Consider the following 130,597-nt stretch of genomic DNA (forward strand, 5'->3'; position numbering starts at 1 on the left):
AAGCCCCAAGTTGGGGAGGTGAATGCAGCACTCTTGTCAGATATCAATTTAAATACCAAACATTGATACATGCAGTCAGGTTATGTACAAGTATGTCTATGGGCTGAATGAATCATCAGGTGATGCACTTGCAAAGCACCTGGAAAACAAGTCACTGTTTATCTATGCTGTTTCAAGGTGAATAGTGTTAGGGTTTTAATGAGGGATCGTAACTTAGGGGCAGGACTCTGGGTCATACAGTGCTACACAGATGGCCACACTTCAGTCGGGTCTCTTACACCATGTTTGTACAAAAACAGGTTCAGTATTGAAATTCACTTCCTTTCCTTAGCAAACATCATTCAGTCCAGTTCCTTTGAACATATCCACTTCATGTTCATGTCCTCTATCACTCCATTCAGGTCCGTGGCCATGAAACAACTTTCAGAAATTTCATCCCTGTTCATGTTCTTTTCAGCCCTCGATTTAGGGTCTCTCATAATTTAACATTTGAATTCAATGATCCCAAGTCAACAATTTCTGTGTTAAGTTTCCATTATTCAAGACTTTCCTCAGTTCAGTTTCCAAATTCACTGCATCACAAAAATAATTTAGATGAAGTGTCTCTGGCTTCCCCCTCAAAAGCAAAATAAGCCGGTCTGTAACTTCAGGAACAATACTGTTACAGCGCGAGTTGCAGATTAGTCACAAGGTATCTGACGATACATCAAATTAAAGCCTCTGTTTGCAACATCAGTCCCCATTTCAGTGTCATCTGTTACCACAGTCAACACAAACGGCCTTGCAGAGGCTGCAAATAAAGAAATTCCTGTTAGCACACAAACACAAAACCACTGCTGTGTGTTAGGTAAGGAGATACGGAACTGCTTACAGCAGATGATAGCCCACTGCAGGGTGTTCAAATCAGGTTCGTGGGTCACATGTAAGCTGCAGTGAATATGAATATGGAAAGCCAGAACTAAACAAACAAACAACAAACTCCGTGACCTGTACCAACCGAGCGACCGCCGCTTGTTGGCGAAGTTAGTGCCGTGGTCTAGTGGTCAGAGTTCCTGCTTACAGATCTAGAGGTCCCGGGTTCGATTCCCGGCGCTACAGGATTTTTTTCTGAGAAGTAGTGGGTCTGGAACGGGGTCCCCTCATGAAGAAAATCAAGGAGCTATTTCAAGGAAATAGAGACTGCGGTCTAGAAAACTGAAATTAACGGCCATGGGGATTCGTTGTGCTGACCATATGACACCTTCTATCCGCAAAAGTTGGCCAGAGCTAAACACTGATTTCATATTTCACTGAAATCTTACACAAGCATCAGATTGATGAATTAGCATACACTCCACATAACTTGCTTACAAATAATTTTAAACGTTCTCAGAATATTTTGTACATACTACTGGAAACTTACTTGTGGTTGGTACCAATGCATTGCCACAAAATCTGTCAGTAGTTAGGCTCGTTCCACCCTGGGAAGGGTTTGGTATTACAATGAAATCAGCGGTGCATTGTTCACCACTCAGAGCTACAGTTGCAGTTCCTGCAAGAAATAGACAGGATCTTGGAGACAACCCAATGTACAAATGATCAACACAGAACGGTCTGAGGTGCCCTCTCTTTCTCTGACTGAAACACCAAAAGATGTACCCAGAGTTCTGCCCTCTATACATGGATTGAATTTATATAAATGAAAGATAAATCTAACACTGATATTCAAAAATCTTTTGTTGTGCCAAAATCAAATTGTGACATATTTCTCAAAACCTTTCACTGTGTCATAATACACTCTTAATGCAATTAAACTACAATTTGAAGTTTCTTTGGAGAACACTGAATTTCAGCACTAAGCTGAGAGAAAATGTGAATAGAAGAAATTTAACACTAAAATTATTGTCTTGGATCACTGGAACTTTACTTTCAAGAGAAAAAATTACATCTTGGGACATTAAATGTGGGTTCCACTGTATAAAGTCATGTATCTCATTAAGATATGCCACTTTTTATGAAATGATTGTATGATTTGACAAATAATGTATCAGCGCTCTTAATATAGGATTTTATTTTGTTTCTGAAAGAAACAAATGCTGCACTATATAATTAAATAATGATTTCAAAATAAATATCCAAAATTGTAATTAAATGCACAAAACAGCTAATAAAAAGTAAACATTTACAAAATTCTTTTCATGTCAGATATCAGAATGATTCCACAGAATTTAATATTCAAACAAACTTGACTTGACTGTTTTAACATAAAGAGAGGAAGGAAGGGAGGGAGGGATAATGATGTGCCAGGCAAATGAAAGGCATGAGTGAGGAACATGGGAGGAAGAGTGAAGGAGATAATGGCATGAATAGTATAAAGCAAAGTGCGAAAGGGGAGAGTGATGGGAAGTTAAAACAAAATTCTGAAGATGCCAAATCAGTACATGTGCTAAACAGTCAAGGCCAAGTGACAGGATATCCTGTATTCTTAACATGTACATATTACTGTGGTCTCAGCTTTGTGTTGGCATGCAAAGCTTAATGCTTTAATTAAACTGTATTTAATCTGTAGATAGCAACAGTACAGTTTATATGACAAATGAAGGCTTTTCATAGAATCTTCAACAGGCATTATCCTACCATTACTATATCTCTTATCTCTTGTGTCTAGAGAGAAGGGTGTGTGTCTGCTTGTTCTTCAAACATTTCCACATCATAGCACATATTTTGACCAAATTTAGCAGGATGATAAACGGGCCTCTTGGGGAGGTTCTTTAGCATTGCAAACTGCAAAGGTCTTAGTTTAAGAATTCCAAAAATATTTAAAACCTCCTGAGACAACAGACTTTTGCTTATTATTTCAGAAGCATTCATTCTAGCATGCTGGGGATTTTGCATTTGATAGAGCTTTGAAAAGCAAAATAGAACCCTTGCTTATTCGATGCATGTTTACATATACATGTTATAAGTCATTTTTATATACTGCCGTTCAATTCTCCAAAAATAAAGGCAACTTTAAAATTTCACAAAAAGGAGATGAGCTGCATTTTACCTTTAAAAAGCAAACCGTAATCTTTCATGCTTAATGTTCTACAGTATATATATCCCAATTCAAATAAAACCAATGGTCAACGAGAAATTAATTAACAAAACAAACTCAGTGGCCTGTAGTCTGCAAGTGAACTATACCAACTGAGCGACCGCCGCTTATCAATGAAGTTTAGTGCCAACTTTTGCAGATACTGGGTGTCGCATGGTCAGCGCAACGAATCCCCACGGTCGTTAAATTCGGTTTTCTAGGCCAGAGCCGCCATTTCCTTGAAATAGCTGAGTGGACCCCATTGCAGACATAGTACTTCTCAGAAAATCTGGACGCGAACCCGGACCTCTGGATCTGTAGCCAGGAACTCTGACCACTAGACCACAGAGGCGATTGAGGAGAAATTAATTAACATCATAAAATAACATAATGATTATTGAATGAAAAATGACAGTTACAAGAGTGTGAGGTTGGCTGTACTGCACTAATATCATTACATAGTTAACAATAGTTTGGAACAATGGTAGAATGACAACTGGCAGGGGGAAACTGAAGTGCCTGGAGAAACCCTGACCAGTGTCACAATGAATGCCACATGAACTGATATGGGCTTTAAACCGGATCCCCACAGAGAGAAAGAGGCACAACAAAATACTTATGTAAATATACTTACCAAGCAAATCTGTGGGCAAGACTTCAGTATCACCTGACACGGTGAAGGTGTATACATCGCCGGAAACCTGGCTCCACGTTATGCTGCAATATCCAAGCCCTGCACGAACAAACACTCCATAGTTCGTGTTGACGATCTGGCGTGTACCGGACTGATCTGTGCACACGGTGGCTCTGCTTAGCTTTGTGCATAACAAAACTGGAGCATGGGTTTATCGTCTCATGCACAGCAGAACCCTCATTTAACCTTCCCCAGTTTAATGTTGTCCCTGCGTTTAATTGATTGAGCACAATGCCATGAAGAGTGGGAGTGGAGGTATAGCTCCACCATTCTTGACCTCGGCACTAGATGGAAGTGAAGGGCGGAATCTTCCTCCTCTCCACATCATCCAGACCGGTTCTGGGGCCCAGCAAGCCTCCTATCCAATGGGTATTGAGGGCTCCTTCTCCTGGGGTTAAAGTGGCCAGAACTGAAGCTGACCACTCCCCACCAACTAGTGCCGAGGTCAAAAATACTTGGATATATAAATCATCTCCCCTTTATGCCTTCACGGCATAGTGCTTAATTAGTTAGGTAGACGGGCAACTTTACCTTACTTTATTTAATTTTAAATTTCATTGACCTCAAGTCACTAATCACAGTGCTAAATTACCTCCATTTAAGATACTCCACAGTTTAGTGCTCAGAACAAAACTTAACCCTTCTGCTGAGATATTTGACTTAAGTTAAACAACTGTATAGTGTGACATTCAACTTTAGTCCTTCTCCTTTCACTACATCATTCGACTTCATTCAATGGGCTATGAAAACACATTTTTGTTGCATTATTTTAAGAAAATAATGGGAGAAAATACATAACAAAAGGGCTGAATGGGGATCTCACTGTTTGTCACAACTACATGTGGTATCCTTCAGCACTCACAGAAATAAGATCTAGGTAAGATGTTCATAAGCGGCCTCCATAGTCTAGAGGTAACGTTCCCACCTCATGACTCGTAGTACGCGGGTTCAAAAACCCGGCAGAGGTCGTGGAATTTTTAAGGGTGGAAAAATTCAGGGAACAAGTCCTCCGGGAGGGACTTTAAGCCGTGGGTCTTGTGTCGTAGATTTACGGCACGTAAAAGAACCTCATGTCTCTAGGAGACCTCTGAGCAAAATTAGGCAACATTTCCCACCCAAGTAGCTTCCAGTTCCTCCGGTAGATGGGGGAAGTATTAGGTACCACTGCCAGAGGAGAGGGGACCTCTCTGACAGAAAGGGACTAACTATTAGATACCACTGCCAGAGGAGGTTGGAACCTCGCTGGCAGAAAGGGGCTGATAGTAAGCACCAGTACCGGTAGGGTATGGAGACAGTAGAAATTAAAGGGGCACGCACAATGGACCACTAACCAGTCTAAGTGCATGGGGAAACCCACCCCCTCAATACGGAATACGGAAAGATGTTCATAAAATTTACAATATTCCTGTGAACATAATGTTATAGCCCGTGTTTAATAAAAAAGGTCAAATCTGAAAAATCAGATACCCTTGAAGGTTAAGATAATTATTTACCAGCACAATACTGTTGTACTGAGCAGGCTGGGGCAGTAGTAGTGAATCTGAACTGAGATTCCAGCTACTCTCACTGAGGCTTGTCACATTTTGTTTCAGTCCTTCCAAGCAAATACCCAAGGCAGTTCAGTCAGTATAGCCACTGGTTATAGGCTGGGTGGCCAAGGAATATGGGTTCAATTCCTGGCAAATGCAAAAGATTTCTCTCACTGCACTCAGTCCAGACTGGCTCTGGGACCCACCCAGGCTCTTGTTCAATGGGTACCGGGGGCTCTTTCCCCAGGGTTAAAGGGGGCAGGGTGTGAATCTGATCACTTAACTTCATGTAGTGACACTGTTAAGAACCTGGATCTATACAGGCATTTCACCATTCATCTTTTTTAATTAAACAAAAAGACAATTTTACCTTTTACTTTTAACTTTTACCCTAGAGGCAAACTGTATACCACTCTGATGAGGCTCTCTTGCAAATTATTTTCAATTCATTATCACCAGTCACACTACAATGTGTTCCTCTATAATCTGTGATGCTGACAGTATGCAGAATATATCACAGAAAAGAAATCAACTTTACCATTATAACATCTTCATCATGACTACCGTAATTAAATGTGAAACATTTTGTAGAAAAATTCTTTGCCAATTACTAATCATTTTGCAGGTTATGCTACATGTAATGGTAAAACGAAGTTACATGTCACTTACCAACACCTCTACCATAGTTAAAACTCTTCACAGTGTCTGTAAGTGCTCTGTAGTACATGAGTGCACCAGCAGGAGCTGTGGAAACCAAATGCAGCTGTAGTAACACACAGGAACATTCTTTATACTGTACTTAAAATTCCATAACTAACATGTTTACAGTCACCATGTAATTTGGTAGATAGTTACCATTTCTTTGGAAGAGCATTTTTTTTTATTGCTAGTGGGGTGGGACTAAGTCCCTTGTACTGCGGTCACTTCTGGCCTATTGTACCAGCCCCAGATGATAGTTGAGGGTGATTGTTGAGCAATTGGTGGGATGAAGATTGGCAAGGGAAACAGAAGTACTCGGAGACAATCCGCCCCAACGCCACTTTGTCCACCACAAATTCCACTTGATCAGACCCGGGATCGTACCCGGGCCGCTGCAGTGGGAAGCCAGCGACTAACCGCTTGAGCTATGGCGCGGCCCTTTGGAAGAGCATACTGCCTCTATCTTCAGGGTGAAAGAGTAAGCTGAGCAAGTGCCCATGGAGGCAGTATTGTGTTTAAGACCTTAAATGTTTGTGACGATGTTACATGAATACAATTACTACGTTTCTGGACATTGTCCACCATCCTGTTTTTATTTCAAACACACAATATTTTGGAGACTGGATTCTGTCCTTGAAACTTGTAGGTTTTAAATAAAATAGAATGAAGGATAATGTCCAGAAACACAATAAAAGTATTGTGTTTGATTGGCTTACTCTTTGATCCTGAAGACGGAGGGAAACATTTTTCTCCAGTATATGAGTAGATTATATGATGTCACATATCAATAGTACCCTTTATGACAGATTGGTTCAGACATCAGACATGTCATTGGTGACATCTATGTTAGTGATGTTAAACTTTTTGGTTCAAATACGTGACACTTGATCAACCCACATCAGTCAGCGGCTTTAGATAGCACAAGCTTCCTTTGTTAAGTACCTACCACGCTCAGGACTTGCACAGTCTATCTGGCTGACCTTAATGTTCCACTTGCGACTGACACTAGCCCCTGTGCCAGCTCTGATGCTGAGCTGAATTGGCACATTATCTTCCTGGAAGTCGACATACACTGAAACATACAGACTTTGCTTTTCATCCTGTCATTCTTATTCTTACACTGTGTGCCAGCTGATGCCTCTCATGTGAAAAAGATCTTCACTAAGATTATTACTGTTTTGTGGCTGTGACACTATTTAGTGCTGGAAAGGGTCTTCTCCCTAAGCAAGTCACAGAAACTTGAAGGAACACAGAATTGCCCATGATTTGGTTATTGATCTTGGTCATGAAGCCCAGTGTACACGGCCCTTCTTATGGCCTCTTTCCTCCCATCTACATCCCATTTATTTATTTTGCCAATTCTCTCCTTCACTACACTGAATGCACTGGTCTAGAAGTAATGCTCTAGATTTCTATTCCAGAGGTGCTGGGTTTAAATCTCCCCCAAATCACTAACTATCCCGACTGAGAGATTTTGTGGTATTCCTCAGTCCCTGCAGGTAAATGCTATCAATGAATTTGAAAGAAAGCAGGCATGGTCTGATCGAAGTACCACAAAGTATAAGCTGAAGAAGCATCATTAAATAACCTTTCTCCCATACTCTATGCTCTAATTGTGCCTCTCTTGTATTGTACTGTATTTATTACACGTTCCAGCACATCCACACAAGGCTGAAGCCACTGGATACAGAACCTGTCACACCACAAGCTTGTTAAATTAGCAAGTAGTCAACAGAACAATGCATATAAATCCACAACAATAAATCAAGCATATGAAACCCTACACATCACTGCAACTACATAACCTACCATGTGGATATAAGATATATACAAAATTGGAACATGTACATGACAATAGATCAAATAATGGGTCATAGCTAAACAGGAAACTATCCCTAATTAAAATATTCATCTAAAGTGTAATAGGATTTAGTATGTAAAAAGGCACCTAAAGCTGCTCTAAATTGCATAATTTTATGGATTAACTCTTTTATATTTAAAGGAAGATGATTAAAAAGTTTAATACCAAAATAGTAAGGTCGTCTCTGGTAAGTTGTAAAATTTGTCTGAGTGCAATAAAGATCAAAATTACGTTTAGTATTAAGGCCATGAATGTGATATAAACCCATATTATTTGCAACAAACATCAATAAAGAAAATATACATTGGGACTGCAATGGCAAAATTCCCCAATCCCTAAATGAATCTCTACAAGAGTCCCTAGATCTCAACCCACTCATGGTTTTAATTATTCTCTTTTGAATTCTGAAAATTCATTCATTCATTTATTTCATTTCTGTTAATCCAGGCTGGTACAACCGTTGGATATAGAGGAAGTCAAAGAACATGCAGTCATAAAAAGATTTTGTCAAAATTAAATATAAGATTAACAAGCATACTATAAGAAGAATTGCCCCAAAAAATAATTCCATAGGACAAAAGTGAATGGAAATAAGAGTAATATACCATTTTTAATGTCTCTGTGGGCATAATGGGCTTGATCAGCCTCACTGAGTAACAAGCCTTGCACAATTTAGGCATGAGTTGGGATACATGAGCTTTCAATAGCTAATACCAAAAATTTCACATTTGTACTGCTTAAAATCACATTATTATGATAATTAACAGAAGTTACAGCATTAGAACTTGGCTTTGTCATAAATTGAACATGTTTAGTTTTGTCAAAATTTAGAGTTAATAAGTTTGAATTAAACCAATCATCAAGATTAGCAAAGAAAATATCAACATCATTTCTGTATTGTATATTATTATAACTACTAATAACTAAACTTGTATCATCTGCAAATAAAACTGATTTCACTGAGTTATTAAAAATTTTTAGGTAGATCATTTATATAAAAGAGAAAAAGAAGTGGACCAAGACTGGACCCCTGTGGGGTCATTTCTCATATTCACTCTGTACTTCAAAGTGGCCCTTCAAAGGGCCACTCTTTTCTTACTCTGTCCCCCATGACTTCCTTGTACCCCCTATGGGCAACTATGCATCCCAATTACTCTGTCCTTGGAAATGACATATTAAAGGTCCAGTAACATTTACACTAAAGACTTGTATTTTCTAGAATTTAAAGTCACATAGTCTGCTAAAAGTCAACTGATATTTCAGAAGAAAATTTCGCCTCCATTTTCAGGGTCGAAGAATAAGCCAGCAAGAAACTGGCATGAAGCAGGTAGCAAAGCAGAGCTCTGTTATGTTCTCCTCTGCAACATCGGCTGACTTTCAGAAGAAGCAGCTCTTCCTAACCATGGTTGTGAAAACTGGAAATCCTATATGGCCTTTACGTTGTACTCCTTATTCCCACTGGTTGCCTGAGGACGCTAGCACTTCATATCCCTACATTTGTACAACTTTCTTCTCGCTCAGCTGCTTCTCCTGCCCTGAGGATGAAGGCGGTAAATTCCACTGATGAAACATCACTATCTGTCTACCACACTACATGTCCTCAGATCCCAGATGACAGTAATCCTCACAGTCAGCGCTGCTAGGAATACCCTCTGTTGTGATCCAGTTCAGCAAACCACACCAGGCATTTCGGTACAAAAATGACGTTAAGAAAAACCACATTTTTCATATATAAATGTGATTTTCCTCATAACTAACTAACTTCATGGAGCTGAGTCCTTTTTGAGAAGTTGTCAGTTGTGCAGCTACTCAAGAACTTCCCAACATTTTATGGAACTCAAAGGTTCATTGTCACATTCACAAGAGCCCTCTACTGGTCCATATCCTGAGCCAGGTCAATCCAGTCCACACCACCTCATCCTATCTCTCTAAGATTCATTTTAATATTATCTGCTCACCTACCTCTTGTTCTTCTCAGTGGCCTCCTTTTTTCTGGCTTTCCCACCAATAGACTATATGCATTTCTCATTTATGCTACATGCCCTGCCCATCTAATGCTCCTTAACTTGCTCATTCTAATTATACTTGGCAAAGAGTACAAGTTAGATTTAACTTGTGGGAACATCCCACACTATCACGCATTTCTGCAACGCTCGCTCTTCACATCACTTTTCACCATCACGCGCGCTAACCAACCAGATTGCTTCAAACGTTCATATTTATACTGGGATCGCTACTAGCACGCATCTACGTCATTACGCGCGCTAGCCAATCAATTCTTCCTCCTCACTTTCGAGTTTGGCTCCGCCCCACCAACCAGTGTATAAAAAGGAGCAGCTTCGAACAGCTAACATCAGTTCATTCAGTCCGACTGCAGTCTACGATCAAGCCACACAGCAAGCAACTTCAGCCAGCAGGCTTCGTCGCCAGCGCTCGGTCTTTGGAGACATCGGCAGGCTGCGCCAGGCACGACTGCCTCAGCCGTCCGGCGCTCACACCCGACTCACTGGGGCACCGCGCCTGGACTTGCCGGTGGTCGTGTTACGGTCCGACTCACTGGGCATCTGGCGTAGCCACTGCCTCATGGCTCCTACGACCGCGCTCAACGACTAGCCTTTTCAACAGCTATTCACCATAACTAGCCTTTCTCCCTACCAGCGCGCGCCGCGCTATCTCTCCGATCAAGCATCTCAACAGTCACGGTCCTTTTCAGGGCCAACAAACTGTTCCGAAGAAGTGGGTTGTCATAGGAGTAATGACAAGACTACACACGTTGACAAGAGCCCCACAGATTACTATTCCCAAAAATATTGTTCCATTGTTACCAACTTAATAACACTTGAAATTCAGCTGTATTACTTTTATTAATGTTTCTAGCAAGGATAGTAATATTCTTAAATATTATGAGCTGCGTGTCATGATCAGAGAGTCCATTAATACACGGTTTAATGGTATAACTTCTTCTGTTATCAATAAATATATTATCTATCAAAGTGTCTGAATTATTGGCAATTTTTGTAGGGAAATATGCAGTATCCCTTAGATCAAGGGTCTCCAAACTACGGCCAGCGAAGGAATTGTTCAGAAATGCGCCAGTTGAACTAATTTTCCAATGAGTACTGGTAAAAAAAAATACTTATTCATAGATTTCAAATTCATTACTTAAGATTGTGTTTAAAATATATTGATATTCCATATTATGTTAATATTAATTATATTCACAATTTTACTAGTTCCGGACCGTATACTGAGCGGTATTTTTTGTACTTGTTCAGCCTCAATCGGCAGTGTCACTTTGTGGAAATGTAGGTAGCGTGAGCAGTTCGCTACTAGCCGTCTTGTTCACAAGACTTCTTGCAGTGGTGCAGTGTAATTGTAAGAGATCATCACCGCCGCCGGTGTCGTACTTATTACCATTTTTGTATTAAAGGCTAGTTATGCCCAATTTTGCTCTAACTGTTCCGAGAATTGGTAGCGAGGAAAATTGATAAGGCTACCGGAACTTTAGTCCATTCTACGACGGCCGGCGTGGTACAGCTATCGGTTACCCATCCCAGCCGACAAAGGATGTTTCCACAACGTTTCCTAGAGTTATTAATTTCTCATTTTATCCGGCCCGTTGAAAATACTGAATTACCTAATGTGGCCCGCATTTTGAAAAGTTTGGAGACCCCTGCCTTAGATTATAAGTATGTAACATGTCATCGAACCTTGATTTCCTATTATTATTTTCTAGATAATTAATATTTATGTCCCCACATAATATAAATTTCGAGTTATACCTATGAAGAAAATTAAGTATATAGTCTAGTTTGTTTAAAAAATAGTCATAATTGCCAGCTGAGGCTTTGTATATACAGAGAATAATTACCTTTCTCTCATTAAGTTTTAAGTGAATGGCTGCAATTTCCATGTCTTGTTCCTTACAATATTTTTGTAGATTTATAGTAGGAAAATTTAGATCATCTTGAATGAATATATATATACAAATTTTTAACGTCTTCCTACAATATCTTGCATCTAATTTATATTTAGGAATATGTGAAGCATCCATTTCATAGTCCGTTAGATGATGTTCTGCCAGGCAAATTACACTTGGTTCCTCATTTAATAAAGATATTATTAACTCATTAATTTTCCCTTTTATTCCCCTGATATTTTGATGAAATACACGTATCTTAAAAAAGTTATTTATATCATCGTTCCTATTACACGACTGATTACTTAGTCATAATAATAAATGTGCTTTTGTCTATTTGAAATTACTTCTGCCATAAAAATCCTTGCTTCTCGTAATGGTGGCTTTATTTTGCCTACTTGAGGTCCTGTCTTCTTGTGTCCTACCATCTGATATTCCACCTACTTCTTCTACTGGAACCGCTTGGTCCGCAACATGAGACATAACTTCTTCATTGTCTGATGTGGCAGCTTTAGTTTCTTCTTGTGTAATTAGATTATCCCCACTTGAAGTATAACTTATCCCATCCTCCTATTCAGTTTTCCCGTACAATGTGATTTGTTCTTCTATTTGTTTTTGAAACATTGTAGTAACAACATTAGCTATTAACAATCAAGTTCCTTCCGTCAAATGTGACACTTTTATAAGTTTTCCACCTCGTCACCACCTGCCTTACATGTTTCGGCTCACCACGGAGCCATCATCAGAGGCATTTATAGTAGAAAAAGAAATCACCAACACACAAAACTTCACTTTGTTAAAAATAGCCACGTTCCAGTTAATTAAAATAATTACAATAGTTAAAATTGCCGAGAGTGTCGGTTCACTAAAGGTTTTCCACACACCACGGTAGCTTTCTTATTTAATTCGTCGTTAATTCTGTAAAAATTATGTTTCGTTATTTGAAGTAAGAATTCTTAAAATTCCTAGAATTCTTTCCCGCTTGGCCCAGTCTTTTTTCTTCGGGATGTTGTTNTACAGTTCTAGTTACAAAGAATACATGGCATTTAATGCACTGTTTATGATCACAGAAATAGTTTGGCCTCCTGTTCCTTCTCAGCACTGGCACACTTACTGATACAGCAGGTACCCCAGTTCCGTGCACAGCCCCCAGATGCTATGCCTCCCAATCGTGTGCACTCCTGTCTTGAATAGCATGTGCCATACTGACCATTCACTCCAGTGCACTGGACATTTCTGAAGCGGATGACATTGAAGAATGAGAAGACTTGAAACACAAACAAATTTTCTTTATGTCAATCTGTGTTGCAGTAAACCTTCAGTAATGGAGGGAGAAGGAGCACAGACAATTAAAAAATCCAGAACTCTGGACCAATCCATATGGAGTGGCTTGGTTGCTAGACATTCCTCATGCAATTAACATTATGAGTGAAGAAGAAATATAATGCAGCAAAGCTGAAAGTGAATATTCAGAATGTTAGGTAAGGTTAGGGTTAAGGTTAAGGTTAAGGTTAAGGTAAATGAAAAGGCTGAGAATATCTGTACCATCGGTTGCCTATCAGACAGTATAGTTTAATTTATGAAGAATTCAATGACTATCAATTTAAGAGCAACTATGCAGTGTCTTAAAGTCCATAAATTATGAGATTTTATCCATTTTAATATTCTCCCATCTATGTCTATGTCTTACTGGTTGTCTCCTTCATTCAAGATTTTGCACTGAAACTTCGTATGTAGTTCCCTCCACTCCTGATGCGTGTTACGTGTCATGTCCGTCTCATCCTCAATGATCAGGATCATTTTAATAATGTTTGGTGAGGAGTACATGTTATAAAGCTCCTCATTACACAGATTTCTTGTTACTTCATCCCACTTCAGTCTAAATTGTTGTGTTGGCTGCTGCAATTAAGGGGTCGAACTGTCTTTTTCCTTTGACATCATGTAGAGTTTTGCTGTCCGTCCCAAATATGTCAGGAGAGATTCCAAGCAACGCACTTCTGTTCTACCAAAAAGGTAAAGGTAACGGTAAAGCTGTCCCTATGTTTAATTAATTAAGCATTGATTGATTGATTGATTGNGGTAAAGGTAACGGTAAAGCCGTCCCTATGTTTAATTAATTAAGCATCACTTCATGATGACAAGTCAAGGAGTGGAGGTACATCTCCACCATTCTTGACCTCAGCACTAGATTGTAGCGAGTCGTCAGCTTCACTCCCTACCTGCTTTATCTCTGGGGACAGAACCCCTGGTACCTACTGGATATGAGGCTCAGAAGACCCCAGATCTGGTCTGGATGCTGCAGGGTACCGAAAAATTTCTTGGCCTTGCCAGGAATCAAACCCCAGCCAACCAGCCCATAGTCCTTTACTACAATGACTGCCCTATCCCAGCTTTAATATCGATACAAAAACTTAAATTACACTTTTTAAATGTATTTTTCTATACTAATTGCTCTATGTTGATCAGTAAAAATATTCTTTAACAGCTTAAATGTAAGATTATAAACAAGTGTTTATGCTTGCTCCTTCCTTGGAAAAGTTTTCTGATATCACACATGAATCAGGGCGTATGCATTGGTGAAATGAACCCAAAAGTTGAACTTACATCTCTCATTACGGTCAACTGCAGTCTGATTTGTCCAGCTGCTGCCCGTTATACTGGTCTGGTTGGCCAAGCCCACAAGATCCTGCCCCCCAACAGCAGAGTAGAGAACCAGAAGCCACAGGAACCACATCACCACACCAACTAGCCCAGAAGACAAATCACCAGTGAAGCACCACACTTACTGTGCCTTATAGTCTTGGGCTGTTTGCCTATCCCATTAAATGTTCTAGCTGGAGTTTCCTTCACTTCTAATTAGACCCAAACTGTATTTCATTCTGCACTCAGTTTTATTTTCCTCTTATTTGCATTCCCAAACATATTTAACTAACATCACAGATGTTTACAGATCTCAGTAAATAAACAGAACAGTGCTTGCAGCAGACACAAAACTCTGTATGCTGTGATAATGGAGAACTGAAACACGTTTCCATATAAAGAACACAAATATGTTGTCATAACGGCACAACATTAACACATATTGGGAGTGGCTGTTTCAAGTCACAGTTAGAATATGGTCTTGATAATGGCTTCCCATAATTTTCTGAGAAAACAGCAGAATAGTACAAATATACTCTTCTGTAGAACCAAACATATTTTCAGTAGGAATTTTAACATGGACAAACATTGTTTCAGATTAGCACAGTAATGTGTCAAAATTATATTCAGGAACTCAATAGTTCAAATCCCAATTGAGGCATATCTACTCTAAACGTTTTTCCTCATGGCCTACAATAGTCACTAGAAAACTACTTTATAGCAGTCTATGTACAGTTTCTTCCATGTCTCCCCGTACCAGTCATTCTGGCTTCTACACTCTGCCTCAAAACCAATTCCTAGAAATGCCAAGCCTTTTTATAGTAAGTGCAGTTGCACAAAAGAAACCTACAGAACTTCCTCAAATGACCACAGAGGACAGAAAATAGAGATCTAAACATGGCTGCAGCTCCATACTAGAGTAGGAATCTTAAACATTACAAGCAAGTACAGATGGAAGAATACTAAGCACAGAAATAAATATCTTAATAATAATAATAATAATAATTTTCATCATCATTGCCTCTTACAATTTCAGGACAGCATCTATAGGATAGGATCTCCTACAGGATCATCATCCTTTAGGGTGACAAAACTTGCCCCACTGCCTAATTAAGCACTACACCATGAAGTCGTAGAGAGGCAGAGAACTAAACAGTCTTCACTTTGGCACTAGTTGGAGGTGAGTGGACAGGTTCATGCCCCAAGCACCCGGTACCCATCAAATAGGAGGTTGTGTGGACCCCAGAGCAGGTCAGGACATGGTGAGAAATCAGAAAACCTCTACTCATACTGGGAACTGAACACAAATCCAGGAATTTGGAACGGGATTCTTGAGTGGAAGAACGTGGTTCCTCCCTGTTAAATCTGAAATTTTCTGTGATTTCCATGATGGGTTGTGTATGTGATTCCTTATATAATCAACAATAATGTAGTCTGATGTTATGCTCACAATTTTCATGTAAAGAGCCTAATTCTGCTTGCATCCTGTTTGCATATAATCCAAGCTTCACTGCTATTAAGTCACCCTGGGATATGTTAAAGTCTTGTGAACTCCACTACTTCAGTTCTGAACGCTCGATTTATTGTTCCCATCGGCCTGTTGTAATTTAGAACATCTTCAGTAATATATGTAATTTTTATAGCTCATCAATTGAGTACTGGAGTGTACTACACCAGTCAATAAAAATCTCCGGAGAACTAGGTTTGAAGTTAGGGTATCCACTGCAATTAAAATGTTCACTAGGGAAAAAAAAAAACACAACTATAAATCTCACACCTGCAAGTAAAGTAAACCTACAGAAGTAAGTGGAGACAGTGAACACAAGTCAGAGCAAGTTGCACATTAATAAATTTAAACATAAATTGAGAAGGTTTCTTATAGAAAACTCTTTTTATTCTGTTGAAGAGTATCTAGGTAGGAATGATAAATTTTATCTTGGGGTATCCCAGTAATTACAGCTTTTTATCCCAGTTTGCATTCCTTAGTTTCTTATATATATATTTTAATTTTTATTTATCTTAAGACAATCTTATGTAATATATCAGTGTAATCTACTGACAATTTCTATATCCAATGGTTATGTACCTGAAAGGATCGATGAATGATAATAAAAATAAATAACAAATAAATCAGGAACGCTCCTTATCTCATTTTTGCCCAAAGTGGAAATAGAACTTTCCAGTCCATCTTGGCAAAATGCCCAAGATACAGAGACTGTGCAAACTTCATACGTGTGGGTATGGCTCTGAACCAGGTTGCAGTCCCCATCTACAGGATGAAGGGGGTGGAGTCCCCACATTCTTAGAGCTGAACAGTGACCACGTGAAACCATGTGTAAGAACTGTGAACCAGTCATCTCATCCACCAATCAGAATCCAAGAATTACATGTTGCGTCTCAGTTTCCCATGGCGGTTACTGTGCACAGTGCAGTCTTCTAAACTGTAACACCACGTGGTTCAGAGAGAGCCAATATTTCAGAGAGGCATATTGCCTCCATCTTCAGGGTTGAAACTCACCTTCTCGCATGCGTTAGTGTAGTTGGTTGAGGCACTATGCTACAAGCCAGAAGATCGTGGGTTCATTTCCTAATGAGATTATTGGATTTTTTCAATTTACCTAATCCTTCCAAGCATATTATGGCCCTGAGGTAGACTCAGCCTCTAACAGAAAAGAATACCAAGGATCTTCCTGGGGGATAAAGTATGGCCAGTGCATAAGGCTGATAACCTCACTGCCATTTATGAGCCAACTGTCTATAAATGTTGGAGCCTCGACCTCTCACAACCCTAAGGCCTTTATAGCCTGTAACATAGACAGCTTTACCTTTTACCTTTTTATCTCTGACACACCAAAAAGAATAAATGAATGAATAGTGATTACAAGTAACATTTCTGGAGGTGAATATGGGGTCATTTCAGCAGAAATCCTTTCTATGTCTCACAGAACCATTATAATACCTTCACACACACACACACACACACACACACACACACAAAATCATCAGTTGCCACATTCTGTAATATTGGCAATCAGTAAAGACTTGGACAATAGTTCAAATTCCCACGAACTGTGGCATAACTTACAATGTTTTCCCAACAGCAGTAATATTGTAAATGCAGGAAGCTTTCCTGAGTATTTACATAAAGTCACATTTCATTGTAAAAATATTCATATGAATTCACATTAAAGTGAAATTCATGCAAAGGATACAATCTTTTGGGATGTGGCCCCATGTGGTCCAATTGATCTAGACTACATAACATGATATCCCAGGAGACAGCACTCAGCATGATCTCCACTGTGAGAAACTCAGTCTCACACATTCACTCCAATGGAATCACAGCTCTGTTAATCATTCCTTGTCTGTGTCAACCAAATAGAAAAACACCTAATAACGGGACTTCACTTGTAAGCCATTAGAAGCAAACTGTACACCTTGCAATTTCTGACATGCCATCACAATGATACCAGTGAATAAGGGTTACATAAAGCAGTCTACTTTCTGGGAAATAATCCTGTGTAGTCCAATAAAAGTCAACTGATGTTTCAAAGGAACATGTCGCCTCCATGATCAGGATTGAAGGGTAAAATAACCAAGAAAACAGTATGAAACTTTGCTTGCTGCCTGCTTCACGCTGTGTTCTTGCTTGGCTGTCTCTTCAGCCTTGAAGATAGAGGTGATATGTTCCTCTGAAACATGAGCTGACTTTCTATGGACTGCATGCATAATATCCCAGAAGACAGAACTCTTCATAACCACTGCTGTTAACTGGATCCTACAGGGTTATATTGTTCAGCATTATTTATTTGCTACCTTACAAAAAAATTCCTATTTTTCTGGTGTATATCTTGGATTTAGCATGGGGTTTGATGAGTATTTCTGGTGCTGAAGTCAGTTCCACAATTTGGAAACAATGTTCTCACGTGCTAGAACTTCTGGTTTGTTACAAAGAATGTTCTGTAACTAGTGGAATTATTATGGGCTTAAGTCAATTCGTGGTGGATCAACAGCACAAAGATGCAAAAATGCAAATATTGTTTTGTCATGTCTCTATGTCTATTTCCCGCCATATATAACCCCTAAAACGCCAAAAATATTTCCATAAAATTTGATAGTGGGGAGATGTATTATAATTTTGTAGACACATCATGTGTATTTGTACACGCATCTCACATGTCACGCTTTAAATATTTATCAGAGCAAAAAATATATCAAACAAACATTGTAGATAAAAATGAAACACTCAACTTTATGCCATGTAAACTTGCTTCATTAGATTCACAGTTTCTGAGATAATTAACAAAATGGATGATATCTGCAAGAACTGGTATGTTTGCTATGAGTACATTTCATAGCTTGTTAAATTCAATGATAATTAATTATCATTATCCAATAGGAGTTATAAGATAAAGATAGACATTACTAATTTAATTTCAATATCTTGTGTAAAACTGAAACTGATTTACAAAATCCTTTAAATGTACAGATGATGATTCCAAGAGCACAGCAATCTGGTGATTAGCCATAGCTGAAGGATATCATCAAATTTTGTGGGCTTGTGGGGTGTAAGATGGTGCAGAATAGGAAAAAATACAAACTTCTGTAGGAACATACGTCACCCCTTTCAGGATTGGTCCTGAAAATGGAGGCATGCAGCACTGGCATCCATCTCCAAGACAGCAGGGGTGCCACAAAACAGAAAACTACAACCTGAGCAACCACCAAAAACGAAAACCTGAAAATGTGTACATTTTATCTTCAAAGATTACGTGTACATTACATGATAGAGATACAATTGCATTGTTCTGAATGGACTTGCCTTGAACCAGCACAATAAGTCAGTGAGAAACTTAGAGAACGGCACTGTTAGGCCAGCTTATCATACATTAGCAACGTATCTGACGATATGTCAAACTAAATCCTCTGTTCTCAGTATCAGGTGAAGATTCAGAATTGTCCGTTACCACAGTCAACACAATTGGCTTTGAAGAGGCTGCAAATAAAGAAATTCCTGTTAGCACACAAAAACAAAACCCTTGTTATGTGTTTCACTGTAATAAGATACAGAACTGCTGATGGGAGGAGATAGTCCATTGAAGGGTGTTCAAAATCAGGTTCATGGACCAAATGTGATCCACAATGAATATGAATATGGGCAGTTAGGATTAAACACTGATTTAAAATTTAACCAAAATCTTATACAGGCATCAGCTTGATGAATTAGCACACACTCTACATAACCTGCTGGCACCTAACTGCAAACATTCTCAGAACATTCTGTACTACTGGAAACTTACTTGTGGTTGGCAACAATGCATTGCCACAAAATCTGTCAGTAGTTAGGCTTGTTCCAACCTGGGAAGGGTTTGGTATTACAATGAAATCAGTGATGCAATCTACACCACTCAGAGCTGCATTTGGAGTTCCTGCAAGAAATAGACAGGATCTTGGAGACAATCCAATGTACAGATGATCAACACTGAACACTCTGAGGTGTCTTTCTCTGACTGAAACACCAAAAGATCGACCTGGAGTTCTGCCCTCTAAATAAACACTGAATTTATGTCCACCAATGAAGAAATCTAACATCAACATAAACCTTAAAAGCATGAAATTTTTCTAATTTTCTATGTTCTGAGAGAGTACTCTATTTTGTAAATTTCATTCCATAAACCATCTATGACACTGATAAATAAATAACAAAAGAAGTGCTCCATCCATATTTTCTCTGTTCCAGCACATCAGCAGTGTTGCCACCCTAGCAAAAGTCACGGCTGAGTGACACTGGGGGTGCACCCTGGGCCCGGTAGTGGTCTGAGTGCTTGGAGCTATTCGAGAAGTTGTCCCCCCCATGTCAGTACAATACATTTGTTTCAGTTGAGTTGAGATTATCTGCAAAGCCTAGCTATGTTGTTAATTGGTCTGACAATTTGATAGTGCAACATGTCATAAGTTATGATACAGGAACTTCACATGATTACTACAATGTTAAGCGAGAAATAAATTTATTGGATAATTAGTGAAAGGCTTGTCATGGTTAAGCCACGCCTCTGTACTGTACTTACCAAGTACACTAGTGTCAAATGCATCTGTGTCACCTGACACAGTGAAAGAGTATGGATCTTTTGGATCCTGGTTCCACTCTATGCTGCAGTATCCGGGTGCCAGCTGAACACCCACTCCATAGTTGGTACTGGCAAGCTGTTGAGTGCCTTGTGGAAACACAGAATAATGAGAATGGAGAAGGGGGATTCAACATCTTGCATATTTAATCACATCCTTTGGTAACTTACATAAATAAAATCCAATTACAATGCCCAGAAGTCTTGCATCACAAATTAACCAACCCTATGGAACAGAGTCCTTGAAATGCCAACAACTGCTCCACTGGTCAACGAATTTCTAGTGTTTCATAGATATTTGAAGGTTTATTGTTGCGTTCATAACAGCCTACCTTAACACTTAAAAAACTTAATGATGTAGAGCCTTTCTTGAGAAGCTAATAGTTGCTTAGATATGCGAGGAAATCCCTGCCTTTTGTGGAAGCCAAATGTTCATTACAGTGTTCAAAACAGCTCCCTTCCTTACACCAACTGTCCATGGAGGCAGCAGGTTTCTCAAAAATGTTAGTAAATATCTGCTGAATTACATGGCATGACATTTTGTAAGACGTGAACCTTCAGCTGCATCTCTTTGTTCCACGTGGCTTATTTTATGATGCTGTCAGTACCTCAGACTACACAGCGTTTAACAGTAAGATGATGAATTGCAAAGTATTTAGAAGGAATCAGTTACAGCATAACTGAGTTAAAATCCATGTATTTGGCCGGAAGGATTAAGGAAAACTATCACAAACCCCAGTCAAAATAGCCAGTGACCTTGACGAAATTTGAACTGATCACTTCCTGTATGTGTATCTCAAACGTTATAACTACACCAGTCTGCTCAATACATGCCGCCTGTATGTTTCTACATTACATGCATGTGCTTTTGCAGTAAAGTTATTTGTCACATACCAGAACTACTTCTAGAGACAGAAGGGTAGTTGAAACTCTTCACATGGCCTTCGATTTCTCTGAAGTACATCAGATAACCAGCTGGAGCTGAAACATGCAAACAAATAATACAGAAGAAGCTGCAATTATCACTGTCAGTGTTAAATTTGGAGGCAATAATATATTTAGAAAACAATTTCTGTGCACATGTAACATTTCTTGCTTAAATACCTGATTACATTATCTTGAAAATGTATAGAAAAACATACATGTACTACTCCCACACTAAGATATGGAAGGTGACAATGGATACATCTGCAGGATGTCTCCTCTATCTGTAATCATGATGACATCTGATTCATGCTTGTTTCTTTCTTGGCTTAACCTTCAACCCCGAAGGTGGAGTCAACATGTTCTTCCAAAATGTTAGTTGACTTTCAACAGACCACATAGAATTATATGCCAGAAGACAGACCTCTTCATAACCACTGGTGTGAGAACCTCAGATCCTACATGGATGGTACTTATAGCTACATTTTACAGTTATTTTGACAAATGTACATTTGGGATTCATTTTTTACCATGAGATACTGCCAATTGCGAGTATACTGCTAAAAATGGCAGGCTGATAGGTGTGTGAGGGACTGGAAATAGAAGCATTGTGCTGGAACTCATATTACAAGGTTCTCTATCATCTGATCTTCAAATTCAATGTTCTTAGGCAATGACCTCAGCAATGAATTACCTCTATTTTAAGATTTTCCTCAGTTTAGTTTTCAAATATACTGTTGACCAAATAAACCTTAAATATGGGTCTCACTACATCAGTAATCATGCATGTTCATTCTTTGTACAAGCACTAACCTTTGTCAGGGCTGTTACACTCTATTTGACTGATCTTCATGTTCCACTTGGGAATGCCGGATGCTGATTTGCTGGTTACAATGTTTAATTTTATTTGGGTATTCTTTGGGTGGAAGTCCACATACACTGCAATAAATTAAGTTTGTTTGAATGCTTTTACCCTTATAAATTACAAATTAAACAAATAATTTATCACTAACAATTAAAAGTAGAAAAACTGTGTACTTTGCAACAATGGCCCATTTTCTGTCTGCTCAGTTTGTACCACTTCCTTCAGTCTGTGAATCCTACTGCAACATTTGTGAATATGGTGTTGTGTTGCAGGCAGGGGGAAAAGTAATTTCAGCATCTTGTGTAACCAGTTTATCTCCATATTTAGCAAAGTATACACTTGCAAGGTTTCATTTTTATTGGAAAAGTATTTCGTGATATGTGATTATTAATTCAAGGCCTCTTCCAAATGATTCTCCTTGCATATATAATGATTCATAACAACTGAATGCTGTAGTGCAAAACAAAATACATGTACATCTGCATTATTACCATTCTCATTACCAATTGACATATCTTTCAGTATAAAACTAATATGAATCCACTGATTTACAAAAATTTAATAATGCTTCAGCACAACTCATAGACATAAGACATGAAACTTCTATGGGGACTCAGAACATTAAAATATTCTTCTGTGATGAGTCATGTCAGTTCATAGAAGAGATCAAGTGCTTCAGAGATCTTTGTCTCCTTCCATCTGGGAATCATGTGGACCCATTGTTCCTTGATGACAGTGCCAGAGAAGGTCTCCAAAATGTTCTATTTATGCTCTGAATCGATAATTTGGGTTGCCTCAGATGATTTTATCACAACTCATGAAGTCTACGTTGCTTTTTTCTGCAACCAACCAAAGCCACCGTTCCCTTATCCATCCTGTTGGGAGATCACTCATCTTACAGTAAGCAGAAAAGTGCCTCATAAGACAAATAACAGTATGTTACTGGAATCAAATGGTAAAGCTAAAGCTATCCCTGTAACAGGCCGTGAAGGCCCATAGGGTTGTGAGATGTCAAGGTTCACACATTTTCTCTAGACAATCAGCTCATCAGATGGTGGTTGGGTTGTCAGAGTTAAGAGCCAGCCTCCATTTTCTCCCAGGAAAATTCATGGTATTCATTTCTGTTAGAGGCTGACTCAACCCCAAGAAAATAGTGCAGCTGGAAGGATTAGGTCAATTAAAAAACTGAATGACCTCAATGGGAATCGAATCTAGGACCTTCTGAAATTAAATTGATAAATGAGAAAATGAATATGTATGAGTTTTTCTTCTTAAGAATGAATAACTAAACGCATGAACCTGAATATGTACAAGGTGTGAAACTTCATTAATTTTCAAGAGTACTCTCTTCCATTATATGATGGAATGCTGTCCAAGAGAAGTTCACGCCTAATGAGGAGATGCACAGAGTTATTCTCTTACCGTGATGGCCGGCGTTTTCACCACAGATTTTAGGTACTGCTGTAATGCCATCTATTACTTCAAGGTAGTCATCAACACATTGGCCACGCACATCTGGCTGAGCAAGACTGAAGTCAAGAAAGTCGATACGTAACTGTTTGGAGAAAAAAAAAGCAAAGATTCATGTTGATTTTAATCCCTGATATTTGCATCCTGTGGCAGTGAAGTGTCTGCTGATGTTTTGCTGCCTCCACTTTCAGAGTTGAAGTGAACAGGTTCGGTGGGGGTTTGTGTACATATAGATTTTCGTACAGCAGTAGTTGGGGGGAAGGGTGGTGGGTGGGGCAGGGTCCTAGCCAATAGGGGCTGTGGCCCCTTCAGGGCAACCAGGCATGCCCAAACCTACCAGAAACTGGTGTTCCCAAATGATAAGCCATCCCATTTTGGTGAGTCACAGACACCCGTGAGTGTATTTGACAAAAATCTACATATACATGGACACTCACCCACCCTAAAGACTCAAGCAGCATGAGCCTCCAAAACTTCAGCAAGCTGTTCACATTCACACTGCGCAAAAGCACAAGAAAAGAATCAGAATCAACAATGAACCACCACTCAAAACTAACTCCTGAAGCTGAGCCCTTCTTGAGAAGCCGCCAATTGTGCAGATACTCAAGAACTTCCCAGCATTTTATGGAACCAGAGGTTCATTACCATGTTCACAAGAGCCCTCCACTGGTACCTATCCTGAGCCAGATCAATCCAGTCCATACCATCCCATCCTGTCTCTCTAAGATCCATTTTAATATTGTCCACCCACCTACGCCTTGGTCTCCCCAGTGGTCTCATTCTATCTGGCTTCCCCACCAATATCCTATATGCATTCCTCTTCTCCCCCTTCGTGCTACACGCCCTGCCCATCTCATACTTCTTCAGTTGATCATTCTAATTATACTTGGAGAAGAGCACAAGTTATGAAGCTCCTCATTATGCAGTTTTCTCCAACCTCCTGTCACTTCATCTCTCTTGGGTCAAAATATTCTCAACACCCTGTTCTCAAATACCCTCAGTCTATGTTCCTCCCTTAATTTCAGAGACCAAGTTTCACACCTGTTCAGAACCACAGGCAAAATTATAGTTTTGTATACTCTAATTTTTACGTTTTTGGACAACAGACGAGAAGACAAAAGGTTCTGGACCGAATGGTAGCAAGCATTACCCGAGTTCAATCTCCTCTTAATTTCCTCCTGAATCAGGTTTTGATTTGTTATCATCATTCCCAAATATCTGAACTGTGCCACGTTTTCAAAATATCTGTTTTCTATCTTTATGTCATGATTTTGCCCTGCATTTTGGTGATGAGACAGCAACATATACTTAGTTTTCTCTGTGTTTACTTCTAGACCAACCTCCTTACTAGCATCAATTAAAGTCTGTGTGTTTTTCTTTATAGTATCTACATTATCACTGCAGATTCACATCATCAGCATAGACCAATGGCTGATGTGTCCCATATCTGGATGTGGCAAAGATTACTCCTCTAACTCCATTACCATTTCTAGTTTCATGTAAACTCTCATTCCCAATTGCCAGTTTGAAAACGTCTTAACTCTCTACTTTGGCATTGAAATCTCCTAACAAAATTTTCATGTGGTGCTTCGGTAATTTATCAAATATATGTTCTAGTTCTTCATAGAACCTGTCCTTTATATCATTAATTTTATCTTCCGTTGGGGCATGAACATTCAGAACGATGATATAATTGGAATTTGTAAAGCCACTTTTAAGAATGGAAGTTCAGTAGGATAAACTATGTTTCCTGAATGAAGAATATCTTCAGTGCTTTAGACAGGATCATGTCCCTCTCTATGTCACACTTACATGACATCACTATAAGCCCAGCATAGCTCACATAGCTGGAGATATGCAACCATGCAGTACATGCCCTGCCCATTTCACCCTCCAAATTCTTGACACCCAGATAATGAATTTCAAGTCAAACAGATTATAATAACATGAATTCTAAAAGCTTTGTGATATAAACCCCTCCTTCTTCAAATAATACATAAATTTACATGACCTTTCATCTTTGCCAGTCAAAAGAAAGTTTTCCTGAACCGTAAGGCTGTGCAGTATCCGCAGAACCTAAGTAGCTTTACAGCCTCACTGCAACTGCATCATGTTGTACATTGTTCCTGTACTGTCATGAAGAAAATCTGAAGTGTTTTGTTGGCTGCAGCTACATTTCCTGAAAGCATCTCCAATAAATCTTACTGACTGTAAAAAGGTAAAGTTGTCACTGTGCTCAATTATTTAAGCACTCTGCCATGAAAACATATGGGGGGAATGGAGGTATAACTCATATATTCTTGACCTCAGCACCAGATGGAGTCAAGTGGTCAGCTTCGTGACCTTGCATCTTTACCCCTGAGGAAATAGTCCTCAGTGTCCATTGGATAGGAGGGTGAGCAGACCCCAGCACTGGTCTGCACGCTGTGGACAAAAAAGAAAATCTTGTCCTGCTGGGAATCGAACCCAGACAGTCCAACCCATTGCTATACGGACTGAACTATCCTGACTCCTACTTATTGACTGTATTTTAAACAATTCTTCAAGAAGTCAGCGACCCCCCTGGGTGTTACAATCCAGAGTTTGAGAAACCATTGACAACATTGCTTCACAACTTTCTGTTTGTTACGAACATGTTCTTTTCTTACCTGACAAATATTTTTGTTACTCTTGGAGACTGTGAGGGGGCAGAACGGGTTTAAGTTTTCTCTAGATGGTGTAGGTAAGTCAGGGTTGGTGAAATATGTGACCTTGTTATTCGTAGATGAGTCACATGACCTGTAAACTGCAAAAAGAACACTGAAAAACTGCTGCAACATCTCTTATAAAAGAATATATGTCATACAGCAGTTCAGCATATGAAACAATCACATGCTTTCATACAATTTCTGTGCTTCAAATATGCAGCCATGAACCAATATAACAACTTAAGGTCCCAGTCTGACCCACATCAACACACTTACTGACACAGCAGACACCCAAATTATAGGCACAGGTCCCAGATAGTGTGCCTTGCAAGCCGGAGCACTGTCTCCTTGAATAGCATGTTCCTTGCAGACCACCGGCTCCAGTGCACTGAACACGAGTGAAGCTGATTATATTTAAAATTGAGTCACCTTGAAACATAAAAGATATACAGCTCATGACAAACTGGCAGAAGCTATGCTCCTACAAAAATATAGCCATACCATAACTTGTATAAGAATACAATATTTTATTCATTCATTGTTTGTTTAATTATGTTGTGCTTAGCTCAGAATATACTGTGTCAAGTGGTCAGAAGATTACTGAATAATGAATTGGAAAGGAATTGGTCATGTCCTAATTCGGGGAAATTTCCCAGCATTTGAAACGGAGGGGCAGAGAACAACGAACATTCTCAGGAAGGAGAGCTACGCTCCATGCAGAAATCTGAAAATGCTTCTTCCTGAATACATGGTAGACTGCTACCATGCACTTAATTAAGCATCACGTCAAGACAATATGTAGGGGAGTTAAGATATACACATAGTTCCAGGTAATCTTAGTCTCAGTGCTAGATGGACGTGAGTGGTTAGCTTCATGACCTAGCTGCCTTACCCCCAAGGAAAAGCACCGGTCCTCACTGGATTGGAAGTTGGGTGGGCTCCAGAAGCAGTCTAGATGCTGTGTACACAAGAAAAATTTCTTGCCCTTATTGAGAACTGAACCCTAGCTGCTCAGTTGTACAGCTGTAGCCTAGATGGTCATCATACTGTCTACTGTTCCCTACCAAATTTTGCAGAAATCCTTTAATTCAAAGCAAAGTTGTTTCCTTTTACAAAGGCAAAGAAGAGTCAAAGATAATAGGTGCCCTCCATGTTTGTGAAATTTATCCAAAAATTTAATTTTTACAACTTACTGGTACTTCTCTCATCATGGTTCATTGCAGACCTATTTGTCCAATTGCTGTTCACCAAGCTCTCAATCTCTTTGCCCCTGACAGCAAAACAGAACACCAGCAACCACAACAGATGCAACATGGCAGCAGTCAGCCTTCAGACAGATCAGATGTGAAGCAACTTGTTCCCTACCTCATATAGTCCAGCAATATTTGTACATCCCATTAATTGTTCTGCCCAAAATGAGGTTCCTTTCAACTCAGACAAGACCACAACACAACCCACTCAATTATTGTTTGCTCCCAATTACATTTTTAAACACAGTTAAGTAGGACTAAGGATGTTTGCAGATGTGAATAGACAGACAGATGATCAAACAGACAGTGTTTGTCATTCATAACTCTGTGTGCTGTGACATTTGAAAGAGACCAGAGTAATACAGTACAGTATTGCAGTAACAGACTTAATCTATCTCACAATGGGTGTAGAGGAAGCATGGATGACAGCTGGAGGCAAACAGGGCATGTCCCCCCATATTATTTAAAATAATAAAAATTTGAAGACAGACAGAAATATACAAAATAATAATATTGTGGCATGTAGGCCCATTGCTAGGCAATGACCACGAAATGAGCTGATACATAACAGTCGTTGCTAGGTATTGTCTCTGTAAACAACGGCTGTTGCTAGATAATGGACACAATAGACATGCATGCAACAACAGAACAGCTGTTGGGGGCGGTGTTCTTTCTGCAGTCCATGCCAAGGCTATATAATGACAGACAGATACCATAAGACAGACATTAAACCATGTGGAGGCATGGTCGAATACCTCTACCATGACCCTGCGAGTCATAGGAGGTGATGGAAAAGGAAGTCTCAAATCTGAGACAGTATAACAGTTTTGAGTCCCAAGGGACTGGGACCCAAGGAAGGCTGTGCTAGCAAGGGCCAGCAGCATATACAAAGACAGGCCTGTCCTCGTCAGAGAGGGCGCCCCAACAAAAACAAGATCATAACTGTCCAACAGTAACAAGTATCTGGTCATGAGCCCCAGATGGGGCTTGACACCAAGACTTACTGACTGACAGCCAGTTGCAATGTGACTTTGTCTTGATTAGAAAAGACGCTTGAAATAGCAGTGAGGGCAACAGAAGGTTGGTGTGAAATAGTCGCCAGCCAGCAAGGATGTGAACATAAAAGGTGAGGTAGCTACAGCATTGGAAGCCATTACCAGGCGACAACTGGTGAAGATACAGCAGACTGGGAAGGCTTAGTGGGTGCTGTAATGAATTGTTGTGCATGAATTAGCGATAGCACTGTAGTTGCTTGTAGTTACAATCGGGAAGTTTCCAATAAATTCAATTACCAATCCAAACCCTGTCTACAGTCAGTCACGTGACAATACTACAAATGTTTTTGTTTACTCTTCCAGCTTATTTGTTCTAAGGTGAACAGTAAATAGTCCAAAATGGCTTAAATATAAGTTTGCTCACAAATCTTACAGCTCCCCTTTCCTCCTGAAAACTGGCTGCCCTCCTTTGGAAAATGTTTGTTCAAAACACCAGTTGGCATCCAGTTATAATAACTGGTGTTTATTTTCAATGTTTGGGAAAATAATGTAATCACACAGACACAGTGAGCACCACCAAGCTGAAACATCTATCTTTATTCATAAAATACAGAGCATCAAACAATTATTTGTGCTGTAACTGATGGACTAATGTTTCCTTGACATTTTATGTCACTGTAAATGCATCCTTTCTTTTGCCACTGAATTAATTCCCCTGGATCTACCTATAGCAAAGGAGGAATAAATACAAAGACATCACATACTGCCCATTACATGTTGTCTATTCTTTCTGAAAAACAGACTAAAGCAATAGCGCTCTACTTCATACCCTGAAAGCCATTAGGTTAACTGGCAGAGCTTCATGTACTCTGTGTTAAGACATGTCAACATAACCGTATTTACCCATCCATTTGGTTTTGCCATAGAAAAAGAAGTGGACCACTCCATGCAGGTCACACAACATTGAAGTCCAGTTCTGACACGCCTTCTTCTTATTCTGCAGGTTCTTCATTCACATCTGTGTCCAGGTTGTTCTTGGTCCTCCTCATGCTCTCCACATAAAGCGTTGGTATGACAATGCCTCCTTCCACACCCCTTCCAACTCATCATCTAACCATCCTACCATCTGATCCTACACAGTCTGAGTTACTGACTGCATGGTTACATAAAAAGTAAAGTTGTACTTGTGCTTAATTATGCACCACACCTTTAAGATATATGGGGGGAGTGGAGGTACAGCTCCACACATTCCTTACTCCAGCATTATATCTAGGGCTGAGCGGTTAGCTTCACGATCTGAGCACTTTCTGGCAGTGGACAAGCCTCTATTCTGTAGGGGTCTGGGTGAACCCCAGATCTGATCTGAATGTTGTCGAGAAGTAATTAAGTACCACACCATGATGATGTATAGTGGAGAGTAGGTATAGCTCCACCTCTATTTACCTCAGCAGTGGAGAGAGATGAGTGAACAGATTCACGCCCCAGCCACTTTAATTCCAAGGAAAGAGCCCCTGGTATCCAATGACAGGAGGTTGGGTGGGCCCCAGAGCCAGTCTAGATGCTGTGAAGTAGAATTGAAACCTGGCTGCCCAGCACATGGTTCATTGTTGCACTGAATTAGCTATCTTGGCTCCAGTCAAGCAAGTAAGATGTAAGAAACATGGAAAAAGTAGCAGATTCTTCTAAAATATCAGTACCTAACTACCAGACTACACTGCATCACGTCCCAGAAGACTATCATCTTAGTATCCACTGCCACGGGAGACTCATATATCAATGTCAATTTATGGAGCTTTACCTGAAAATTCAATAGAAATTTACCTGTTCAAGAAATTCCTTCCAGTTATGGAGAGAGACAGTTCATGTTACCATAATCGTATCTAATCCTGAGACAGCTACTTCCCCCAAGAGCCAGCTTACACTTTTGCATGCCTTGAATCAATTAGACTGGTTTCAAGAACTGGCATTACAATTAGCACAGATGAAGAAACTAGCTCTGTGTTAAATACTGTCAATCCTTCCAGTCACACTATGGACCCAGGGTCCACTCAGCTTCTAACACAAAGGAGTACCATGAATCTTCTTGGGGGTAAGGGACTGCCAGTGTGTGAGGCTGACAACCTCAGTGCCATCTATGAGCTGTCTAGAGAAAATGTGGGAACCTTGATGTCTCACCACTCTATGGGCCTCCATGGCCTGTTACAGGGATAGCTTTACCCTTTTTTATATTTACTGTTATTTGAAGGTCATTAGAGAAAATTGTGAATTTTTCTATGCAACTGCATTTACTATGATGTGACCTTGGAATTTCTAGCACAGAATACTACTGCAGGGCTTTGAAGTTATGTTTCCTTCTCTCAAGCATCATTTCACCATACATTTTGCCACATTTTGTCATGATTCCTGTTTATGGCTCTTAAGAAATGAACTGGGAAATAAAGAAAAGTTTTATAACACTTGTAAATCAATTTACTATTTAAATATATCCTTTATATATATATATGTATAATGTATATTAAAAACAATTCTATTTCTCATTAGTGTATACTAGCATTACTACTATAAAAATTGACAATATTTAAGACATCATTACTTCAATCCATACAACAATCACTCGCGAATACAATCTTCAGCATTTCATGGGACACGACTTCATTAAAAAGAACACAAGTCACTACGAGCCAGAATTTCAGAGCACAAATGCAGGAAGTAAAATAACATACTCATATCTGATTATAACACAAGGTTTAGACTAAGGAGGAGGAGTACAATGACAAAAACATTAGTTGCCAAAATGAAATTCATGTCTTGCAGAAAGCAAAACATTAAATGAATAAGTTTTAAACAACACAGTTATAACAAATCAGCACTCAAATTGCCAACATATAACATAGTATGCATTTCAACTGTTAGAGATGTATGAAACACTTCCTATTATTAACCTTTCATAACTTGAAACTATTAAGACTAGTGGAATGCCAGTTGAAAATTCAATCACAAAATTTGACAATTCTCATCTGTAGTCAAGATTTTCACAGACAACCCGCCCATTGTTACATTCTAACACATTATATTCATTGAGGGACATTCTAAAATCATAATTTCTTTGCATTTCAATGCATATGTATGCAATGAATTTGGAAACTTCTGGAAAGACACCTTGATAAAGTAAGTACAATAGTAATAGTCTAGAGTTCCCTCCTGTCAGCAAATATCAATACTGTAATTCTCACTTATGATGCTGTAATACACACAGAAACACTGTTGTTCACTGCTGCCATCTTCTGGCCCTGTAGCAAGTAAATGAGGTTAGTTTTCATTTATTTCCATAGAGGTGGCATAACAATAGACATTCTGGCAATCACTCATTGCCTTGCTTAGACTAATTACATAGAGAAGAATTTTTATTTTACTTTCTTATTTATATGAATTTCCACTGAATGCATTAATGTCAAGATATATGGTGCAGTTTTTAGTTATGAAAAGATAAAACTAGGAGTCACATTTCACACTACACCTTAATCTGTAAACAGAACATGCCATGGGAATCCAGTAGAAAGTTGTTACATTGCCAAGTTCTAGAATTCCAACAGTTTCTCAAATTTATACCTACATTTCTACTTCCCAGTACCACACTGCTAACCATTCCCCAAAATGTATATCTTTTATATAAATACACATATATATCTCACTATTGTAGATAACATCACAGTATTGTGAATGTAACATTCACAAACCTGAGCCTTGAGCCAATGCTCACAAACAAAACAAATCCCAGGTACAATCAAATCAACAGATACACTTTTAGGAAGGCAAACACAACTGGACTAGGAAGAACTACAAATTGTTGAGCTAAACATTAATGGCACCCAAAAGGTATTTCTGTGAAAGACACTTATTTGAGGCAGCCATACTGTCTGAATTAGCAAGAAGAGTTCTTGGTTTGTTTCAAGGGGAAGTGAGCCCTAGCTCGGCAATGTTGATTTTATCAAATTTTGATGCAGTTTTATAAGGAACCATAACTCCTATAGATCTGAAATCTGGCACAGATGCAGATGAGGGTTCTCTGTATGTGCTCACTTTCTTTTATAAAAAATTATCTTTTAGAAAAAAATATTAAAAATATGTTTTCAAGAAAATGACTAAAAAAATCAGCATATACAGAAAACCCTCAACTACATATGTTCCAAATTATATCAAAGTACAGGTTAATTTAGGGTTAGTGTTGAACCCAACATAATTCAATACTGACTTACTAATTAGCTGATAAATTACTTCACACAAACACTAAGCCAGTACTATTGACTGATATTGAAAGTGTCATTAAATAACCCACAAACACACAGTTACCAAAAATAGTAATAAATTTATACTGAATAAACAATACACATATTGTAAGATTTGAGGTTTTCACGGCGGTGACTGTGAAGAAAGCGTCTTCTGGGATTTTTCACCGTGTATATGTGGTGTTAACCAACGTTTCGGAGGAACGTATCGCCTCCATCTTCAGGTGACCAGTCTGATTGTACCAGTTCTCACAGGCTCTTCGCCTGCGGATTTCTTATATTTTTCCTTCTACCCTGAAGATGGAGGCGATACCTTCCTCTGAAACGTCGGTTAACACCACATATATACAGTGCCAAATCCCAGAAGACTGCTTTCTTAATACACACATTATCTGAAGAGTTCTATCTTCCAGGATATAACACTGTGTAACCCACTGAAAGTCAACACGTTTCTCAGGGGCATGTTTCGTCTCCAACTTCAAGGTTTAAAAATAAACCTGACAAGAAACAAGCATGCCTGGCTTATTCTTTGACTATATGGTGTTATATTCCAGAAGATAGAACTCTTCATAACCACTAAAATTATTTGAAATCTGATAATGCAGAATGCAATTTGCGAAATGTAAACTACTTATTGCATTTATAAATTCTGGCTCTATAGTTCATGATAAAAATACAACAGGATATTTCATATTTAATACTTTTGAAAGGTCTGATTAAACACTTCATAACTCTGTGTGCTATCTTCAACAATATGGCACCTTTAATGTCTCTATGGAAAGGTCTTTAATAACACAACTTTCATTTGTTTTTCTCCAAGAGAAAAATGATTTTCCTTTATGACAAAATTTAATCGTAATACTATTCTGTGATACAACTATTAGCCTAATTACAAGGCAAGTTTTATTTTTTCTCCTTGGTAACTGGAACTTGATTAAGATTGTCATGAAATATTTCAGAAATTTCTATAGCACAGACTGTAAATTCCAATTATGTGAAATAATACATCAACTGCATAATATCACAGAATAGTTTCTACTGCATTATTGAATTCAGGTTTACAGTTTAACAAATCTGAAATCTTATTTATCTTGCACTGTTATTATGATCCATTTTTGGCAGGACATGTTCATATTTCTAAGCTGTGTCTAGGCATCCATATATACTTCTTAAAACTGTCTAATCATATTTCTGCCTATAATGCAAAAGTGTAAGATTATTAGGTACACAGTTTTAAAGTTTATAGTCTTCATGCACAATGATGTGAGTTTTGAGTTAGTTCTCTTGCACTGTGACTAGACTATTAGGATGACAATAATTACAAGCTATTATGCATTGTTTCATGTGCCAAACAATCCTATAACTCTAAAACAATGCACCTGTCAACACAGGTAATGTTAACACTGCTTTCTACAGTGTAGGAATCATATATATATATATATAATTAAATGTCTTAAAATCAGATTGCCCCACATTCAGGCTAATACAGTAAATTAATAAGAATACACGAATTCTTGTATGATATATAAGCCACTAAACTATTAACTGAAACTGTTAAAATACTTAAAATGAAGTTTTTTATACTTTGTTCACAACCTGTGGGTGGGATTTTGGTATATATACTAAAATACTTTCTAGTCAGTGGAACTTGCTTCATACTGGACCATACAATCATGCTCTTGCAGGAGGATACACTCATTAGTTACAAAGTAAAATATCAACGAAGATTACAGATCTCACAGATTTTAAAATCTCTGAATTAAATTAAATTTAAACAACACTAAACATACTAATATAGTCTTCATTCACACACTACACTTCCATCCACAATGCAACCCGTTTATTAGCTCCCTCTTTCCACTAAATGTTTCGACCGTATACGGCCATCATCAGGTGTCACTAATTGCTAAAACTGTTTCACTGCGTAGTATGTGCAACTTCGTGTATCACATGTGAATGTGATATCTCCAACTTAAAATAAATGTACTCTATTAAAAATCACTAAAATTATAGAAACAATTAAAAACTTCAATATTTTTGTTAGGGGACTGTCATTCTTTATCCAATTCTCGTGGTGTTCGGATTGTTTTACAGTGGTATAGTTGTTGTGTATAAGCAGTTTCCAATTGTGTTGGTGCTGTTATCACATGTCCCACTGACTGTGTTCTCCACCCTGCCTGCTATTAGTGTTGCTTTCATTTGTGTATATAGGGCTTACCCTTTTGTATATTATGTATATTGTATGTCTATCTATCATTTAATGCAATCAATCCATTACTCACAGTTTATTTGGTACTTTATCAAGCAAGTTCCTGAAAGCACTGTTAAATAAATATAAATAAATAAATATTTACCATTCCATAACAAAATGGCTTCCCAGCGTGGTTCCATCTTGTTCTAAAACAGTAAATTCCTTGTCTTTGATGTAAAGCGTACTGGACAGTTGAAAGAAAAAATCAGCTGACTTAATCACTATATAATATGTGGTGGCATAAGATTTAAGATGACATAAGCTACATCTATTGGTTAAAGTGCTTACATGGGCAATCTAGTCCTTCTGCAAAAGCATGGTTTATGAAATGTAATCATATGGTTTCAAGAATAGAGATGTACATTCACTTGAAAATAGATGCATCATTAGACATCAAAATACTTTAAATTATATTGTGAGGCACTAAAATCATAATTGAATATTAAGGCTGCATTATAAAAATATTCCATTTAGACAACAAATATATTGGAGCTTCTAGTTACATCTCTTGAAAATATTAGTTTTTTTTTATTTGAGCTTTTACATCATATCACAAAAATACAAGTTGAATAACTCACCCCATATCCCTTGGGTAAACACATCTTGCACTAATACTGCAGATCTCATACCTATTTTATAATTAACTTTTGCCCAGTTTTTTCTCACAGAACCATTCTACTGCACATAACATTTCATCAGGCATTATGGATACATATGTTCTGCCTTCTATATATAGAGATGTGATTACTCATTCTTTTGCTCCAAGAATTTGCAAAGTAAAAGAAATAAAAAAGGCATTCAATTAGTATCTTTAAATAATTCATGTATGTCCAAATACTAACAACTGTCTGAGCAATGATCAACAAAAAACTCACTGGCATAATTTTTCATTTAATACTGAAAGAGTTAAAACACTGTGGCTGTAATGTAAAACAGAATTGGATAGCAATATGAAGGATAATACCAACTTAGTCCTCACTGAAACTACAAACATAAAAATCTTGTCTTACTTCTTAATTTTATTAAAAAATATACTTTGTTTGAATTATAGATTGAAACATTTGTTTGATAAACAGCAACATTCAGTATTAAAAGCAAGGTAACCAGCAATGTCTGTGATGATCTTATGAAACTATCTGAAGAGTCAGATTAATCACAAATAAAGTAAATCAAAATCATCCAAACCATCCATATTAAGAATACAGTCTTCTGAGATTAATACGATATATTGCAGTACACTAGTACTAAATTTTAGAAGGACGTGCTGTCTGAAGCTTCAGACTCATCCCTTGAGATGGAAGCAGTATGTTCCTTCAAAACTTTTGTGCCCATCTACTATAGTACACAGTACCACATCCCAAAAGAACATAATCTTAATAGTCACTGCTGTGAGAAACTCAAATTTGAGGTATCAATACTTTCAAAATCTACACATAATGTTTTCATAGTAATTCAATACTACATACCATACTAAGAGAACTTCTTCAAAGATTATATACAGTTGATTTTTATTTATGACACAACTGACAACACCACCTCAGCAGAAAGACACAAATATTTTAAGTAGGTCAAGACTGATTAAATTTAAAAAAATGAGAAGGGAATTGTGTCACTGCCTCAGGATATACAAACAACAGTATGGCAATGGGGGTGTTATTAGCATTTAAAAATCTGTATTATGATCTTGTCAGTGAATTTATTAAAGACAAAATACGAATTAGACTGATAAATAGGTGAGGTGCAGCAAAGTGGTAAGCAAATATGATACTTTTATGAAGATGTCAGTCACCCTGACATACAATTTCTAATTGCCTAAATCAAGCTAAAAGTTTTTCTAGTTCCTTGGGACTATCCTTCACCGCTTCACTTAACTGATCAGATATACCCAGTAATAAAAGAAAAATTATTGATTAATTCAATATTTCTGCAGTATAGACTAATTTATAGTTGTTAATACAGTCATGGCCCAACTGATGAAATAAGTTTTATGTTCCCAAGGGCAGTTAACGGCCAGATATCACATGACTCAGAGGCTTCCCCCAATCACTCCTTTGGTAGCACTGACTTTTAATGGGAAAAATGTAAGGTCATTTATTTTAGCTGATAACAACCACTATCTTTTTGTTTTAGATAAATAATTTCATTACTGATCAGTCTTAACTAGATAATTAAATTCAGAAAAATTCATATTAGCTACATTAATGCAAAATTTGCATGCCGAAACTGATTAATTCTGGGATCCTACATTTATAACTATTTAACCTTTTCAGTATAAAAATGAAGATTCCATTCCTTGATATTTCATTCTTAACAGTAAAAGATTAACTTCAATATAAAACTCACAACACGTGACTTCGTTAAACAATTATTTGGAATTTTGTGATTCCACAGTGAGCAAGAACCACCATTGACTTTATGGGACTGTGATGGGCAGCCATCTTTTGTGACATCCCTTTCAAGACACCTGTTGCTGCTGTACACAGGTCAGACCACCTTGGAGACCAGGAATTTACACAGGCACTCCAAGATTCTGATCAAATATACAGTAGCCATAAACAATGAACAGCGTAAGAGCACTAAGGCATTAGGAGACATGGATTGCTGCATACTTTGTAAATGCCAGAACTCTTATAGACTGATTCATATTTTACTTAACCATATATGACGAAACTATGAGGTGCTGATCGAGCTGTAAAAAAGATTATGGTCAGCAAAAGAGTGAAAAGCAATGAGAAATCTGGCTTCAAGGTTCTGTAAAAGTATTTGCCTGTGACTGAAAATGACAAAAAGCTTCAGTCAAGATATCCAGTTCCCATAATTTTAATTATAACTTTTTATTCTGCTTGGCATCATTTCATATTAGTTTCCATCAGTGTCCCTGTCAGTGCTAGTCCCTTCCCTTCACAGCTATCCAATACATATTTATTTTGGTAAGCATTAAGTTTCCACAGTGATGAATATTAAGATTACAGTCCTGTGAAATGTGATGCCATTTAGTTTAGTAGACTGGTACCAACATTTCAAAGAAACATGCCAATTCCTTCTTCATGGATCAAATAGTAATTTCTACACATACCAAAACTTGCAATGATACCATACTGACTTGATTATAAGGAATTAGTAATTAGGTCATAAAATTTGTCTAACCTTATAACCACAGCTCACAATAGGTCCCTTTTTGCTACTGTTATGACACATGACACTCCACACACTTCTCCCCACATGGTATCTGAAAATGGGGGTCACTTTCTGTTCATGATCCCTTACAATTGTTCCAAAATAAGAGTGAAAACATGTCTCATAACATAAATATCAGTATGTTATTGGAAAGGAATTGAGTGATGGGAAGATTAATTGTTCTGTGAAACACTGTTCTATAGAATCAATAATTAAACTTGTGTCTGTTGATATGATCAAATGAAAGAATACAAAAGTCAAGTGTTGATTCTGGTTAGTTCTACACAAATTCAGAATAGGTTAGAATCATATATTGAGCAAGTAGGAACATATCACATCAAATTATGCATTAACTTCGGCTTTTTTATTTATTTAAGGAGAATGTCATGACAAGTGTAGTGGTTTCTGTGTGGAATATGTTCATTCTTTCATTAACACTTTCTGGGCTATAAATGTATGGGTATGTTCTTTAACATATTAAATTATGTTAGGTTATGTTAAAATAAATTATGTCAGGTTATAGAGGTGCATATGTAGGTACTTATGTATGTGCAGCTAACTTAAAATTTATCACTGTGATGTTCACTGTGTTAGTGCTGCCAACCTTACTGCAAAAATACAACCACAAGTCTAACCTAATAATTTTCCCCCAACAACAAAACCACCTGGTTAGGCTACGGTTTTTATTTTAAAAAGTTATGCCCCTTGTTCTATTTTGAAATGGTCCGGCTTTCAGTTCTGTTTTTAAAAATACATATCTAAAAAACCTTCTATAGTTCGGTTTCAGTTTTTTTACAAATAAACATGTACAACTGTTATCACTAATGTGGTGTAAAACTTTGTGATGAAATTTCAAGTTACTGGAATACCCATTAATACATACATACCCTTTCACAATTATTCATTCTGAATTGGCCAATAGAAACATTCAGTACAGAAAGGGTTGAACTGGCTGATTGTATGTCAAACACAGCATTCATGCTGACTGCACTAATTATTACAAACAACGTCTACTCTCCTGAGCATGTCATTCTGTTGCATCAAATGTATTTCTCACCATAAGACACAATGGCCAAATCTGAACTCCCACTTTTCCATACTGACAAATGGCCAACAGCATTCTGCTCCTTCAGCAAGATGGCATCAAGAGCATATTACATATTTTTACTTTATAAGATATACAAATATTGTACAGATAACCACCAACAATTAAACTTGTTCATTGTAATTTGTTCATGTCTTTGTTTCTGTAATCTCTAAAATCAAAAGTGGAGAAATGTCTAAATATTGTCTTCTACTTAAGATCACCGTGTTCTGAAATGTGACATCATGTAGGTTGGTAGATGGGGACCGACATTTTGGAGAAAACTGCTGAGTCCATCACCAGATTAGAACATGGAGGAGGCTAGTCCCTCTGAAGCACTGGTACATGTCTATCAAACTATATGGCATCACATTCCAGAAGACCTTCTTCTTATATTCACTACTGTAACAACCACATTATCTCACACTATCTTTTACGGTCATATCAATCAATTCTCAGCATCCTCCGGTTATAACCACCTACAGACATAGCATACTGTATTTTTGTATCTGTAAACTTGTTAGAATAGAATGCAATTCCTAGCCCAGCTCCAAGAGTGGCCCACCAACAGAATATTATGTCAACATGTTTGTATAAAATAAATAACCACATGTTTCAAATCATTCCAGGTACATTCCTGTGTGACCAAACACAACAAGCAACATATGTTCCACATCCAAACACCCAGGTCTTGCTGCTGTGCTGAGGTCAAAGAAAGAAGTCACATGGATTCATTCCTCGAACACTTACGCTACCCCCTCCAGTATACTTCCCTATATTCCACTCCTTTGGCAGCAGCAAGGCAGAGGCAAACCAGATATTTTCTTCCTCCACCCACTTGATTCTTTTTTTGGAAAAATCAAAATTGAAAAGAAGAGGAAACCTACTGAATATTTTTTTTAGCTATTCCTGTACCAGGCCGTGAAGGCTCATAGGGTTGTGAGATGTTGAGGGTCCCACACTATCTAGACAATCGGCTCAAAGATGGCAGTAAGGTTGTCAGCCTTACGCGCCGGCCACACTTTACTCCCCAGGAAAATTATTTAATTAATTCCTGATACTCATTTCTGTTAGAGGCTGAGTAAACCCTAGGGCCTAGTGTGGCTGGAAGGATTAGGTCAACTGAAAAAAATCCAATGACCTCATCGGGACTTGAGCCCGCGATCTTCCAGCTTGTAGCATAGCCCCTCAACCAACTACGCTACTGCGTGCATATAAAAAATTACATTACTTTTTAAATGTATTCTATCTTGCATATAGGGCTTAAACATAGGTTTGTGAGGACACTTCCTGGATTCCTCCCCTTCATTGGACAAAACCCTGCTGTCACCCAGCCATTCTGTTCACTGGAATGTTGGTAGTGATAATCATGGTAATAATTGCTATTAATAAGCAACTTTGAGCTGCATAACATAGGCTGGAGGGGAGTAAAACAGCAGAAAGAGGGGGAGAACCCTCAAGCTCTATCATCCCCACCATCCATGGGGCATCTTTCCCATCAATCAACATCAGTCCCACAGATGTGTTGATACTGAACATGCATACACACACATATACATACACTGAATCTGTTACTCACAGCCTCAGTTTACAAAAGAAATTACTGAAATTACAGCTATTACTAATTTTGATGTGTAGATGAATACAGTAAAACATACAACTTCATATCCTCATAACAGTACACTGCATGGGCTATCAAATGATTCAGACTGCAATGCTGAATTGGTGTCCTGTATTACAATATTACAGGCTGCACTAGGTTATATTCAAGGTAAGGTTAATTAACAAATCCAAGCAAAAATATTAATAACTTTCGGAGGTTTCAACAAGAGAAAAAACTGTACCAAGTTACATATATTTGCAACTAATGTTTCTTTTTTCATCTTATTATTTTATGATGCTGTACCAACTAAGGAAGTTATACAGCACGGAGATGGGTTTAGTGTTTGGTGGTCTGGTCCCCTGTTATAGCAATTGTTAATTACATTGTAATTTCAGAAACACTGAATCTTGCAGCATGTCGTATATTTGGCATTACATAAAACTGTTCACATGCAAGCATGATATAATTAAATAAAGCCTCTAGTTTTTTCATTATCCACGGTACTCCAAAAAACTTAAACCCTTCCCTAGAATTTCTTACATGCTTAAAATAATATAAATGTTGGAAAGAAGAAATATTTTCTTTTTATAGCAATATCATTAATAATGTATAGTAAAACAACTTCAGGGGGATACAGAACAGTGATATAATTAAGGATCTGATCAAAGGCATCCATATTGCCCGTCAGAGTATATGTAGGCACATATATGAGTTGGGAGTAAATTAGGGTGACTGGTTCACTGGGCCCAAGATCGCATTCAAGGTCATTTTATTTGCACAGCTGCACATAAAAAAATTAACATATGCTGAACATCTGGACATGAACCATAACTGTTTTATTATGTTAGCTTCAATTAGGGTAGGTAAGGTCAGGTTAGGTTTGATTTGGTTACATTGTTAGGTTAGGTTTACATTTGCTCAAGTCAAAGAGGAAAGACATGCTCATACTGTTTGAACAGATTCCAGCTTCTTTCATTTGTTCAAGGAAGAGAGAGAACTGAGAAATTAACAAAGAAATACATGCCGCTTATTTTTTAGCATCCCACCATTTTCAGCACATAAGAAATTCTAATAAATGGACTTTTTTAATGTACATAAGGTAATAAAGAAGCACAAATTAAATTTAAAAGCAAACAATTAATAAAATTAAAAATTACATCTGTGTTTCATTCTAAAATTAAATACATATACAGTGAATTCTGTTATTAGTAAAAGATTCGGGATGCTGGTAGCACATCTCTGACACAATCAACATCAGATATTTTTTTGTAAATTCCCTCCCTCTAATTCATGAACAATTTTATGCTTAAAACTTTAATAGTACTAAAGACAGAACTGTTGACACTAACATCACAAAAATAACAATATATATCCAGCTTCCTCACAATGTAATGTACATTGTACACACGTGTATTCCACACTGAGCATCTTGTTGTTAACATGGGGTACATAAACCACTTAAGTGGGGATTAAATATCTGTCTTACAATGAAATCGCTATGCCATCTGTGCTCATGTACACAATATTTGCTTTTTCTACAGAATAAAAATGGCACTTATAGGCAATATAAGGAACATAACTATTTTGAGTTTGGCAACATTCTTGTTTCATTTATAAAACAATTAATTCAATCATGGTATAGAATTCTATTACAAAAAATAACCCACTTATAATAGTTAAACAATGGACATTACCAGTAGATACTGTAATTTTGTAATCAGAATTTCTATCGTCATTTTAAACATACAAGTAACTCAAGTGTGGTCATACCTTACCTCAGTTAGCACCACTGCCTCCTTTATGACAACACAACTGCTAGTTCTCAATGCAGGAACTTGACCACTGAGAAAAAATCCTCACTAAATGGCTATGATTGGGATCATCCTTGTGAGAAGCAAGGAAATACCATAACCGCATCTTCTTCACCACTACTTTGTAGCGAATCAAAGCATTACCTTGCTGTAGTCAGTGATGAAACCTTGCTAACTAAAACTTAGCACTACAAGGCAAGGGCATGTATTATTTACATGATGAACACTAGTTCATTCAAGTAGCACATGGAACTAGTCTCTGAAGACTCACACCACACTAAGCAGGTGTGTTCAGAAAGTTCATATGGAAAACTACATTCACATTAGAACATCGTTCCAAAGGAACACATACTCTATGTCCAAACTATTTAAGAATGTTCAGAAAGTGTATACAGAGAAGTCCATAAAAAACCGTGTCTAAAGGAACACACATTCTTAAATATAAATATATAGATAAATTTGTTCTTACCGTCAATAACCGAAGAGAGAAATAAAGACTGCTAGGGTAATGGAAGGCTTCCAATCTTCTTCCAAATTTGTATTAATCTTTCTTAAAATGTCTACTTCGCTTGACGAGGATACTTTCTCTCACATCTCAGGTGTATTCCTTTAGATAACAATACTACTGAGTGCTCTAACTCATGTCAACAAGATTTAAATGAACTTCACCATCAGATTTCAATCTCTAAAATCTTTAATCAGTTAGGCATGCCATATCTTTAGTTAAATTCATGTTGTAATGATGTTACTAAGTTCTGGACACACTAGTCAGCAGATCCATTTGGCAGGCAAAACCTGAGTCTATGCAGAATACCACAGTCCTGCATGCCGAACTGAAAGCCCTACACATGCAACCAGTTAAACTAGAAAGCAGTGGCTTAGCAGACTTCCAGGACTACTCCTTTCTGTTGCATCTCTTCTCTTCTCTTTCGCTGCTGCAATTCATTCAGTGCCCCCAAATTCTGCTACAATCTCTTCAATACTTGTTATTGTTCCTGTGATAAAGCCCAGGATTCCAAACAGGATTATGAAGAAGTTCTTCCACAGTCGCCAATAGCATGACCCCATGCCTGGTGATTCCCAATATGTAACAAGTTCGATGATGGCTGGGAACATGAGGCCGAGAGTGGACAAACAGACCGCACCCACTAACGAAATGAATGGGCCCAACTGTGGTATTGCTACTGCTATGGCCACTGTTGACAGACGTTAATACTTGTTAAAAATATTTACAAAAACATTAGTTCATTTCATTCATTATCAGATTGTATTTCAAAGTACATTGGTCAAGCGAGCAACATCTCTGAATGCTTCAGATGCATAGTGAATGGGCAAAGGGTCAGAGGCCAGTAGGAGCCACGGCTGATGCAAACACAAATGTTCCCCCAGGTGAGAAGAAATTTCAATTCTCCCCTTTAATAAAAACTCCACCACAATTATTGACACTATATTGACATTAGAAGCTGGGATAGCATAGTCATTATAGCAACTGCCTACGGGCTGGATGACCAAGGGTTCAGAACTCGAGTCCCAATAGGGTCAAGAATTTTCTCTTTTCCACAGCATCCACACAGGCTCTGGGGCCCACGCAGCCTCCTATCCAATCGGTACCAGGTGCTCTTTCTCCATAGGCAAAGATGCCAGGAGGTGAAGCTGACCACTCACCTCCAAATAGCACTGAGGTCAAGAAAATGTGGGTCTATACATCCACTCCCTCCATACACCTTAATGGCATAGTGCTCAATTAGTCAAGCACAGGGACAACTTTTTTTTTCCCCTTGGCACTACAGCCCCAGTGGGCCTAGGCCTACCTCCATGAACTTCTCCGTTCACTTCGGTTTTTCTTGATGTTACACATTTGGTAGGACTCCTTGGGCGGGTGATCAGCTCGTCACAAGGCCTCTACCTGTACACAAACACAGAAAAACGCACACACACAAACTAAACATCCATGCCCTGAGTGGGATTCGAACCCACAATCTCAGTTTCCAAGCGAGAGAAGACAGTACATGCCTTAGACCGCTCGGCTACCGTGACCGGCCTGGGACAACTTTACATTTACATTTTCAGACACTGATAAATACTGCCGTCAGTGTCATGATTCTGAAAACAACTTAATTATATTTGTACATAACACGTATAGATGACTGCCAATTAATGATCATGATATGAACATAGAAGTAACATACATTAATTTTCAAGGTTTATAAAATGTGCTGCCCCTAAAATCAAGTGCCACAGGCTAGGTTCATTGTCACATTATGCTGGTCCTTGTGCCTAATCAAGCACCAGACCATGAAGACATAAGGAGAAGTGGAAATAAGGCTCCATGCATTCTTAACATCAACACTGGATGGAGGCTAATGGTCAGCTTCATGTTCCACCTTGTTTTCTCCCAAGATGGAGTCCCTGGCTCCCATTGAATAGAAAGGAGGGTGGGCCTCAGGGCCAGTCTGGATGCTCTACAGAAGAAAATCTCTTTTGCCCCTGTCAGAGATTGGGTCCCAATGGTAATCCAGTCCATGGCTAGTCATTATACTGACAGAGGGATTCAGACTCCCAAAGTATGTCCTCTCACAATCATATAATCTGTTTCTACATTATTTTGTGACCATACTTGGGCTGGGTGTAATGAAACATGACTGAAAGACTTATAATAATTTATATCACAAAACAATATAAAAGTTCTGAATTTTATCAAATTATAAAAGAAATATTACAGAACACAGAGATCCCAAAACATTGCAAAACATTGACCACAAAGTGCATTTTAAACCAATATTAACATATAATTTCAAAACATGGGCCTTATAAAGAGAAATAAAAAGAACATGCAAGTAATGAATATGAAATTTTTAGAAATATTCAGCCAGAACAAGAAGGAATAGATAGAAATTAAATTCTTATAAAAGAAGTTTTAGGTTCAAAATTTGTTAATATAGATAGAACATATACTGTTACAATGGTTTTGTCATGTAAAATGACTGGATAAAACAGTGATACTTAGAAGGGCTTTAGAATCCAAATTTAGAGAGAAACATTCCTATGCGATGATCCCCTTCAACAAGGAAGACAATTCAAATGCACTGAAAGACATCAAGAAAGGAAAAAGGAATAACAAGAAACTGCAATGGGAAGACTGTAACAAGAGAGGAACATATTGGACACTTCTCATTCATCAAGCCATATGAAACTGGAAAGTGATGCTAGCAAAGAAGGAAGAAAATCCTTACACTTTTCCTACTGAACAGTTTGATGCCCTAAAAATGAAACTAACTCACAGCAAGAAAGTAGGTAGGCTCAACAACTGACACTCACCTGTTGCAATTACAAGAAGGGCCCTGACAACATACTCTGCTGCAATTTTGTGTGCTCCAAACCTATGACCAATGGACTTCCAAATGATTTCCATTGGTACATAGAACTGCAGTCCATATGTAAGGAAGATGGCAACTGCAATCATCACCTTGACAGACTGTGCCAGGCTGAAACATGAACATGGACATCTCACTTGTGTTACACCCACACTCTGTCATTAATACACAGTCAGTGCAGTCAACATTCCAAATTAATGAGTAACCAGTCTCACTGCAAAATGTACAAATGAATTATAACTCTGTCACTACTGCCATGCCACACTGGTACGCTGACCCTCTGCCACTTTAATTTTAGCATATCATTATGTTCTCTCTCTGTGCGAAATATGATTATTCTTCTGTCTACATTAATGTGGGGGCATGCAGTAGCGTAGTTGGTTGAAGCACTGTGCTACAAGATGGAAGGTCGCAGGATTGAATCCCGATGATGTGGATTTTTTCAATTGATCTAATCCTTCCAGCCGCATTGTGGCCCTGGGGTTGACTCAGCCTCTAACAGAAATGAGTACCAGGAATCTTCCTGGGCGTAAAGGGCGGCCAGGGTGGAAGGCTGACAACCTTACTACCATCTATGAGCCGATTGTCTAGAAAATGTGGGAACCTCAACATCTCACAACCCTATGAGCCTCCACAACCTGTTACAGGGATACCTTTACTTACTTACTACATTAATGTAGTTTTCAGACCATATTAAATTGTAGTGACATGTTTTGGTGCTTGTGTTCCACTGACACACATTAAAATACGAGTATATACAGAGATGCTCATTTCTTTCCTTGCGTCTTTATTGGTGCAATCCACAGAGTAGGATGATAGCTAGTAGAGGGCTTCTTTCCGATAAGACTCCAAGACATGCCATGTGGATCTAATGAGGTGTCGTGTTTTATGCTTGAAATATATTTTTTTCAGCAAGGACACTACTTGATATTACAACTGCTGAAAATGGTGTCCAGTATCTGAGCACATTTCCCTCTAACATGAGGCACTGTAGGTCATCTGTGATTTCTAGAATATCCTGAGATATTTTGCTTCAAGTTTCACCATAAATATAAGCCATACATATCCAGATTCGAGCAATGTGACTGCCACAGTCCTCTACTGACTATTCTTTACTGAAAAGATCCCATATTCATCAATGAATTTTGATTATGTTTAACAGTGCACTGTCCTGCTCAAGATACCCATAACTATTTTTCGGCACTGTAACTAACTATGGTTGATGCCACAAACCCAATGAACGCCCATAGCTGAGTGGTCACATGAACAGACATGCGCAAGTCTGTACTTCTAACCAGGACAGAGAGAATCCAGTCTCCGAAACGTTGTTTTGAAAAATAAACAGGACAGTTTTTTAGAAAATAGACAGAATGATGGATAATGTCCAAAAACATAATACTTGTTGCTAGAATGTTAGATGATTCAGTTTTCGTCAGGTACTTAATCCATGCAGCAGCATACTGCCATCTTATCAGAAAAAGTCATCCATTAGCTGGCATCTTATTCTATGAACAGTCTGTAACAATGCCATAAAGAAATGACTGTACCTCTCTGTGTAAATGTGAAAGGTTATCCCACTTAGAAATGCACTGAGTAAGCAAGTATTTGCATTACTTGTAGTCATACCATGACTATGCAAATATTTGCATTACTTGTGGTTGTACCACGTACTAACGCACTGATTACACAATTATTTGCATTATGTGTGGTTCCTCATTTACTAACCTGTCTAAGCAAGTATGTGCATAGGTTGCAGCTGTGCCATTTATTAGTGCAGGTACTTGTATTACTAGTGACCATAGCACTTACACACACACAGACTAACAAGTATTTCTGTTGCTGGTCAATAACAATGTAGAACATTTGGAACAGAGCTCAATGATGGGGGTTACTGAATATGAAAAAGGAAAACCATAAATCTGTAGGTTCTACTTAACAATAAGCAAAATCGTTGGCTGATTAAGCAACAGTAAATCAACAACACTCACACTTCAGTGACAGGAAGGTTAAGAGTTATGCTTCCTTTTGTGTCATCACCATACTGAAGGAAACCAAAGAAGCCTACTCCAGTGTACAGCATCACTACTATAGCCATTCCAATGTTAAGAACTCCAGGGCAGCCAATGAAATGGGATGGGGTCTTCATGTTGTTTTCCAAAGGCATCACCTGTACAAAGATTGATTCCAATTGTCAGTAGCCAATCTGCATCCACCATACATTCTTATCCATAAATGGACAAAGGTGTAACAAAGATATGAATACTGTTGCTAATGACATCAAGAATGTGGACAGTCATCTCAAATTCTTCATTATTTACTGCCTTCAAACCGAAAGCATAGAAAACTTTTACATGGTAGCCATGTTGTTATTCTACATTCTGCTGAGAAAAAATTAACCTAAATAAATTAGCATATTGTGTATACTGTGCTTCATAGAGTTAGTTAGTTAGTTAGTTAGGTAGTTATTGGAGAGGGTGGGTTTCCCCATGCACTTAGACCAGTACTGGTCCATTGTGCTTCCCTCTATGATATTCTACCAGTCTCTATACCCTACTGATCCTTCTGCTTAATATCAGTCCCAACCAAGCCAGCGAGTTCGGCCTCTACTGGCTTAGCGGTATCTATAATGCTTCCCCCATCTATCAGAGGCGTTAGAGACTACTGTTGGGCGGGAAATGTCCTTCAATTTGGCTCAGTGATCTCCTTAGGAGATATGAGTTTCTTTTACATGCCGTAAAGCTACGACATGGGACCCACGGCTTAAAGTCCCTCCCAGAGGACTTGTTCCCCGAATTTTTCCGCTCTTAAAAATTCCACAACCTCCGCTGGGTTTGATCCCGCGTACTACGAGTCATGAGGTGGGAACATTACCTCTAGACTACGGAGGCCGCTTGCTTCATAGAGTTAGTCAGCCAGTAGGTTTGTTTGTTTTCTTACCACTCCAATTCCTTCCAATGCGAAGATGGCTGTTCCAAAGAAGAGTGGAAGCTGATGAAGCGAAGTGAAATTAGGCCTGTGATCAATACTTGGAAGATCGATAAACACATAGTAAAAAGTGATGCCAACACCAGTTGCCATAAGCAAGTTGGCGATCATGGAGAATGGTGCAAGCCACTTCAGATTACGGATCATGTTGAGAAGAACGAGTGGTAATGCCAGCATTACCATGTAGAGCCTTAAGTCTATCTTACTATCTGCATAATGATCCACAACCTGTAAGCAGAGTTACACATTGGTAACAGAGTTGGTTCAGTCTTACAGCTGGTAAATTTACAGCCATAGCTGCACAATCCATATTTTGTACTGAACCTAACCTGTGCTACATACAGGGGTACCGGCTCTGCCTTCATATCATAATGAAGGATGGTTAGGGAATACTTTACACCCTTCCACAGGCTTCAGTTTTGCCGATGCAGTCATCACGTGAAGTTTCAGTCACTAAATGGCCATTGTCAGGCAGGTACACACACAAATTATACAAAAACCACAAAACTGTTGATGAACACAAATCTGTAAATGTAATTATGCCAAATTGGTGTTTCAAGCCAGCTCTAACTTGAATCGCATAAAATTGGACATTAAGGGAATTAAATATTTACAAAAAAATTAAGTACATAAAAACAGACACTATCAGCGGTATTAAAATAACAATGGCTATGTATGTATCTCAGTAGATCTCAATAAACACCATTGATCTTGCTGCACTACATCATTTTAATATCTGTTTAATATCAGTATTCAATTTACACAGTTCAGGATGGATGCCACTTGAATCACTGACTGGACATAATAACAATGAAAAAAAAGTAAAGCTGTCCCTGTAACAGGCGGTGGAGGCCCATAGGGTTGTGGGACATCAAGACTCATTTTCTAGACAATCAGCTCACAGATGGAGGTGAGGTTGTCAGCCTAATGTGCTGGCTGCCCTTTCTGTTAGAGGCTGAGTCAACCCCAGGATGGATTAACACTTAAAAATTCAAACTTCTGTACACTTTCTGTACAATTTTAATGATATTTATTTACTGCAGAAACATGTAGTGACTACATCTGTAGAAATAAGGTTTGTATGACAGTATGCAACATTCATTTGTTAAGTGTAAACAAGCAGGATGCGACATTATAAAATAAATTATTATTTTTAGATAAAATTTTCCTTGAATCATTCTCTCATTATTGAAACAAAAGTGAAAAGCTATGGTTATCTGGTATGTGATGCCCTGAAGGCTGGCAAATTAAGCACCACCAATTTAGAAGAACCTGTAACCACCAATATGTTGGTACCCACCTTCAAGACTACATGATGCAATAGCACAAAGGACCATAACCTAAACACCTATGGTATACTGGGAACAGTGTTCCTTCATATTTCAGCTCCAGGTTATGAGAATTATAGCCCAGAATAAAATAATATGAAATAAAGTGACAGGATATATACTACAACAGTCAATAAGTTGGTGGAATGGCCGCAAAGCGTCGTACGGAGATTTGCTTCCAATATGTCTCAGCAATGTTTTTGACAGCTATATCAACGTTGGCAGGCTTGCATAGCGGCCAATGGCAACTATTTTGAGGGCCGATGTGGATCTGTGCAAGTGTATGTGAGTACCTTGTAATATGATGTGATAAAACCACAATCCACGAACTTAATGACTCTACCACATATGTCTACAGTTTATTTGAGTAGTCAAAAACAGGCCAAGTACAGAAGAATGGGAACCTTATAACTATACCAAGATTACACGTTCTGTGTTCACAGGCTCAAGGTTCACACACTACACATTCATAATAATGTACAATTTCCAGCTTCTCACCTGTTTAATGTTTGTTGCAACAAATACTATGTACACACAACAGCAGCCTAACAGATCCACAACAAGGAACAAGTTTATCAGCGCCCTGCAAACAAAAACAAATTTATTAATCAGTGTTTTCTGTGAAAGACTTACCTGAACATTTTAAGAAGTCTTATATTGGCAGTCTGGACTTCTGAACTGTTTATAAAATTCTTGTACAAAGACCTCAGATTTCTATGGCAGTGAATATTTAAAGTGAAATTAATTTACGAGTGAAATGACAAAATACACTTGGCTGGGCTGCATAATAAATGCAGCTTTATTACAGTATGTTCTGTTTCTTCTGAAGATTGGGTGAAAGCCCGTCAAAAGAATGCTATGTAACAGCATGGGGGATGTTTGAACAGAACGAAAACAAAAATGTATTTTAAACTGTTAAAAAGGTGTAAACCACACACATCACAGAACTAGAGGAGACCAGATCAATAATTTGCAGGAAGCTCCCAAATTTGACTAATGTGGATCAACAATTTGCAGGAAGCTCCCAAATTGGATTCATGTGGATCAACAATTTGCAGGAAGCTCCCAAATTGGAGACACGCAGATCAACAATGTGCAGGAAGCTCCCAAATTTGACTAATGTGGATCAACAATGTGCAGGAAGCTCCCAAATTGGATTCATGTGGATCAACAATTTGCAGGAAGCTCCCAAATTGGAGACACGCAGATCAACAATGTGCAGGAAGCTCCCAAATTTGACTAATGTGGATCAACAATGTGCAGGAAGCTCTCAAATTGGATACAAATTGATCAACAATGTGACGGTAACTCTCAGATTAGACTCACATGGATCAACAATCTGCAGGGAGATATCAGATTATCAGAGTGTACGTATTAATGGACTTACCTTGCCAATCCTGAAAATTTATGTACCGCCTGCGGCCCTGCTAGGAAAGCTGCCTCAGCCAATTCTGCAAACCCTAGCGATGGAACTTGTATCCGTCTGCATATTACATGCGAACATTTGACCTAAAAATATGGAAAATAATTATCACTAATAATCAATCTTAAATGGGGTACTTCCCGGTACACATCAATAACCAGGCAGCATATAACATATACATATAATCCAGCCAACATCATTTGTTATACCCACAACATAACCAACACGCACATAAACAAAAAATCTTTCACTGGTAAATCCACGAATAAACGAACAATAGTTCAACAGCTTAATCAAAAGTAATACCACAATGCTTTATGTCAAGTTACTTGCACACATGCTAATTCTGTGCATGAGTTTCATTAATAATTAATTAACTCTTTAATTTGTAGTCATTTTATATATAAGAAGAGTTTTAAAGTGTAATCAATGTAACGCCCTTAAGCATTCAGTAGAATGTCTCACTATTTGCTGCATAAGTTTTCAAACTATTAGCGTCCCTTGCTTTCAGCTGTACTCCTTTAGAGACTTGCATGTTTTCAAATGATGCATCGAGCCCAATATTAAATGCAATCCCCATGAATAACACACACAAATAATCTATGATAGTCTCCTTTATTTAGTACACAACACTTTACATATCTACATCAAAGTATTGTTAGTACACTGAAACAAATGACTGCCTAGTTCCTTTTGACCTACTACATAACTTAAGTTTATGCAGCATGTTAACAGTCTATAACGTGTTGCTATGGTAACCCAAAATTACACAAATGACAGTGATAAAGCCCATGCTTACAAAAGTTTTTCTATGTACTGTATACAGAAGGTTATAATGGACACATCACTGGATCCACTGAGGTACTGCATTATATTGCTAGATGCAGACCTCCTAATTACATAAAACTCACGAATGTGTTCAGGCAATTGTGGGCTAGAACATGGGAATAAAATTATACAATAAAATACCAAATAAAATTAGATAGAAAAAATGAGACAGTTTAAAAAAGTAATGAAGTCATATTTGGTACAACATAAGTTTTATTCTGTAGAGGAATATATGTTAAATTAAAGATGGTATGTTTGTGAAAGGGGGGTTTTTATTTTTAATTATAGAAATTGAACTATTGTATGTTTAATGTGTATGGAACGTTTTCCTATGACAGTGATTTGACGAGGAAGGAAGAATGGATTGGTTGACTGACTGATGTGAAATGGATTGAATTGGTTACTCTGTTGGGGAATTTATGTTGTCTTAAACTTTTTATTTTGTTTTATATGGTATGTTGGACATGTACACAATTTGTGTATGTAGTTAAATATTATAGTATTGCTGACTTTTATACAAATAATTTGACTTGTTCTATATCTGGAGGCTGTATTGCAAAATGTGGATTTCTGGAACCAATATGAATATGATAAGTTTATGCTGGAACATGTCGCCAACTCCATAATGACTAGGAAAACAATATAACCATCAACACAGCACAACAAGTGGTATGGAAATACCTTCAATGGAGACAGTAGATTTTATTACAAATATCTACTATCTCCATTGAAGATATTTACTTACATACCACTCATTGTGTTCTGTTGACAGTTATAATAGAAATAAAAATCAAATATTATACACACAACAGGATGTAGTCTATAAAGCTTACAATATATATTATATGATGGGCAAATGTATTTACCCTATAAAAACAGGGAGGCTCTTGGTCATTTATTCAGATAAATGTCTTTGACACTATACTTACCAGAATATGTACACAATATGTACAGATGAATCCAATTGCAAAGGTAGCCACCACACCGAACGCCAGACCAGCATTCATGAAGGCCATTGGCATGGCCAAAATTCCAGATCCTAAGCTACCTTTAAGTAGATGGATTAAAGTGTCCATATCACTGTAAAGAGAGAAGGTGATGCAACATTTAATTATATGTAAGTATGACATACAGTAGACTACTGATTATTAGAGTGCCGATTATCTGTTCTGAAGATTAAACGTAAGACTTTTAGAACCCATTATTTATTGTCTATAGCTTCCCATAGTTACTCATTTTATATGTATCAGTAATTCTGAATTACATTGCATTACATGGATCCAAAGTTAGTCAAAATGACTGTAGGATGTGGAATATGTCATGTAAATACAAAACATATGTACAGTCCCAATGGAGTTGTGACACAAGAGAAACCAAGAATACACAGTGACTACACACAAGGCCATTTAAAGATACATAAGTTATTTTCTAGACAATATGTATGCATCAACAGAGTAGAATGAATGTGTATTTAAGTATCGTTTCAGTGCTATTTTGAATCATGCCTTTTCATTCATAAGACCTTTGAGATCACATGGCAGTTATTAAAAATGTTGATCCCATCATAATATGCGCTTTTCTGAAAGCATGAGAGGTTAGCAATTGGTTTATGAAGACAGTGTTTGTGTCTTGTGTTAACACTGTGTACATCCGCATTCATCTGAAAATGTTCTTCATTATATGTAATGAAGTTTATTAATGAATATATATATTCACAAGGAAAAGTTAAGATCTGTAGTCTCTTAAATAGATCTCTACAAGATGTTATACACCATCATCAGAACCCTTTAGAATCTACATAAATCAGTGATGTTTTTCAACGATTTGAAATAGACTGTACATCTCACCATGTTCAAAATTTCAGTTTTATTATTTTATTCCTTTCACCCTGCCTGAATTAGAGTTGTCTTATTCTATGGGAAAAATATCTGTCTCACTTTTCAGTTACCAGTAGCAGGATTCTCAGATCCAAATGTAGCATGCATAGGGGTTCTTTCCAGATGTTTGCATTATTTCTTTATTTTCAACTGTTCCTGCTACTCCCCCCCCCCCCACTATTACCAATTATTGAGAGTTCACTGTAAAGGCAACCTATATTCAGATTAAGACTGACTTTTAAGTTAGATTTCATTCTAACAAATTTAATTACAAATTCAGTTTTATGTTAGTTTAAGCGTTTATGACCAAGAAGCTAACATGTAAAATTAAACTTTAATGGTGCATATTTGCAATTTCAATTTTAACAAACCAGTTTTTCATGTTGAGGACAATTAATTTGTGGTTCCAATGGGCATTGCTCCACTCTGGTTTGTAGTGTGCTTGACAGATCACTAAAACCACAGGAATATGTAAGAAACTTTTCCTTTTCTTCTCCTTTTTGATTCAGTAAAAACACTCATGTTTTGCTTGGTATCAGCAGTATGCATTGTGTAACTTATATGCCAAAGCACTACTGAATTTCATATGGACCAGGTCAGGGAACAGACAGATCCACTCTCCAAAAAACCATGCCATTATTGTGCTGTCGTGCACTACCACAAATAGTTAATGAGAATATGGTCTGCACTACTCCCAAGTTTTGAGGTCTAAATTCGGTATGACCTTATTGCCAGACAAGAATTTACTCCACGTATTTCCTTATTTACTTACTCTGTTGGGAGGAAAACTCTTCATGCAAACTGCAAGCTTACTTATGTACATGACAAAGAAGTAGTTTCAAATTATATATGGAGTGAATGATCACGTCATAACTCACCTTGTGGGGTGCGTCAGGTTGCGATGTTCAAATGGGTTGTAACCTGCCTCTTCATCGAGGGCTGGTTTCTCAACCAAGGGCGTTGTTGATCCAGCAACAGCCGTGATGGGAACTCCATTTTTCTCACACTTATACCTACAATTAATTTATATCAATAATATGCATAATACCTCAATAAAATATCAACATTTCCAATGGTTCCCTGACACAGTGTGTTCATGTTTCTTGTCCTAATGATATATGACCACTTTTATTATTTACCTTGTTTACACTTTTCTCAATAGAATGATCTTGTAAAATGTTTCAGTGCAGTTTGTTAATATGAAGAGACAAGACTACTTTTTCTATAAGAAGTGAGCTGAATTGCCCATTCTGCACCAGACATGGCTGATTTACTTGGCAATATCACAATATACAGTAGCTAAAACTTTAAAGAAGGAATAGCTTTCGAAATAAGAAAGTGAAGTTTACTCATGTAGTCAAAGAAATTATTATAAACAAGGATTCCAATAGCATCCAAAAACTCTACTGCAAAACTGGCACATTGCTATAACACCCATGGCAACTGTACATTTTGGCAGGAGGACAGTGAGATCTCTCTTATGTCCATCACAAGAAAATGAAAAAGTTACATTGTTTTATGTACTGTGACGTGAACCCACTGCACAAAGAGTCACTTCCTAGGTAATGCATTGCCAAGACAGTGTGTTACAACCAGCGTCCATTGCTGGTCAACAGCTAGCAATTCCTAGGTAAGGAATTGTTTGAGGCAGTTGCATGACAACAACAGTGTCCATTGCAAGTCAACGGCAAGGTAAACATGTATTCTCATAGCAATGAGAGAGTCATTTGCATGAATTTTTGGAATTTAGAATCACAATCTTCATTTTATACTAATAAGCTTTATAAGAGGGAAAAGTTAGCAAAATCTCGAGTAACTATTTTAGAATATGTTGCTATAATTTCATATTATATACAAACCACATACATTCTGTTCCATTTAAATTTTGAAAGAAGAATTGGGTTTCACAAACCATAGTGCATAAATGGTTAACTTAGATCTTTCAGACTGTATTCTTCTATTTTTCTTCCATTTGAACACTGTAATTTGTCCACTCTGTTGGCAGCACTTACTTTGTTAACACCATATCTGCAAGTTCAGTCCTTGCAGCCCTCTTCTTAGGATCATATTCTGTCACAATTGGACGTAAACTGGTTGCCTGAAAAGAAAAGACACGTTTTCAAAACCCAAACACGTATCACACAGATATTTCTCAAAATGAAATGTCCTCTATTGTTTAAAGAAACATGAAACAAATTTGGCTTCTGATGGTAGATAATCATGTTCATGATTGTGTGGGTGCATGTACTCATATTTATTGATATTACTCAACACTACCTTGTAATGCTTCAACCCCTAGCTAGATGAACTGATTTGAATCACATATTGCCTAACTTTTGAATACATCCAGGATATTTTCCAAGGGGGTGGCAGCCATAAAATCTGGTTACAACCTTAAATTTGTGCCTTTAAAGACTATATTCATTGAGTCCTTTAAAAGCATTTAAGACAGAAGAATAACATATTTTTAAAATATAATTTTTGTATTAATATTTGGTACATTTCTTCCTTCACTTCCTTTTTATTTATTCTTTAGCAAAAATCCAAGAAGGGTGCAGATATTGTACTTCTGCACTGTGTGTTCCAATTTTGGCCCTGTCACTTCACAAACTCTGTGCAACTTCGTCCATACACTAAAACTGACACTTTGAATGTTCTTTGTCTCTTCTTGTTATTTATTTACTTTACACTACATGTTTCGGCCTAATTGGCCATCGTCAGGTGTGCCTATAAGCCTACAGATGAAAACTGCTGCTCTGCTGTTACAGGGCTGTATTTTGCATTTTGCTACACACAGTACAAAGGAAAGAAACCAACTCACCAAAAAAACATACACCAGATCCACAACATGTGTGCACAACAAAAGTAACCACGGCATGATAATCTTCAAATATTTCATAAGCATTTTACATAGCTTGTAGTTCCCCCCCCCCTGGTGCCCATGAGCCTAATCGAAGTCTAAATATTCCTCAACATGTTATGCTACAAAGACATGACTATTTTATTTTAACATTGTCTTCTGCATTCAGCTTTTTCAGAAAGAAGAACTGTTTCAGCCACCAAGTGTACAGGAGGCAGAAGGAACTGTTTCAGCCACCAAGTGTACAGGAGGCAGAAGGAACTGTTTCAGCCACCAAGTGTACAGGAGGAACAGTTCTTATTCAGATGGGCTCATAAAGATGAGGCAAATGTATTCATCAGTGAGCACAAACAATGTAAGTTCAAAACCAAAAATAAAACATTTTCAGATTTGAGGTTTTCACAGAGCCAAACAGGCCTTCAGAGTCAGCTCTGGAAGATGGGGGCAGAAGGTTCCTCCAAGGTACTGGTGCCTCTGTACCAGACTACCTGACATCATGCCATACCTGTCACTTTCATAATTTGTTGAGCAAATCATGCCTAACCTCAGTGGGGCAGAAGTAAACGCAAACGGAAGTGCTAAATGCCAAATTCCTTCCACAACATTAGCTCGAGGGCTAGAGAGATCAACAAAACGCTGTGTCAACACCAAACTTTAACAACGAACACTAAAGAAGCTGCAGTTTGAACCACGTTTCAGTGATTCTGATACTGGTGGGTTACTATAGACCCGATATCGAGACATGCTCGGTTCGAATCCCGGCTGGGTCACCGCTATTGAGTTTTCCTCAGTCCCTCCAGACAAACGCTGCGAAACTACCTCGGTTAGTCCACGACTGCTTCCTTACAGATTCTTCCCAATTCATCGTTCACTGGTCATGTCACTATTCGACGCCGAGTTTGGTTACTGTCAACGTCGTGAAAAATCTACAAATAAGTAGGAAAATTTATTTTCTTACAAATGATAATGGAAAACCTGCAGCTTCCTCATCGCTGTGTCTGAAAATATGACAACGAAGATGGAAAACGCACTAAATAACGACCATGAAGAACTCCGTTTTCTGAGATGTTGCGCCGACGTTTCGGAGAAACGTATCGCCTCCATCTTAAGTGTTCCTTGCTCGCGGAATTTTATACCCTGAAGATGGAGGCGAAACAATATCTACACGACGCCACATTCCAAAAGACGGAATTCTTAATAGTTCTCGCCTTGAAAACCTCAGGTCTTACAAAGTAACGGCCATGTTTGAATATACTGTTCGTGCTCCACGTGAACAGTTCAAGAGTAATACTAAAATTGTAGTCAATTCTACCGGGTAAACCGACTGGAAGATCCGAGGGATTGACTGCACGCACAACTTGACAAACCAACTGACCAGAGGGTTCCTCATTCCAGAAGCCGCTTTTCAAACTAACTGACGAATGAAAAGCAAGGATCTCCTATATATAGACATTACAGTACTTATCTTGAACAAATGAATGTGTTTGACCCAGAAATATGCACTTAGCATTAAACGGTACTACACTTACATTTCATAATGAATACAGGAATATTCAAAGATGGAAACTTCATAACAAGACAATTAAGTCATGCCGTTGCACAAGAAAATAGTGGAAATATCCACTGAGGGAGTGACGCAAGCTTCCAGTTCAGTAGTGGGAAAACACAGCATGTCGGTTGTTAGCGTTCACAGAAATATTCAGTCTTATCTCACAAACAGCATGACCCTTTATCAATGTACACTTCCTCCTCTGCAGAGGTAAAAATTCCCACGTGCCTAATTAAGCACCATACCACGAAGAGATATTGGTGGGGGAGTGGCAGTAGAGGCATGGCTCCATGCATTCTTAACCTTGGAAACTTAGCAGTGTGGAGTAGCGGTTACGCTCTAGAGTACTATCCTGTAAGTGCTCGGTTCGCTTCTCGGCTGGGAGACCGACTATCCTAGCTGCCGTACTTCGTGGCTTTCCTCAGTCCAGCTAAATGTCCCGAAGAGTATTCTTGCTCAAGGAAAAGGTAAAGTTGTGCCTATGCTTAGTTAAGCACTATGCCTATGCTTAGTTAAGCACTATGTCATGAAGACGTGTGGGGGAGTGAAGGTATAGCTCCACGATTCTTGAACTCGGTAACTGTATGGAGGTGAGAGGTCAGTTTCACGCCCGTGCCGCTTTACCCCACCCCCTTTAACCATTGGAGAGGAAGCTGGATGGGCCCCAGAGCAGGGCTGGAAGCTGCGGAAAAAATATCTTGTTCCTGCCGGGACTCGAACCCCATCCCGTAGCCTGTAACTATACCGACTGAGCTGTCGCGTCTCAGCAAAACTCATCTAAATATGAGAACAATACAACTGCGAAGGTTTTGTCAGCGGATGCTGCAGTCTTTCGTGATCAGTTTGGGGGGGGGGGGCTGAAACTCGGAAGGATAGTGTCCTTGGGCCCCCTCCCCCCACTAATAACGGCGCTCCAAACAGGTTCTCGTTCACCTTGCTGGCAAGGAGGTGCCAATTACCAAACACTAGCCTTTCACAACCGGAGAATCTCAAGTGTCGAGAGCCCTAACGAGGGCGCGGTACTTAACTTATCAGCCTCCTACGCTTGGAGTCAAACAAGAAGGCGCCTTATTCAAGTGCGCAGTAGCAATGACTGACTGACACGTGGTTAGAATTGCACCAATCCGCGTCACTCAGTTGCTACTTCTGTATCCTCTCTCTTGCAGCAAGACGTAATATAATTTTACGTAGTATTTTCGTGTCACTGAACATTCAGTACATAAAAGAATGGAATATATGGATACCGAAACGTCAAATTTTAAAGGACAAGCTACAAAATGTCTACCTTTGTACGTTAGAGGAAATATTTAGTTAGGGTCTGAGATCAGAAATGCGGAAGTGAAAGTACTAGAGGGCTATGAGGGATATGAGCTGCTGGTTACAGAAATGTAAATTTTATAGGTAATTTTCTGTCATTTTTTGACATTTTTAGGTTTAAGGTCTTTTTTCCATTTGGGGGGTAATTTTTTGGTAAATTTTGGGACTTTTAAGGTAATTTCTTGTCATTTTTGGCCGTTTTAGGGATTTTTTCTTCATATGTTTTCTGAAATGTGAATAACATAGAAGCGAAGTGTTCTTTCTTTTCTCCTTTAGGTCATTTTTCTGAATTTTTTCTGTCATTTTTTTAATATTTTCAGGTCATCAAAATCCGGGCCCTGCATATTATATTTTTGGGTAATTTTTATGGATTTTTTCGGTCATTTTTTAAATATTTTCAGGTCATCAAAATCCTGGCCCTGGTAATGAATAACTTATTCAGTTGATACAATATTACTTCATAAATCAAGAGCCCCCTATAGCGTGTCTAGAAGATCTTGGAGGCTATAATCATCAGACAGTCCCACATCATTAGAAAGTCACTAGATTATATTTTCAGCATTCAGTGTGAACCAAAATCCCCATACCTGGAGATCTCGTTCTACACTCTGGAAAATTTCTTCCGGTCTAGAAAACCGAAATTCACGGCCGTGGGGATTCGTTGAGCTGACCACGTGACACCCTCTATCCTCTAAACCTGGCACTAACTTCGCCGACAAGCGGTGGTCGCTCGGTCGGTATAGTTCGCTTGCGGACTAAAGCCATGGAGTTAAGGCGAGCTACTCAAGGCATAACGTGGCCTCAACGATGTTTTCAACAGCCAATATCGAGAAAGTTAACTGAAGCGGTATCGCTTCTGCCTTGCATTCGGGTGATGTCCTGTTCGACTCTCGGGCTGCCACACTGACTTCTGTAACCGAGCTTCTTCGAGCTTTTCCCCAGTCTCTCCAGGCAAGTACCAGGATAAAGCCTTAAATACCGCCACAGACTCTTCCTTCAACGTCACTTTCAATTCATTGTCTACTTTCATCTAATTAAGAGGCCGCGCCATAGCTGAAGCGGTTAGCCGCTGGCTTCCCACTGCGGCTGCCCGGTTTCGATCCCGGGTGTGGTCAAGTGGGATTTGTGGTGGACAAAGTGGTGCTGGGGCAGGTTTTCTCCGAGTACTTCGATTTCCCCTGCCAATCTCCATTCCACCAAATTCTCCATCATCATAATCACCCGGGGCAGGTACAACAGGCCAATCAGTGGCCGCCGTGCCGAGTGGACCCAGCTGGACTCCAGCTCCCACTAAGCGAGAAAGTTTAATTTTGATCGTCAAATTATCACATGTTATGTCGTCTTTACAGACAGCGTCATATAAACAAGAACGAGAAACCTAGCGCATCGGCGTGGGCTCGCGGACCATTATGATGCGTTGCACACCGTGCTGTGGCCTTCTGGTGGGCTTCGTGCCAGAGTAACAGCCAGCCCGTCCACTTTCTACAGATCTGGTTTCAACCGGTTTGTCTGGCGGGCGAGGAATGTGTGCACGCAGGGCAACATAATTTCAGGATGGAACAATACCACGATTGCGCAAGCGTCAGAGGGGCCAACGGCTCCGCGCCTTGGCTGTGGGCGCTGTGGGCCTCTAGCTGCCCGCTGCTTATCCCTTTACGCTCATTTACCATCAGTGGTAGATACGAGAAGGTCGAGGTGAGGAGTAACTGTTTCCTGTAGTCAGACTGTCGTGCATAACTAACTGCGCGCAGTAGGGTCCTTGGCTGTCCCTGTCAGAGCGTTTCGTCCCTCGTAAAGAACCGAAGGTTAATTTCATTGTTCCTGTAAGGTATACTTAACGTAATGCCGCGCTAAGACATTAACTCTCTTCGCCAGCTCGAACACTTGGGTCTTGGGTTCGAATCTCACTCGAAGCATCGATGTCTGCGTTCACTGTTTGTGCTGTCCTGTGTGTAGGTAGAGGCCTTGCGACGGGCTGATCCCCCGTCCAAGGAGCCATACCAAAACTTACGGTGGACCCAAAAAGAGCTGTAGAGCCATTGATGAACAGATGTATACTTGGGGTACTGCGTAACCAGCTTGTCGCCGTAACGATAACATGACATGACTCGAATGTCTGGCAAGACACCGGCCCTCTCGTGGTTTTCATCAGTCCCTCTAGGTAAATGCCGGGACAGTACGTCCATTATGCGACGATGGTTTCCTTCCAATCCTTTCCACCGTTCGACGCTTTACGGTCTAGCTACTGAAAGGTCAAAGGTCACGGAGTAGACTCCTTAGAAGCTGACACTCGCTTAGCTAGTCAAGTTCCCAGCCTTTCATTGAATACAAAGTTCTATAGCAGTGCTCCTGTTAAGTATAACTATCCGTAAATGGTTCGGAATGTCTTGACGAACTGAGTAACTAGTAGCTTATCAAACAGAACTCTGCTCCATGCAATTAGAAGTGGCGGACTTGCGGTTTAATGATGTCTGGCCCCGCCTGAGTGTGACGTAGCAATTACCAATTCGGACGGAAGAATGCAGCATCTTCATTTCAGCTTCAGACGGGTGCAGTCACAAGCTTGCAACGGTCAGAATGCATGCCACTGTGTCTGGTGGGGAACACAGCTCGCAAATGAAACATACAATGCACTTTGGCAACCTAACTGTAGGCCACTGCTGTTTCGAGGCGGACAGCGGTGACCGCCAATGAGAGCTCTTTAAATCGTGGCTGGAACGCAGCTGTCTACCCACTGGGAGGTAAAGCGGCCGAAACGTGGAGCTGACACCCCCATTTATTGCCGAGGTTATGAATGAGTGGAGCTATACATGAAGTCGCACCTACGCCTCCATGACATGATGCTTAATTAATCAAAACAATATTCATCACTGAACCTAATCCTGAGTTACGAGAGATTTGAGGTTCCCACAGTAGTGAGTATACCGAGAACAGGCTTCTGGGACATGACACCGTACAATCTGGCAGACAGGTGCCGACTCCTCTATCAAACGAGCGGATTGACGTATACGAAACTCTTCTCCTTCCAAATCCCTGCCATCATTCATCGATCATCTTACCATTCGATGCTATATAATCTGACACTGTAGTAAAATAACTAACAAAAGAAACGTATCTACCCTGAAGATGAGTGCAGAAAATTCTACCGAAACATTGGTATATACCTTCAAAACTATACAGCGTCAAATCCCATAAGACAGTAATCTGAATTAATGTTGGTCAGTTCATTCATTCTACAATCATTCCCCGAGACACATTTTAATATTATCCTCCCTCTTCCGTCTCTTATTCCCACGTGCCCGGGGTGCACTCGGAACAGAAACAGCTCGAAGTGGTTCGACTCACGTCATACTGGAACCGTGGGTGAGTCTTGTCAGAGAAACCCGACACTGCTCTGTTTATTTTCTTTGCTGTTACACTTCCGCTTGGGCAAGGTCGCTGTAGCCACAGATGTAAAAAATCCACACCACAGACAGCCCTCGAGTTGAAATATTTCACTGATTTTATGACGTACACACAATGCTTGCTATGCGAGCTCAAACCCGCTCCTCCGAACAAAAACGAACAAGTGGGAACGAAAGCAGAAAAAAAAACCGAACTCAGAGTCGCCCAGTTATTTCGCCTTGCTCTCTGCTCTGGTGTGCATGCTCTGCACAATTCTGATGTTTTGTAACAATTCTAAACGATCTGTTATTGGTGTGTTTTAACAGGGTTTCTCCAATGGTCGTCACTTCCATCCTTCACGAATTTCAGATGAGGTTAACCCGAGATTGAACCTGAGGCCCTGCGATCAGAAACCAGTATATAACAACAGTCCGAGCGGTCTGAGCTATGGGACGAACCTGAAACCCGCTTCCGCTATTGTAATATTGTTCCATCTTTATCCTAGCAGGGCTATAGCATCTCTTGGAATTAGTATGTCTTACACCAGATGGAACCACTGACGCAGCCAGCTATACCATCTACCGGTGAAACTTTAAATTAAGTTCACACAGTTCAATTTCTTACGTACTTCAGCTCGCGCAGGCGCAAAACTGCAAAAATTCGTCTAGTAATTAATTATTTTACATTTATGGTTTATTTATGTCCATATTATATAGCCTCAAATAGAACAGTCATCATAAGTGAGCTACGATTTCAAACTGCAATCTTTTAAATAAAAAGCTAAAAAGCAGAAGTGACACGAAGTTCGGAACACAATACAGAACGTACTAAGAACTTTAATTCTGTATAGAAGTGTTCCCCATTGGTTCAGGAGAAGTGCCAGGAAAGAAACATATGATGATGATCATGATCATGATGATAATAATAATGATAATAATAACGGAGCCAAGACAATCCGTTTGTTATAATGACTAAGCTACTGGTACCGGAGTTTCTCCCCGGGGAGTAAAGGGGCCGAGGCTTGGAGCTCAATCAGCTCAACGTAGTGTTGGCATTAAGACTGCGTGAAGCTATTCCGCCACTCCCACATACGTTTTCTTGGCGCCATGCTTAATTAAACACAGGGACAACTTTGCCTTTAATTACAATAATAAAAAGTAAAGCTATCCCTGTAACAGGCCGTGAAGGCGATAGCGTTGTGAGACGTCGAGGCTCCCACATTATCTAGACAATCGGCTCAAAGATGGCGGTAAGGTTGTCAGCCTTATGCGCCGGCCGCGCTTTACTCCCCAGGAAAATTATTTAATTAATTCCTGGTACTCTTTTCTGTTAGAGGCTGAGTCAACCACAGGGCCATAGTGCGGCTGGAAGGATTAGGTCAATTGAAAAAAGAAATCAATGACCTCATCGGGACTTGAACTCGTGACCTTCCAGCTTGTAGCATAGCCCCTCAACCAATTACGTTACCGCGTGCCCCCAATTACAATAATAATAACAACAAAAATAACCGTTAAAAAGATTAATTTGTATTGTGACATGTTGCACAACGGAGAACCCCTCCCTACCCAGCAGCAACGTGGCAACTCAGGCCACAGTAACGTGGCGGATGAATCAGCGCTCCCCTCCCGCCCTTATGCACGGTAACGTAACGCGCAACGCGCGGTGACGTAAGACGGCGTAAGGTAACAGCGTTGCTACGTAACAGGCACACACAGCCACTATATAAGAGAGCTGCGCTGCCTGCGAGGAGGTAGTTGTAATGTGGCCATCGCCGAGTTCAGTTCCGAGTTAGTTCCGAGCAAGCCTACGAGCGAGTGTGTTATCAACAGTTCTCAAGGCAGCTACCTCCGAGTTAGTTCCGAGTTAGCCAGCAACCAGTCAGTTGCATTCTGGCATTTGGAGTGTAGTATTTGTGATACTGCAGTGAATCTGTAATTTGGGTGATTGTAAGTGCGAATGTGAAATAAAATTCGCTATATCAAATACGGCGTGAGGTTATTTGTCGCGTTATACACCCAACACGTGACAGTATGTACGGTCACTCAAAATTATGACGTGACACAAAATGTTACGAAATACAATGACGTAAATGATTTCAGTACATAACAAATTAACAATCGATTCCTGACATAACTATCAATCAATCGAAGGAAAGTGGAGCGCGATGGTTGTGAGCTCTGGGAAATGCTTTTCCGTTATCGCAAAAGAGCTAACAGAAGATAAGTCCAGATATACACAATCTCCAAGCCTAAAATCAATAGTACTGACAGCATTCTGCTAAAGGGAAGTAACTAACGGAAAACATTTTAAACGGAAAATGCAGACAGTTGGTACGAGTACAAGCAGTGCATGCAACTGCAGGCCACGGAACATAAACAACTGAGCAGAGGCTATTACATTCACGTGACAACAATACATTAAATCTGACAGAACTACAAATATTTTCATTTCATGCATCCTGTTGTGTTACAATATACAACTTCTTGATTAACCGTCACAACACAACAAATATCAAGGCCAGTGCCCAGCTACGGCTCTGCTACATGTTTCGGCTATCAGTAGCCATCATCAGGCAAATACATGGTTAATATATATACACCACTGAACCGCAGCGCTAGTAAAATTGGATACAATACTATTAAAGATATAAATACAATAAATCGTTGTTTACATTCCCCACAGAATGGACAATACTTTGTAAGATGAGGCACCGACTAAACAATTAACATTAATTTACTACATCTACATCACAAGCCTCCTATAAAATCTTATATACAAAAAGGAAAATATATATATATATAGAATATTCCAATTTGTCCATGGGAACGTACGAAAATACAAAATCAACGACTGATTCGATGTTATAAAATATCAAATAAAATTTTATTCTTGTTTTATACTATAACTTTTGCTGAGATATTGGGTTTCCGGACTTTATCCATCGTCCTGTTTTTTTAAGATAACTAAGAAAAACACGACGTTTCGGAAACTGGATCTGTTTCCGTCCTCAGGTGAGGGAAAACACCTATTCTTTTGGGTCCCTTAGAAAGAGCTAGCCTCAGTCTCTGTGTGTTATACACCATCGTCAGAATCCTATAGTAACTACTGTAGCTTTTGTTTTATATAATCTAATTTATTGTATTTTTACGTCAAGTATTTTATATAATTACTAATACTGTATCCAATTTTACTAGCACTGCAGGTCAGTGGTGTACATATGTTAACCATGTATTTGCCTGATGATGGCTATTGATAGCCGAAACATGTAGCAGAGCCGTAGCTGGGCACTGGCCTTGATATTTGTTGTGTTGTGACGGTTAATAAAGAAGTTGTATACAAATATTATCTCTTACTGTAATACAGTTCAGAAAGATAATTCTGTAAAAAAATTCTTCATAAAATAAAATGCTTTTAAGTTAGTTAACTCACGTCAAACACGTATGAGAAATGCTAAGGAAATGTTCTAAACATTTAATCGGTACTCAAATATGTTAATTCGAGTTTTTTTTAATTTATGACGTAAAAATGACTTGTATACTTTTGTATTTACAAATTCTTATTTGATACGTCGATACAACTGGCACATTTTCACAAGTTTTCGAAGTAGCAGAACAGAATTTGTAGACATTTCACAAAACATTTTCAACTAGAAATTTAGATCACAATTTCATAGGTACTGTAGCGTGTAGAGCCGTTACTATGCAACGACCACGACATAAGCAAATATACCAAGTCGTTTCTAGATAACGGCTCGGCAAACACGTTCCTGCGGCAACGGATACGCATGCAACAATAGAGGTACTTTTGGAAACCCTAGCAAATGGATTATAAGGAGGTCAAAGAGGATGTTACATAAGGACTGTTACTGCAAGAGTTCAGTTGAAAAAAAAAATCTGTGGTCGTGGGTGTCAAGGGTCTTGACTGGACTTTGAATAAAAATCAGAAGCCGTTACCAGGCAACTACCAGTGAAAACAATGCGGCGTGGTAAAGACTCGTAAAGTGTGGAAATCAGCGACGACGCTGTAATTAAGTGCAATTATGAGTTGGCTGCTAAACTGGTCACTAAATCCAATACCCAATCCAAAACCCGTCTATAGACACACATACACGTGACAATCCTATTACATTATCACCTCATCAGCAAACAATAGGCTTATTAACTCTGATAGTTTCCTACAGGTCCTTCCTTCCTCGCTACAAGTTGCGTCAAACTGTCAGACGCTAAGCTCCTTCACGTTCACTAACTCAAACAAACTTGGATAGTTCAGTCATTAAGGGGAGGGGGGCGTATCAGTGGGGCAGGTACCTTTTTCTTTCTAGGGCCCACACACCCTCCAAGACGGAAACTTTCTTCTGGAGAAGCGACTGATGACCCGGCTCACAGATGGCAGTGAGGTTGTCAGCCTTTACTCCCCAGGAAAATTATTTAATTAATTTCTGGTACTCATTTCTGTTAGAGGCTGAGTCGATCCCAGGGCCATAGTGCGGCTGGAAGGTTTAGATCAATTGAAAAAACTCCAATGACTTCATCGGGACATGAACCTGCGACCTTCCAGCTTGTAGCATAGTACCTCAACCAAATGTGCTACACATGCCCCGTTTCACGTGAGGTAGGAACCAAATTTATGGATAGTATTAAGACGAATTTCAGACTTCTAAAGGTCATTTCAAATAAACGACAGCCCCCCTTCCCCCAACATATTCTAAGTCTTCTCCTTGAAGCATAGAAATTGAAGAACGGTTGCACTTCGGTCGTCCAGTCAGACACGAGACTCCTTCACGCAAGCTTCCCCGATATGTCGAGCTTACATAAAGTTAACTAAGTCCATGGAACCGAGCCCTTCTTGAGAAGCCGGTGGTAGGTGAAAGCCCACACTGCGAAAATACAAATATTTCGACGAGTGGCAAGTTACTGAATTGCTTTTCCCTTCCTCGCGAAATCCAGACACAGCGGGAACTCTCTACAGACTAGCCGCAACTGTCTGTACAGCTTCCATGAGACACCAGTAACGGGTACATCACGAGCAGCTTCCCCTGCCTCTTGCCAGTCAGAAGATGCGAATATATTACGTAGTTATTTGTGTAATTCCGGTATCTTGTCTTATCACATCGTGTATGTTAATACGCCTAAATGTATAAACTGTGATTTCTTTTACTTTCGTCGGACTGGTAAATGGCAGCTGGCTCCTCGCCACCACATTCATCTTTGGTTCCGAGTCCCGCGGGACTCACGACTCTGGGAATCATGCAAATTTCTTTTAATTTTAAGCCAAAAAATCAATCTAAATAAATACACAAGAATTCAGCCCGTACCTAACGGGAAACACTCCGTCTCCATAACAAAGCCCAACCGGTTAATGCTGTTTAGGGAAATAATCGCTGTATACTGTGAGAACCATACGGAACATATAAATACACTGTGTGGGCAGAATGCAGAGTTTTAGTATCTTGAAGTCCGTACCTCACAGGAGACACACTCCGTCTCCATAACAAAGCCCAACCGGTTAATGCTGTTTAGGGAAATAATCGCTGTTTACTGTGAGAACCATACGGAACATATAAATACACTGTGTGGGCAGAATGCAGAGTTTTAGTATCTTGAAGTCCGTACCTCACAGGAAACACACCCGTCTCCATAACAACGACCAACCGGTTAATGCTGTTTAGGGAAATAATCGCTGTTTATTGTGAGAACCATACGGAACACATAAATACACTGTGTGGGCAGAATGCAGAATTTTCCAGCTTTAAAAGGTTAAAAACTATATTTTCTTCACAAGAATACTTTTTATTCCATCCTATATACTTTGAGTACGACGACAACTGAAAACGAAGACTCTAAATTTTCACTTTTCTGACGCAGAATTGCCTTATCACTTGGGTTTACATCACATATTAAAGCACTGTCAGACGAGCTGTCGACCTAATTACCGTAAAGAGTAAATATAGCAGTAAAAAGTACTCAACTGTTACCTTCATGTACTTAAGTAATACGTTAGTGGTTACTGTTTAATATTTCGCGTTTCGTTCTTCGGAATGAGACGCGAGATAGTTAACGTTTTACGGACTCACCACTTCGAGAGAAAGCATAGCTGACACGTGTACACTTGAAGACTTCCACACCTGAAATGTGGGTTTGCAGCTGAAGTAATTCTCTTTCCTACCTGTCCGCAGGTGGTTACGTCACAGCCGGCTACGCACGCTGAGATAACCTGGCTTACTTTACGCCCATTCACAATTAGCGTTATAAAGTGACGTTGCAGAGCTGAATACCTTAGCCGCCCAAAGAACACGTGTAGGTAGTAAAGCATGCATTCAGCCACAAGCCTGGACTTTAAAACCTAGTGGTAACTTTATGTACCATTTGATTGAATAAAACTCTACATTTCGCACACAATGTATTTGTGTTTCGTATGATTCGTACAGTAAACAGACATTTGTTACACAAAGCGACATAACCGACTGATCTTTGTAATGGAGACGCAGTGAGGTTTCTGTGAGGTAGTAACATCCTTTTTTCTTCGTCACATGCGGATCAACGGACGAGGAGTATCGAAGTCGTTCTCTTTAACTTTTCGACTTCTTGCCAGTTCTTTCGTCTCGATGGGGTCCCAGTTGTGGGGGCCCCACGCCAATCAAAATGTGGGGAGCCCTGTCAGTAACATCAAATTTACGTTATGATATTTCTATTTTCTTTCATACTTTCCTCCTCCTACTTATTTCGTATAACGATTAAAAATGCAGTCTATTTTTTCGTGATTTTAAAGAACCAGATATTTCAGTAAAATTTGCGGGGTCTGTTTTGTGCGGCAGTCACACTCGCCCCCCATATATCCGGCCCTGTGCCTTCCAATACTTGGCTGAACCATCCAGTTCTTGGTCGTGCCATATGTGTCTTCTGTCTCTAAATTTCAGTTCCAGTGCCTATCTCAGTGCCCTTATTCTGTCCGTTCAGTTTACAAGACCCAAAACATTATAAACGCTACACTTCAAACTCATTTTGACGGATTTCGTATTCTCATCTTTTTTTTCCCCTTGGCACTACAGCCCCAGTGGGCCTAGGCCTACCCCCATGAACTTCTCCGGGTATTCACATCTACCGAACTGAATTGTTATTATTATTTACATTAATTTCATGATTCATATGGTTAAGCTGACATCACGTTCACATAACTGCCAGTATGGTGGTATCAAGAACTGTAGCGACTGCTTAGATCTAATCAAGAACTGTAGCTACTGCTTAGGTCTAATCAAGAACTGTAGCTACTGCTTAGATCTAATTAGGAATTATGGAAACTGCTTAATTAGGCGCCATGAGCTCCTTTTTTTTATTCTTCCAATTAATTATTCACTGATTATCTTACCGTTCGGCGATATATCGTTAGCTGCAACGTTGATATGTACTCGCAAATCATGAATAGTAATGACGGAACTTCACATCCGCCTCAGTACCGAGGGCTTTTCAGTTTTACTGTCACTGAGTAACGTAACGAGCCGTCGAAGCAGGCAGTAATTCAGGAAATGGCTGACATCATTCGGCATGGATAAACACTGGCATATGTTAACCGGAAACGAGGCCTCTAATTCAGGGCGGCTGAGTATCTGAACACAAGACGAAACACTTTTGGGATTAAACTAGGGACAAATGGTGGAAATGTCAGATTCGCCATTCAGCTGCAGAGATTGTCGCAGTTACGGTCTTGCGGCATGCGACGACGTGTAGGTTGGCTGATGGGTGTCCATGTTATTCTGCCCTAAAAATGTAAGAACCAGTCCCTCAGAAAAGGTGGGTCCCATTCGTAAACACTCAGAATTACCGGGTTTTCGGTTTTTGCATGGTTTATCATAATCCGGATTAACTGTAACAGGATTAGCGATGATCTACTGTAATGATACTTATAATCACCCTTCCATTTCACGTTAAGTACAAAAGTAATAAAAATGTAAAGCTATCCCTGTAACAGGCCGTGGAGGCCCCTAGGGTTGTGACATGCTGAGGTTCCCACAGTTTCTAGACAGTCGGCTCACAGATAGCAGTGAGTTTGTCAGCCTTACGCGCCGGCCGCCCTTTACCCCCCAGAATATTCCAAGAATATTCCTGGTACTCATTTCTGTTAGAGGCTGAGTCGACCCCAGGGCCATAGTGCGGCTGGAAGGATTAGGTCAATTGAAAAAAATCCATTGACCTCATCTGGACTTGAACCCGCGACCTTCCGGCTTGTAGCATAGTGCCTCAACCAACTCCGCTACCACCGCGCCATAGCTCAAGCGGTTAGTCGCTGGCTTCCCACCGCGGCGGCCCGGGTTCAATCCCAGGTCTGGTCAAGTGGAATTTGTGGTGGACAGAGTGGCGTTGGGCAGGTTTTCTCCGAGTACTTCGGTTTCCCCTGCCAATCTTCATTCCACCAATTGCTCCACAATCACCCTCACCTATCATCTGGGGCTGGTACAATAGGCCAGAAGTGGCCGCAGTACAAGGGACTTAGTCCCACCCCACTAGCAATAAAAAAAGTTACGCTACCAAAATTTAGACAGAGGAGAGATGACATGGTAGGAGGTTGGAGAAAACTGCATCATGAGGAGCTTCATAACTGGGGGGGTAACGTCCGACAGGGTGGAACGCGGTGTGACACCGTGCAGTCCGGTATAAACTTAATTTCAGTGGAAAATGATGTGTCCCATTTTCAGGGTAGAATGAAACCCTGAAGATTGATGCAGTAGGTTCGTTCGAAACGTTTGTGCCCAGTAGCACACGAAATAAACTTATGATCAGCCGTGCGGGTCGAGTTGCAGTGACAAGGGCTCCGTCGGGTTTGCAGCAATGAACTGGGCCAGCAATCTGCACTCACGTGGGGCCACGAGAGGATGCAACAATTGGCGAGGGGAGGGGGAGGATGAAGTAGGCCTTGGCATTCACTTGATACGCTTCAAGATCCGCGCATACACGAAATTTATCGCTTGCGTCAATATCAATTTGTTCATAGTTTGTTTAACTGCGCTGTTAGTGGTTCAGCTCGTGTGACGTGATTTGGAGGGGGGGGGCACGCGGTAGCAGGGTCTTCGTGGCGGAGAGCTTAATGAGCGGAGGACAGTTATGCCATGTGGTGGCGACACCAACAGTTCTCCACGTTCTGAGGTTCTCGCAGCGGTGGTCATGAAGAGTTCTACCTCCTGGGATATAACGCTGTGAAGTCCGTTGAAAGTGAAGCGAAGTTTCGGAGGAACATGCCGCCTCCATCTTCAGGACCGAAGAATAAGCCAAGCAAGAAAGCGTGAAAACAAGTGTCAATCAGAGCTCTGATTTCACGCTGGTTTATCGCTAGGTTTATCTTCGACCCTGAAGATGGAGGCGATATATTCCTCCGAAACGTCGGTCGACTTTCAACGGACTACATCGCGTTATATCCCAGAAGATAGAATTCTTCGTCAACATTTTCCTCTGTCTAACAAACGCAATGCAGTGCCGGTTCATGCAGAAATAGGTGACAACTTCTTCGTGTACACCCGGTGGTACCGGTCCGGGGTCCGTCTTCTGGGCTTCTGACGTGTGAACAATGCGCTCTGCAAGTTGGGACCTGACAGGAGAGCGATGACCTCGCGCGACCTTGCATATATTTGACAACGGGCCGGATACGGCCGTGCGCCACAGGCTGGCTGACCTTGAGGGTCTCTCTCTTCGGCGATTTGCAGACGGCACAGCCGCTCCTCCTCAGAGGTCGACAGCCCGCACAACTTCTCGCATACAGAGCACCGAGGCGGAGAACACAACCTTGTGGGACGCGACGCCGTGCACCGTTTTCGAAGAACATCTTGCCTCCATCTTCAGGGTCGAAGACCAGTGGCTGGGAAACTATGAGAAACAATTGTCTGAAACTTTCTGCAGAACCAAAACGGAAAGATGAAAGCTGACTGAAGCCATTTAAACGAATTGTGGGGGATGGCTGGAGAGAAATTAATGTTTAGAAGTGCTACATGTCTTGCTCATCTAGTATTCCTTGACGGTGAACAGCATATGATCAAGTCAAAGTCACATTGCGACTGACGGTCAGTCAGTCTGTCTTGGTGTCGAGCCCCGACTGGGGTTCATGACCAGATTTTTTTTTTCACACCGTTTCACACGGCGCTGTTCCACCCATCCCAATTGGGTCATATTGCTTATGGATTCAAATTAGTTTGAGAACACTGGGATATGAAAACAATAGTGCAGCGGGTAGAACCGTTGCTATGCAACGACCGCGAGATGGGCGGATATACCAAGGCCGTTTCTGGGAAACACGTCCCCGCAGAAACAGACACGAACGCAACAATAGAGGAGCTGTATTTTCTATGTGGTCCGTGCCGTCATATAAAATAATTATTTCAGATTGTGTGCGTTACCCACCCGTGTGGGCACCGTGACCCTGCGTGTCGTAGGAGGCGACGAAAAGGGAAGTCTCAAATCTGAGACAGTAAAATACGGTCGCGACTTCAAGAGACTCGGACCCGAGAAACACTGCTTTGGCAAGGGCCAGCAGCATATACAAAAGACAGACCCGTCCTCTCGTCAGAGAGGGCGCCCCCCCCCAAATAAAAGACCGTAACTGTCAAACAGTAATAAATATCTGGTCATGAGCCCTAGATGGGGCTCGACACCAAGACATTCTGACTGACCGACCGTTAGTCGAAATTTAACTTTGACTTTGTGCGTTATCACTACCAGAAGGAAGAACGGGCACTGCCTGGGAACCTTAAAAATCGGGAATATATAGTAGTTTCTTACTACCGCCCAAATGTAATGTCTCTCACGTCACCACTTTCTTTCTTTCTTTCTTTCTTTCTTTCTTTCTTTCTTTCTTCCTTCTCCTCCTCTCTCCCCCTCCCCTCTGTTTCCGTCTGTAAACTGTTAACTAAGGCTTAATGGCAGTGCGACATAAGAAGTCCCACACTCGAAGTGTTTAGCACGGAAGTTTCCTCACAACCTGTGAACACGCGAAGGACGGCGTGCATCTGTGGCTGCAGTTCCACCCTGGTGCGCAGTCGATATTTACCGCGAGCTCAACCCGAAAATAAACCCAACACGCATTCCACGGTGCGACTGTCATTTCAGTGACGTGGCAACAATTGCCTGCTCGAGTCGTTTTCAAAATGGCTGCCTGTGAGAAGCCGCAGGTTGGTTATGGATCTTAGAGACTGTTAACTGGTTAACTTTCTTCTGGTTCGGCAGGAATGTTTAAACTGACAGATATTTTGAGTTCTATCTTCTGGAATATAATGCCGTGAAGTCCGTTGAAAGTCAAATGACGTTTCGGAGAAACATATCGTCTTTATCTTCAGGGTCGAAAAATACGCCGACCAAGGAACCAAAGTGGTCACTACACGCCGCTATATCTCACAAGCTTGGTTTTAGTCCGCAAGCGAAGTATACCGACCGAGCGACCGCCGCTTGTCGGTGAAGTTAGTGTCAACTTTAGCGGATAGAGGGTGTCGCGTGGTCGGCGAAACGAATCCCCACGGTCCTTAATTTCGGTTTTCAAGACCGGAGCCGCTATTTCCTTGAAATAGCTCCTCAATTATCCTCACGAGGCTGAGTGTACCCCGTTCCAGACCCACTACTTCTCAGAAAATCTGTTAGTGCTGGGAATCGAACCCGGACCTTTGGATCTATAACCAGGAACTCTGAGCACTAGACCACAAAGGCGGTCACCTCAAATCCTATACAGATTTTCAGTTCTGTATTTCATGATATTTAAATGAACTTTACGCTACATATTGTTGGCAGGGCTGCTGGCCACAATTCAGTTTGCATCTGAAAGTTCCTGCGACCGGCCATCTTCACAGGTTCTCTTGGCTTTCCTTCGTCTTCAAGCAAATGTTGGGATGGTTCCAAGTTGCTGGTACGTGCTCCTCGCGAGGCCCTCCCGATTTAAATAACGTCATAAACCCATTGCTCTGGAATTCAACGCCAATTTAGAAAACCACAACCCCGCGACCCCTGTCTCAAGCCACTACTTCTACCCATCCTAACAGCTTCACTTCCACACTGCTCTTATAAGAAAGGCAAACGGGCAAACCTGGGAACATTCTAACAGATACTACGCTCTTCATCCCATCAAAATAAAGCGTCTTTTACTTCTCCCACGATTTTCTCGTTAAACTACTCTTCTGCTATTCTTTCTTATCTCTTTCTCTCTTCCTGCCTCGAAGGGTTACCTAAATGAAACGCAGTGAAATTAACTTGTTCCCAGTCCGTGGGCAGGAAGAAGAGTCAGGCGGTTTTAGGGGTTCAAATTTACGGGCTGGGGGTCTGGGAGCAACCCACCAACGCTGCCGAATCGACTCCTTCAGAACTTGAAATGTGATGTTTTGGAACTGCACCAAATCCACAAAGACATTAATATGTTAATCTCCCCAGCCATAAATGTGGATAGACTCACTTTACAATTTAATATCCAGTCACGATTTCCGATCAGCTTTTCAAATTTTATTCTTAAAGCAGGAAAAAGAATCCAAATGCCAGAGCCCTCTATTCGCTCTCGTAACGGCATAAAGAAAAACTACACGGTGCAAGCGATGGTGCCAGATTTAACTCACATCATTGTACTTCCTCAAATGACTTCCAAAATAACAGACATTTGTATGTCACACTTGCTGCCATCTGTTGACAGAAACGCTACACTATTTGGTTAACAACGAAGCGATCTCTTCGTCTGTGGTGGTTTTAATGGAGGTGTCCTGAACCGATCACGTCGGTACGTGAGGTGCAGCGGGTTAAATTAGAGTTAGATTAGGTTAGGTTACATTGAGTTAGGTAAGTTGCATTGTATTATGTTATGCTACGCTGGGTCAGGTGACATGTCTTTCAGCATTTAATTAGCCAAAGGATTTAGCATGGAAAGAGGTTGATTTTCTTACCCTCTACCGTAAGATCTTCCTTTCAGGTTTCCATTTAAAATACAATATGTATTTTTCATCTGTGCCAAGCAATTATGTTGCCCCATGTTATCTGCACATTTACAGAGTTGCAGAGCGTTTCGCCAAAAGGCAACACCGCAATCCTGCGGAAGCATAACGAGCGGATGCACGAAATTGTGTCGTCAAGGCCTCTCGAGGCGCCCCCTCCCCCCCTAATAGCACTGATTTCCGTGTGAAAGGTATCAAATTGGCCTTGACGAACAGATATGTAACAGAGCTGTTCGTGTGTGTATATGCCGAAGGTGTTTCTTTGCGCTGCATTCCTTTGAATTAAGGTACCCGTTGTAATAAAGCAAAAAGCAATTTCCCCACTCTTCAAGTACTGTAAAATATAAAAAGCAAAGTTCTCCCTTTCCGTAATTAGGCACTACGCCATGAAGAAGTAAGAGGGAGTGAAAGTAGATTTGCACGCATTATTAACCTCGGCACTAGATGGAGTAAGTGGCTAGCTTCATCCTCCGGCCGCTTTACTCTCAGGAAACCGCACCCGATACCTTCTGGCTAGGAAGCCGGAGTCTGTCTGGACGCTGTGTAGTAGAGAATAAATATCGTCCCTCGATTCCTCGGCCGCCCAGCCCATGTGTAATATATGTCAAGGTGATGGTGAAAAAACTGAAAGCCTCTTGCCTCAAAATCGCTGATATTGAGGGAATGTGTGTGTTGCCAGGCAACGGCTGAGCTAAAGAATAACACCGAGTATTTTCCAAACTATCTTCCATTGGCGTACATGCTGTTTTATAATTTCTATAGTTTCGAACAGGTTTGGTGTTTATTTAAAAATACGACAGAAATGCAGGTACTGACTAAAAAAAAATCTCAGCGAAAGCAAGAAACTCTTTTAAACTGTTTAAGAAGAAACGGCTTCTGCACTTAACACACGGAGATGTGTTTAGGCTATCCACTGCCAAAGCTTAACAGAAGAAACACAGAGTTGAGATATCTGTAAACCCAATTCAAAATGGTGCGCTGGCATAACCTGTACCTTTAATTATATCTGCTTATTCTTGTCTAGACAATACTGTTCAAACATAAATGTCCATCTTTTTCCTTATACTAAAACCAATTAAAAATCGTAAAACTAAAAACCAAATTCCCGAAGCAGAGCCCTTTCTTGAGAAGTTAATGGCCGCACTCAAGAAATTTGTTACATTTTATGTAAACCGAATGTTAATTACCGTGTGCCCGCCTGGCACAGAGCTCCTTCTTCAGAAGCTAACAGCAGTTTTAGCGAACCGTCTATGAGTAGTGTGGCTGTATGGAAACAGCTCCATTTAAATCAATGAATCGCTACGACGCGCCACAAGAATTACAGGCTACTTGGATGCATACAAATCCTTGTCGAGTAAAGAAATAAAACCCTAATTGGAAATGATTTAAGAACAACGTTACCCTGAGATGTTTTACTACCGTTCATGGCCGCAACTGGTACCCGCCAGTCTGAACGCAAACAAACGCAACAAAAACGTGCTTCGCAGCCAAGCATCTACAGCGCCATTTTCTTAATGCGATTGCTTTATTAACTAATAAACAAAAGTCACATTATTTGACCGGTAAATGTTTATTTCCCCGTCGCGACTGTATTTACGTCTGACGCAATAATACAGCAATACGACTTCACACGCTGAGTAAGAATTCCTGACCATGGCAATGAAATGTCCGACGTACATTTGCCAACAGGCATGTGCATGTATCACGAAATGGCGTCTGTCCTCCGCCTAACAGGAAGTTCATGACAAGCGTTATGCAATCAGAGATTGCAGCACACAGGAGAACTGCCTTTGGCGCCCGATGTCTGGTAGTTACGCAGCTGAGAAAGAAGTACCTTGTACAAACTTTGTTGTTGGATTTGAGAATGGGGAGACGAGGAATGCATATAGGATATTGGTGGGAAAGCCAGAAGGAAAGAGACCACAGGGAAGACCAAGGCGTAAGTGGGTGGACAATGTTAGAATGGATCTTAGAGAGACAGGATGGGATGGGATGGATTGGATATATCTGGCTCAGGATAGGGACCAGTGGAGGGCTCTTGTGAACACGGTGATGAACCTTCGGGTTCCATAAAATGCTGGGAAATTCTTGAGTAGCTGCAGAATTGGCAGCTCCTCCAGAAGGGCTCAGCTCCATGAGTAAGTGAGTAAGTAAGTAAGTAAGTAAGTTGGATTTGAGATTCAATCAACTGTGGCTATGAAAATTATTATTACCCTGCGCAATATGATGCCGTGTATTCCGGTAAAAGTAAGCAAATATCGGCTAAATTTTCAGGATGGAAAACTAAGGCAAACATGTAGAAAGTACACCGCGGCTGTAAACTTTTTCCGAAACGTCGGTTAACTTCAACCGGATTATACGGTGTCACATCCAGCAAGGTAGTAAACTCTACATGAATCATCATATTATTAAAGTTAACAGTAAATCGTCAATTGTTTTGATCTGAAAATCATGTAGTTTGCTGATGAAGATACAGGGCTCACTTCATGGTAACTACCTTTTAACGCTGAGACAAAAGATGTTATGATACTGTCCAACGGACACTATCTCAATGCTGAGACAACAGATGTGATGATACTGTCCAACGGACACTATCTCAATGCTGAGACAACAGATGTTATGATACTGTACGACAGATATTATGACGTCCAACAAATGTCGTAATGTCAAACGCATGTTAAGTCGAACAGATGTCACGGAGATGCCCAGCACACTTTACCATAGTGCCAACAGATTATATGATGACCCCAACAGATACTACACAACGTTGCAGTGCAACTCTGGTCACGGTACATTGTCCTGGCCCATGATTCACACTTGGTCCAAATTGTAGAAATGTAGCCTTCTTAACTTCCTCGCCCTGTAACCAGCCAAGTGCAGGGTCCCGGAAGAAGCCTCTAACTTGTAGTCTGTGCCCCAAACGGTGTATTTGAAGATATAAAATAAAACCCCCAAATAATACCCGTGTTTATCATCAGAAATATTTAGACCAGACAGAGGCCCTCTGGTGGAGATCATAACAAACTTCAGTAACCATGATAACACGAAGGACAAAATGACGACATAGGCTCCAGACGTGTGTGTGTGATTATGCGGCTGTTTGCAGCACACCGGGGCACAACAGGAGCTCTTGGTGTGACTGCAGAATACAAATGTTTCCTTTCATCTCCTTGAATGGAAGCTGCTGCTCGCCGAGGTCTTCACATTTTGTGTCGAAACCTCTGACACGTGCTCCAAATCATTTGCATCTTGTTTTATTTAACTACATTAGGATGATCAATTCAAGGAGAATGGGCAGGGAATATAGCATGCGTGGAAGATAAGCGAAATCGGTACACATTTTGTATATAGGTGTGAAGGAAAGAGGCCACTTGGAAGACCTAGACGAATATGTGAGGAAAGGATTCAAATGGGTGCGGGGATGTAGACTGGATTCATCTGGCTCAAGATGAGGACCAGGTGAACACGGTAATGAACCTCCGGGTTGGATGAAATGCTGGGAAATTGTTCAGTGGCTAAACAAGAAAAATAAAATAATTTCCCCTGTGGAGTTAGGCTGACATTTCCAAACCTGAAATCACCTGTTACATTTCTGTTATCCATGGAAGGGCTGGAAATGAATTTGTGCCCCGGATCAGGAAGGAAACGGTCGTCACTTAATCGATTTTGTACTGCGGTACTTACACGGAGGGACTGAGGAAAAGTATTAGAATCACAGTCGGTGTCACCGCCGAGATTCGAACCAAGCATTTACTCGTAACGCTACGCTAGCCCGCTTGGATCTCTTCTTCTCGTGTGATCATTTTCCGACGCTTTCAGTGGCTAACCAACTCCATGAAGCTGATTCCTTCTTGAGACGCCGGCAGTCGCTCAATTACTCAAGAATTTCCCAGCATTTTATGGAAACCGAAAGTTCATTACCTTGTTCACAAAATCCCTCTACTGGTCGAAGCTCGACTATACAGCGTCGAATCGTATGACACTAAATAATTAGTAATGATTTAGAATGAAGTGGTCGTGGACTATTCGTAGAAATATGCTTTTTCCTGGAGTAAATAGCAGTAAAGCTATCCCTGTAACAGGCCGTGGAGGCCCATAGGGTTGTGAGACGTCGAGGCTCCCACATTTTCTAGACAATCCGCTCACAGATGGTGGTGAGGTTGTCAGCCTTACGCGCCGGCCGCCCTTTACCACCAGGAAGATTCCTGGGACTTATCTCTGTTAGAGGCTGAGTCGACCCCAGGGCCATAGTGCGGCTGGAAGGATTAGGTCAACTGAAAAATCCAATGACCTCATCGCGGCTTTTTCCTAGAGGGATTAAGAAGAGCCACGAAACACCTCAGTCAGAATGTTCTGACAGTTATTCCAGACAAGCAACTACCGAATTTGTGGCTACAGTAACCCGCCCGTTACAGAGAGGTAAGTCTGGATACATGACTTTTGGATGACTTTAGGTAGTATAACCTTCATGCCGAATTTTACAGACATCAGCAGTAAATTCGCTATCTTCAGGCACATCGTCCTTTTCTCTATCCTCAAACGAGGCTGAAATCATAAAATAAATCCGCATAATTCTACAATTTGTGTACCACAGAAGGCCGAAACTACGAGGCTAGCCTTCAACGAACATAACTGCCTATCTCTACACCCCTGCTGCGTGCCAAGTGGGGTCTGAATGGGCAGCCGACTAGAAGCTGTTCTTGGGAAGACGTGAGAGGTGACCATTGTGAACAGATTTCGTGAGGGCCTCGCCCTCCCCTTCAGCCGATCTATGTAGGTTACTTCGCCGTTCGCTGCCCCCAAGCAATGACCTTCAGTTATCAAGGTGATAGGGTTTTCAGTCACATGATATGAGCTACGTCTGGTTGTGCGCATGTCTGTAATATATTCCTTCTAAAAACAATACAATCTTCTACGCCGCGTAGTCCTGATGAAACTCACGGACGTTTCGGTAACCAAGAGTAACGCGGATTTGATTGGATGATTTGATTTAGTAACGCCTTCACTTTCAAACATTCGTAGTCACAACCAATTACAACAAATGGGCGCCTAAGCCTCACTCCATTCTGACTGGACTGCGACTGATTGGTTCTTCCTTTATTCATTTCTCGTATCCATGGATACGCCTGCTGAGTCCATAGCAACGAGTTGGTTCCCAAAAGTCTAATAAACAAACTCCACTGCTTTTAGTCCGCAAGCTAACTATACCGATCGAGCGACCGCAGCTTGTCGGCGAAGTTAGTGCCAACTTTTGTGGATAGATGGTGTCGCGTGGTCAGCGCAACGTATCCCCACGGCCGTTAATCTCGGTTTTGCTTGAAATAGCTCCTCAGTTATCCTCAGGAGGCTGAGTGGACCCCGTTCCAGACCCACTACTTCTCAGAAAAATCTGGTGGCGCCGGAAATCGAACCCAGGACCTGTGGATCTGCAGCCAAGAACACTGACCACTAGACATCAGAGGCGGCCTTTCCGAGAATCTACACCTTTCATTTTCTCATCTAAAGAAACGTGCTCGTCAATACCGTTTCCTAGAACTGGTTCTACACGTCACAGAATTAATAAAATGATGACTAAACCTGTTATGATAATCAATGTCCTGGCCGAGATTTGAACCCAGCACCTTCGAAATGCGAGTCCGGATTATTACCGCTGTGCCAGCCTGCTCGGTCTCCTGTCATTCGGTGTTTGTTACTCACGGCGCCGATAAAGAGACGAGCAAACTTGTGAGGCATCTTGTTGGAATCTGTTTGAATGACTCAACGCCGCTCAGTGAAGGGAAGTGACATGCAGAATTCTTGTAATCTTAATAAAGCCGAAATGAACAAAACGCTGTTGACTCAGTCGATAAGTTAACATAAAGGGGTGCCCAAAGTGAACACGCTTCGCCCGCGAAGACAAGGAAGGGCTGACGTAACGGGTGCATAAATCCACGGAAACAGGCGCATTATCTTCTGGGAGGTGACGTCGTGCAGCCTGGTAGAAATTTACGGATTTTCCGGAGGGACATATACGTATTCCCCCTCTATATTTTATACTGTCTATACTCGTTATACTCGTTGGTGTCTCCGCCTTATCGTGGTGAGGGGGTTTGAGTATGCTAAGGACCCTGAGAGCTATACCAGCGGCAGCGTAGCTACTGGCAGAGCCTCCCTTGCTGGACAGGTCAAAGGGTAGGCATCAGACGAAGAGAGACACCAAAAACTGATGCCGGAAGCAGCGTCATCAGTAGCGACTTGAAGCACAGAACAAATGATGCTCGAGATGGTTGAAGTTCGTATAGCAACAGGCGTGACCAGAGTGGTTTGAACGGCTGCTGTACTGCGATGTGGAAAGCAAATGGAAAAACTACCACATTATCACTTTTCCTGAAACAGAAGATCGCATTAAGTGGAGGAACTGTTTTGGAAGAGATTGTGGACCTGTCGTCTGACAGATTACTGATGAATGAATGAATATACGTATTACGGAACTTTAACAATTCTCCATAGATGACTCCATTATGGAACATAATGTCTCAGCGAATTTCGCTTGTCGTGCAACAAAATAAGGCACATCAACTGATCGGATCTGTTTACCCTGTACACTAAATTACGATGACTGGTTCTGACGTCTAATTGTAATACAGACTACTGCAATACCAACCGAGGCCAAGACACTGTAAACTCCCGCTAATCCGGTTACAGTTAGTCCGGATAATAATATGAAAAATGCTGTTTACAGCCGAGTACATACTGTCACGTGTTGGAGTGGCTATACACGGGCTTGGATTGATAATTGGATTTATCGACCACTTACAGGTCGTAACTACAAATAACTAAAACACTATCGCTATTTCCACACTACAAATTACTACAACACAAGCTAAGCCTTCTCAATCTGCTTTCATTAGTCGTTTCCCGGTAACGGATCCTAACATTGGAGATACTTCAGCTTCCTCCGACTGACTAAGTCCCAGGCAGGCGGCCATCCCACACAAACCTCCTAGTCTTCGCTTCACAGACTGACTTATAACTTCTAAACTTATCTCGGTTATCACATCTCGGCACGGACCTATTAGGAAACACTGTTTCCAACAGTTCCTCTATTGTTGCGCGTGAACTCGTTGCCCTGGGAATCAGTTTGTTTCGCGTTCGCTACATAGTAACGGCTCTACACGGTACAGTACTTTAAAAGACACATGGCATTTAGGAAGGCAGACGAGTCACTTGTCTGTTCAGACACAACTTGAGGCAGTCTCTTCAAACCTGCATCATTACGTTCAAAAACAAGGGCAACTTCTGATCCTTCTGTCGATGAATAAATGTACTACCTTCAAATAAAGGCTCTAAAATGATATTTTGTTATTTATCTTCATCAACACTAATTATCACACTAAATTTTACATTTATTTGTGTTCCAAGTTGTTTGTCTTTAGAACTACCTTTCGCTTCACTAATCTGAACGACTTCCCCCACAAATTACTCCGGTTTACTCTCTGTAGCAGCTGGTCACTTCGAGGTCTGAATGGATGTTCACTGCAAGGCAAAGATTACCGTTGTGTGTGTTGCAGCACGTGACCCTGCCATCTGTGAACTGCTGCTGGGGAAGTCCCCGGCACTGAGACACCACAACAGACACAATTCTGTGCATCGACGGGACAATGAGATCACGTTCAGGCTCTGTTCAGCACGGCGATTACGTAACAGCCGCGGGCCTGAACTCAAGCGATTCACGACGCAAGAAACGGCCGACTGCCTAACGAGCTCTGTCCTTCACTCAGGGCAATCTGTTAATACGGGGCTTATTACCGAGATTAACTTGTTGAGATCTGAGATTTTCTGGGATTATCTTGCTAACAAACTTAATTGAGCTCACTGATTAAGTGATTTTCCAGCTCCTAATTACTAAGTTATCCATCCTGAGGCCACGGAAAGGAGTCCCAATGATCGATACCATCCCTCCAAATCTTCCCCCACCCTACTTCCCTATATTCCCCTCCAGTCGCCTAGCCATTCTGTTCGCACGAATGTTCGTGATGATAACCTCCGCTAGACACAAATGTTTCTGGGTGGTTGACATAGGCCAGAGCGGGGCTGGAGTGGAATACGACAGTACCCAGAAGGAAGTCTCATGCGTAAACTGCTTTATTTGGTCAGTAAACTGTTAACCGATATTGGATTCTTGTCAGAGGAATTTTCGTCTCCACTGCCCCATTTAGACAGATCCCGGGGCCCCTGTAATCGTCTCCCAAGGGGACTCCTTCGCCTAAGGCCATGAATCTGGAAATTCGTTTCCGTCTGTAGCTCAGGTCCAGGATGAGTCCCACATTAGAAGCTGGGTGCTTAGGCATGTTGTCTTTACCTGACTACACAACTTAGTCACTGGTAAGTCGTGCAGCTCTCCACGGCGTCAATATGAAATCAGAAAGTTGTGGGAGTGAAGGGGGGAGAAGCGAGGCATCGGGCCCGCCCCCTAAAGTTGTCGGAAAAAATTCAACAAGAAAACAAGAAATATACGGCACTTGAGCTTCACTCCATGATGAGTCATGACGGAGCGGAGGTATAACTCCACTATTCTTGTACCTCTGCACTAGACGGAAGTTAACCTCAAACCCCTGCCGCTTTACACCCATTGAAACATTCCCCTCCAGTATCCAACGAAAAAAGGCTCCGTGGGCGCCAGTGGCCGTCCGGACGTTATGGAGAAGTGAAAAATATTTTGTCCGTACCAAGAATAGAACCCAGATTCATCGGTCGCCCAGTCCGCAGCCTAGCAGCGATACCGAAGCACGTAAACAAAAATAATTAACTTCTGAATACTCCAAGGCACGCGGTAGCGAAGTTGGTTGAGGCACTATGCTACAAGCCGGAAGGTCGCGGGTTCAATTCCCGATGAGGTCATTGTATTTTTCAATTGACCTAATCCTCCAGCCGCACTATGGCCGTGGGGGTCGACTCAGCCTCTAACAGAAACGAGTATCAGGAATCTTCCTGGGGATTAAGGGCGGCTGGCGCGTAATGCTGACCTCGCCCCATCTGTGAGCCGATTTTCTAGACAAAATGTGGGAGCCTCGACGTCTCACAACCCTATGGGCCTCCACGGCCTGTTACAGGGATAGCTTTACCTTTCCTTTTTACACTCTAAGACGATCAGTTGAAATTGTACCGAATGAAACTTAGGTCTGTCTGTAAGCACATTCTCTCTATGAAAGATCCAAGGTGTACGCACTGCTTGTGGCCTATTTCACGGCGCTCCTCGTATACACAATATATAGCATCGAATGGTAGGTCGACTGGCGGTGAACTGGAAAGAATTTGGAAGGAAACGGTAGTGCCCTAATTTAAGATAACCCGGAATTTGCCTACAGGGTCTGAGGAAGCCCACGAACAAGCTCAGAGAGGACAGCCAATGCCCCGAGCCGAGATTCAATGCAAACGGAGGACCTTGCGGCAAGGCCAGTCTGCTCGTTGCTGTAACTTCCCCCAAGCATGACGCAATAGCAGACGGCTTGTCCGTCAGGAACCCCGGGGACACACATGGTCAGCGACAAGACTACTCTCGAACCTGTATCTTATCTCTACGGATTACTCGCTCTTCTGCCATGTTACTTAACGATGACTTTCAGCAGTATTTTGTGCACAGCGCACTGAAATCTATTTCCCGCGACGGAAGGAAAAAATTCTCAAGATGTCTCGGCAAAATTATTATTTAAAGTTCAAGGACGCGTCTCCGCTAAAGAGTTACCAAACAGACTTACCGCATTTACGCATGTATAGGCCGCACATTTTTTGCCAAAAATTCAAGAGGAAAACTGGGGTGCGGCTTATATTCGAAATATTCGAAATCACACTTCATTTTAAAAAAATTATATTCATAATTAGTAGTACAGGATGTAATACTCCTGAAATAATATTCCAAGAAAATTATTTTTTCTATAATTTCTGTCTGAAAATTGTGCTGCGGCCTATACACGCACGCGGCCTATACATGCGTAAATACGGTATCTTCTGGGATATAAAGCCGTGTAATCTCTTCAAATTTAACCGACGTTTCGGGGGAAGATACCGCCTTCATCTACAGAGTCGAATAAGCCGAGAAAGACACCAGCGTGAAATCATATGGAAAAATGACCCTGAAGATGGTGGCGATATGTTCCTCCGAAACATCGGCTGAATTTCAACGGACTACACGGCGTTATATCCCAGAAGATCTACCTTATCAGCTGAAAGACAAGTTCAAATCTACGAAGCGTGCGAGGTTCATTGACTGTTAAGTGGTTTGAATTATTTTTAAGGAGTCTGCATGAAGAAAGTCAGCTGTGAATACTGAGCCGAATGGCATAGCATGTATTCTGTATGTCCTTAGTTCGAATCTTGGCTTGGACACTAGCTGTCCCGAGATTTTTTTTTNCTGCCACCCACGCCCCAGCGACGACCGGGATTCGATTCTCAGTAGGGGAAAGAGATTTTTCTCCACTTCACAGCATCCAGACGTAACATGTATTTATCGAGCCGTTACCAAGCAGCTGACCATTTTAAATAGTCATGTCGGGAGTTGTTTACAGGTACGTAGCAATTGCGGCGTTGCGTGTTACGTCACAGTAGGAAGCGGTGCCACGCAGCCCGGGAGGGGGGGCTACGTCACCGGGGTCAGAGCTGCCACGTTACTGCTGCGGGAGGGACGGGTTGTCCTCCGTTGCGCAACATGTCACAGTATACAGAGTTACTAGTATTATTATAGTACAGCTTTTCCCTGTGAGTCGCAAACTTAACGGCCCGCTGGATTCCATCGCTGTTCAAACTTCGCTGAACTGTGGATTCTTTGAGCAAATGACGTCATCTCGCACATTTTTCCTGAGTTTGCTTGGAGGCACCTACAGCAACCACGATAACCGACGTCCCGTCTTACACGTTACTGACTGATGCTTAGGAACCGATCTTCGACGCTGTCCTCAACGAAAAACATTCCATGGAGCTGAGCCCTTCTTGAGAAGCCGCCTGTTGTGCAACTATTCAAGAATTTCCAAAATTTTATGGAACCAGAAGGTTCAGTCCCGTGTTCACAACAGCCCTCCACTGTCCCAATCCTCAGCCAGATCAATCTAGTCCATACCTTCACAATTCTATCTTTCTAAGATCCATTTTAATATTATCCACTAGTCTACGTATTGGTCTTCCTACCGTCTCTTTCTTTCTGGCTTTCCGACCAAAATTCTATGTTCATTTCTCTTCCCCCCATTCCTGCTACACGCTATGCCCACCTCAAACTCCTTGACTTGATCATTCTAATTATACTTGGAGAAGAGTACAAGTTATGAAGCTCCTCATTATGCAGTTTTCTCCAGCCTCCTGTCACTTCATCCCTCTTCGGTCCAAATATTCTCCTCAACACCCTCAGTCTATGTTCCTCCCTTAATCACTGAACACTGGGTCAAATATTTTTCGGAGAGAACTACCCTTGAAGAAAGTCGTCTTCTGGGCTTAGGCACCGTGTATTCTTCGTTTTGGCCGACGTTTCGGAGGAACGTAGCGCCTCCATCTTCAGAGCAGTAGAATGGCTTGGAATGCGGAGAGCAGTAGCTACTGCCAAAACGTCGGCCAAAACGAAGAATGCACGGTGCCTAAACCCAGAAGACGACTTTCTTCATTGTCATCGCCGTGAAAACCTCAAAACTTACATAGAACTACCCTTGTTCGGTGGTAGGCGAATGAGAATGAATGAGTTGCAACAGGGTGAGAAGTTGTACAGTCTGCTGCAAATCACAGTTATATAGTACTGAACTAGAAGTAAAGTGCAATATACACTGTAATAGGAAATAAAAGCTTCTAAACTTTCTGATGGCCAATCCGCAAGCGAACAATCCAATAATCCATGTGCAAGTCAATGTTGATGCATTACCGAAGCACAGCCACACTCGGCTCTAGGCCTGCAGGTTACCAATCCCTGGTAAGAGGAACTTATGGACATTTAGCACCCAAGAGAGTCGATTACCTTGAGGTATTCTAGTTAAGTCTGTAAACCTGTAACGATGAAAAGGAAATAAGCCCACATAAATAATGCAAAGTCAGGTTTAGAGAAGGCCTTGAGCTGTTACGAGTCACTGAACACAGGCTACAGAAGCGCAAAGAGATTGAAGTTCTTAAGAACGACACAAAAGCGCTCAGAGCAGCACCGGCGTGAGGTCGCAACAAGGGTGACGCGTGCCGGGTCATCCAGAAACAACTTATACCACTGCAAATCGTATTTAATGCGTCATGAACGCATTTTATTTAATTATTCGGCCGACCGACACCACCCACTAAGGCTGGGGTCACACGAGCGCACAAAGTACGTCCGTTGCAACGAACGTACTTCATGGCGGACGTTGCTGAGGACACCACGTAGTTGCAGAATGTGGTGGGTAGTTTTTTGTCTGCAATGGAGCCAGAAAAAAAAAGTAGAATTCGCCTCTCTTGTTTATTTCTACAACGGACGTCACGACGTTCGTTACAACGGACGCATTTTGTGCTCTCGTGTGGCCCCAGCCTAAAGGTAAAAAATGTAAACTTGTCTCTGTGTTTAACTAACAACACCACACCGTGAAGACGTGGTGGAAAGAAGCAGATGGGTGGATAATATTAAAATGTATCTTAGAGAGATACGATGGGGTGGTTTGTACTGGATTGATCTGGCACAGGATAGGGACCAGTGGAGGGCTCTTGTGAACACGGTAATGAACCATCGGATTCCATAAAATGTTGCGAAATTCTTGAGTAGCTGTACCACTGGCAGCTTCTCAAGAAGGGCTCAGCTCCATGAGTTAACTGGATACATCAACAAATGCCCAAACGAAACGGTCTCAGTAATCAAAACGTTAGATAATCAACAGAACGAAACAACAAATACTGACAAAACATTTCAGAGAATACAAATTACAAAATTCAGATGCGCAGAGCTTGATGACGTGGAATGATATTTATACGGCTATTGGCTAGCTTATGCGCATGCGTCAGTGTGATTGCTGCATTTCAGATTGTACACACTCTCACCCTACAATGAGGTCACCATCTTTGGGTGCGAGCGGCGCACCTGAAACAGCATCGAAAGGAATTACATTTGATTAAGAACTTGATTAAATGTGTTATAAATATGTAAAGGTAAAAAAAGGTAAAGCTGTCCCTGTGTTTAACTAATTAATCAGTATGCCATGAAGACGCATGGGGGAGTGGATGTATAGATCCACAGTTATAAATATGTATCAAATCGATTTCCTCTGTGACGCATACGAAGAGGAAACGGGAGTGTCGTGGGTCGAAGAATGTCTGGTAGCTGTGTGACCCAGCTAAACGTTTACCGAATTGCATCACTTCTGAAATAAGTTCACAATGACAAAGCATAACACATCTGTAACAACGCACGTTCTTGTATTTTAATTACGGGCGAGCCACTGAAATTGTTACATACATAGATTATATATGACATAATAGTAGATTAAACTGTCAGAAAATGCGTTCACTATCTACAGAGAAATTCCGAGATTTCAGTGATTATAATTGAAATCTATAGATTACATTCCTTATGTCGTTAGAGTAGGCACACAAAATGTTACCGGCGGGGGAGAACTTTACTGAGAAGAAGAGACTGACAGATATAGAACGATATGCTCCTGCGCACAGCACTACAACGGCTATTCACGTGAACAGTAGGCAAGTGATGACGCTTGCGACGTAATCAACCGCTCCGTTTTTACGCGCAGACTCTACAGCAGTAACCGTTATCTGTAGCACTTCACTTTCTACATTTAATAAAGTGCAGAGACAGAAAGTGTGATGAAAAGATAACAATGTTTCATTAAACATATTTATTACATACAATATATTTCTGTCTACATGGCAACTTACTTGTTCCCTTAGGGTCGCGCCACAGCTCAAGCGGTTAGTCGCTGGCTTCCCACTGCGGCGGCCCGGGTTCGATCCCGGGTCTGGTCAAGTGGGATTTGTGGTGGTCAAAGTGGCGCTGGAGCAGGTTTTCTCAGAGTACTTCGGTTTCCCCTGCCAATCTTCATTCCACCAATTGCTCCACAATCACCCTCACCTATCATCTGGGGCTGGTACAATAGGCCAGAAGTGTCCGCAGTACAAGGGACTTAGTCCCACCCCAATAGGAATAAAAAAAGTACTTGTTCCCTTTCCTTCTCACATATCCACATACACAAAACGATAAACAACACAACTACACGGAAGAAACTACATTCAAAGGGGCATACATGACTACACGAACACACACAAACGCCCTTGCGGCTGCGCAAGTAAATCCAAACAAGATGACCTCAAACAATGACGTTTGGATGAATGGATGATGCCTTCAAGCAAAATATTGAAAATTTCATTAAATTTTCAGTAGTTTTTATTGATTTTAATTAAGGTTAATTTATTTTAAGTTACGAGATACAGCATTCAGATACGATACGAGAAGTTGAACATTACATTACAGTGCAACAATTTTAGTCACCTGATGAAGGCCCTGTACGGCCGAAACAAGTTTTGAGAAAGAAAGTGGACAACAATAATAATAATAGTACATTGTAGACGTAAATATATTGTTTGAAATAAATAATACATTAATGCAACATGATGCTTAAATACATTTAAGTTTATTTAAAGGACTTAAAATTATAATAATCTGCAGTCTACCTGGATGTGGCTCCGTATATTCTGGGGATAGATACTGATGTTTCGGAAGAACCTATTGATTCTAGCCTCAGTAAAAAGTAAAAGTAAGTAAAAAGTAAAGCTATCCCTATACCAGGCCATGAAGGCTCATTGGGTTGTGAGACGTTGAGGGTCCCACATTATCTAGACAATCGGCTCAAAGATGGCGGTAAGGTTGTCAGCCTTACGCGCCNAATTCCTGGTACTCATTTCTGTTAGAGGCTGAGTAAACCCCAGGGCCTAGTGCGGCTGGAAGGATTAGGTCAACTGAAAAAAAAAAATCCAATGACCTCATCGGGATATTCTAGCCTCAGTACAGAGGCAAAAAAAAAAAAAGGGTACCAAATTTATCTGAAATTTTTGTAACAATTTGTGACAATGTATGGAGTAAAATGGCAGGAGTCCTCGGCGTAATCTCAGATCACGTGCAGCGTAGTTACGCTTCCCGCTAACCTGACAACACACACTGAAACATCTGAAGGGACATGCGCGTCCTACCATAAATAAATCACAACAAATGAAATACGTCTTGGGACTGTTACGGCCCGTTTGTGTATCTTCTCTTCGTGCCAACACAGACGCCGTATTCCAAGCATTGCTTTTGTTTTCCTGCAAATGGGACACTTTCCAAAAAATGCCGGAGAAAAGGGCAAAAGGAACCAAAAAGCGATCTCACTGTGAGCGACCCTCACAATGATTTTCCGTTAAACACAAAATCATGACCCGGTCAAATGCGCCCAAATCTGTAAACATTCATAGAGTTGGCACGCGGATAAATAGGACAAACGCGGTGTTTAAGTGGGCTCAAAATGGGGCTGGCCTCATTATCGCTAGAGGGACTGCAAACAAGGAATTCAGAAATGAAACCAAGCCACAACAGCAGATGTAGGGCGTCCGGAATTCTAACAGACACGAAACGAACACAAGACCCCGTAAACTTAGCGTCTTCCGGAATTTGAAGCTGTGCAGTCCTGTAAGTATACACAGAGTTTCGAAGAAAACATTTGCTTCCATCTTCGGGGTAAAAACCGTGTATCACGTAATGTTAGGAAAAAACGAACTGGTGTTTTAGCTTACTTTCCTCATTTTAAAAAGCAAAAAAGGCTTATACGATCTCCATGCTGTCTGTCCCCCTGCTATCAGCTTCTGAACATCAGAACCGATCTTGATGAAACTTGATATATCATGGCACCTGAGACCATCTCGACGGCGTACTTCGTAAATCCCTCCCATCATTCTGTCTGTGTCTGTTATGTGTATTCCCCTACCGCTGCTGCGCAACGGCTCGATACAATCTTTACAGCACCAACGAATACACAAGCAATAGAAAAATTGTTGGGCGCGTCGTTTTATATGCAGTCCGTGTAGTATCTAAGGCCAGTCTGTGGGTGTATCCCCATATCGTTGCTAGGTAACGGCTCAGTAAAGACGTTCTCGCGGCAGCGCAGAATTGTTGGACGCGTCGTTTTGTGCTGTCCTTGTAGTATCAAAGAAAAGTAGGCGATCAGTTCTTCCCAGAACTTCTTGTTTAAGTTGGTTATTTAACGACGTTTTCAAGCATCAAGGTTCGGTAATGTCGGGACTGGTTTTAAGAGCGATCCATGGGAAGGATGTAAAATTAATGGAATTCTGAGGCACTGAAAGGGCCGAACTTGCAGATGGGAGGAGCCTAAGAACGGACCAACAGCAGCGGAGTAAAGTGAATGGAATCCTATGGCATGTTTCCTTATTTAATGATTAGAGATAGTGAGGCGTTCTTTACAAAATAAAGGAAACAACGCGATATATGGAGATCATGTCTGTCCGTCCGTTCAGCGCCTAAACCACTGAACAGAATTTGTTTCAATTCATCACTGAAGATCTTGACCACAGTACAGAGCAGTTTCTATTTCCGGCCATATGCATCCATAGGAATGTCTACTTTGCATAACATTATAAATGAACGTCATATATCATAAACCGCTAATCGAATGTTTAATAAAATTAAACATTAGAGGTCCTTGCATAATGCTAATAACAACATAGTTGTAGAAAAATAGCAGACATAACTAAAGCAAAAATCTGTTTTATCCAATTGACAGACGACATATAAAGCTAGCCACCAGTAAACAGATCCATATAGATGGGGGGGGGGCAATAGGGCCATTTGACTGAGGCCCTTGGTGTAGTGGGGCTCCAAATAAACTCAAAATTTAATTTATAATACGTAAAAACGAATATGGAAATTCCGTAAATAATTTGTATTACATAATTTAAATTTTATCTCAATAATTATACGAAATTTTATTTTGAGAGTAATTATTAAATGTTTATATGGGTTTCGGAGTGCAGTTGGGGGTCCCACAGTGGTGGGGTCAATCTTACCTCTCTGACTTCCTACTCAGGGGTGTCATGTGCCCCATTTTCTATCGATCAACTTCTACAGATACAAATAATGCTGTTGGAAATTTTGGGCGCTACGTTATGGAGCTTGTTAAATCACACAAGAACAGAATTGCCCGTTCTTCCCCCAGTGCATGGCTCCTTTCCTCGTCAGTACCACAATATACAGTGGCTAAATATTTAAAGAAGGAATGACGCTCAGATTAAGGTATCACGGTTTACCTACGTAATTAATGTGGATCGGAACGCGGATCTTAATCAAACCCAGGAACTGTACCGCAAAATTAGCATATCGCTTTAACAGCCGCCGGTCAAGTATCCGCGGCGGTCTAAGGCATGAACCGTCTTCGCTCGCTCGGAAGCCGGAATCGTGGGTTCAAATCCCAAGCAAGGCATGGATGTTTGGTGTGTGTATGCGTTTATTCTGTGTTTGTATTGTCCTGTAATTGGGTAGAGGCCTTGCGATGGGCTGATCACTCGTCCAAGCAGTCCTACCGTCTGTAAATTGATCAAAATGAAAAAAAAAAAAAACAAAAAAAAACAGCATTGACGCCGTAAGGTTTAAGAGGGACGGATTAAGTAATTAAGTAAGCTTTAAAAACAGCGGCTGAAGTAAAAATATACAGCAATCACTTAACGGGCGCTTTTGGAAGAAAGAATTTTAAATCAAATTATGAAGATTACGACTAAATCTTAGTAAGATTTGAGGTTTTCACGGCAGTGACTATGAAGAAAGCTGTCTTCTGGGATTTGGCGCCCTGTAGATATTTTGTTAACCGACGTTTCGGAGGAACACATCACCTCCATCTTCAGGGTATAAGAAATCCTCAATCACTGAACAACACTTGTCAGTAAAACTACAGCTTTATAAATACCTGAGACCAGGCTCTGTCGAAGGAAGACAAACTAATAATATATAATAAAAATCGTGAGAAAGCAAGCGCAGAACTGAAACTAAGAAAGAAAGGGAGGTGAAAATTGTATGCAACAAACCAAACTCATTGAAACCAATGCATAAGATTAAATGGAGAATTTGTGAAGCGATTTTGTGCCCACCGCTAGCGTCAGTGTCGCAGCTCCCTGCAACTTCACTGAAGACAGCAAAAGAAATCAAATTTCATAAACACCATAAAATTTAAACATAAAATAATATTTATTTACGCTTTACCCCGACATGTTTCGACTTTCAAAGAGCCTTCCTCACGGCTGTAAAAACAATCAGTACTTTCACCAGATCATTCAAGCTTTCCGAAGGGCTGTTTTCTCATTCTAAAAGCTCATACTAAAATCTATATAAATAAATATATCATCTACAAATATGTTATATTGACGCCATATATTTTATAGGTATTAAAATTCTTATATATATTGTGGCACCATTGCTAAACGGTGACTCTGTAAACAGCCGTCGTTACTAGGCAACGCCCGTAACATACACGCACCCAACAAAACAACAGGGTTATGCAACCCGTTTCTAAGCCACGGAAGGGTAAACACGCCTCTACAACAATATAATTATTCTGTAAACGGTGTTTTCTATTCGGTCCGTGCAAAGTGGTTATAAAGAAGACAACTGGGGGAATCCAGTTCAGTTGAGCTCTGCAAGGGACGCTAAGAAGGGATGGAGCTATAGTTCAGGTGACAGTTCAGTTTAATTCCTCATGGGCGGCTGTGACAAAAAGATCTGAGCGCGGGAATCTGAAAATCTCCACTGTTAGAAGCTGCTGCTAGGAGACGACTAGTGAAGACTGAGCAGACTTAGTGTGTGCTAATTATCTGTAAAGTGTGGAGATTAGCGGTGGCGCTGTAATTATTTATAATTACTAGTGGTCTATATAAGTATAATCGATCCCTACCCCGTCTAGAGTCACGTCGCTAAATCGTGACAGTATCACACGCATATATCGTCATCTAATGATTCTCACTGAATCATCTCGTGTCAGACTGCATTACGACGGTACACATTCCGACGTCAAGACCAGCTTCATTTATAAACCCTGATCCTGGAGTGCGCATGCGCGACCGAGGCTACTACGACTCGTGTAGTAATGCCATAATGCAAGCGTGTTTATTTTAAACCAGACTTTCTCGTCCTTCCAGAGCGAGCTGCCGGGTGCGTGAACAAGAGAACCGCCTCAAGTCAAGTATTAATAGACCGTTGTACTCTCTTGGCCGACAGGCAACCAGCAGCTTGTTGGGCACTAATGGCACTGTGTAAACTTCAACGGCAATTGTTGGTTGTTTCTTGGAATCGAGTTCTTTAAAGTACGGTGGTTATTTTATGTACCACCAGCTTTAACATTAGACAAATTTAAAAATATATGCAAAGCGTAACAAGTTCAGTATGTTCACACCTCACTTTTACTTAATTAGCTCTAAAACACTTCAAGACTTATGAAAGCAACTGTACTCGACATAATGTGTTTAATTTTTCTTTACAACGTTTCTTTTTCGAAAGATATCCCCCGCTATAATCAATATTTAGCGAATTAACGTCAAGAACCGTGAAAAAAAAACATGTAGGTGTACGAGTATATGTAAATGTGTCAGTTTTTGGCTGCCCGATTTGTTTTCCAAATATCAGAATATATAGATATACTTTAGTAAACCTCTAACGTACCAAATTTCATGACCAATTCAGCACTTCTAAATTCGTAAAGTCCATACAAGAAGGAAGGATACAGAAACATTAATATGCGTTTCCCACTGATGCAAAGGCACTTGAAAACTCCGCATTCTGCCCACACAGTGTATTTGTGTGTTCCGTATGGTTCTCACAGTAAACAGCGATTGTTTCCCTAAACAGCATTAACCGGCTGGGCGTTGCTATGGAGACGGAGTGTGCTTCCTGTGAGGTACGGACTTCAAGATACTAAAACTCTGCATTCTGCCCACGCAGTGTATTTATGTGTTCCGTATGGTTCTCACAATAAACAGCGATTATTTCCCCAAACAGCATTAACCGGTTGGGCGTTGCTAAGGAGACGGAGTATTTCCATTAAGGAAAGTTGGGAATATAGATAAATACGGATTACGAAGCAGGAGGAAGGGTTATTAAGGGAGAAGACAGAAAGAGTATAGAGATACAAAGGCCAAATGAATGGTAAAGAGATAAAATTATAATGACTATACAAACGCGTTCATATCGCTATGCTTTGGTCCACGACAGTTGGATATTCTGAAACTTTTAGACGCACAGTTTGTAGAGTGTTCACGGTTGGTACGCCTGCTACAGAAGAAAGCGAGCAGGGATGCTGTGTCGTGTCGCTAAACTTGTCGAAGAGAAATAAAAGCAACAAAAATCGGCCGTGATTTTCCATGACGTAGCAGGACCTCGTGTGAAACCACAGCACAGCGGGGAGATGTGAGAAGGAACGGCCAATGAAACTGCTCCAACTCTCTCTGTCTCCACACCGAAGCCTGAACTTCACCTGAATACAGTTTAAAAATTCACTTCGTACCTCACAGGAAACATATTACGTCTCCATGACAACGCCCAACCGGTTAATGCTGTTTAGGGAAATAATCGCTGTTTACTGTGAGAACCATACGGAACACACAAATACACTGTGTGGGCAGAATGCAGAGTTTTAGTATCTTGAAGTCCGTACCTCACAGGAAACACACTCCGTCTCCATAACAACGCCCAACCGGTTAACGCTGTTTAGGGAAATAATCGCTGTTTACTGTGAGAACCATACGGAACACATAAATACACTGTGTGGGCAGAATGCAGAGTTTTAGTATCTTGAAGTCCGTACCTCACAAGAAACACACTCCGTCTCCATGACAACGACCAACCGGTTAAGGCTGGACAGAACAATAATCGCTGTTTATTGTGAGAATCATAGGAAATATGGAAATACATTCTGTGGTCACAATGCATAGTCTTGCTAACGCTAAAGCAGGTGGTTCATATAGTTACCCCTGTTCTTTGAAGAGATAATTTTATGTAGGTTATTTATTGTGCGACATACAACAGTACTTCGAGCTTCACATTTCCGGAAACTGATCCTAACGTAGAAATATCAGGATTTTCATTATCTCCATTGATTCATGTATCTCCACAATACGGTACTTATTAACCTTTCAAAGCATGGTGGTTATTTTATTTACCACCTGCTTTAATATTATGGAAACTTCTCATTGTTTCCCATAGACTCTATTTACGTGTTCCGTATGATTTTCATAATGAGTCGTGACAATTTCCCAGCATTGTCTAGTTCCCAGCCTGTGATTGACTAGCGCTCGATTTACTACAACTAGGTTTTACCTAGCTAAAGCTGCTTACCCAGCCGTTGCTTAGCATTGGCTGGTTCCTAGCCTGTGATTGGCCAGCTCTCGATTTACTGTGGGTGGTTTCCGCACTCCAAACGATATTAACCGTATATATGAGGCAAACTCCGTCTTAAGTGCAACAATTTAATTGTAGTTCTTTCTTCTTCCCTTCCTCCACACTACATGTTTCGGCCCTAAATGGCCATCATCAGGTGTGTATTCTTACGTAGCTGCTACAATGCCCGTAGTTTAAAATTTAAAATCACCAGTCTTTCTAACTGTATGCATGTATAAAATCTTTGTTAATCTACGCGTCAATTTGATTTCTAAAATTGGCACTTTTTTTAAAACTTCTATTCAAATTAAAATGTCTATAAATTTAGTGATCTTTTTCTTTTTCCAAATTATTANACACTCCAAACGATATTAACCGGTTGGTCATTGTTATTGTGACAGTGTTTCCTGTGAGGTATGGACTAGATTGTTTTAGAAGAAACTCGTGTTTCAGATGGTTACGTATCTTATGGTACATTAACCATACTCTTTGCTTCGAGAATTTCAGAGCTGTACCTAGAAGCAGCACTTCTTCGTCACTGAGAGTTGCTTTCCCTGTCAGTGCGAGTACAACATGCAGCCACTAAGACTTTAAACATGGAAGAAGACATAGGAATTCTCAGTTATTAATTAATATCTGATCAGCGCATATTTGGTTCCTTCATGAAACTGTAAAATAATAAAAATAATTAAATATATGTACACTGGGACTGTAATGACTGTTCTGTTATCATATAATCGTAAAACAAACACAACACCGAGCCCTGATAATAGTCACTATAACAGGGTACATACATCATAACAATTAATAAACAGCCTAACACTCACACTGACCTGTTCTTCTGGCAAGGAAAAATTGACCGATATATACAAAACAAATATAGTTTCTCAGTACAGAAATACTCCTTACAATACAATTCCGAAATTCAACCAAAGTAGAAATGTTTAGAGTAAACATTAAATGTTATGTATCACGTGACATCTGGCCCCTTTCCTCTACTAATACCAGAACATCATTCGCAGGGAAGTGATTTTCGTCACAATGTTTAAACATGAAAATCAGGTATCGAAATTTGTTATTTAATGTGGAGCACTGGAGGTAAACAGATCGTGTCGAATAAGTTGCCGAGTCTGGAAGGCGCACACATATGCGAGAAACACGCAAGTTTGTCTGGAAAGGGGGGGGGCTCTGATGCTCGAAACATAACATTCAGAACTTAAAAAAAAATACATAATCACTTTTTAAATCTTCTAAACAAATGCTTTCGTAAAAATGGCGACTTTGGACGAGAGAGAGAGTACTGTTCCTAGCTCTATCTACAGGCAGAATTAATACTATTTGTAACCAGCAAGTGCTGCGCTCTATCCGCTATCATATACGAGTATTAGTACAATTTCAAGCAGAAATGCTGCTGTTTTATTCTATAGAGAAATTAGTACCATAAAATCGTAAACCAGAAGATTTAAAACTGAGAATGCTTTGTTCCCCATTCTTGTCCATCACCTGACATTCTAAATTAACACAAATGTTTCGAAAACTGGATCTGTTTCCTTCCTCAGATTAAAATTCAAACTGGTCCGTCAGGAAGAGCTAATCTCATCACTGGATCCAACGAGACAACTGTGGTGCTTCCCCTCACGCGTTCACATGAGGACAGCAATATCCAGTTTCCGAAACGTTCTTTCAAAATACTAAACCACGGACATCTCTTATTAATCCCGAGAGTAATACACTACCGCCAAAACCCTTTAGAATTAGTCCGCAAGCGAACTATACCGACCGAGCGCCCGCCGCTTGTCGGTGAACTTAGTGCCAGCTTTTGCGGATAGATGGTGTCGCGTGGTCAGCGCAACGGTTCCCCACGGCTGTTAATTTCGGTTTTCTAGACCGGAGCCGCTATTTCCTTGAAATAGCTCCTCAGTTATCATCACGAGGCTGAATTGACCCCGTTCCAGAACCACTACTTCTCAGAAAATCTGGTAGCGCCGGGAATCGAACCCGGACCTCTGGATCTGTAGCCACGAACGCTGATCACTGGACAACAGAGGCGGTCACCCTTTGAATTTACCAAATATTTTTAGTTACATCAGGTTTGTTGAAAACACGAGACATATGGCGACCCTTCTCTGACGAGCAGTCACAAGAACATGAACTGTGTTTCTTGTGCACGGCAATGCAAGGGCTGACGATGAAGCAACAAGGCCGAGTTTGTTGGTTAACTGTGCAGAATATTCGTACGCTGATTGTGGGACTTTCAGGTTATAACGCCGTGTAATCTGGTTAAGTGGTTACAAACGTTTTAGAGAAATTCACTGCCTCCATGTTAAGACATGAGCAACTTCTTCCTGTCTCATCTGACAGGAGACAGAACGGGGCGATGGAAGAAATATGGCTGTGGTTCCAGACCGGGCCGCGAAACCAAGAATGACTGTGCTGGCGAGGACCAGCAGACAAGATCACAACATCCGACATGGTATAACCCGAGCAGCTGTAACGAGTTCGAGTGTCGTAAAAATGAAAAAATAAATTTTGATTAATTATATTTATATTTTCTTAACTTGTACTCTTCTCCAAGAATAATTAGAATGATCAAGTCAAAGAGGATGAGGTTGGCAGGTCCTGTAGCACGAATGGTAGCAAGAGGAATGCATATAGAATATTGTGGGAAGGAAGGAGACCACTGGGAAGACCAAGGCGTAGGTAGGTGGACAATATTAAAATGGATCTTAGAGAGATAGAATGGGGTGGTGTGGGCTGGATTGATCTGGCTCAGGATAGGGACCAGTGGAGGGCTCTTGTGAACACGGTAATGAACCTTCGGGTCCCATAAAATGCTGGGAAATTCTTGAGTAACTGCAGATTTGGCTTCTTCTCAAGAAGGGCTCAGCTCCGTAAGTAAGTAAGTAAGTAAGTAAGTAAGTAAGCAAGTAAGTAAGTAAGTATTATTAGCGTCAAATAAAGTTGAGCGCCTAAAGCCTCATAAGTCAGAAGAGCAAATATTGTTCTCAACAAAAAAATAAAAAAGAATACAACCGAGTTGAAGCGTACTTGGTTGAGGCACTATGCTACAAGCCGGAAGGTCGCGGGTTCAAGTCACGATGAGGTCATTGGACTTTTTCAATTGACCTAATTCTTCCGGCCGCACTATGGCCCTGTGGTTGACTCAGCCTCTAACAGAAACGAGTACCAGGAGTTAATTAAATAATTTTCCTGGGGAGTAAAGCGCGACCGGCGCGTAAGGCTGACAACCTTACCGCCATCTTTGAGCCGATTGTCTAGATAGTGTGGGAGCCTCGACGTCTCACAACGCTATGGGCCTCCACAACCAAGAGGAAGGTGGGAACAACAAATCAGGAAACATATCACACAGAAGAGAGGAAGGACATGGGAGGAAATTGAGGAGCAGGACATCTGAGAAGACAGAGACAGATGAACAGCGTTAGTTGCTAGGCGATCCTCATAAAAGCGTAGACGTTAAAAGAGAAAATTAAAATACAGATAAAAATGTATCTGTGCTTAATAAAATACCAAAGCATGGAGGTTGAGGGAGTGGAGGTATAGTTCCACGCATTCTTGATCACAGCAGTAGATGAATGTAAGCGGTCACTTTCACGCCCCGGCCATTTTTACCTCTGTGGAAATAACCCCTACAGTAATTGGAAAGGAGCCAGACAGAAGATTCTGTCTAGAATCGAACCCCGATTCCTCGCTCGTCCAGCCTGTAGTCCAGTTACTGAGCTGATTGAAATGTCCCAGCTCCCACATAGACCCAAAATCAAGTTTTTACAATGTTGATGGCCCAGATGCAGTAGCACTTTGGAAACCCCTGTGTGCCGGTGTCGAGTTTCGAAGTGCGTGAAGTGCGCCGTGCAGTCATGAAGGCGTGAAGGCACGGCCGTGAAGGTAACAACGCACCATATCCGCGATAAACCGACACCTCACGGCTCGTTAAAACAGAAAGAAACTTGTTGCCAAGCAGATGCATTCTTGGCCCTGCTTTCTGAAGCATAGAAACGGCTGGCAGGGCCTGCTCGTGGACACCAACTCAAAGCCGTCATATATGTACAAGAATATAGACTTTGTTTCATTTTCACCTTGTTTACCTTTATCTCCTTCCGCTTGTTTTCTCCTTATCATTCTGTTTCTTATGCATTATTTATTAACTTCCTCTCCCTACTTCTTACACTAGTTTCCTTATCTTTTTTCCCTTTTTCTCGTCCCCTTCCTCTCTGAATCTCAGTCGGCTATCACGAACGAGTCTTTGCACCCACTTCTTCAGTCCCTGCGAGCAAACGCAGAGATGTCGCCTCGGTTAGGTCAAGACCACTCCCAATTCACCATTCAATTATCATCAAATACTACATAGCTTCGATAGTAACAGTGTCGTTAAATAACCAACTAACCAACCATCCTCTTATTTTCCATTTTGTGGATTTTACTAGCGTGTAATGGTAGGATAATTGATGAATTGGAAAGGATTTGCAAGGAAGCCGTCATGAGCCAACAAAGACACTATCCTGACATTTACCTGGAATGACTGAGGAATCACGGAAAACCTCAGGGCACGATATCCGATGTGCTGGCCTCGTGATTCGAACACAGCACCTCCAAATACGAGTATAGAGCTTTATCGCTACGCTAACCCGCTGGGCCGAAACATTAGTTAACTATCTTCCAGATTACACGGCGTCACCTACCAGAGGGCAGAGCGTCACCCGTCATCGCCGTGGGAACCTCACATCTTACGGCAAAGAAAAAGACAAACTCCGTCGCTTTACAATGTTATATTTCAGCATCCTGTTACACTCACACAATATAGTATATGGATAAATACCGTCTTAAGTGCAACAAATTTTATTGTAGTTTTTACTTCTTTTTCCTCCTCCACACTACATGTTTCGGCCCTAAATGGCCATCATCAGGTGTGTATCACTCACGTAGCTGTTACACTGCTTGTTAAAATTTAAAATTACCAGTCTTTCTAATTGTATAAAATCTTTGTTAATCTACACGCGTCGATTTGATTTTTTAAATTAGCAAACGTATTAAAGATAAGCAGCGACACACACAGAGAGCTCCTACACTGAACAACACATGAACAACGATAAAAACAAGAAGTGGCCGCTGCAGCACCGTAGATATAGGGCATGTACCCTGAAAAAATTTTAACTAAAAATTTGAAAAAGAAAGAACAGAGATCTTATAGACATTTTAACTTGAATTAAGTTTTAAAAAGTGCTAATTTAAAATTCAAATCGACGCGTGTAGATTAACAAAGATTTTATACAATTAGAAAGACTGGTAATTTTAAATTTTAACAAGCAGTGTAACAGCTACGTGAGTGATACACACCTGATGATGGCCATTTAGGGCCGAAACATGTAGTGTGGAGGAGGAAAAAGAAGTAAAAACTACAATAAAATTTGTTGCACTTAAGACGGTATTTATCCATATATATCCGTCGCTTTAGTCCGCAAGCGAACTATACCGATCGCGCGACTGCCTATTGTCGTCGAAGTTAGTGCCAACTTTAGCGGACAGAGGGTGTCGCGTGGTCAGCGCAACGAATCCCCACGGCCGTTAATTTCGGTTTTCTAGACCGGAGCCGCTATTTCCTTGAAATAGCTCCTCAATTATCCTCACTATTTCTCAGAAAATCTGATAGCGCCGGGAATCGAACCCGGGATCTCTGGATCAGTAGCCAGGAACGCTGACCACTAGACCACAGAGGTAGCCCACATCTTACGACGTTACGTTAAATTCATTTTGTTCAATATTCATCCCATACATGGCCAGTAGTACACGCAACTTCGCAGACTCATCATGCAAATTAAGAGAGGCATGGAAAAGTTGAGGTTTTCACGGCGGTGACTATAAAGAATGCCGTATACTGTAATGTGGCGCCTCATAGATATTGTGTAAACCGACGTTTCGGAGGAACCCATCACCTCCATCTTCAGGGTAGAAAAATCCGCTAGCGAGGTACCAGCAGTCTGCAGCCACTTGCTCTTTGCACGCGAATTTATCTACCTAAAGATGGAGTCGATACGTTCCTCCAAAACGTCGCTTTACACAATATCTACACTGTGCCACATCCCAGGAGACGGCATTCTTCATGAGATAGGCATCTCCTCGTAATCTTCAGCTACTCGAGACTTCTTCCGATATGGCGAATATTTAAGAAAATCCAACGGGAAAATGATTTATGAATCGACGCCGTGCAGTAGGCCCGTCTGTACGGCGATAAGGTTCACTGCGTGTGGTCTTTATCTGCACTGCATTAACATCAGGGCCAAGGAATTAAGCAAACTCACAAGGAACACGACTGTTCCATTAAGTACAGGTTCCTGGTAACGGAGGTACTTAACATAAACATTTATACGGTAACAGCCATGACAGTGCCTCTCTCTGGCAGCGTCCCACTGGTAATACAGCCACCAACACAATCTCTTTGGTAACAGGGCTGTCTACATATCACCTTTGCGGTAACAGAGCTATGATAGTGCCTCTCTCGGGCAGCGTCCCACTGGTAATACAGCCACCAACACCATCTCTTTGGTAACAGGGCTGTCTACATATCACCTTTGTGGTAACAGAAAAGTTAACACGTCTGTTTGCCAAAAGAACCACTAACAAGCTGCCTTGTCGGTAACATACATGGCAACATGTCATCTCCTTGGTAACAAATCATCAATCTGGCAACAGAAGCACGAACGTACCCACCTTCCTGGTAACAACCGAAAATTCCGTCTCAGATAATGCAAAGCGAAGGTTTCCTTGGCCATCCATAGTTCTGGACACTCCTGACTGGCGTAAAGTGAAGTTCCTAGTTTACAGCCTTCTCTCTTATCTATGTGACAAGCAGGTTGGGGCAATCCCACATCAACCCGACCTGGCGCCAAAGCAGTTCTGCGGCGAGGCCTGGTACCCGCACACGGCAATGTTAATGGGAAATCAAATTAATTACCCTTCAAGATCTTAATTACACATACTTCTGCACAATGTGATTCTGCATATTAAACTGACAAGGCTGACGTTCATATACACAGAATGTGCTTTTTACACCTGGCCTCTAAGGTTGCAAGTGAGGGGAAATACGGAAAATAGAGGGGCAGTGGTCGTTAACTCTGATAGAGACGCGAGGGAGGGTGACACACTGTACTTAAGAACCTACACGTCCTACAGCCCTTATGGTACAACAGGAGAGAGAGCCTAAAGATAGAGGCAGTAAGTTCCTCCAAAATGTCGATGGATTTCTACCGGAATACACGGCGTCACATGCCAGCAGAAATTCACTGGACCGTACTGGGCTGGAGTTGTTCGTTGAGTCAGTTGAGAGTTGCAGGTGTGAGAAGCTGGCAGCTGAGGCCAGGCAGTTCTGGAATCCAGGGGATGGGGGAACGTCCGCTGTTAGAAGCCGCTACCAAGAAACGGCTAGCGCTGTAATTACAGGCAGTGTGTGACTCAGTGAGACTGTCATAGTCATTTGTAGTTACGAGTGTTAAGTGTCCCGTAAATCCGATAACCAACCTCAACCCCGTTTCTAGTCAGTCAAGTTACCATACTGTAATATTTCTTTACATATACCACACAGAGAAAGTCAGCAGATATAGGGATCTCTCAACAGCGAGTGTCCCAGATATCATAATTACAAAGCTTGTTTTTGTTTAGAAAAATGCATGTGAATTCCATTAAATTAAAGCCGTAAAAATGGGGCGTACAAGCTCCCATGAATACAGATGTGCTGACGAGCTGTGTGTTTTGTTGAATGGTTTTATCAATCAGACAATTCAGCCTCGTTACAGAAACCACTTTGCGGCTCCTGAGAACGGTCACCCCCCGCCAGGGTGAGGAAACTGACCGGCCTTGCGCCATGCACCAAGCGCGCATGTACCTAGGTCACGTGACTCAACATTCTTTTGTTAACACGTCTCGCCTGCAGAGCGCCAGAATAAAACTGCATATACATCTTTCTATGTTGTGCATATGCAATGGTATGACAGGGGTGTCCAGAACTGCAATCCATGAGGTTTCTTTCTGGTGGTAGGGGTTAGTTGAGACCCTTGGTAAGTTGGTACCGCCCCCCACAAATGAGGCTCTTCTACTTGTCCCTAATTTAAGGGGTAGGAGGTTATTTGCGAAGACAGAGCTAAAGACTTCGCCTTAAAACATAAATTTTGGGACCACTGAGAACAAATTAGGGCTCTATTTTCCAGGTAAGTTTGTACTAAGAACATTACTGTTGACTAAACTCGTCACAGAGTCGTGTACACTCTGCCTCAAATATCTCTAAATGCGCATTATATTTATACAGCGAGATTTCCAATGAGGGGACCTCTTTCTTTTAGTTTCTTTGGGTGGGGTGAAACCGAGTCCACTTCGTACGTCATCCACTAATTGTCCTCTTGTACCAGCCCCGGATGATAGATGATGAATGTGCAGCGGCCAGTGGATTGATAACTGGCAGGGGAAACCGTAGTACTCGGAGAAAACCTGCCCCACTGCCACTTTATCCACCATCTTGGCTCGAACCCGGGCCGCCGTGGTGGGAAAAGGNGTTGAAGAAGTTGCTAGCTTCACAGGTCACGCACGCAGAGTCAGAAACTGCATACACAGTCTAACAATTCAAGAACATCTTCTCAACATTTGTTTAATTATCTCGAAATAGTTAAAGCCTTATGGGAAAAGTGTACTGGACACAAAATGTGTTTCATTCTCCTGTATAACTATCGCTCGAAACACCCTTCGCTCCCACAAACACCCTGTGATTAACTAACTAAGCAGCATGCCATGAAGACGTACGGGGGAGTGGAGGTATAGCTCCACCATTCTTGAATTCGGTACTAGATGTAGGTGAATGGTCAGCTTCACGCCCCGGCCACTTTACCGCAGTAGCCCCCAGTATATGTGGGTCCCAGAGGCGGTCTGGACGCTGTAGAGTATAGAAGAATTTCTTACAATTATCGGTAATCGAACCCCAGCCCGTGGATACACCGACTGATCTACCTCGGCGGTAGATTAAACGCACGTGGGGATTCAAGTAAAATTTTCGTTATTGTCGGAAGAATTTAAAGAAAATTGTAACAGTAGTAGAAGCTCCCAGTAATAAAGCACAGGTAACAGGCTGTGGAGGCCCATGGGGTTGTGAGACGTCGAGGCTCCCACATTTTCTCTAGACAATCGGCTCACAGATGGCGATGAGGTTGTCAGCATTACGCGCCGGCCGCACTTTGCTCCCAGGAAGATTGCATGTACTCATTTCTGTTAGAGGCTGAGACGACCCTAGGGTCATAGTGCGGCTGGAAGGAATAGGTAAATTGAAAAAATCCACCTCATCGGGACTCGAACCAGCGACCTTCCGGTTTGTAGCATAGTTCCTCAAGCAACTACGCTAATGCGTGTCCCTTTCGATAATAAGGTACATGAAAATCTAGTCAGCCGCTCTTGACTAGTTACATACGGGCGGACAAACGTGACGAAGCTAGCGAAATTTTTTTTTTGAATCCGACGTCGGCAAAGCGTAACTGACTTCACTCCCCCCCCCCAATACCGATACTGATAAACGTTGCATCTGCCGCTAGATCTCCGAAACACTTCAGCTGGCCTCCGGCCCGGAGTCGGAAATTCCTGCACCATATCCGGTCTGTGCTCTTATCCCAAGCGTAATCACTGTTTCCACAGGCGACAGGGGGCTGTCTGTGACCCGCGCTACACTGTGCTCAGGATATCCTGCCCACTTCCTGCACTTCGCGTTTCTCGAACTGAAGTGCCAGAGAGTAGAGACAGAACTGCTTCAAATCGTAATAAAAACCGCGGGTAATACCAAACCGTGGATAATATACAACCCGGCCTGATATGGAACCATGGATGATATAGATCCACGGGTATTATGCAGCCACGGGTATTATGCAGCCACTGGTATTATGGAACCACGGGTTTTATGGAACACTTTATTCACACTTTCCATCACAAACAAAATGAACGTGAAGCCTCTGAAATTCGTAAGGTTGCAGCTCTCATGTAATTTCCATAACACAATTCTTTGCCTCTGGCATATCAGCTAACTCCATACCTTGAAGAAATATGCCGCCAAGGGCATACAGTTAAACCCTCGCTAATCCGGTTATAGTTAATCCGGATCGAAATATGAAAAATAAAAAAAAACTTGTTCACAGTTGAGTAAAGCAAAGTAAAACTATCCCTGTAACAGGCCGTGGAGGCCCATAAGGTTGTGAGACGTCGAGGCTCGCATATTTCCTAGAAAATCGGCTCACAGATGACGGTGAGGTTGTCAGCCCTACGCGTCGTCCGCCCTTTACCCCTGAGAATATTCCAAAAACATTCCTGGTACTCATTTATGTTAGAGGCTGAGTCGACCACAGGGCCNTCTCACAGATGGCGGTGAGGTTGTGAGCCCTACGCGCCGGCCGCCCTTTACCCCCGAGAATATTCCAAAAACATTCCTGGTACTCATTTCTGTTAGAGGCTGAGTCGACCACAGGGCCATAGTGCGGCTGGAAGTATTAGGTCAATTGAAAAAAAATCCAGCGACTGCATCGGGATTCGAACCCGTGACCTTCCGGCTTGTAGCATAGTGCCCCCCTCACAGTTGAGTGCATATTTTAAAAGACACGGGGCATTCAGGAAGGCAGATGAGTCATTTGTCTGTTCAGACAGAACTTGAGACAGTCTCTTCAGACCTGCATCAGTACGTTCAGAAACAAACTTCTGAGTCTTCTATCGATAAATGTACTGCCTTCTTACAGTTCTGAAATAAAAGCTCTGCAGTGATTTTTTTATTTATTTTCATCAGCACCGCTTATAGCACTAAGCTGTCCGCTTGTTTGTGTTCTTTGTCTTTTAGGGCTACCTTTAGGAGTCGCTACAGCGACTGGCTACGGGCTGCACGGCCGAGGGGTCTGATTTCGAGTCCCGGTAGAGTCAACAATTTTCTCCTCTCCGCGTCGTCCAGACCGGCTGTGGGGTCCACCTAACCTCCTATCCAATGGGTACCGGGGGCTCTTACCCCTGGGGTAAAGTGGCGGGGGGTGAAGCTGACAACTCACCTCCAGCTAGTGCCGAGGTCAAGAAAATGTGGATCTATACATCCACTTCCCCATACGCCTTCATGGCCTAGTGCTTAATTAGTTAAGCACAGAGACAACTTTACCTTTTATGACTACATTTTGCTTCACTACTCTGGATTATCGCTTAATCTGAACCAGCTCCCCTCAATTACTCCAGATTAACGAGGAATTAATCTAATTACATTTCTGAATTTGGTAGCTGCGCTTGTTTGAAATTGGCATTTTGAAAGAAGCATCCAACCTACGCATTTGGCAGTAGCGCATCAAATTCTCGGCGGCTGTTACACTGATCCCTCTGGACTCTCCTTGTCCCTGGAGCGGACTCCTGAACAAAGCTGATATTTGCTCAGCTAGTCAAATCTCCCAGCTTCATTACCGCACTCACGAGAGCGCTCCACTCTTCCCCACCCTCAGCCAGATAAATCCAGTCAATAGTATCCCATCCTCCTTGTCTCAGATCCATTTTAATATGATCCTCCCACCTATGTAAATATTTTTGTAGTGGCCTCTTTCCTTCTAAATCTCTTCTCTCTCTCATGCCTGCTACATGCTTTTCCATCTTGTCCTTGAATATTAGAAGTAACTTCACAGAGCTGAGCCCTTCTTGAGAAGCCGCCAGTTGTGCAGCTACTCAAGAACTTCCCAGCATTTTATGGATCCCGAAGGTTCATTGCCGTGTTCACAACAGTCCTCCGCTGGTGCATATCCTGAGCTTGATCATACCCTTCCCTTCCCTGTGGCGCTACAGCCCCAATTTGGGCCTAGGCCTACCTCCATGAAACTCTCCGTTTCACTTCAGTTTACTAGATCTTACACATTCGGTAGGACTCCTTGGGCGAGTGATCAGCTCGTCGCAAGGCCTCTACCTGTAGACAAACACAGAAAAACGCACATAAACATCCATGCCCTGAGTGGGATTCGAACCCACGATCCCGGCTTCCGAGCAAGCGAAGACAGTGCACGCCTTAGACCGCTCGGCTACCGTGACCGGCGAGCTTGATCATACCACCCTATCATATTTCTCTCAGATCCATTTTAATATTATCCACCGAGTTACGTCTTGGTCTTCCTACTGGCCTCTTTCCTTCTGGCTTTCCCACCTTATATATATTTCTCTTCTCCCCGAGGAATATTATGAAGTAACACGCGTTAAACCAGTTCGCCAAATCAGAATTTCTGTAGGTCTAGCCGCGCTGTGTCCCCTGTAAATATGCGCTCCAGCAACACATCATCTGAGGCACAAGCAGCTATGGATGACAGACGGGTCTACCTGAATCGTAAGATTTATTGCTTTATTTCCAGAACCACTTTCCTCTGTCACGAACTCAACAGGAATGTGTCCCTTCCTTACGCCAACAGAGCGAATTTGGAGAAAGGGAATATGACAAGTGGCTTACACAGAAAACTTCTGTGGTCGTGGGTGGGTATGTGTGCTTTGAAAACAAAACTAAAAATATTTCTGAAAAACAATATACTCTTGGCCGAATTTGGACGCTAAATTGTGGGCAAAAATGCATAACGTTTCGAAGGAACATATTGCCGTCATATTCAGGGTCAAAAAGCCAAGAGATCAACCTCGGAGCTGTACAAAGCCAAGAAGTCTGTTCATCTGTGAATTAATACGGGACTATACAGTGTCACTGTGCAATACTGCTCCACTGATAACGCTGGGGGCGCCTAATGCCGGGATATAAGTTCAAGTTAGGCCACGACCGCTTCCTTCCATAGCCTTCCGAATGCTGTGTTACTAGCAGCGTCGTTAAAAGGAAAAAGCCATCCCTGTAATAGGCCATGGAGGCCCATAGGGTTGTGAGACGTCGAGGCTCCCACACTTCATAAACGGTGCGTTCCCGGTGAGGTACGAACTTTATTTTATGTACTACACAGAGCACTTCGTCGACAAGCGGCGGTCGCTCGGTCGGTATAGTTCCCTTGCGGACTAAAACCACGGATTTTCTCTTTGTTCCACGCAGAGCAGACCCGCGAGTCGGTCAGTAGGACGTCCAGAGTCGTGAGACAGTAAAATATGGTCCTGCGGGTCTCGGAAGAAAGAACCACTGTGCTGGCGAGGGCCAACAGCAATTTGTCAGTCGGCCGGCCGATCAGTCCGTCTCTAAATGATTAATATCAGAGGATCTTAAACACAATAGGTGACGTCACCTATGTTCCAATACAGAGACAAAAACAATCAATAAAAATATTTTCATATTTCACCGTAAATTTATAAAAACATATTTCTGGGTGCTCCCTTCCTGTCCCCCCCCCCCTTCGGATGATACAATCCACTCTCTGGGAGCCCTCTCTCGGATAAGAGGCAGCAAAAGAAACCAAGCGAAGTACAAGTTTGATAACACTCACCCCTGGCGTCAGCAACATTTGTTGGGGAGTATGAGCCCCAGCTGGGGTCTTCAATCCTTTTCGGCTCATCTGATGTGGATCACAGCCAAATTCCCCTGCAAAATTTCGCACCGTAAAGACTGTTCTACGAAAACCTCTACCTACTTTAACGAAACAGTTTTCTCGAGAGTCAGAAATCGCAACGAACCTTATTCTTGATGCTGAGAATCTGCTCTTGAGTTTATGCATCGTATGCCCAAACTGTTTGCGAACTCGCCCACCACACTAACTTTCACCGTGAAGACAGACGTAACATATGACTGCGAAACGTCAGTACTTCATCACACAATGAAAATACCCAAAAGCAGAATCAACAGCTGAACCACTGTGTACGTCTAACTCATCAAATGTTATTTCAATTTGGTGATATCCTTGTTATGAGGCCCTAAAATTAATATTAATTAAGATTAAACAGCTTAAAAAACGTTCGACTTTAGACTTGATTAATGCAGACACTAAAACAGAAACATGCCACTATACTCACAGCAGAAGAAATGGAATTGGGTATTGTTGCGAGGATATTCTGCTCAATATGAGTGTATCAGCTGATGGTAGGTCACCCGTTCCCTAAATGATAAACTACAACTGATATTTGACTCCCGACGACTTGGTGGAACTGAGACCTACTGGAAGCCCTCCGTACACGTGCTCTGCTCTTTGGCGGCTGACCGGGAGTGTGTGAGTGTCTGTTGCAGACACAGTCTTGTATACATTCCACCGGGGACAGCTTCCCGCGTGGCCCCCTCTCCCGGCACCGTATTTTGGTTCCCCTACCCGCGTTACGTCACTCCCCCCACCACTACACGCCTCCTGCCCTCCTCGGCCCAATTTTAGATGCAATAGTGGAAAGATAGCTTAACTCCCGCGCCGTCGGGTCGCCCTCTGTCAAAGCTGCAGTGTTTTAGGTCATGACACCCCACTTCCCTAAGGAACAAAACATTCTGGGATGTGACGCCGTGTATTTCTGTAGGAGGAGCAAGAAATAAAGTAAACTGCTTGCTTTCTTGGCTTACTCTTCGACCCTGAAGATGGAGGCACTGCGTTCCTCCGAAACGTTGACAAACAAGTACTGGAAAAGATTTAGAAGGAAGTGGACGTGGCCAAGTCGAGGTACTGTCCCTATATTTGCTAGGAGGGACTGAGGGAAACCACGAGAAATTCAATCAGGACAGACGGTAACCCGACCGAGGTTCGAGGAGAGCACCTCCTGAATACAAATACAGAGCGTTACCGCTACGACACCATGTTCAGTACTTGGAAACATATCTAACTAACTGAAGCTGCCAGTCGCTCAGCTACTCAAGTATTTGCCAGCATTCTATGGAACCCGAAGATTCTTAACCGTTGAAAACACACACTGATTTCATATCATATGTACTAAATACAGACCTACATATTGGGAAGGCTTTCATACTTCCTCCTCTTCCTCTTCTTCCTCTCCCTCCTCTTCCTCATTTTCCTCTTCATCTTCTCCTTCCTCCTTCCCCTCTTCTCCCTCTTCCTTCCCTCTTCTCCCTCCTCCCACCCCTCGTAGCCCTCTTCATCCTCGTGTTCTTATCCTTCCTCCTCCTCCTCCTCCTCCTCCTTCTTCTTCTTTGACCAGTCTCTTCTTTTTCTCATCTTCCTCACTCTTATCTTACTTCTTCCTCTTCTTCTCCTTCCTCCTACTTCCTTTCCTTCTCCTGTTCTTATTCTTCTCCTCCTCCTACAGCTATGGCGGACTAGGCCTCCTTCACTTCAGAATCAGTTTCTCGAACTGAGAATCTTGTAGACAGTTGGCAGGCCTGCCTTCACGAGAGCCGGTCTGGCGCAGTCGCTCCTGGTGAGATGCGAACCCACAATCCCACTGTTCGCGGAGGCGGAGGGAAGGCAAGAGATATTTATTTGCTCCACAGCGTCCAGACCGGCTCTAAAGCCCAACCAGCCTCCTCTCCACACGGGGGTAAAGAGGCTGGGACGTGAAGCTGACCGCTCACTTTCATCTAGTGTCGACGTTAAGAATCTGTAGAACTACACCTCCACTCCCCTATACGCCCTCATGGCGTGGTGTTTGATTAAGCACAGAGAGAAATTTACCTCCACAGAATTTATTTCTAGGACATTTTAATCACTGCCGAACCAAATACTGCAGCTTTTTGAGAAATGGTGCCGTTTCGTGTTTGCCTTGCTCACAAGGATAATAAATTCTGGAAGAAGTAACCTACAAGCTTTGGGTCAAGGCCTCTATTATCGCAGGTTAATACATGCCTCGAGCGGTATTCGAACCAGTGGTCCCTGTATGTGAGAGGCCTAGAGACGGGACGTCGTTTAGCATTAATCATAATAGTAAGCATATCACGCTGGGGCGATTGAATCATCCGGCCTTGCTTTGTCCGTCAGAAATATTATTTCATTGACCGGGTTTGCAACCCGGTCCCGCTTGAGGGAAGGTTTCTTTTCAACTTTATGACTCCGTGCCATCTCTAAAGGTTGCGTGCGTGTGATGATTGATGAATTGCGGCCATTTCATCAGACCGTTCGTCTCTGCGCACTGACCGAAGTCTTCTAATGCAGATGCTTCGCAGTTCATGAGAAATGGGTTATCACCGAACCAAGCCCATATCGGGGAAACGATCCCTTATCTCTACCGCACAAGCTACAGAGGCTCACGCTCGAAACGTGCGTGGTTTAGACACAACTAGTGGAGTACCCGTTGAAATCTCAATTGAAATATTTTAAACGTTGCGTCCCTTGCCACACTTTCCAGGGATATCCCTTCCACTGATGTAGTTTCACGTACCTGAAATCATGATATCACTGAATATCCACGCTATCAACTTGAGAACTTAAGTACCCGTCGAAAATTAAAATGGAATATTTAATATTTTCTATATCCATGCACGATTTTAACAGATTTCCTTCCTCTGGATATATTCCTATGCATTATAGACCTTGAGGAAGCATCTGAAATCATAATATCACCGAATATCCAGGTTATCAACTTGAAAAGTGATGTACCCATTCAAAATTGAACTGCAAGATTCGAAATTTTCTGTCTCTATATGTAATTTCCGCAGGTCACGGTAGCCCAGCGGTCTAAGGCATGTACTGTCTTCGCTCGCTTGGAAACCGGGATCGTGGGTTCGAATCCCACTAAGGGCATGGATGTTTAGTTTATGTGTGTGCGTTTTTCTGTGTTTGTATACAGGTAGAGGCCTTGCGACGAGCTGATCACCCGCCCAAGGAGTCCTACCGAATGTGTAAGATATAGAAAAACCGAAGTGAACTGAGAAGTTCATGGAGGTAGGCCTAGGCCCACTGGGGCTGTAGTGCCAAGGAAAAAAATGTAATTTCCACAGATGCGCATTCCATTCATTCACTTTTTTACATTATAAGTCTTGAAAGATAGCTTAGTGGTCTAACTGAGGCGCTGTCTCATTAGCTGTCTGGAGGAACTGAGGAAAATCGCTAAACCATCAGTCAAGATAGCCGCAAATACATGTCTAGATGTGACTGCTACAGCAATTTCTTCAATGTGCGTCCACCTTGACTTTCTAAGTTCGGGGCAGGAAATTCCTCCGACACGGTGGCAGCCACCTACCAGACTACACGGTGTCATAATCCACAAGAGCACGATATCAATCCCTACTGCCGTGATAGCCTCAAATCTGAGGGGAGCCCAAATTGCCCATGAAATATTTCCTGTAATGGGCCCTACGCCCTCGAAGCGAGGAAGTTCTAACAACTTCTAGGGAACATTACTCAGTACAGTGTAGGCTACCGCCCGTATGATCTGGGGCCAATTCCCGTCAGGAGGCAACAGGCGTCAGAACCTGCCCTGGGACTCACGCAGTCTCCTTTCCGATTGGGTCCACGTCGGTAAAGTGGCTTACTTTAAGCGCAGGGACAATTATAATTTCATTGGTCACATTTCCTGCTCGGTACTAAAGTTACGAAAAGTTGAGGGTCGGAATTGATCCGCGGGCCACGGATAGGGTGACATTCATCTGTGTGCAAGGTTACAATTCTTTCGGCTTGTTTGTTAACCGCAGTGTTTTATATATGGACAGTGGTACAGGAATAAACATTGGAAAATCGCAAGGCAAAGTGCATAACTGTCGCAAGATTAGCAGAAAGCGCGAGCGATGGTACAGCCGGAATCGCGCCAAGGCAGGCTTCACGCCTTACACGCGTGTTGGAGAAGTTGCCGCATGACTACGGCGAAAGCGAATCTGGTACAGACCATTGCGGAAATATGACGAGTTACAATTTTTATGCTTGGAGTAAAGTAAAGCTGGGGCCGCGCCATAGCTCAAGCGGTTAGTCGCTCTCTTCCCACCGCGGCGGCCCGGGTTCGATCCCAGGTCTGGTGAAGTAGGGTTTGTGGTGGACAAAGTGGTGCTGGTGCAGGTTTTATCCCGAGTACTTTGGTTTCCCCTGCAAATCATCATTCTACCAAGTGCACCACAATCACCCTCACTTATCATCTGGGGCTGGTACAATAGACCAGAAGTGGCCGCAGTACAAGGGACTTAGTCCCACCCCACTAGCAATAAAAAAAACTAAGGCTGAGTCCCTGGCGTCCTCTGAGGGCTACCAGATCCGTCAGACAGTAAGATATGGTCGTGACTCCCGTGGGACTCCGAACCAAAGAATCACTCTCCTAGCGATGGCTAGTCCCTTGGTACTGCGGTCCCAAATGTCCCTATAGTACCAGTCCCTGATGAGAGAGGTGTGTGGAGAACTGGTTGAGTGCTGAACGACGTGGAGGCAACTCATTTCTGCCCCATTTTCACTTTACCCATCGCAAATCCCACAGAAATATCCCCGTATTTTCACACTGTACTTTGAAAAGAGAATCTAGTGACCATCTAATGATGACGTAACAGCTTGCGCCACTATCTGCAAAATAATTTACAAGCACAATGGTGTGTTCTGTCAGCAACTGATGATCTGATAAAAGGATTTAGTGCGGACACTGCCGTGGTTTGAGGAGTACAGTTCAGACTTAGCAGGATACACACGGAACACCATGGAACACACCTGAAGATGGAACCAAAACTCTTCCTCTTACCCAACTATCAGCACACCACGGTAACAGGGGAATACAGAGTCAGACACGGACCGCACAGAAAATAACGCGTCTAAATATGTTTCTACTTTTTCGTGTATTCGTTGTTGCGGGAACGTGTTTACAGAGCCGTTTCCTAGCACCTGAAAGAGGGATACACATACAGACGCAAACACTGATATGAGGGTTTTATGAAGCACGCCATTGAAATTGGCTCAATTGCCATGACATACATACCAAGTTTCATAAAGACTGGGGGGATACACAGACAGTATGGTGACAGCATAAGCCTGTTTTTGGAAAGTAGGCTAAAAAATGTAATAAAGTTTTCGCTGTGCTTGTTAATTAAGCATCAGAACATGTGGGGAAGTGGAGGTGTAGTTAAGCGTATTTTTAACCTCGGCACTAGACGGAGGTTATGGGTCAGCTTCAAATTCCGGTCGCTTTAACCTCGACATCCAATGCTTTAAAAGGCTGGATAGCTATCAGAGCTGACCTGGACGCTGTGGAGGACATAAACGTTTTCCTGCTCCTGCAAGAAATGGGATTCCTATCCCTAAACTGACAGGTCGGTACCACAAGCAGACTGCTTTTACCGGTTCTCACGGTCTCTTCGCTTGCGGATTTCTTATATTTTTCCTTCTACCCTGAAGATGGAGGCGATACGTTCCTCCGAAACATCGGTTAACACCACATAGACACGGTGCCAAATCCCAGAAGACTGCTTTCTTCTGTGAAAGTATTTAGAAAAGAATTATTTACAAAATTTCGTAAATTCTGTTGCGACTTTTCTTGTGGAAGTTGTGGCGTATGACGAGGATGCTATAAGGATCACTCGAGTGCGCCAGCGGCAGTGAACCGTTTTGCTGTAAAGGCAGTAACCGCCTGTGTTAACCACATACCAGACTCCTCTAAGAATGAGGCATTACACATTTTACTCCATTTCTGTAGGTCATGCGAGGTTACAGCTTGTTCCGTCTTCACTTATCATGATGCCAATCGAATATTCTGAATGACTGTCTGGACGCCCGAGGAACTGGAGTTCGATTCCAGTCAAGGACACGAAATATTTCTCTGTATAGAGTCCAGACGGACTCTCCTATCCAACGAGAACCGGGGGCCCTTTCTCGCTGCGTTAAACCGGTCGGGGAGTAAAAACTGACCACTCACCACCACCTAATACGGAGGTCAAAAATAGTACAGTTGAAGAATTCAGTCTTCTGGGATGTGGCGCCGTATAGATATTATGTAAACCGACGTTTCGGAGGAACATATCGTCTCCATCTTGAGGGTAGAAAAAAAATCCGCGAGCGAGGAACCAGCGTGAGCAAGTGACTACAGACATACAATATCTACACAGAGCCACATCGAAGAAGACTGCTTTCTTCATAGTCACCGCCGTGAAAACCTCAAATCTTACAATAGTAGAGATATTTCTCAGTCCCCACATAAGTCTTCATGACATGCGCAGGGAAATTGTTACCTCTACACGAATGCAAGAAGACCATGACCTAGGATTGAGACCTGCTGACAGTTACAGCTAATTGCAGAAAATCCTCGCTGTTTTCCTCCTGAAGCTCTTGGAGTTAATGAAGTAACTTCCAGTAGCTAATTCCAGAAAACCAAGTCCTGGCTTCTATAACCATGAGACATGAGATTGGTGCGGAAATATTGATAGCTGTATTGAGTTAAGTTGTTTTTACGTTTTGATTTGTTTAATTTGGTGACAAGCACGTCTAAACAGTTCACTGTATACCCGTTAATCAAGGTGAGTGCGCTGTTCTCACAAAACATGTAACACGAAGAGCAAAGCAGAGAAACAAAACAAATTCTGATCGCGCATACTGCCCCCCACCCCCCGCCCCCCACACTGATACGGTGAACATTACGACCTTGGCAGGAGAATCAAATTTACATCTCACACTCACGTGACATGGGGAGATTACCACGAAAAGATTCTAAAAATAAACATTTTCCTCTAAAAATAAGTCGCCATTTGTCGAATGATAAACTAATTTCAATGGGTTCTTTATTTTCGCCGCGCGTGCTAATAAAAGCGGAGAAACAAGTGACTGGCAGATCCCGGCCCAAAGCCCCCCTGCGTACCATCGCCAGGTACAGAAAAACAATACGCTTAGCGCATTTTGAAAACACAAAGCACGTGCCGCGCTTCTGACTTGCGCAGTTCGATTCTCGGCTGGGACAATGATAACGCTGAGATGTTTCTTGGCTTTCATAGTCCCTCGAAAAGTATTGTCTGGGACATTACACTAAACCCTCGCTAATCCGGACTAAGGCGGAATTCATCCGGATTAGTGAAGCAAAAGGCAAAAAAAAAATTGAGAACACAAATAAATGGAAAATTTTATGATATGATTAGCGTTGAAGGGAAAAAAGTCACTGTACACCCTTTTAAAAACTATAAAAAAACAATACGTTTATTCATCGATAGAAGACTCAGATGCTGTACTTGTTTATGAACGTAATAAAGCAGGTCTGAGGAGACTGTCTTCAAGTTCTGTCTGAACAGACAAGCGACTCATCTGCCTTCCTAAATGCCACGTGTCTTTTAAAGTTATGTACTCAACTGTAAACAGAATTTCTCATATTTTCATCCGCATTATCCGACGTCAAGACAACTGTAACCGGATTAGCGAGGCTTTACTGTACCATTCGAAGCTATGGAGGTATAGCTCCACCATTCTTTACCTCGGCAGTAGACGGACGTTAGTGCTCAGCTTCATGTCCCTGCCGCTTTAACCCTAGGGATAGAGTCCCGGTAGGGGTTTGGGGAGGGGGGTCAGAGCTGGTATGGACGTTGTGAGGAAGAGAAAAATTTAACTCCGGCCGTCACTATACCAACTGAGCTATCACACCATTAAATTAAAGACAAAATTACATTTACTTACTAAATACCCGCCATGTTTGGACGCTCAAATTGTCGCCATTAGGGGGCGTTCTGTTAATGAATAAGTTTTGGACATTCACTCACATTTCCTGCAAGCTTCCTCATTGATCCTAAAATCTTAGATTACAATTAATGTAATGGAGTATGCTACAATGTATTTAGTATTGCTCAACAGAACACCCATGATGATGACCATACGAAAGTCGAAACAAGTCATATATAGTAAAATCAGAGGTTTTCACAGCGGTGTCTACGAAGAATGCTGTCTTCTGGTATGTGGCGCTGTGTAGACCTTGTGAGAACCGAGTTTCGGAGGAAATTATTGCCTCCATCTTCAGGGTAGAGAAATCCGCTAGCAGTGAATCAGCATTAGCAAGTGGCTGCAGACTGCAGACAAGATCTACACGGCGTCACACCCCAGAAGACGGAATTCTTTAGTAATTTGTTGAGTAAATAAATATTATGTTGAATTGTAATGAATTACGTATATCAACCCGGAAAGAGATAAATAAATGTCATAACAATTCGGTAATATTTGGTTTAACTTCCCAGAGATGCAGTTTATTGCTCGCAACAACAACAAAATATACTGTAGGATAGAAACGCTAATAAGCCTATTTCTGAACGGTTTATATCGTGTGTAGCAGGGAGAATTGTGAATTTATTTTGTAGTTTTCGCTTAAATATGGGGATTTTAGGTCTAGGGAGATACATAAATTTATGTTCCTTGCTTTTCTAGAATATTTCAGCACACTGTGAAGTCTACTGGAAGTGGAGGCATCACGTGACCTAGCACACACGCGATAATTACAGCACGCCGCAACTCCATGTCACCTCTCAGTAACTCTAATTGGAGCACGTGTCTGTCTGGGAACAATAAGTGGAAGGCCAGACGCCAACAGGTGTTCCTTATCTCGCTATTGCTCTCACCTCGCTTTAAGCCACTGTACTCTTTGTTAGGAGAGGTAAAGGTAAAGTTGTCCCTGTGCTTAATTAACAACTACGTCATAAAGATATATGGGGGCGTATAGGTACAGATCCACCTCTCTTGACCTCCTCACTAGATGGTGGTGAGCGGTCAGCTTGACGCCATGGTCTCTTTACCCTTGGTAACCACTGCATAGGAGACTGGGTGAGCCCTAGAGCCGGTCTGGATTCTGTAGAGAAGAGAAAAATCTCTTCCCGCCACCCGGGAATCAAATCCCGGATCCTTGACCATCCATCCAATATCACATCGCTATGCCAAAAGAGCAATACCAACGCCTCTAACATCCATTTTAATATTATCCTCCCGTCTACCATTTCATCTTCCAAGATGCTTCACCAATTCATGTTTCTTTAGTTATAATTTTGTATGTGTTTCAATTCTCCCCGATGCCTGCTACATGTCCTCCCCATCCTTATAATGTTTTATGTAGGACACAGATTATGATGCTTTTCATTGCTTGTTTCCATGGCGACCAGAGGACTTACGGGAACTGCCCCTAATCCCACTATCATCTGAGCCCAGCAACACTGCCCTTGTAGCACATTAATACAAGAACAAAGAAGTGATTTCTTTTCATTTCTCGACCGCAAGGCTTTCCTGAAAATGATAAAAAATTACACCTTAAAGGTCAGTTCCCTTTCCAAGTAACATATATTCTGACCCCTCTCAGGTTTCTGCACACGTTACGCCAAACGCCGATGAAGGAAACAGAATCGAACCGTTATCGACTGAGACGTTCAGTCTCTTGTCGGTCTCGGGGACCTTGGTCTCACTTTCGGTAGCCCTCAAGAGTACTTGCAGACACACTTTCCTAGCAACAGCAATGTAAACACAGGCAGCGTTCAGCCCTTTAGAGTACAGTGGTGAAAATGGCGAGGAATTCTCCTAATTCGCCAATCTTTGTGACGCAGCATGAGAAAATTTCACAATCGCTCAGTTCCAATCTGTTAATGCGTTTAGAATCGCTGCGAAATTAATTGCCCGTTGCAATGACGTCACTGAAGACAAAGACAGTCAATCGTAAATGTGGGAACGGTTGCCCAAGTCGTCGGTAATATTATCCCTGTAACAGGCCGTGGAGGCCCATAGGGTTGTGAGACGTCGAGGCTCCCATGTTATCTAGACAATCGGCTCTCACAGATGGCGGTAAGGTTGTCAGCCTTACACACCGGCTGCCCTTTACCCCCAGGAAGATTCCTGGTACTCATTTCTGTTAGAGGCCGAGTCGACCCCAGGGCCATAGTGTGACTGGAAGGATTAAGTCAAATGATAAATCCAATGGCCTCAATTGGAGTTGAACCCGCGACCTTCCGGCTGGTAGCACAGTGCCTCAACCAACTATACTACCTCGTGCCCCCGAATTTGTTGTTATAGAAACAAACGTAACAGCCTCTGAGAATGCAATAAGAAGCCTCATCGTTCGTTACACAAGCTCTGATGAAACTGGTTAAGCTTACGTAACCCAAAAAGCACGCAATTTCGAAACGAAACGATGACAGACAGAAGGGCGATGTGCTGAAATGTCTAGTCAATTCAAGATTACGTAGGATTTTAGGTTGTCACGCCGGTGGTTATGAAGAGTTCCATCATATGGGATACAACACTTTGTAGTCCGTTGAAATTCAACCAAAAATTTCGGACGAATATGTTTCTTCCATCTTCAGGGCCGAAGAATAAGATCTGCTTGCTACCCGCTTCACGATTGTTTCTTGCCTGGCTGCTTCTTCGACCGTGAAGATGGAAGCGACATGTTTCTAAGAAACGTCTACCCGACGCTATATCCCGAAAAAGGGAACTGTACAAAGTTAAGGGTAGCAGCTTCCTGCATGTGACGCCGTGTAGTTAGTACGAGAAATTAATAAAGAAAAGGATGTACGAAGAACTCACGGATGCCTAATTTGAGGTACATTTTTGGCAGTTGTCTGGATGCACTGAGAAATACCACGGAAATCCTCAGACAGCATTTCTGCATACCGAGAACTGAAGCCGGTACCTTCTGAATGCGAGACGGGATTCCTAACCTCTTTACCCCGGTGCTGTGTACTTAAACCTTGCAGGAATTGCACACAATATGAAAGTGAGGCATTATTGATATATTTAGACACGAAAATTAATTTAAAACGTGTTCAATAACTTCTCGTCATGTTACACAACAGAACAACAGCGCCAGAAATATTAGCGGCTCGATAATGAAGCTAGTGTTGCCATGGTAGCGTCAATTGTTTATATCTGCAGAGACTGGTCTTGTTAACTTCAACCCAGGCTTCCAGGAAGATGTGACTACACACTTGCACTCCCGTGCTTAATTATTTAAGCACTATCCCATGAAGACGTATGGGGGAGTGGAGATGTAGTTCCACGGGGTTCAGTGATCAGCTTCGCGTCTCGGCCGGGGAAAGAGCCCCCGGTACACATTGGTGGGCCCAAAGTCGGTCTGGACGCTGTGGGGAGGAGAAAAATCTTGCTCCTGCCGGGAATCGAACACCAGTCATCGGATCTGTCACTATATCGACTGAGCTAACCCGATTCTTATTGCTGTGCTACCTGCCTCCATCTTCAGTATATAAAATAGAGGTAGCAGTTTCTATCGAAATTTTGGGATCTACCACACTGCACGGCGTGACACCAAATAGGCTTATATAACGGCAACACTCCAGTTATGTATTTGTGGGTGCTTGGTTCGAATCCCGACCGGGACACCTGCTATCCTGATTAAGTTTTCTCGTTGTTTTCCTCAGCTCCTCCAAGAAAATATTAAGATGGTACTTTGATTAGGCTGAGTCCGGATAACGCAGTCGGTAGAGCGACTGGCTGGATGACCGAGGGGTCGGAGTTCGAGTCCCGGTGTGGTAAAAAATTTTCACTTTTCCATGTCGTCAAGACCGAATCTGGGGTACACCCAGCCTACTATTCAGTGGGTACCATGGGCTCTTTTCCCGAGGATAAATCAGCCGGAGCGTGAAGCTGACCACTCACGTCCATCTAGTGTCGAGGCCAAGAATGATGGAGCTAAACCTCCACTCCCCATGTCTTCATGGGATAGTGCTTAAGTAATTAAGCACAGGGAGAACTCCCAACACGGAAACATTGAGGCGCAGTAAGACATGCCATTTCATCGTAACGGAAGGAAGGCTGAGGGCATAAGAAAGGCGTGAAGGTCTCCTGGCCCGGGACCTTGTTTCGTCACCGCTGGGTCTCAAAGGACAGAGCAGAAGAAACACAGCACAGTTAGAGACAGGGTTAGCGCGCGCGCATGTCTGTCCTCGGGCGCCGGCAGTACCAGACTACACAGCGTCGCATGTAGGAGCAGCTGCGGGATGAGAACTGGCAGGGGAAACCGAAGTCCTTGGAGAAAATTCCGTCCACCGCAACTCCCGCATTATCCGAGCTGAGATAGAACCCGGGCCGCCGTGATGTGAAGCCTGAAATAGGTCACCTGAGAGCTCTCCACCATCATCTTCATCATGTTACTACTACTGCTACTCAAATTACATATAGCTCAGTCGGTATAGCGACTGGCTACAGGCTGGATGATTGAATGGTCGGAGTTCGAGTACCGGTAGGAGAACAATTTTCATTTCTCCACGTAGTCCAGACCGGCTCTGGGGTCCACCCGGCCTCCTATGCAATGGGTACCGGGGGCTCTGTCTCCGGATGTAAAGCGGCCGGAGCGTGAAGCTGACCACTCACCTCCAGCTAGTTCCGAGGTCAAGAAAATGTGGATCTATACATCCACTCCCCCTTACGCCTTCACCGTGTAGTGCTTAATTAGTTAAGCACAGGGACAACTTTACCTTTTACTGAAAGGATATGAATTGCCTTGTTCCATCTCGTGAGCACTTGTTACAGCCTTTGGGCTGTTAAGNCTGCCTTGTTTGTGTGTTTTCTTGTTCCATCTCGTGAGCACTTGTTACAGCCTTTGGGCTGTTAAGTTAACAAGTAAATACATAAGAAGTGAACTGAACACTCACGAGCCAAGTATCTCAGTCGATATAGTGACTAAGCTACAAACCTGATGACCTACAGACCGTGTTTCGATTCCTGGCAAATGCAATAAATTTTTCTCTTCTCTGCAGCGTGCAGACCGTCTCTGGGGCTCACACAGACGCTTGTGCAGGGGGTACCGGGGGCTCTTTGCGGCTGAGGCGAGAAACTAAGGTCAAGAATTGTGGAGCAATGCCTCCACTTCCCCATATGTCTTAATGGCATAATGCTTAATTAATTAAGCACAGGAACGGTTTTCTGAGCAATTCTTTGCTTCGATCCGGCTGAACCGGCTACCGAAAGCCAATGTCTCGTTAAGAACCGCGTCTGATGTATCATAACGAAAAAGGAGCAGGGCTGGAGACGTCATAACTTCCCCAGACAGTTTGTTGTTGACGTCACAGCCTTGTGCCACTGTGGGACGAAATGGGCAAATTGGTGCCTCCAAGTCTGTATTTCGAGGATCGAACCGTAACTTCCAGCCACTGATTGGTTGCTACGAGACATGACGTCACATGGTGGATCTCCCTTACTGAATAATCACAGAGAGATCCTCCTACTGAGAGTGACCAGTGGTGCCAACCTCTGCCAATTTGACTGTCATCCCAGTCAACTTGTATTTTCCTTCCTTCTTCAGAACTCGAATTCTCGTTACTGCATTCACGGCAACTCGCCGACTGAGCCTGCTTAATCCAGCCCAAGTCCTCAAATCATATTTCTTGAACACACGCTTTAATATTGTCACGTGATTAAGTGCGACTAGAGACGAGGTTTGGATTGGTAACTGCATTTGGTGGACACTTACAGAACGTAACTACAAATAACTACGGTCGCCTCACTGAGTTACACACTCCACAAATGACTGTAACCACAGCACACAGAAAGTCTTCTCAGCCTTCATTAGCCGTTGCTTGGTAGGAGCTTCCAACAGGGGCCGTTCCCCTTCCTCTGAGTTTCCGGACTGTTCCCAGCCTTAATTACCAGCTTCTCACAACTGCAAATCTCACTTCAACCAACATCCCGCACACGCACGCGCAGAGAACACCTATCTCATTATTGCGTACTCTCTCGTTGCCGGGGAAACACTGTGTCCACAGAGCTGTTCTCTAGCAACGGCTGTCGTCTGTTTACACAGCGGTTGCTTGCCAATGGGGCTACATGTCACAATGTTACCTTCCCATCTACATCCAGTTCTTCCAGGTTGGTTCTTCATTTAAGATTTTCCAACCAAAATTTTGTGTGGGCTATTGCCACTTAACGACTTGGGATGGTAGGGGGGGGGTGGCAAAATTAGGAAGTGGTAGTGGCAAATTCGAAATACTATTCCGGAATTCACCTTGAGGGACTGAGAAAAACCAAGAACAACCTCAGGACAGGCGGTATCGTGGCAGAGCCCCGAGCAGCTCCCGAAAGCAACACTAGATCAAAGCATCCTGTCCAAATTTTATAAGCATTCCTCATTTCTCACATGCGTGCTACAAAGCTCTCCCATCTCATCACCCTTGATATAAAAGTAAAAAGTAAAGCTATCCCTGTAACAGGCCATGGAGGCCCATAGGGTTGTGAAATGTTGAGGGTCCCATATTTTCTAGACAATCGGCTCACAGATTGCGGTTCGGTTGTCAGCCTTACGTTTCGGCCGCCCTTTACCCCAAGGAAGATTCCTGGTACTCATTTCTGTTAGAGGCTGAGTCGACCCCAGGGCCACAGTGCGACTGGAAGGATTAAAGTCAGTTGAAAAGAAAATACAAGCTACTCTGCTTGAAAGTTGGAATCAGACNGGATTAAGTCAATTGAAAAGAAAATACAAGCTACTCTGCTTGAAAGTTGGAATCAGACATTTGGGCGGCAGTAGAACACAAGGGGCAGAGATGAGAACTGAACACCCTGAACTCGGTTTGCAAATGTAGACAAAAGGACCGTACTAATCCACGCAGGGATGCGACCAATAGTAACTCCCTCTGTTGCACAGTTGGTAATAGTTAAGCGTAGGACCAAGAGATGGCAGTAATAACCGGCAATGGGAAATGTCCATACTTCAGTCGGTATTGCAGTCTCGAGCTTTGCCGAAAGTACTTCCCGTGTCTTGTGTAGGCTCTTCCACGGCTCTGTCCGTGTCAGGTTCCATCGCGTCGAAACGTCCAATGATCGATGGAAAATGAATGTGAAAGGGTGTAAGGAGGCGGAGGAGGCATAATCGAGGTATTATACAGGCATTTGCCTGGAGTGGGGACGCTGACTCCATGCAGATAAGCCGCCAGTCGCTCAGCTACTCAAGAACTTCACAATATCTTACGGAATCCGGAAGTTCATTACCGTGTTCACAAAAGCCCTCCACTGGTCTCTTTCAATGTGGCTTTCCCAACAAATGCTTAGCATGCATTCTTCCCCCCATGCGTGCTACATGCTTTTCCCATTTCATTCTCTTTAACTTGACCATTCTAATTATATTTGGCAAAAAGTACAAGTTATGAAGCTCCTCAGTATAAAGTTTTCTCAAACCTCCCACTATTTGAGCCCTCCTTTGTCCAAATTTCCCCCTCAGCCCTTTCGTCTCAAATATCCCCCGTATACTCGTACTATGTTCTTCCTTTAACGTCAGAGACCAAGTTTCACATTCATACAAAACTACAGGCAAAATTATTATTCTGTCCCGATGAATTCATGGGATTTTTCAATTGATCTAAACTTTCCAGCAGCACTATGACCCTGGGGTCATCTTCCTGTCGGTAAATGGCGGCCGGTGCGTAAGGCTGACAACCGCACCGCAATCTGTGAGCCGATTGTCTCGAAAATGTGGGAGCCTCGACGTCTCACAGCCCTATGGGCCTCCACGGCCTGTTACAGGGATAGCTTTACTTCTTTCTAAAATGACCGGGTTCGAGAGCTTGCAGACTTCAATCCGGTGGAGCTGGGAAAGCACTAAAACACTCACGAGTGTTATCTTCTGGAATATGACGCCTTGTAGTCCGATGAAAATTAACTGACGTTTCGGAAGAACATATCGCCTCCATCTTCAAGGTCGAGGGATAAGCCGCGCAAGAAAACTCCTTCAAGATTGCAGTATCTCAGTCGATATACGAACCGATTACCTCTCGAATACGAATCTACATCATCCCGCTCGGTAGTTAACTCTAGACAGCAGTGCCGCTGTATCAAGCGCTTTCCTGCCTTGCTTTTATTTGTAAGGTTCTGAGCAGGCTGGACTGAATATGAATTATCTAAGATGGAGAATGCCGTCTTCTGGGATGTGACGCCGTGTAAATATTATGTAAAACGACGTTTCGGAGGAACGTATAACCTCCATTTTCAGGTTCGAAAAATCCGCTGAAGATGGAGGCTATACGTTCCTCCAAAACGTCGGTTAACAATATCTACATGGCGGCACATCCCAGAAGAGGATATTCTTCATAGTCACCGCCGTGAAAACCTCAAATCTTATAGATCTAAGATGGATCTGAGCGTCAGTTTTCTCTCATTTTGTACTACCGGTTTTATTTGGTTTTGTGATAAGATTCTTGTCTTTGTCTCTCCACGTTCACAGCGTGAAATCGTGATTTGAAATATTCTGTCAAGGGGTGTGCTGTGTAAGAGCGAATCAATGGAAGGGTAAACAGGTAAAACTATCCCTGCAACAGGCCGTGGAGACCCATAGGATTGAGAGATTGATGCTCCCACATTTTCTAGACCAGGCATGTCCAATGCGTCGCTCGCGGGACGATTGTTGGCCGATCTCATAGGCCTATAAGGAAATTATACGTGAAAAGCATGAAAATTAGCTTGTAATATAATGTGATTATATTCAGATTTTGAAAGGAAAATACGTGTTAAAGTAGTCCGTACTTTCAATGTATGTTGCTTTTACAACAAACATGGGTCGTGTTATTTTTACCAATATTTTTGCTTAAAGCGAGGTACGGTGATAGGAGGGGGTGGTAGATCACTGGCAGTTTTGACAGTAAAAAGTCGATCACAACCTGTCTGAAGTCGGACATGCCTGGTCTAGACGATCGGCTCACAGATGGCGGTGAGGTTGTCAGCCTTACGCGCCAGCCGACCGCCCTTTGCCCCAGCAAGATGGAGACTGATCTATATATATATTTATTTCTATATTGCGTGTGTGTAGTCAGCGGGTGAAAGTTTCTGCTGTGAATCATCCACTGCCTGAAAGTCGTGAGATAATGTTAGAAGTTTGCGGCAATTTATCTGCTTGTATTTGCCAAGTGGAGTGGCAACAAACACTGGCAGTTATGTAAGCACAGCTCGCGGCCGGTGTGAGACAGTGCAGCTGTCAGCATGGCTGTGCTTGACAGGGGAACCCGNGCTATCCCTGCAACAGGCCGTGGAGACCCATAGGGTTGAGACATTGAGGCTCCCACATTTTCTAGACCAGGCATGTCCAACGCGTCGCTCGCGGGACGATTGTTGGCCGATCTCATAGGCCTATAAGGAAATTATACGTGAAAAGCATGAAAATTAGCTTGTAATATAATGTGATTATATTCAGATTTTGAAAGGAAAATACGTGTTAAAGTAGTCCGTACTTTCAATGTATGTTGCTTTTACAACAAACATGGGTCGTGTTATTTTTACCAATATTTTTGCTTAAAGCGAGGTACGGTGATAGGAGGGGGTGGTAGATCACTGGCAGTTTTGACAGTAAAAAGTCGATCACAACCTGTCTGAAGTCGGACATGCCTGGTCTAGACGATCGGCTCACAGATGGCGGTGAGGTTGTCAGCCTTACGCGCCAGCCGACCGCCCTTTGCCCCAGCAAGATGGAGACTGATCTATATATATATTTATTTCTATATTGCGTGTGTGTAGTCAGCGGGTGAAAGTTTCTGCTGTGAATCATCCACTGCCTGAAAGTCGTGAGATAATGTTAGAAGTTTGCGGCAATTTATCTGCTTGTATTTGCCAAGTGGAGTGGCAACAAACACTGGCAGTTATGTAAGCACAGCTCGCGGCCGGTGTGAGACAGTGCAGCTGTCAGCATGGCTGTGCTTGACAGGGGAACCCGGAAATGCGCGGGGCGGAGGAGTTGGTTGATGTCACCCGTCCCTGTGGGATTCCCGGTCGGTAAGTTGTGCAGGTCAAGGCCAGGAGGGGAAACGGAAGAATGTGAAGGTGGAAGAGAAAGAGAGAACGGAGAAGGGAAAATAAGAATATGATAAGAAAGAAAAGGAAAATAGAAGAATGAAACTGAAAACGAGAAACGAAATAAAACATAAGGGGAGAGAAAAAATAATAAGGAAAAAGAGAGAGATAGGAGCAAAGTAGAAAAGGAGAAAGAGAAGAACGAAAGGGAGAAAGTGAAATAGAACAAGAGAAAGGAGGTAAGAGAAAAACTAGGATATAAATGACAAAGGAAAGAGCAAAGAGGAAGAGGAGAAAAGGAACAAGGAGGCAAAGACAGAGAGAGAGAGAAGTGCATGGAGGAAAGAGGAAAAAGATGAAAGGTGGATAAAGTGTAGAGGAATTAGCAGAAGAGACGCTGTCTGCCTCCGTCTTCAGGGTAGGTACAAACTGAACGGCGTCACGTCCTACAATACCGTAATCCCACGATTCTGGGCAATCTCGCTTCGTGCTGTGAGCGTGGGAAGTGACCAGGCAGGGCGAACACAACACCAGCGACCGAAATAGAACACGGACCGACTCGAACCGAGTACAGCCGACACGAATCGAACATAGGCGACTCGAAAAAAATAGAGGCGTCTCTGCAAGAGTGGACTCGACTCGACAAGAACAGACGCGACTCGAAATGAACAGACGCGGCTCGGAAAGAAGAGACGCGACTCGAATCGAAGACACGCGACTCGAAAAGAAGAGACGCGACTCGACAAGAACGGACGCGACTCGGAAATAGACAAGACTCGAGAAGAAGAGACACGACTCGGAAAGAATAGACGCGACTCGACAAGAACAGGCGCGGCTCGAAAAAAGAGACGCGGCTCGGAAAGAATAGACGTGGCTCGACAAGAACAGACGCAACTCGGAAAAAGAGA

The 130,597-nt window shown here is 41.7% G+C and overlaps 3 protein-coding genes across 3 annotated transcripts; all 3 read right to left on the reverse strand.

The window, feature by feature from the left end:
• Positions 1 to 680: 680 nt before the first annotated feature.
• On the reverse strand, positions 681 to 16,925 carry LOC117282858. Its single transcript, XM_033754237.1, has 8 exons — positions 16,916 to 16,925; positions 14,362 to 14,502; positions 12,872 to 13,024; positions 6,924 to 7,049; positions 5,948 to 6,022; positions 3,690 to 3,845; positions 1,403 to 1,531; positions 681 to 790 (listed from the first exon to the last, which is right to left on the reverse strand). Exons 1-8 carry the CDS (start codon positions 16,923 to 16,925, stop codon positions 681 to 683), a joined length of 900 nt encoding a protein of 299 aa, XP_033610128.1.
• Positions 16,926 to 21,680: 4,755 nt separating this feature from the next.
• On the reverse strand, positions 21,681 to 27,782 carry LOC111871410. The gene is made up of 6 exons (XM_033754238.1): positions 27,662 to 27,782; positions 26,745 to 26,897; positions 26,430 to 26,566; positions 23,734 to 23,866; positions 22,260 to 22,385; positions 21,681 to 21,730 (listed from the first exon to the last, which is right to left on the reverse strand). Exons 1-6 carry the CDS (start codon positions 27,780 to 27,782, stop codon positions 21,681 to 21,683), a joined length of 720 nt encoding a protein of 239 aa, XP_033610129.1.
• Positions 27,783 to 41,866: 14,084 nt separating this feature from the next.
• Positions 41,867 to 112,341, reverse strand: LOC111871418 (proton-coupled amino acid transporter-like protein pathetic). Its single transcript, XM_023864517.2, has 11 exons — positions 112,144 to 112,341; positions 111,621 to 111,715; positions 56,753 to 56,838; positions 55,619 to 55,753; positions 53,793 to 53,943; positions 52,000 to 52,121; positions 51,111 to 51,195; positions 49,237 to 49,512; positions 48,288 to 48,466; positions 46,244 to 46,410; positions 41,867 to 44,121 (listed from the first exon to the last, which is right to left on the reverse strand). The coding sequence occupies exons 2-11, from the start codon at positions 111,687 to 111,689 to the stop codon at positions 43,868 to 43,870; spliced, it is 1,524 nt and encodes a 507-aa protein (XP_023720285.1). The 5' UTR covers positions 111,690 to 111,715; positions 112,144 to 112,341; the 3' UTR covers positions 41,867 to 43,867.
• Positions 112,342 to 130,597: the final 18,256 nt, after the last annotated feature.

Source organism: Cryptotermes secundus, unplaced genomic scaffold, assembly GCF_002891405.2.
Source record: "Cryptotermes secundus unplaced genomic scaffold, Csec_1.0 scaffold261, whole genome shotgun sequence".
In the NCBI taxonomy this organism is placed as follows: domain Eukaryota; kingdom Metazoa; phylum Arthropoda; class Insecta; order Blattodea; family Kalotermitidae; genus Cryptotermes; species Cryptotermes secundus.

Excerpts from the sequence above, each read along its gene's own strand:
- LOC117282858 (XM_033754237.1), bottom strand. Across the intron at positions 3,846-5,947 it reads TAACTATGGTAGAGGTGTTG|ATCAGTCCGGTACACGCCAG; the intron begins GTAAGTGACATG and ends CCGTGTGCACAG. Across the intron at positions 1,532-3,689 it reads CTTGCCCACAGATTTGCTTG|GAACTGCAACTGTAGCTCTG; the intron begins GTAAGTATATTT and ends TATTTCTTGCAG.
- LOC111871410 (XM_033754238.1), bottom strand. The coding sequence starts at position 27,782 with ATGTTGCATCTGTTGTGGTTGCTGGTGTTCTGTTTTGCTGTCAGGGGC. Across the intron at positions 26,898-27,661 it reads CCATGATGAGAGAAGTACCA|GTGACTCAATTTTAAATATA; the intron begins GTAAGTTGTAAA and ends TTATGTTTCAAG. Across the intron at positions 26,567-26,744 it reads TTTGGGTGTCTGCTGTGTCA|TTTACAGGTCATGTGACTCA; the intron begins GTAAGTGTGTTG and ends TTCTTTTTGCAG.
- LOC111871418 (XM_023864517.2), bottom strand. The coding sequence starts at position 111,689 with ATGAGCCGAAAAGGATTGAAGACCCCAGCTGGGGCTCATACTCCCCAA. Across the intron at positions 55,754-56,752 it reads GCAGATATGGTGTTAACAAA|GTATAAGTGTGAGAAAAATG; the intron begins GTAAGTGCTGCC and ends AATTAATTGTAG. Across the intron at positions 48,467-49,236 it reads CATTGGAAGGAATTGGAGTG|GTGATGCCTTTGGAAAACAA; the intron begins GTAAGAAAACAA and ends ATCTTTGTACAG.